Raw genomic sequence first — 144,179 nt, forward strand, 5'->3', positions numbered from 1 at the left:
TGCATTTAATCTCCTACTCAAAGGTGAGTCTTCAAAGCCCCTTTCACTTATTTTACTGTTTTAAAACTCAAGGGAGAAACATACCTCAAACATCATTTCACTATTACCATGATAACACAAAAACAAGCGGCATAAACGGATTTTGTGGTTTCATTGGAACTCATTAAGTCCCCAACATTAATTTATAACCATTTTCTATGCACTAGAAATGGAAATATGAATAGTACTATTGGGGCGACAACCCCTTATATATACATATATACATACATATATATATATATATATGTGTGTGTGTGTGTGTGGTTATATTAAATTAAAAACCCACTTAAGCTGTGAAAACTCTAGAAACTTATTCTCAACCACATGTTTTTAATTAAAGTTTGAATCTTGTGGTTCACAATTAAAGTTAATAAAAAATATAAATATAAACATAGCATTTTTTCTCTTCTGAAAGCATATATAAAAGTTAGTAAAAAAATGTTAAAAAATAGCAAAACAATTTTTTTTTTGATGTTTTGTATTAAATGTAACAACATATATTACATGTGTAAAAAAAACGATGTTACATATGGTTTTCACAAGTTTTCACTACTCAAATGAGTTTTCATTCTATACTTCTCATATATATATATATATATATATATATATATATATATATATATATAAGTTAACTGTTTAACAAGGTTCTCATATCATGCATATCATGTTGAGCTTGCAGGCTAAAAATTTATCAAGCGGTTGACTTATATATATATAAGTCAAGTCAACCGCTTGATAAATTTTTAGCCTGCAAGCTCAACATGATATGCATGATATGAGAACCTTGTTAAACAGTTAACTTATATATATATATATATATATATATATATATATATATATATATAAGTTAACTGTTTAACAAGGTTCTCATATCATGCATATCATGTTGAGCTTGCAGGCTAAAAATTTATCAAGCGGTTGACTTTAATCGACTTACCAATCAACTCTACATTGATTACATAACCAACAGTTGGTTACTAATGAGAGGTTTTAATACCAGATTCAAGTTGTATTTCAAGTTGATTCTGGACTTTCATTCTCGTCCAAATATCGAGAGTGAAAAGGAAGTAATCAACGAAATGAAGGAAACATTCTATGAGCGATTAGGATGTTCGGAGGATGGTATTAAAAGCAAAAAAGCTGGGTTGAAAGTTGAGTTGGAAAACATGAAGCGCATAACTAATCAACTTTATGACCTTAAAAAGAAGGCACTATTGAGGAAAAGCGAGCGTGTCGACTTTGAAGCCTTCGCCTATGAGGTCCACGAGATGAAGATTTCTAAAATGCTATATAGAAGCAAGTTTGGTTTGCAAATCTGGAGAGCTATAACGGAATACAAATTGATAGGTTTGAATTATGATGCTAGGAAAATGTATAAGTTGGAAGTGGTAATTGAGGTTGTGGAGCTCAAGGTTGATTTGAAGCAAATTCAACTTCTAGGTGTAAGCGATGATATTTGAAGAGAACTTGTTTAGGTGGAGGAAGGGTTTAGCTGTCTGGTTTCGAGGGGGAGAGTGTTAGACAAAGAAGCAAATTTGATATTAAAAAGAATTGAAATTAAAGCTTAACACCCAAGCAAAAGAAATATATTAAAGAACCTAGGGACACTATTCAATTGTAATAGAAGTCATGAAATGGTCAAAAACACTTTTACTCGTATTATTATTAATATATGCCGTTGCTTTTTAACGACATCTAGCCTACTCCTACTCCTACTCTTACACTACTCCAAACTAACATATTCATGCCCTGATTTGAATCGGAGACCTCATAATCTCCTATTACTTATAACATTTTTAACTTAATTTCCAAATTCCCAAACCCCATCTGCATGTGTATAGTGAAGCTGGTTTTATTTAGTATATAAACGTATTATTAAACACTATTACCATTTTAAATTTAACGATTCCCATTTGTCGTGAAGTGGTATTCACATGGCAGAAGCTATTAGCGATTTAGTGAGTATCTAGGTATACTAGTAGAGTATTGAGAGTGAATAGGTGTGAGTAAGATTGAGTTAGCTGAACGAAAATTTGTCTCGTTACGCACACGAAAAAAGAACAAATTGAGATACGAGTTGATCAATAATAGGGTTAAAGGATTATACACTACAATAATTCCCTAATACAACTCTTTTGATTATAATCCTATCTCGTATATAAAAGCTTATCATGTTATATCTCATATATATATATATATATATATATATATATATATATATATATATATATATATATATATATATATATATATACCAAAGTGTTAGATATGTGTAGAAGTGTATAAACCAAAGTGCTAGATATGTGCACATATAATGATGAAAAAAAATTTGTTTAGTGTTAGAGCAATGAGACAAAACACATTTAATCAATATAGAACTATGTATTTACATCATACTTTTATGAAAACACAAAGACAATTTTTTTATTATCGTCCTATTCAACTTTATCAAAAATATTCTCAATTAAAGCATATCACTATTTTTTTTTTTTTTACATAAAAGGCCTTCTCACTTCTAGGGGTAATCTTTGCGTTAAATTTGCATCAAGATAATGCATATAGACAACCTCTTAAAAGATTTAAAGAAATCGCTTTAGTGCAACCCTTATTCCAACTTAGTTCAACAAATGACACATGCATTTGGGTTCTCTTCAATGCTATGGTAATGAGGTGGTTGATAGTTATAGTAAGTATGCATAGGATGGTAATACGGTCTATAGGGCATAATCCTTCCTACAATTTGCTCTTGTGGGACAATTTTCTTCTCTTCCTTAGGCTCATCTTTCTTCGGTTCTTCTTTTGGGGCTTCTTCTTTCTTGTCGTCTTCGTTTTTAGGCTCATCTTTCTTGGGTTCTTCTTTGTTTTCCTCTTTCTTGGGCTCTTCTTTCTTTTCTTTCTCTTCTTTTTTTGGCTCCTCTTTCTTTTCTTCTTCCTTCTTTGGCTCCTCTTTCTTCGGCTCCTCTTTCTTCTCTTCTTCTTTTTTGGGCTCCTTTTTTTCAGGCTCTTTAGCAGGCCCCACAGAAACTAAATGCGTAGGCCAAAGTTTTCGAAGTTTGCTTATAGCACTTATTGCATCGACGGTTCCAATTAATGTCATGCTTTTTTCTTTCATGTTTATGGTTATTGAATCAATCCCTAAAAGAATAAATAAATAACATGTCAAATATTGTTAAGCTTAAGTTACTCAAATGAAATGTGACTACATAAGCAATTTGTTTATCCATCCTTTGTTAGGATGTTATACCTAATGTTTCCTTCTTTATACAAAGTATACAACCAATTCAATTGCGGTTTGATGTTGATAAGGAACAAACAAAGCTATTTTTGGGTTTTGTTATGTTCTAAATTCATATTTTCTTAATACCATCGTAAATTAATTTCATACCATTAAGTAGTATTATTACATATGGGTAACAACTTCATTTATCATTGTGTTAGCATAAATCATCTAAAGGTGTTACACGCCTTTTGATACATGTTTTAAATATACGTAGTATAATAAAATAATTGATTATTAACAAAATATCTAAAATGCACCAAACTAAAAATATAAACAAAATAAAATTAATATTATATAAACTTTGGACTAAGATGCCATCGAATATTATTTTTTTACGACCAACGAATAAAGCTCGGTTACCGGGCAATCCAATGGCAAAAGGCGTTCACATACGCCCGCGATGGGTAGCCTCAACCCATCCGGCCTGGCCCAAGGAGAGGGCAACGGACACATGTCACTCTCGAGATAGACTCATAATTGTTAAAAATAAAATTTATATTTTACATATAGTTTTGTTTTAACATAAAAGCATACAAAATAACTCTTTGGTTGAATGGTAAGTTTCTTGGACTATGGAAACAAAGGTTATGGGTTTAATTCCCACTTTTAGTATTCTTTTTTTAATAGAAAAAAATTTTCATTTGTTTCATATGAGTCATTTTAGTAACATATTTATTATTATTATTTGTTTGTTTTGGGTTTTTAAAGTGCAATCTTATTGGTAAAATTGTCAAATTATCTATTATAATTGAGAAGTTGATTACAGGGGCCCATGTTTTACTCATCCCAGGCTCCAAAATTTTAAAGGATTCTCGGAGACAGCCTTGAAACCACCATCTCATATTCCAAGAAAAACCCGTCGCCTGAAGGCACACTCCAGTAAAACTTAATTGAGTTAGAGCATTCTCATCCAGTTCCCTATTCCTATATCCATATATATCATATAATTACACTAAAAAACACTACATTTCTCTCTCTTATTCAATTAAATAATATTTTTTTGTATCTTTTTCATTACAGTTTTCTCTATCCACCCTATAATTTACAAAAAAATCACTATCTTTTCCCCAAATTTACAAAAAATCATTATCTTTTCTCTCTCAACCCTATAATTTACATTTACAACCCCACCCTATAATTTACAAACCCTCATCACATAATTTTAGGGGATGGGTTGGGAATGCTCTTAAGCTCTTAATACCTTGTGATCTCTGACTCAAATCTATTTTAAAATATATTTTAAAGGGTTCAAAATTTTAGAAATTGAATTTGAACTTAAGACCTTGTGATCTCTAGCTCAAATCTTCCCATCCTCTCGAAACCAGTTGAGTTAAAGATCATTAAGTCATTTAAAAAAAAGTATATAAATCGGATTTTGGAATTTAATTATGAAAGTGTAACCAATTATTAATTCAAGAAACCCCACCAAATCGATAATTCCTAATTTGCACCAAAGCTAAAGTGAATGGCAAGCTGGACATTACTGCGCCACGTCATTCTTGGTGAAACAACACATCAAGACATCAAGTGTCATTTTCCTCACCCATTAAATTTTAATATTATCTATAGATTCTTTGTAACTTGTACTTTTAGTTATGCATAGAGTACAACTACATATTGCATGAAATAGTAGAAAAGACGGGCTACCTAATTGTAGTAAAAGAACAGAGAAACTCGATTAAAATGTAATTACAAATAATAATATTATTATTGTTTTTTTATAAAGAGTTCTGGATCTACCCGTCTTGGTGGTTTCAAAAGATTAGCCCACCAATCACCATCTGCCACGTGACGGAAACTTTTTATTAAAGGTCGTGGCAAAATTATGCAGAAAAGAAAATATAAATAATTATTTTGTTTTTTCGTTTGTCGCATGATTCAATAGTTTCATGAAATAAAGCAAAGATATAAGAAAAGATTTAAAAAAAATCATTCACAAATCATCACTTTGCTTCTATTTCACCCTTTTTTATTTATTTTAATTTGATGATAAAAGAGTTCACAAATAAATGAGATGTTATATTCCGTTCTAAAATTTATCTGGGTCATGGGTCTCACCATGAGCCGTTTATTTTTTTTACTATAAAATTGTTTTTTAATTATAAATAATATCTTTTTAAAAAAAATTAATATTAATTTTTAATATATCTCTATTTTATAGGATTTTCATATCAAATATTTGGTGAGATTAATTTTTAATTTAATGATATGTTATAATCCGTTTAAGGGCTATCTGGGTTTGGTGTGACCCATACCCGTGAATTCGGACCAAATGCATGAGAAACTTACATTTGCATATAAAGTAATCTGGTGACTTGAGAAAAAGTAGGGAGCAGACAGAGAACTTTTAAATGTTTCGTTTATATATATTTAAAATTAAGATATAACATATTTTGAATATAAATCTTACAAAACAAAGTGAGATATCATACTATAGTATTTAAGTTATATAATGAAAAGCACATATATTACTATATTATTACTGATAAGTAACTTATAACAAGCCAACATGACACGTTTTAAAGTAGTATTTTACCTGAAAGAGCTGCAACAATTTTCATAGCCTTTCTCTTGTCTTTATCATCATTTAACTCCAACTTCAATATAAACTTCTGCAATTTCAATAAAACATATGATAATTTAGTTAATTTATAGTAATATATTATAAATATCGGGTGACGATATATATAATAAGATAATATGCATAGAGGCACAAGATCCTATGGGATCAACAATAAACACCCAAGACATGAAGATTCAAGAAGTTAACATAGTTTCATATCTCAATCATGGCCTTTTATTTATACTGAAAGTGCATCACAAATCAAGAAAAAAGCTCTTATAATCCTCAACATGGATTCAAAGTTAATTTTTCCTATAAGTACAAAAGTAACAATTTAGAAAAATAATAATAACAACCACCCATCAATAAAAAATAAAGATTTAAAGTATAACCAGAAAAGTAACAACCTTTTTTAAATCAAAAGATAGATTCAAAGTGAGTATTAAAAATGATTTATTTAATGAAAACACATATTCAATTTGAGGATTGAATCTAAAGCTTGTGAGGATTTTAGAGAACAAGCACCAAATATGATATTTATGTATTTTCATAAGAAAATAAATATAAATGTTTAATCTTGGAATATTTATTAAATATAACAGAAATAAAATGCAGGATTGAATAAGATTCATATCGAGGTTGAAAACAAATATTCATATGATCTTAAATATAAAAAAAAAGTACATTCTGAATCTACTTCTAACAACAAAGTTAATCAAATGAAGCATCTTAGGTGTTTGTGAATATTCATTTTTGTGAATGTTATGTAGCATTCATATGGGTTTTTGAGCATACAAAACAAACATTTGGAATCAGTTTTTGACAACAAAAAAGATAACAGAAATACATGATCTTGTAAACAAGGAATGATGGGGGTATAATAAAAGTAGAATCTAACCTTCATGTGGGTGCTTTGGGATTGGATTCTTGAGTTAGGAGAATTGCAATGGGAGTTAGAACTTAGAACTCAATGGAGAGAGAGATGGAGTTAAAAGTTTGGTGTTTAAAGTATGGTATACTGAAAAAAGAGAGAAGGTGTGGGTGGAGGTATAAAAAGACAAGAATATGCAGAGTTGGAGAGAGAATGAAAATATTATATATTTTGTGTGAGTTGAAAGAATTTTAGGTTTATGTTGAGACTTTCAAAAGAGTATGATGTGTTAATGACTCCTTAAGTTATCTCTATGTTTTCTATATGATTAGTTATTGAAATTCTAGTTTCATTTGTATGGTAAATAAGAGTATGATGTGTTAATGACTCCTTAAGTTATCTCTATGTTGTCTATATGATTAGTTATTGAAATTCTAGTTTCATTTGTATGGTAAATAAGAGTATGTTATAAAGGATCCGCCATCTTTACTTTATATGGGTTTCGAATATAACAAATAATAGTTGGGTTTATGAAGGCTCAGGTTTCGGTTTGATTTAATGAAGACACATGATATTGGTTATTGGACTTAATGTAGATTGAAGACGGTGAAGGCCTGTGGGCCGACCCTTTATCTCTTTTATTATTTATGCTCGTTTACTTTTCTTGTTCTCGAAGTTAGAAACCATGTAGCTATCTCTATATCATTGTATTTGTGATTCCTTATTACGAGTGATGAAAGACAATAATAAATTTTTGATTGCAACTTGTGGACATAGGTCAGCTTAGATCGAACCATATAAATGATTGTGTCTCGTGCTTGTTTATTTTCTGCATTTTGATTGTGTGTGTGTTTTCCATAACAAAGATCCTAACAGTAATCGCTAAATTTATGGATTACTTAGGGAACAGGTGATCAATGATCATAACTTATGAACGACATTTTTGAGTCACCGTTGTCTTGCATTGATCATGTGTATACATCAATAGACTTCTTGTCTTTGTCTCTTACCACACATGGTTGTGGAGAAGATGGATATGAATGAAAGCAATGGACACATCTACTTGTTATTTTTTTGTCTCCTCCTTAACATAATAGTAACATCTGGTAGTCACGTGGCCATTGAATGTTAGGCAATAACACACAAAAAGAGCATTCATGTATGGATACATAATCACACCAACAAACGAAAACATAAAAGTAAAACCTGTGAAAGTAAAAAAACATGTAGAACTATGTGATATAGTCAAAAGAGTAACATTAATTGTCCACCATTGCGCTGGCAAGCATCTCTTTACACGGGTGTTTGGATAACTTTATAATTAGGACTTGTGGAAAGTTCAACACAAAAGTTGATTTGCTTATTTTTATCACAATTTTTGACTTTAAAATAAGCAATAAGCTTACTAATAATAATAATAATAATAATAATCTCATAACATGTTTAAAACAAACACGTGCGATAATACCAAAAGAAAGACTCATTTTGGTAGTTGTGAGGCTTGTTTAAACACCATTTGACATAATATGTAATTATATGTAATCAGGTTTTATTTTAGAAGGTTTAAGTTTGTACACGATTATAAAAACTTGATCCCAAGGCTAACATAAGGATCTATTTCTTTTCTAAGTATAAATATTATAATTTTTATTACTTTTTCGCAAGAAATCATAGTTTTCCATCAAGGTTACAAATTTTAATAAGAGTGTTAAGAAAAAAAAATTTTTTTGCTAAAAGTTATTGTTATTGCCACCGGCCTATTAGATCTAACAAAACATTATGTTTAACTTAATAAAGTAGTAACCACTTTACTAACAAATACCATGATTACCATCATGATATTTGTAACATTGCAACAAATGATTTGATGTTATCAGGAACTCCACTTGCATTGATGTCTAACATGAAATCGGCCATCAACAATAGTTTTGTCACGAGACTTGGATCTAGTGATTTAACTCTTAAAAATAAACAAAATACTATTTATAGAGTATTGTTACAATTTTACAAAATCTTTGCTATCCACTTTCTCATCTCTTCTTTCTTTGTCATTTCTTAAAGGTTAAAAAAATTACAACATTAATCTTGTTATAAGTAATGGTAAAATTATAGCAAGTATTTCATTATTAGACTAGCTATCAACTTTAGTGTACCACATCAATTGAGAAGCAAATAAACTCGTTTCTTATAAATTTATATTTTATTAAAATTCGATTTTGTGGTGGGAAATAACTCAATAAGGACATAAGATTAGGTGACACAATCCTAGTTGGTCGGGGAATCTTTGCATGTTTTATCAATTTTTCATGTATCCCACTCACATTCTTTTTAAGTTAAGGTATGTTTTTTTTTTTCATGGTTTATTGTACGACCTGAAATTTTGGTATTGTTTTTTTTCAATGATTCAAAAACTTGTGGATGGTGTTTATCTTAGGCATTTCCTTTTACATCCTCCATTGTCCGTTATGTTTGGTATCATCTATGCATTTGTAATACCCTTCATCCATTAATAGTTTTCTTTTATACGTGTTTTATAAATTATTCAAGTGTTTGATCATAATTTGGAATGGTGATCACATAGTTAGTGAGAAGATTGAATGCTGAGAACTATCAATCTATCGTAATTAGCGAGACGTGATCACGTGAATAGGTGATTGCTATGCTATTAATGAGAAGCTTGTATTGCCAGGCTTTTTGTTTCTGCATGTGACGTTTGTTTATTGTCCAGTTTCCCTTGGCCTCGCGTGACTAATTGATGCCAAACTTGAAGCAACAGAATTATCCAAATGACATCAATTAAATTCAAGGGCGGCCCATGGGCCAGCGAAATAAAGATAAGCCTTTAGGCCCACACTTAATTACGGCCTACAAAAGTTGTTCTAGTTTTGTTTTCGTTTCTAGCTTTTGCTAGTTTTGTTTTAATAAAAGTTGTTCTAAAAAAAAAATTACGGCCTACAAATTAAAAAAAAACATTATATATAGATATATATTTAATCGGCATATTAGAAATATAAACAACTATTGGTTTAGTGGTAAACCCTTGTGGTGCTTAGTTTTAGGTCCCAAGTTTGAGACCAGTTATTAACATTTGTTTTTTTGGTTTTTAACACAATTGTCTTAAAAGGGTCATAAAATTTCATTTCGATTTAGTTCTCCAATAACATTGAGTCGGCCCTGATTAAATCAAGTGTCAATGTGTAGTGTCGAAACACGAAATGAAATCTGACCTGATCCATGACGATGTTTCCACGGTTTTTCGAGATGAACGAACCACGTCTTGATCTTCTTCTTCGGCTGCTTGAGACCTGCAATGGTTTTTCGGGGGTGTGGAGGTGTCTGCTAAGAAATCTAAAAGATCTCTTGTTTACAGACACAAAAAGTGGTGGTGGCTCTTATTGAGCATGACTCCTAATAAGGAGGTGGAGACCTCCTTATATAGAGAGCCTCATGGCCACCATCATGATACCCTAATGGGCCTAGCCCAGTTAGGGTTACCTCCACAAAACCCCCTCAGCCCAATAACATTGTATTAGTCCATGTAATAAAATAAGCCAAACATAATAGATTTAGGGTCGTAGAACCGGGTTTTAGTACCATACCCCTACAAGCCCCCCAAGTCCAGCGTTGCTCCTGGGCGCGCAAGCGTCTAGGTGGAGCGCATGACTTTATAAGGTGTGAGGCGGTTTTTTCCCTTTTCTTTGGCCTTGTCTTTATTGTCTTTTGAGTTTTGAGAGGTTTTCTTCATGATGGTGACATGTTGTAATAAAAGCCTGCGCGCGAGGCGACTTACGAGCTATAATAATAATGAAGCTTGCGCGTGAGGCGACTTACGAGCTATAATAATAACAGCTTGCGCGCGAGGCGTCTTATGAGCTGTAATAATAATGAAGCTTGCGCGTGAGGCGACTTACGAGCTATAATAATAATGGAGCCTGCGCGCATGGCGACTTATGAGCTGTAATAATAATGAAGCTGGCGCGAGAAGCGACTTACGAGCTATGATAATAATGAAGCTGGCGCGAGTTGCGGCTTACGAGCTATGATAGTAATAAAGCCTGCGCGTAAGGCGACTTACGAGCTATAAGAATAATGAAGCCTGCGCGCATGGCGACTTATGAGCTATAATAATAATGAAGCTGGCGCGAGAGGCGACTTACGAGCTATAATAATAACAGCTTGCGCGCGAGGCGTCTTATGAGCTATAATAATAATGAAGCTTGCGCGTGAGGCGACTTACGAGCTATAATAATGAAGCTGGCGCGAGAGGCGACTTACGAGCTATAATAATAATGAAGCTGGCGCGAGTTGCGGCTTACGAGCTATGATAGTAATAAAGCCTGCGCGTAAGGCGACTTACGAGCTATAAGAATAATGAAGCCTGCGCGCATGGCGACTTATGAGCTATAATAATAATGAAGCTGGCGCGAGAGGCGACTTACGAGCTATAATAATAACAGCTGGCGCGAGAGGCGACTTACGAGCTATAATAATAATGAAGCTGGCGCGAGTGGCGACTTACGAGCTATAATAATAATGAAGCTGGCGCGAGTTGCGGCTTACGAGCTATGATAGTAATAAAGCCTGCGCGTAAGGCGACTTACGAGCTATAAGAATAATGAATCCTGCGCGCATGGCGACTTATGAGCTATAATAATAATGAAGCTGGCGCGAGAGGCGACTTACGAGCTATAATAATAACAGCTTGCGCGCGAGGCGTCTTATGAGCTATAATAATAATGAAGCTTGCGCGTGAGGCGACTTACGAGCTATAATAATGAAGCTGGCGCGAGAGGCGACTTACGAGCTATAATAATAATGAAGCTGGCGCGAGTTGCGGCTTACGAGCTATGATAGTAATAAAGCCTGCGCGTAAGGCGACTTACGAGCTATAAGAATAATGAAGCCTGCGCGCATGGCGACTTATGAGCTATAATAATAATGAAGCTGGCGCGAGAGGCGACTTACGAGCTATAATAATAACAGCTGGCGCGAGAGGCGACTTACGAGCTATAATAATAATGAAGCTGGCGCGAGTTGCGGCTTACGAGCTATGATAGTAATAAAGCCTGCGCGTAAGGCGACTTACGAGCTATAAGAATAATGAAGCCTGCGCGCATGGCGACTTATGAGCTATAATAATAATGAAGCTGGCGCGAGAGGCGACTTACGAGCTATAATAATAACAGCTTGCGCGAGAGGCGACTTACGAGCTGTATGAATAATAAAAGCTTGCGCATGAGGCGTCTTACGAGCTATGTGAATAATAGAAGCTTGCGCGCGAGGCGTCTTACGAGCTCTAAGAATAATAACAGCTTGTGCGCGAGGCGTCTTATGAGCTGTAATAATAGTGGAGCCTGCGCGTGAGTCGGCTTACGAGCTATAAGAATAATAACAGCTTGCGCGCGAGGCGTCTTACGAGCTGTATGAATAATAAAAGCTTGCGCGTGAGGCGTCTTACGAGCTATGTGAATAATAGAAGCTTGCGCGCGAGGCGTCTTACGAGCTCTAAGAATAATAACAGCTTGCGCGCGAGGCGTCTTATGAGCTGTAATAATAGTGGAGCTTGCGCGTGAGGCGGCTTACGAGCTACTTTATGTCCCGCGCCACGCGCAGATGTTGCATGCACGTGCGCGTAGACTTTGGTTTTGTGTTATGCGCCACGCGCAGATGTTACATGCGCGTGCGCGTAGACTGTGATATGTGTGAGCATGTGATGCGTAAGCATGAGTAATATGCGTGAGCATATGTGATGCATGAGCATGTGGTATGAGGATTCCCAACCTTTAAGTTTGGCGCGTAGCCATATGGGGTATTATGAGGATTCCCAACCTTTAAGTTTGGCGTGTAGCCACATGGGATATTATGATGATTCCCAACCTTGAAGTTTGGCGCGTAGCCATATGGGATATTATGAGGATTCCCAACCTTGAAGTTTGGCGTGTAGCCATATGGGATATTATGAGGCTTCCCAACCTTTAAGTTTGACGCGTAGCCATATGGGATATTATGAGGATTCCCAACCTTGAAGTTTGGCGCGTAGCCATATGGGATATTATGAGGATTCCCAACCTTGAAGTTTGGCGTGTAGCCATATGGGATATTATGAGGATTCCCAACCTTGAAGTTTGGCGCGTAGCCAGATGGGATATTATGAGGATTCCCAACCTTGAAGTTTGGCGCGTAGCCATATGGGATATTATGAGGATTCCCAACCTTGAAGTTTGGCGCGTAGCCATATGGGATATTATGAGGATTCCCAACCTTGAAGTTTGGCGTGTAGCCATATGGGATATTATGAGGATTCCCAACCTTGAAGTTTGGCGCGTATTCAGATGGGATATTATGAGGATTCCCAACCTTGAAGTTTGGCGCGTAGCCATATGGGATATTATGAGGATTCTCAACCTTGAAGTTTGGCGCGTAGTCATATGGGATATTATGAGGATTCACAACCTTAAAGTTTGGCGCGTAGCCATATGGGATATTATGAGGATTCCCAACCTTGAAGTTTGGCGTGAGGCCTGATGCGCGCATGCACGGCGATGGAGCGGTGACTCGCGAGTGCGCGTGCATGGCGGAGGTCTCTTGCGCAAAATCCACATGGTGGTTTCCGCGGCGGCACATGCACGGCTGTGGAATGAGAATCCGCGGGCGCGCGTACATGGCGGCGGAAGTCTGGTAACTTTTGGATCTGCAATTTAAGAGTTAGACCTGCAATTTTAAACCTAAAATCCAGGTCCGTAATCTAGATCTAGATCTGTAAATCAGATCTGGATAGATCTGAAGCTCGGAGCAGATTTAAAACCATCACAGATCCGGAGACTTGATCATTCGAGTCCGGCAGTTTCTTTTCGCACAGATCTGGAAGCCTCTTTTTAGATCTATGGATCTTTTTGAGCTTTAATAGAACAAGCCTTGGAGCCTTTTTCTGTAAACTTCCAGATCTGGGTTTTTCCTGGGAGAGATCTGACAGCCGAAATGAAGATCGAAGGGTAGTTCGTTGCCGTCCCACGGATGGCGCCAATGTCGAAACACGAAATGAAATCTGACCTGATCCATGACGATGTTTCCACGGTTTTTCGAGATGAACGAACCACGTATTGATCTTCTTCTTCGGCTGCTTGAGACCTGCAATGGTTTTTCGGGGGTGTGGAGGTGACTGCTAAGAAATCTAAAAGATCTCTTGTTTATAGACACAAAAAGTGGTGGTGGCTCTTATTGAGCATGACCCTTAATAAGGAGGTGGAGACCTCCTTATATAGAGAGCCTCATGGCCACCATCATGATACCCTAATGGGCCTAGCCCAGTTAGGGTTACCTCCACAAAACCCCCTCAGCCCAATAACATTGTATTAGTCCATGTGATAAAATAAGCCAAACATAATAGATTTAGGGTCGTAGAACCGGGTTTTAGTACCATACCCCTACATGTAGGTATGATTACGACTACTCACAAAGTCACAATAGTCCTAAACCAAATCAAGCGAAACCGAATGAAGCATGTCTAATCATTACAACCATTAACAGCACATTGTCTAAATAACAAGTTCATAAGGTCTTCTCAAATACAGAGTCCTCGCATGCTCTAATCCAAGCTCAAGTATGTTCGAAGTCGTGTCAATCAACGTCCATAAATACATGCTCTAATATACATTAGTTATAACTTATTGAGTTCATAACAAGGCACATAAGTCAATCATAGTAAAATAACAGTAGGTGTATACCAATCAAGAGGCACTTGAGGCCGCAACCAAGAATGTAAATCTTATATTTTACAATTTTATATAACTTGAGTTAAACTAGAATGGACTAAAATTTGGATTTTCATTGAATTCGGCCGACTCTAAACAAGTATGGGCTGATCACAATGGGCCTAGCCCATATTTGTTTATTCTAAATTCCTAATTGTACATCGGCCCTAAGTAATACAACATAATTCATATATACATTATGTGTATATGCTAGTTATGGTAGTTATATTCTTATATATATATAGTCTTATGTATTAAACATATGTGACTACATCTTCATTCAATAATATATAAAGTCTCTTCATATTTTTTTCTGGTTCATTTTACTTTCCTAATAAACAATAAGAATTTTTAAAGAAAAAATCAGACTTGACTATTTCACAGGTGTTACAGGCTTGGGTGGTTTTTACATATTGTTTCCTCTCATTTTAACAGTAAGGGTACTAAGCTAATTTCATAAAAAAAACGCTTTTTCCCCCTAAAAGAGAGAGAAGGAATGTATTTTTAAACATAAATAAATTAATTTTCTCTTACAATATTTCATAAGAGCATTTTCTCTTACATCATAAGACCTTTTGATACAAGTCAAATGAGAGTCAAATCAAATCCAAGAGAATTCATTTAGGTTACATCTATGACATGAATGATAAGTTAGTGGGGAGAGAGATTAAAAGGAAAGTAAGAAATTTCTTTGGCTAAATGCATGCATTAAATCCAAAATTAGTATAATAACCATAACCATAACCATTTCATCACCATACAAATTTAAGTTTATGTTTTTTAAAACTCAAACTTTTACTTGTTAATAGAATCAAACTTAAGCTTAAAAGTTAATAAAATTAAATCTAATCAAATGTGTCCTAAGACAACGTGATATGAAGTTGGTAGGGGTGCCGGTTTCTTTACTAGGTTACAATCGGTTTTGGTTCGGGTTTCAACTGATTTTAACAAAGAAAATTCCAAACCGATTCCAAACCTACGATTTCAACCAATTTCTACACAATCAGTTTCGGTTTAATTTTCGGGTCAACTCAATTGTTAACCAATTTATTTGGCAACCTCTCGTTACTACTATTCAAAAAAATAACGTAGGTTTCAAAACCACCACTCTCTTTCTACACCTGCAAATAGTAACGACCGATGACGTCATCAACGGCGAAACGAGATCTCGAAACCAGATCGCCGGCAACAATGTCCTACCGGAGCACCTCCTCACCACAACCATCTCTTCCACTAGTCATCACTCTCAACTGCATCGAATCTCCAACCATCGAACACGAATACCTAACCGGCATCGCGCGTGTCGAGCACGTGCCGTTAAGCCTCCTCGCCGACGCCAAAATCGAGTCCGCCGCCGCCGTCCTCCTCCACTCGCTCGTCTTCCTCCCACGCGCCGCCCAACGCCGCCTCCGCCCCTGGCAGATCGTCCTCTGCCTCGGATCCTCCGACCGGTCAACGGATTCCGCTATCGCCGTTGACCTAGGGCTTGGTAGGTTTGTACACGTGGATGTTTCTCGAGCTGAGGAGGTTGCCGATACGGTTATGGCGTTGTTCCTAGGGCTGTTGAGAAGGACGCATTTGTTGTCACGGCATGCGTTATCGGCTTCCGGATGGCTTGGTTCGGTCCAGCCGCTGTGCCGAGGAATGCGGAGGTGTAGAGGACTTGTGTTGGGGATTGTGGGACGGTCCGGTTCGGCTAAGGCGTTGGCGACTCGGAGTTTGGCGTTTAAGATTAATGTGCTGTATTATGATGTCCAAGAGGTATAATTAATATTTATGTGAATATCTGGTGAACTGTTAATAGAGGTCTGATTTATTGTTAAGTGGTGCAAGTGTGCAACTGTTAGAATCACTCATAATTTATAATCACAGTATGATTCGACTTATTATTCAGTAATTTCCTATGCTTATTAAATATCCGGTGAACTTTTAATCGGCATCTGATTTATTGTCCAGTGGCGCAACTGTTAGAATCACTCATGCTAATTAAGTATCTGGTGAACTGTTAATGACGTCTGATTTATTGTTGAGTTGTGCGACTGTTCGAATCACTGACGAATTGTTAATTACCTGACTGAGGTCTAGATTGGTTAAATTTAAATGTGAGTATGTGACACGCCCCCTTACTTTTTAGTGAATAATTGATGGAAGCTTTAGCTAATTCACAGTAGACTGGTCATAAAAATTTGTTACATTTAGACTAACCATTGACAAACCAAACATGACTTTTTCTTTCAAGCGTTTATGCCACGTGGCAAATTAGTTCATATGTATTTATAGGACGGACACTCGGAGTTTGGCATTTAGGATTAGATTAGTGTGCTCTATTATGATGTTCATGAGGTATAATTAATTTGCTTTATTTTTCAGTAATTTTTAGTTATTTGAATTATCTGGTGAAATGTTAATAGGCGTCTGATTTATTGTTGAGTGATGAAATTGTTAGAATGACTTATGTTTTTTAAATACTTGATTGAGGTCTAGATCGATTAAATTGAAATGTGACACGTTTGCTTACTTTTTATGAGCAATTTGGAATCAGAACTTCTCTGTTTGATGGAAGCTTTAGCTGATACATAGTTGATTGGTTATGGAGTTGTTATTATTTTCTTTAGGACGGTGATACACATAGATTAACAGTTAACAAACTGAACAGAGCTGAACAGGGCTCGTTACATTCAAGAGTTTATGCCAGCTGCTAAATTGTTCGTTCAAATTTAGTTATAAGATGGATATCTTTTAGTTGTGGTAATGGGTTAACATAGATAGATTTTTACCTAGATGTAGTGTTCTAAAGTAGGGTTATGCAGGCCCAGTCGTCAGATAGTTCAACTATCCATGATTGAGCATGCTCTCATAATGTTAAGTTTGGTTATGGGGTATCTTTCTTGCTGTTTACTTTTATATTAAGTTGAGATATGAGAGTTAGAGAGTGGTTCTTTTTCGGATGCTAGCTTTATAGTTTGTCATTTGAGAATTTTATACTTTAAATATCAACATATTATTTTACTATATCCTTTATATTGTTACAAATATAGGAATTTCAACTATCAAAAGTATTAAGAATTAATATTCCCATTTAACTGCTTAGGTATCCACATCATACATGATTAAAAGGTCTTAGTTCAGCACTTCAGCTTAGTCTTTTCTTGAAACATTAGACTAAATTGACTGACGTACGAGAAGTAGGGTGGATTGTTTCTGAAAGTTCATTGGAATGAGAAAATGAGGAATTGCAACTATAAGCACTAAGTGATAAATTGATAATCATTGTGCTCCCTTGCTAGTAGAGGGCATAAAGGTCCTGTTGCAATGCAATTCAATGTGGAAAACATACAATACGAGAGGCCAACTATCATATTGATGTTAATCCGGATCTAGGATTAGTGACCCAAGCCTAACAGCTTTGGCCTTATGTTGTTGTATCGAATGCTATCAATTGATGGGGTTTATGGGTGCAAACTTGCAAAGGCTAGTTTATTTTGTTGGATCTGTAAAATTAAATAAAGATGGTTGTCTAGTTTGGACTTAATGGTTTTATGGATTTTAGGCATTGTAGTAAGGCTCAAAATAGTGTATGTAGTACGATGTCATCTCACATATGGTTCATGTACTGTGCTACGAGTTTGTGATTTGGTCAGTGGAATGCTTACTACATCTTCAAAAATGAGAGTGTGAGCTGGAAATTCTGTTAACAGATAGTAATATGCGGGGTACAAAGATAAGATATCCCCATGACAATAATTGCATGATTATATCTTACAGAACTAGCGTATAGTCATTCAGACAAATACAGAAGCACATTTTTTCTGTAAATTATATAATACAATACACGCCTATAGATGCTATTTAGGATTTTCCCATTCTTCAAGGGTGTAAACATGGTCTATTGAGCCAACATCACAACAATGAACTGTCAATTCTCAAATGATTTTTTAAACAGCGGGCTGATTGTGGAAGCATTCTGTAATTTAATGAACAACAAAGTATTTATATTGTATTTATTTGGAAATATGAGCTTCTTTAATCAGTTAGCATGTACATGAATAATGCACCAATTGAAGAATAGTCTTTCCATTTCCAGTCTTTTTAGATTATGAATAACTTGCATTTGCTTTTGTATCATATGCAGTTTTCCTTTCTCTTTATTAATTATATTTTTATTTTTCAGGAAAAAGGTAAGAGAATAAGCAGGTTTCCTCCAGCTGCCAGGAGGATGGACACTCTGAATGATTTGCTTGCTGCAAGTGACCTCATTTCCCTCCATTGTTCCCTAACCAATGATACAATTCAGATTATAAATGCTGAACGCTTGCAGCATGTCAAGCCAGGTACTTTTTTGGTCCCTTTGTTAATAAATTTTATATAGTTTGATAAAGGATATGCAAATGCCTACTTTCTGCACTAACTAGACAAAGTTTTGCATATTTGTACAGGGGCATTTTTGGTAAATACCGGTAGCAGCCAGCTGTTGGATGATTGTGCAGTAAAACAACTTTTGATTGATGGTACACTTGCAGGATGTGCTCTCGATGGTGCCGAGGGGCCTCAATGGATGGAAGCATGGGTAAGATTATGACACAAATTATGATCTGGAAACTATAATTTCACCATGTTTAATGGTGTAATATAATTGTTTACATTTAGTGAGTACTAGTTTTTGTTTGATACTGATTTTCCAAACACAAACTTGTTTCAGGTACGTGAGATGCCTAATGTTTTAATACTTCCCCGAAGTGCAGATTACAGTGAAGAAGTATGGATGGAGATTCGGGAAAAAGCCGCCTTTATATTACACACATTCTTCTTGGATGATGTCATTCCAACTGATGCCGTTTCCGACATCGATGAAGAGGAGAGTGAAACACTCTATGAAACCGAACAAACCGACAAACAAACCAAACACGTGGCATCGAACTCCTCTAACATGTTACAGGGGACCCACATGAAAATTGATATCAACCAACCTCAAGAATCAACATTATCACAAATCACTTCCCCTCGATCTGAAGTCAAACGCAGCAGATCAAGTAAAAAAGCTAAAAAAAAGCACGCCCGTCAAAAATCAATGCAAAAAACTGGTGATAAAGAGAGTACATCACACAAAGAAGATGATACTGCTATGAGTGGTACAGACCAAGTGTTGAGTTCTAGCTCACATTTAGCTTCTCCTGATGATTCAAGAAGTAAAAGGACACCAATATTTGGATCAATACATGATTCATCAGCTAAATATCTTAAATCAAGCACTGGTGTTGGGAAAAACTCTCTTCAGCTGTTAAAAGATGGTTGTGTTATTTCTTTGCAAGCTCGAGATCGTGCTGGACTGCATGTTTCTAGGCAGAGAGCTCAAGGCGGTGGATGGTTTCTAGATACGATGTCAGATGTTACAAAAAGAGATCCGGCTGCACAATTTCTTCTTGTTTTTAGAAGCAAGGTTTGTGGAATGCATTTCAATGAACCGAACATATATACGGATTAACCAAAATTTGAAAATACAAGTCTAAAATGACATTATTTCAAGTTTGAAAAGTAAAAACGCCGGTTTTCGTTTCAGTTCTGAACTTTACTGGACCAAACAGAAGAATTTTTGAAATAATGTAGAACCGAGAGCCAAATTCGGCCCTTTGGCTTTGTTCATTTGGACCAAAAATTTTGTTCCATTTAAGTTAAAACTCTTGTTTTATATGCAGGATACAATCGGTTTAAGATCTTTCACTGCTGGTGGGAAGTTGTTGCAGGTGCGTTTTCGCTTCAAGTTATATTAATATAAGCTGGCATATATATGGTGTGAACTGCATAATTTACGGGTTTTACTTGCATAGTTCTTTAAATATTTGGAAACTTACTGGATTTTTTTTTAAATATTTGGAAACTTACTGGAATTTCTTTAAGTATTGGGAATCCCACGGAACGATTAATCTTTAACCATGAAAGGCGAAATACTAATAATAAAAAAGGATCAACAGTGCCCTCTTGATTTGTGCTATTTTGAGTGGAGAAAGAATACGCATGATTAAGGTGTTCGATCTTGAATTAATATAAATGTTCAATGATGGAACTATGGAACTTACATGATGGAAGTTGCAAAATTTTAAAGATGAAATTTTTATTTGAATTATGCAGATAAACCGAAGGATGGAATTTGTATTTGCCAGTCACAGTTTCGACGTTTGGGAGAGTTGGACCTTTGAAGGCTCTTTGGATGAATGCAGGCTGGTCAACTGTAGAAATCCTTCTGTAAGTACCTTTCTTCATGCAGTTATTGAAAGATACATGTTACAACATAATTTCTGATTTTTCTTTTTCAATTTTAATCTTATTTGACTTGTAAATATGATACGTTTCTCAAGTCACAAAAAGTACAAGTGCCACTGACATTTGAACCTATGCAAACTGTAGGCAGTTTTAGATGTACGCGTGGAGATTCTAGCAACTGTAGGAGATGATGACGGGATAACTCGGTGGCTTGATTAATCCCTCTACTAACTTCGGAAAGCTAAGCTACTGTGTGCACATGTTTTAATTCACACAATCTTTGTGATGAGGTTTGTAACAATGTAATTCTTATTGCCTTTTCAGTTGTACTTTTACATACATAAAAGTTGTCGAAGTTCACGAGTGTGACCAGTTGTCATTCTTGAGTTTTTGTTGATACATATGGTTTTATTCAGGCATTCTTTGCCTTGAGGTGTGTATCACTGGCCTAAATTGTTCAGCATTATGTAAAGAACATTCTTTTAAGTAGTTGACTGGTTTCTCCGAGTATTTCGTTCGTCTTCCTAGTTATAGGTTCCAATGTTTTGCTAATATCCCCACACTTTAACTTTTTTTGTCCCTGAAAAAGCTATTTGCAATGGAATCAGAATCGGAAAATACGGTCTTAAAAACATATAAGTTATCTTAATGCTCATATAAACGCAAAAACTGTGATTGCCGATATTGTTGTCCACTTAAACCCATTCACCAGCCTATCAAGCCCCCAAGCACATTTAGGCATTTAGCAATTATGTTTAAGTGATATCAAAAACCTATGGGTCTTACACCTTTTGAGTCAAGATTCACATGGGTATGTGAATCTTCCCATCTCAAGCATAGTAAAGACAATTAAAAGTAATCGAGTTGAAGCAAACTGGTTCAACATATTACCGTAAGATAACAACCCCTTAATGGTAAGAAGAAAAATACACTTAGATGGAATTAATGGATGACAGGTCATGTGAGGTCATACGAGCACGCCCTAAATATTATTGGACTTTGTCCTATATATTCCCTAAGAAAATATTTATTGACTAAAAACTTCGAGCCCCAATAGTGTATCCTTAGAGTCACCATCCCCTTGATAACACGTAAACTCTTAGTCTCGTCTAGTATGTGCACTTTGGCCTCTTTTTCTATTTTTGAGAATGCTTCTTTGGCATTTTTCATTACATAACTTTTCTCATTTTTTCTTTTCAGATAAACTTTTGAAATACTTATTTATTTTTTCTTTATTTTTTTATTATGCACTTAGGCATCTTTTACCAAAAAATATATAACTAAAGACTAAAGCTCATATAAGATTGGATATTTGCGGGCGCCACCACTCTTTATATATTTTCATAAAACAGAGTGGCGTGCTAATTTTAAAGTGCATTCAATTCTCACCATCTTAGGGTAATCAGCTTATGGTAATACTCTTTATGCCTTATCGAATTTCAGCTTCACTGTCCCCCGTTAGGATGAGAACCCACAAAATATAAGATTAATTAGGTTTATTAAGAATATGCAATAGGAAACCTTTCAAGACTAGTTGGGCCTAGCGACACATCCGAAGCTTAGTACGCTTTCTTTTATATTATCTCATATATATTAGTAGTTTCAAAAACCAATTTCCGATTATACTATTATTTTCCATTTTAGTGCAAAAATATTCATTAAATTCTTGGGACATTTTTCAATTTTTTTTAGGCTTTTTTTTATTTTTTTTCATATTTTTATTTTTGCCGAAAAACATCAATGAATTGGAACAGACTCCTCTGGTAAATAGACGATATGCCTCGTGAGTCGTATTCTGTGCCCTCCAATTCAAACGCGGTCAGCAAACTATCTTCAAATAACGTAATCTCTCACAAACAAAAGCAACAATCCTGAAGCAAGTGGCATCCCCACACTTGTTTAAAACCATATCTCATCAACCATCATCTAAAGCAACCTGAAGCAACCTGCAAGTAAGAGAAGAAACACATGATAGAACAAAGAAATAAATCCAAAATAAAAATAAGAATAGAATGAAAACATAGTAACGGGTTGCCTCCCGTGAAGCGCTAAGTTTATAAAAGAGTCTTCAGCCGGACTCGATCCCGAAACCTCAATCAGGAGGCTTCTCCTTTATCCTCTTCTCATCTGTGCTCTTCAACACTCTCCGTTTACAACTAGTTGAGAAGAAACTAGTTCCCAAACTCATGTGGCCACAAAAATAAGCATTCAGCTTGATCACCCACTTATTGAAATTCTGAGGACGTGATGACATATTTGGCACACTTTGATTCCTAACTCCAGATATCCTCCTTCTTGGGGCTCTTGATTTACGTGGCGATCCACGAACGAGTATCTCTAAAAACCTGCCAGTTTTACCGCGCACACACGGATGATGTTTCACAATGAGATGCAGTTCTTTATTCTTCAACTCTTCGAATGTCTCCCGTGATTCCTCTTTGACAATTAGCTTCTCAACTGGCTCCCCAAATAACAATACTTCAAGCTCCTTAATATCTCTTTCGGGGTTAAAATCTCTCTCATTAATATCAGCTAAAGCCAATAACTCTTCACCAAATTCACCTTGAAACTCGTCCTCCCAAGAGGGAATACACTCCTCTATCTGATTCTGCAAACCAACATCCTCAAACTCGATCACCGGCTCACTAAATTGTATTCGACTCTTTAAGCCTGACCGAAACTCATCCATAAAATCCTCAAGCGATGTACTTGGATTCATGCTATGAACGACACGCATGAAATCAATGAATATCTCTTCTGAATGTGGTATGTAATCCATCATTGCACCAGATGAGTCCTTACAACCAACAACATTCCCCATCCTATCATATATCGGGCAAAATTTGGGCTCATAGTAGCACTCCATGAAGATCACTACAAAGATAAACGTAAACAGAAAAGTATCACGAGCACCAAAGAATAGCAATAAATAATATACTAAAGAAAAAAACTAAACTAATTTAAAGCAACTAAACTAAACTATATTAACCTAACTCCTACGACTCAAAAACAAAAAGAAAAATAAAATAAAATAGAATAAAAACTACTTAGACTCCTACGACTCAAAAACAAAACAAAATACAAATAGCACGTATGTAGCAGGTAAGTCTAATCAAAGCTAATAACGCAATTGCCAAGAATCCCAGGCAACGGCGCCAAAAACTTGATGTGCTTGAAGTAGTTTAATATTTTATTAACTAAATAAACGCTAATCTAGATACTAAGTAATAATTCTAGACTCTTAACTTAACTAAAACTACTAACCGACAAGTGAACCGATTGACTCTAGTACAACTAAGTAAGTACGGATATCGAACCCACAGGACTCTTTAAATTACGTTAACTAGCTAAATTTAGACTTAACTACAGACATGACTATTTATTTATTATTATTGGGGGGTTTACTAAAAACTAATATTAAATTAATCACTAAGACTTAAAGATGACTTAAATCTAGACTTAATTCAAATGATGACAAGCAACCACCTAGGCTAGAATCCATAATGTATCAATTATCAAATAGTTGGAAAATGCGATGTTATGGAACCGGGATCTTAAAATAGTCACTTAAAGAAAACCCAAACAGGACCCTTGACTCTTCTCAAGAAGACACCTATGGATATCTATTAAGTTCTAAAAAACATCAGCTTAATTAGACTCGCTTACGATTGCTAATTATTTTATGACAAGTACCTCTATAAGAAATCCTACCTTACAGTGCGGAAATCAAAGGTAATTTAAAGTATTCACTCGACTAGATAAACAAAGCTAGAAAATCAAACCTAGACGGACTTCTTACGAAGAACTAAATCTAGCAATCTTAATCAACCAAGACTTATCATATAATCTATCACCTTACAGCTATTTAGATTAGCAGTACATTTATGTTTATTTGATTAATTATTATTGTTCCTATTTCTTTATTGCAAATCAACCATAAACTAGTCAAAAACACACAGTAGATGACCTAATAGAATCCTATCATATGAAACAATCACCAAGGAAACTGTGAAACAATAAAACCCACCAAACAATCCTAAGCACACACACGCATCGAATGAAAAACATAAAACCTCTTACTTAATCATAAACCATAAACAAAAGCAAAATCCAAACTAAAATCCAACGTCAACAAAAGTTCATCATAAATCTAGGTGGTCTAGGGGTTTAGCCAACAACCATACTCAAGAACGAACCAAATGAATAAAGTTGAAAAACTGAATTCATAAAGAAACAATAAAATCAAACCGAATAATAATGATGTTTGGATGAGTAGGTGTTGAACCCAAACGCTCTCCGCTCAAACCAATGGCTTTTCTCTCCTCTCCTTCTCTCTTGCGGTCGGCTACTCCTTTTCCTTTTCCTTTTTTTTTTGTCTAGCGTGAGGTTGTCTTAGGTTAAGTCACAAATCCCACCAAAAATGCTTATATATGGTCCTGTTATCCACCGACTCATGCAATACATGGCCCAAGGCCCACAACTCCATAACTTAGATTGCTGATGACTTTCGTTTAATTCGTTTAATCTCTAGCCATAAGCCCATTAATTCCTTTTGATGTCCCTGCCAAAGAAAGAAATCGTATTAATGTATTTCTCAACATATAATCCAATTTAATTAATTACTTTCATCTAGCATCCTAACTTAATCACATAATGTTGTTAGGTTGTTCGATTTGATTTGCGTTACAAAGATAATAATAATAATAATATATTCGAATATTTACTCGCTCTCAACTTAGGTAAAACCATTCATTTTAGCTCGTTGTCTCTCAAAACCTTTAAAACTCACATATGAACCAAATATTAATAAAGTTCATTAAAAACCAATATTAATGTCATCAAAAAATTGTGGGAATTACTTATAATATTTATATATATTTTAGTTCATATCACTGTCTTTTCATGGTGTCAGTGGTGACTCTAGGTCAGGGTGCTTCTTTCTGTTGGTTGTATGTTGTAAAGGGTAATGGAAATATCCTTCTATCAAATTATTGGTAAAACTCTACACTTTAAAGACAAATTAAAAACATTATATATGCTAACTTCATTCGCAATATAAGACTTAGAAATACAATACAACTGCCTAATAAAGCATCTAGTGTGTCATTCTACAATGGTTCCAACCATATGATGCTACCAAATAAAGGTGAGGTCTTGTATTCAAATTCCAACTATGACAAAATAAATAATGGTTTTATGTTGGGTTAGAGGGTTTTAATTATCTATGGCGGGGTCCTCTTGAGTAGAGGTGGGCAAATAAACCGGTTGACCAACTCAACCCGAAAATCAACCAAAACCGAACTAGTTTAAAACCAGTTTGGAACCGATTGAAACCGTAGGTTCAGAATTGATTTGTAATTTCTCCATCAAAACCTGTTAACCGAAACCGGCCAAAACCAGGCAAAGCCCGAACCGAAATTGATCAAAACCCGAACCGAAACAGATCAAAATCTGGTCAAGAAACCAGTTTCAACCCAAACCAGAAGCGATCATAAATTGGTTTTGACCTTTGTTGACCAAACCGAATCGGTTACAACCCAAACCGTCTTTGACTTTTTAACCGGTTTGTGCACCTCTACTCCTGAGGTGTCGAGTGGTCTTTAGGTCGGAACTGATTTACGAGCTTCCCTTCCCGTCAGTGATTAAATAGACATTTAAAAAGGAAAAAAGTAATCTCAAATACAAGGACTAAAAGTATGAAACCGTTAAAACTTCCGGTACCAAAAGTGTATCATTTCCACACATAATAATCTCTTTATCCACACACACACAGACCTCCAATGGCACTCTCTGCTTCTTCCTTCATCTCTCATTTTCCGGCAGTTTGTCCGGTCAAGTCCGTACGATTACCTCCGGCGTTCGGCAACCGACACGGCGTCTTATCGGTGAAGGCGGAAGCGGCTTCCGGCATAGTGCTGGTGGAGAAATCGGAAGCGGATAAGGTTAATCGGCTCAAAACGTCTTATTACGAGAAGATTGTGCCGTTGCTTAAGGAAGAGTTTAATTACACTAACCTTCATCAGGTATTCGGTTCGAATTTATTGTTTGTGCCTTTAGGCTAATGCGTTTAAATTTATGGATGAATTGAGTGATGTTTAAGTTAATTGTTGTTGAGTTTGTTATAGTTAGGTAATTGATATAAGAATTGAGCTATGGATTTGAAAGTGTTAGTTTCTATGAATCTATGATTATATTATTGCTGTATATTATGTGTAATGTATTCAGTTTTACTGATGAATTGATTGAATGGATTTGGAGAAATGTTTTTTGAGATCTTTTTCTAAAGCCTGCGCTCGGCTCGTGAGTCGTTTGTTCATGCTCGGGTTTGGCTTTGTTTGTTATATGTTAATTAATTTATATACGTTTTTAACTATTATCTAATATATATAATTTGAATTGATTGAATGGATATTGGACAAAGGTTTTTTTTATTTTTTTTGTATTTTTATTTTGTTTCGTAGTTCCAGTATCGTAACGAGCATAATTGAAACAAATTAAATTTGTGTCGATTTACCGCCACAAATCCCGAGACCACCACCGCTCAGGTTTTACCGACTCACCACCGCAACGCCCGAGTTTTACCGACCCTTTTGTTTTAATTCTGATACCTTAAGTTGGTATTGACTGAATTCGTGTCAACTCATCGTCGTAATGCTCGGGTTTTACCAACGGCTGGGTTTCAATGCTGGGGTTTTGTCAACTGCCCCGGCGCAATGCGCCGGATAGAAAATCTAGTTTTAATATATTTTGAGAAAAACTTTAAACAAGTCTAACCTTGGATCAAGCTTGTTTAGTACTTTAAAATGAGCCAAAGCTCGATTCGAGCTCAGCTGTGCAATGTTAAATTAATATATAGAGGTTCAAAAGAGGTAAAACTTAAAAATACACGAGGCTTTAAGGCTCGACGTGCTTAAACGAGCTTCCCATACAAGGCTCGAGCTCGATAACTAAGTGAGATTTATTTGATGCTTGAGCTCGGTAAAGCTTGGCTCGTTTTGAGCTTTTTTATCGATCTGATATCGAGCAGCTCACGAGTGGCTTGGCTTTTTTGCTAGGAAATAGTGTTATTGAGGAAGATAAGTATTGAATTTAATTAACCTAACTAAATTAGCTTAAATGTGAATCGTTCTTATGATAATTTAGAAGCAATTTCAGATTATTTATTAGTTTAAAAGTGTGTAATAATATGTTATTAAGATGATATTCATCTGTTTACCCATGGTGTCTGTCTGAATTTGTGAGTTATCAAATTAGCACATTCTACTTTTGAGGCCAAATAAAAGATTCTTTAAATTAAGTAATTAATACGTGTACTTGAATTTCGAGGACAAACATATGACATCAGTATGCGCAGCAAGATTACTGTTAATATAGTGCATCAGCAACAAAAGTCTACTAATAAAGTCAAAGTCATCTAAATCAAGTACAGGACTAACAGGAGTAAACGGTTGTTTAAATAGAAATTTGGATGCTAATGTTCCGTTAGTGAAACTTGAGGGGCCTTACGTGACAATTTGATCAGTTAGTTAATGGTTTTTAGCTATTTGAATTTGGGTATTGTGCTTTAAATAGCCGATATGTTTAGCTGTTTGATTAGTTCTTATTTTTGCTCAGTTTCGTTTTCATTTCTTGTAATCATCTCACGTTCTCAATGTAAGTGAAATCATTTGGATATCCGTTCCTAATTCTTTCTTTCTTTGGTGTTTCCATAACTATTACCTATAGAAAAATGGAGATAGGTAGTGTGCAATTAACTTGATTATTATTAAATGTCAGTGGTTGGTGTTTTTGTGTGTGTCAATGATTGGGTCTTTTATGATCAAATAATCAAAGGTTATTTTGACTCAATGTTTAGTTTTCTTTTCTTGTTTTGATATTGTATGTGATTAAATATGGTAGGTCCCGAAGATTGAAAAAATTGTGGTGAACTGTGGTATTGGAGATGCTGCACAGAATAGCAAAGGTCTTGATGCAGCAATAAATGACATGGCACTCATCACAGGACAAAGGCCTGTAAAGACAAAAGCAAAGAATGCCATTGCTACTTTTAAAATCAGAGAAAATCAAACGCTTGGAATTGCAGTCACCCTTAGGGGAAATGTAAGTTTCCTCTTTTAGAGTCGGTTAACTCTAAACCTTAATTAGTTACTAATACTTGTTTCAACCTTTAATTATTTGTTTAAGAAGTTTTCTTTTTGAACGTTTCTTGAAAGTTGCCACATAAAACTTTCGAAATACTCATTCTGTTGCGCCAAGAGTCTAAGCATGCCTCTTTTAGGGGTCTACAAGCCGAGCCCGAGCTCGGCTCGTTTCAAGCTCTTTTCTAGAGCTTGAGTTCATGGGTCGCTTTTTCAAGCTCGAGCTCGAGCTCGGCTCATTTATTATTTATTAGTTAGTTTATAACTTTATGTACATTTTCAATTATTTTCATAAACTTTTTGGTTGTAATTTTTATATATAACATAGTATGTATTATTTTGTTATTTTTAATCATAATTTTATATATAGTAATAAATATTATTATATAAATATATATTTAATGCATTAAATAAAAGTTATTAAAATAATAGGCTCCTTTAGGCTTGCGAGCCAGCTCGTTTATCAAACAAGCTTATTTTAAGGCTCGAGCTCGTTTAACCCCAGATGGATTCAAGTTTTTAACGGGCCGATTTCGAGTATCTCACGAGCCGGCTTGGCTCATTTGCATCCTCTTTTTAGAGGTGGCAAAACTGGGTGGGTTGGGGTAATAGGCCCAAGTTCAAATGGGTAATTCTTTAGCCTGGCCCGAAACCATTCTTGTCTATATATTAGAAATAATTATTATTTTAAATATGATGGTGTTATTAAGATAATAGTCTGTTCTTTAATAAAGCAGTTAAAAATGTTGTATGTGTTAAAAGGTGAAGATGATTTCTACACCACCAAAATCACTTACACACACCAATATATAAATCAGCTCACATTAAACAGATAACTTTTAACCCGTATGAGCCGTTTTCAGATGTCAACCAAAATAAATCAAATTAAACAAACGTAAAATGTAAATCAACACTTTTTGATGTGTTGTAACAGGTGATGTACGCGTTTCTTGACCGCTTCATTAACTTGGGTCTTCCTAGAACCCGTGATTTTCAAGGGGTGAGCCCAAACAGCTTTGACGGGCACGGTAACTACAGTGTCGGACTAAAGGAACAAAGCGTGTTCCCAGAACTAAGTTACGACGCCCTCGGTAAACCACGAGGAATGGACGTGTGTATAACCACAACAGCTCAAACCGATAAAGAAGCCTTTAAACTTCTAGCCTTAATGGGAATGCCCTTCCGTGAAGGTGCCGGGCCCGCCACGACCGTCGTTAGGAAGAAGAAGCTGAAATCTCACCATTTCAACACCAAAACCAAGCAAAAGTCACGGAGATGATCCATCTTTTGTTATAATTGTTGTAATGGTTAAATGCATATTTTGATTGTGTAGTTGTATCATGCTGCTATAAACATGTGCTCTGTGTTAATTAGTAAGTTTTATATTTGTAAGCCTCTTTTCAGCCACAAAAAATTGGCAAGACAGGATTTGAATAATAGGTCACTTTAAGTTAGGGATGGTAATGGGTCGGGCTTGGGTCATGTTTAGCCATTCCTAAACCCATATCTGATTATGAAAGCTTGCCCCAAACCCGTTGGGTTTTAATCGGGTAATTACCCGTCGGGTTTCGGGTTTTCAATCGAATTTTGTCAAAATACCCATTAGGTATATCCTGCCCAAAACCCATCGGGTTTCCATCGAATTTTGACAAAATATAACTAAACGATTACAAATAATGATTACCATGAAATAAAATGTCTTAAATAATTGCTATAACAGGTTTTAGCAAATAATATATTTATAATATTTAAAGTATACTATTTATAAATATAGAAAAAGTTATATTGGGTATAGGGGTGCAAACGAGCCGAGCTGCTCGCGAGCTACTAGAGATCGGCTCGTTAAAAAGCTCGATCGAGCCGAGCTTAATCGAGCCCGAGCTCGAGCCCGAGCATTAAAAATAAGCTCGTTTAATAAACGAGCTCGAGCCCGAGCTTCACTTATCGAGCTCGAGCCGGCTCGCCAGCCTAAAGAGCCTGTATAATATTTTTTAAAATGTATGTATAATAATTATTAATTAATATATATAATGTTATAAAAAAGTAAATAAAAATAACTATATAGTAAACGAGCAGAGCCCGAGCCGAGCTCGAGCTTCAAAAATAATTATAATTATATAAATAATAATTGATAAATAGTAAACGAGCCGAGCCTGAGCCGAGCTCGAGCTTCAAAATTTGTTTACGAGCCGAGCTCGAGCTTTGGAAATAGAGCTCGAAAGGAGCCGAGCTCGAGCTCTGTATAAGTTAAACGAGCCGAGCTCGAGCCCAGTCGAGCTCGGGCTCGGCTCGGCTCGTTTGCACCCCTAATTGGGTACATCGGGTATATAATTGGGTAAATGGGTTAATGTTATCGGGTAATCGGGTATATTACAAATCCCAACCCACGAAAATTTTCAAAACTAATCCCAAACCCGTCCCATTTATGTCGGGTTTTCCCATCAGGTTCAGGTTTCATTGCCATCTCTACTTTAAGTGGGTGGAGCATATACATAACAGCCAAGCATTTGCAGTGGTGGGTCTTATCTATAAACGCATGCTTAATATTAGGCGTATAATAAACCACTTAGATGGATAATGGGTTGTTGACGTGGTTACCTGCTTCTATTTCTTCTAACTTGTGTGATTATAGGCTTGTTAGGTTTTAGTTTTTTAAAGTACTTTTGTATATTTTGTCTATGCAAAGGGTTGGGTCCAGACTGGTGACTGAAAAATGAGTGATATGGAGACGGGGACAGGACCATGTGGCGTTTGGTTGGTTAAGGTCTCGGTTTGGGTCGGGTTCTGGTTTAAACATTTTTGCATGGTTTTAGTTTGATGACGATCGTATCGACTTTCATACCTTTATCATTATAATATGGGTCAGTGGACCCTGCATTTTTTTTTTTGTTATGTAATGTATACTAAGGTTTTCGAATCGATCTCCGAGCTTTGAACGCCGAGTGATTTTTCTAAATATACTTAAGAGGACATCGATATGTACATTTTGCGTTTGTAAAACAAGGCGAAAAGCAAAAATGAGTATGGAGTTCAATTAAGTACTTTCAGATAATATTTTTAGATGGTTATTGAACGGTGCATTACCTTTTTGTGGTGATGATTACATCAATATTCATGGCCTCATTATATAGATCATAGTTTTACTGGTTGCAAAAACAAGTTATCGCTATTTATGTGACCCGATTACACTCAACCCAAGACGTCGAGTTAAGAGACACTGAGCATTGATAAGAAGAACTCCAGGTTCACGACTGATGTGATGAGATTTTTCTTCTTTTTTATCCCGATTCTTTACAAAAATGCATTATATTAAAACTTAGTAAGATATTTGTATAGAATATAGATGATGTCTTAACCTAATTAATTCTGTGCATTCTACTATTCAGTATTCCAAACATTTCACAGTCAAAGAACTTCACATCAAACAAATGAACTTGCACACTGTTAACAAAAGAAGCTTGCAAACTTCAACCAATTGGTGAAACTTACACACTTTAATCAAATAAATTTGTAAACTATTGACAATGATTATTCAAGCAATCAATGAACCTTGCCGACTATGTTTTCATAAAATGATTTCCAACATCATGTTGCTGTTGTAAAAACCATTTAATGTACTAGGACAAGTTTAAGCTACGTCATTATCTGCGTGATGAATAATTTTGCGCGGTGACATTTTCATAACTAAAACAAAAATACGTTGCTCATAAACTATCATTGGGAAGAACACTTTATGTTGACAATTTTATGGGATAATTTTATTTTCAATATAATTACCCATACAATAGTTACTTCGAGTGTAAAAATTGATGTACCTAAAACATGTTTGCGACTGAGTTTGAAAACAACTTATTGGCTTATTGGTGTTTTCAGAAAGCTAATAAGCTAAAAAGTGTTAGCAATCACAAAAATTCTTTTTATTTTTGCTTTTTGAAATGGGTAAAAAATAGTTTTCTAAAAGCTTCAAATCCTGACTTTTTAAAATTGCTTTTTAAAAAATCCAATAAGCAGTTTTCAAACTCAATCCTAAACATCCTCCTAGATTTAAGCCAACAAGTTAATATTTTTCTTCTTACCACTTCTTATTATTTAAAATCTAACCGACATCTCAATCTTAAGAGTTGAAATAGTAAGATGACCAACGCATACCTACGGTTTTCATACAAATCACCTCTGTTTCTATAGTTTGATAATTCTTTTTACTAACTTATGTACATAACAAAAAAATAAAATTCCTAATAAATAAGTGTTATATAATAGCATTCTCACACGATATGACATAATATTGTGGACCATTGCTAATGGATGCCCCGTGAAGTTGAGTGGGTCGGTTATGGGGTTCAAAAAGGCACTTCACGGGTGGGTACAATACCAATAGAATAATAGTAATACACACCACCCACCATACTCAAATGGACCCACTAATTGTTTCTTTTTTCCATCTTTAACAAAATAATAAGGGTTTCCCATAAAAAAGATAATATTTGGATGGATACATAGTATGTAATATGTATGCTACTATACTACAAAATTGATGCATAACCTGTAATATAGATCTTAACAAAATCAAATGATACCAATCAACATTGTTCGGTTTAGTCACTAAAAGGCCAAAAATTTGTTTTTGTTACACTGGTGGTGGATACTTGATAGAAAAAATCATTCATTCTTGGATTTTCTCATCTAAGCACGCTTATGGGTGAATTTATTCTCTTTGTTCACAGCCTACGTGTAACACCCCGACCAAAGGCGGATTATACATCGGGGCGCCACATATTGTTTCATTACTCGTGACACTATTGGGTGTCAATATTTAATAAATACATTCATTCGCGCACGCGCAAGGTAAACATAAGATAACATAAATCACATAAATCAATATATTATAACTCAAAATATTCAATAACCGCAATAACTTGTCTTGATACATTTTAATCTAGGTCCAAAATAAAGAACTTCCTACGTTTTCTCGAGCTCCAAAACAGCTACTGCAAACCTGAACATGTGTTAAAATAAACGTCAAACACTTGCGTGTTGGTGAGAAATCAAGTTTAATAGTTAATACATAGATAACAATAAATCTGCGCGCAACATGTGTATGTCTGGTTTTCAACAGGGGTGTAATCTGATCGGGACCAACTCTAAGATTCATAGACTGCCAGTGCTCACAATTGAGCTCACAAACAAGACAAACTGTGCATGTGTAAACAAAAGAGAAAATCATAAACGATAGTTCTCCCGTGTTCATCTAATGGTACCATGAGAACTGCGGAATAGACCGACAAGACGGTTAATGATCCACACATACAAATAAACAGCCAAGTCTACGTCCTCAACACATGGGATACTGCGCGACTAAAGTTCATAAACATTTTAAGACTCTAAGTTTGTATGAACACATGAACATCCCAAAACATAAAAAAACAAAAGGGATTAGGTACGAGATTACTCACTTGATAAACGATGTGAAGATAGGTAAAGCAAGAACCAAACAAGCAAGGTTAACCTATAATTAAAGATTATTGTTTTAATGATTTGTTTTAATGTCTTGATTATAAGTTAGCATAATTAATAAGTAAATTATTATATATAATATATATTACCGGAAAAGCAGGGCAGAACAGGGAGGAAGACGAAGGCAAGGAGAGAGGAGGCGGCAGAGGAAGAACAACGGCAAGGAGCAAGAGAGATTAAATTAAGTGCTTTGTGTGTGTAGTGTTAGGAAATTAACATTATTATTTATAGAGAAACCCTAGGAGACACAATCCCTAGAAAAGGGGAAAAGATCTCCAAAAAGTAAAAGATTCCAAAAGCAAAAGATATCAAAAGATATGGCAGCAGGGAAAAAGAGAAAAAGCTGACAGGGAACAGTAAAAAGGCATGGGAGGGTCAGATAAAGGTACTGGTCAAGCATGGAAAAAGCAGATCTCCAAAAGATAATGTCAGTCACTTTTTCTGCCAACCAATGGGGTTGGTGCGCATGCTGCGCCGAAAGTAACTTTTCAGACATAAGACAGGTTAGGTCAACAGCACAGAAGATAAGACATCACAAAAGCAAACGGCTAGATTAAACAGGAGAAAAGACTCAAGGGTTAAACGCGAGAAGGCATCGAGCGCGAAGGCAAAAGTGCGCGAGCGCGAAGGCAGACAGAACCAACCTTAACGCGTCGCGGGAAGAATTATATTTCTAAGCGCGCCGCGGGAAGAACTTCAATTCTAAGCGCGTCGCGAGAAGAACTATATTCCTTAGCGCGTCGCGGGAAGAACAGTATCCATAGCGCGCCGCGGGAAGAACTAAAATCCTTAGCGCGCTGCGGGGACAGTTCGTCTCGCGTATCGCAGTAACAGGTGGTCTTCACGCAGGCTTCCTTGTAAAGAGTCTGGCGCGTGGAGCTGCGCAGACAACCTTAGGCGGGAAGGAACAAAGGACAGAGAGGTTCAAGGCTTAAGGGCGGGACGGCGACAAGAGGGAAAAGAAGGCGGAAAGAGAGAAGAGGGACGGGACGGCGGGAAGGAAAAGAGAGAAAGAGGCGGGAAGGAAAATATATATTATTATTAAAAGTAAAATATAAGTAAAAATAAATATTAAATCATAAAAGAAAGAGATCGGATCAGAGAAACGGGTACCTGGGTCGGGTCGGATCGGGGCAGATGTCACAGTCTCCCCTACTTTAAGAAATTTCGTCCCGAAATTTATCTCGAAGTAGGTTGCGCAGAGAACAGGTGCGGGTACTTGATCTTCATTTGATCTTCCCTTTCCCATGTAAACTCGGCTCCGCGCTTGGACTCCCATCGAACTTTAACAATAGGGATACGACTGCGCTTGGTTTGCTTTACCTCGCGATCCAAAATCTCAACGGGCTTCTCAACGAAATGCATGGATTCATCAACTTGAACTTCATCAAGTGGTATGTGAAGGTTCTCGTCAGCTAAACATTTCTTGAGATTGGATACATGGAACGTTGGATGCACATTACTGAGCGCGGGTGGCAGGTCAAGTCTGTAGGCAACTTTTCCTACACGCGCGAGAATCTTGAATGGACCAACATAACGAGGAGCAAGCTTACCCTTCTTCCCAAAGCGGACAACACCCTTCCAGGGCGACACTTTGAGGAGAACAAGATCACCAACTTGAAATTCGAGAGGCTTTCGCCTGCGATCTGCGTAACTCTTCTGTCGGCTTCTGGCAGTCAGCAGATGATCACGGATCTTGGCGATTTTATCGGTTGTCTCCTGAACAAGTTCGGGTCCTGTGATTTGAGTTTCTCCCACTTCGCTCCAACAAATCGGGGAGCGGCACTTACGACCGTAAAGTGCTTCAAATGGGGCCATACCGATACTGGAATGATAGCTGTTATTATAAGAGAACTCGATCAAAGGCAGGTGCGAATCCCAATTACCTCCAAAATCAAGAACACTAGATCGGAGCATATCCTCAAGAGTTTGAATAGTTCGCTCAGACTGTCCGTCAGTCTGAGGATGATATGCCGTACTCATGTCCAAGCGAGTTCCTAACGCAGATTGGAGAGATTTCCAAAAGCGGGATATAAAACGGCCATCGCGATCGGATATGATGCTCAAAAGAGTGCCATGGCGGCAGACAATTTCCTTGACATAAAGCTGCGCGAGTTGCTCAACACGGTAGTTTTCACGAATGGACAGAAAGTGAGCAGACTTAGTCAAACGATCCACTATTACCCAAATGCTATCATGTTTGCTTGCTGTCAAAGGTAACTTGGTAATAAAGTCCATCGCTACACATTCCCATTTCCATGTAGGAATTTCTGGTTGTTCGAGCAAACCAGATGGGCGTTGGTGTTCAGCTTTTACCTTAGAACAAGTCAGGCATTTAGCTACGAACACAGCAATATCCTTCTTCATACCGGGCCACCAATAAGTAATGCGCAAATCCTTGTACATTTTATCAGCGCCAGGATGAATAGAATACCGAGATTTATGCGCTTCACTCAGGATATCAGCGCGAAGATTCTCATCAAAGGGAATCCAGATGCGATTGAGATAACAAAGAATTCCACTCAGATTAGGGACAAAGTGCGCTTCCGCGCCACACGCTAACTCGGCGCGAAGATTACCATTACTGATGGATGCGCGCTGCGCGTCACGAGTGCGCGATTCAAGGTTGCTTAGGATCGGCGCGAAGTGAAGCTGCGTGCGCGGCAAGATACAGTTAAGCTGGCAGGGTTTGCGACTGAGCGCATCGGCTACCACATTAGCCTTACCAGGATGATACCGGATCTCACAATCGTAATCACTGATGAGTTCGTTCCATCGGCGTTGTCTCATGTTAAGTTCCTTCTGATCAAAGATATGCTGAAGGCTTTTATGGTCAGTGTAGAGGATACACTTAGTACCATAGAGGTAGTGTCTCCAGATCTTCAAGGCAAATACAACTGCACCAAGTTCGAGATCGTGAGTTGTATAATTCTTTTCATGAATCTTGAGTTGCCTTGATGCGTAAGCGATAACCTTGCCTCGTTGCATAAGAACACAACCGAGACCTTGGTTGGATGCATCGCAATACACGACAAAATCATCATTACCCTCAGGTAGCGCAAGAACAGGAGCTTCACACAACAGACGCTTGAGCGTCAGAAAGGCTTCTTCTTGCTTCGAGCCCCAAATATACGGTTTACCTTTGTGCGTTAGAGCTGTTAAAGGCAAAGCGATCTTTGAGAAGTTCGAAATAAATCGCCGGTAGTAACCAGCTAAGCCCAGAAAGGAACGGATCTCGGTAGGAGTGGTCGGCGTTAACCAGTTCTTGATTGCTTCAATTTTGGATGGGTCGACATGAATACCCATCTTGTTCACAACATGGCCAAGAAACTGTACCTCATCACACCAGAATTCACACTTGGAGAGCTTGGCAAAGAGCTGCTCGGCTCTAAGCTTTTGCAATACCAATCGGAGATGTTGCTCATGCTCAGCCTTGGTCTTAGAATAAATCAGAACGTCATCGATAAACACAATCACGAATTTATCCAAGAAAGGCCTACACACCCGATTCATTAGATCCATGAAAACGGCGGGTGCGTTGGTTAAACCGAAGGACATGACCAAGAATTCAAAATGGCCATAACAAGTTCGAAAAGCAGTCTTCGGAACATCTTCATCGCGGATGCGCAACTGGTGATAGCCAGAGCGGAGATCAATCTTGGAGAAACAAGAGGCACCTTGGAGCTGATCAAAGAGGTCGTCAATACGCGGTAAGGGATACCGGTTCTTAATGGTGAGTTTGTTCAACTCGCGGTAATCGATACACATGCGAAACGATCCATCTTTCTTTTTAACGAACAACACCGGAGCACCCCAAGGCGAAGAACTAGGGCGGATGAATCCTTTAGCAGTCAACTCTTGAAGTTGGCTGGCCAATTCTTGCATCTCAGCGGGTGCAAGACGATAAGGAGATTTAGCTACGGGGGAAGCACCAGGGACAAGATCAACACGAAACTCGACTTCACGAGCAGGAGGGATACCAGGAAGATCATCAGGAAAAACTTTAGGGAAATCACGCACAACAGGGATATCGCGAAGCTTCTTTTCTTCATCAGGTTTGACCACATGGGCTAAGAATGCAATACACTTCTTCCACATAAGCTTTTGGGCTTCGGCGCAAGACATATGCTTAAGACCGCGGGAGGGTTTCTCGCCGTAGATATGAAGATCACCATTTTCTCGAGGTATGCGAACCATCTTCTTGGCGCAAATAACTTCGGCGCGATTCTTCGAAAGCCAGTCCATATCAATGATAACATCAAAACTTCCAAGAGGCATGGGGATGAGATCGATTAGAAAATCGTTTTCATTAAGGTTAAGCGTACAATCCTTGATCACAGAGTTTATTAAAATAGTTTCACCATTAGCCAATTCAACTGAAAAATCTTCTTTTAAGTTATCGCGCGGTCGCGCAAGCTTCTGCTCAAAGGCGCGAGAGATAAAACTTCGATCGGCGCCAGTATCAAAAAGTATAGAAGCATAATTTCCGTTAAGTAAAAATGTACCATTAACTACGTCATTATTCGCTTGCGCTTGGTGCGCGGTTATATTAAAAGCTCGTCCACGCGTCACTTGGTTTGAAATCTGGTTCACCGGATTCGCTTGTGTGATTTGCACTTGTAGCCTCGGGCACGCGTTCAGGAAATGACTGGGATCACCGCAGTTAAAGCACGATCTGGGTTACTGGGTTTCTGGCCCATACAGAATCTTGAATTTCCATGGGGAGACCCCCAAGGAATTTCTCGATTGCTCGGCGTGAAGGGGTAACAAGGTGAGGGACCAGTAAGCTTAGCTCGTGGAAGCGCGTCGCGTACTCGCGCGCTTCTCCACTGTATTGCTTCAGGTTCCAAAATTCTTCCTCCAGGCGCTTTACTTCGTTGGGAGGGCAGAATTCTCGCGTCAAGAGATCCTTAAATTCCTCCCAGAGTATGCTGGAAGCAGCTTCTGCGCCACGCGCATGGGCTACTCCATTCCACCATGTAAGCGCTCTGGATTCCAGGACACTGGAGGCATATAGGGTTCGTCTGTCATGAGGGCATTGGGTATGGAGGAAAGTGTTTTCAATCTTTTCGAGCCATTGGAGCATCACGGTGGCTCCTTCAAGACCTGTGAACTTTGGAGGGTTACCCGCGTTAAAGGACTTAATGTTGTAACCAGAGGTGTTGGTATTGTTTTGGCTCAAAGCTTGGGCTATTGCGGTGGCCATTTCCTGGGAACGTTGCAGCGATCGCCTGCGCGCGGCTTCTTTCTTCCTAAGATGGCGAGCTGATAGTGGAGGCATTCTATAAAAGTTTTAATTTTAGTTAATATCTTGGTTTTATCGCAAAGTATAACTTTATAAAGCTTGGTTTCGCAGAGTTAGATACTATCAAAAGTTAAAGTAAAAGAAATGACTTTAAATGCAGACTTAATAAAGGTAACAAATCCGAATCGAGAATCGACAATTCATGTATCACCATGACCTTCCAAATTCTCAATTTAAAATGTACGAGCAAACGGGTATTGGAGATTGACGATTCATGTATCACCATGACTTTTCAATCCTCAATATAAAATATACAAGAAAATGAGTATTGGAGGTTGACAATTCATGTATCACCATGACTTTTCAAGTCTCCAACCTCAGAACATAATCGTAATTGAAAATTGAAAATCAACTATTCATGTATCACTATGACTTTTCAGATTTTCAATCCCAACAAACGAATATGTAAGTAAAATCAATAAAAATCGAAATATCGCGGAATAAAACATAAAATCATATACTGCGCAGGCGCGAGCATATTCATAAATAACGAGTAATTAACAATAAGCGCGCAAACATGAGATTTCTCTCATGCGCGAGAAGGGACTCTTAGGTATTCTAGGCCGTTACGTCTAACCACCTATCCTAAAGTCAACGAGCTCTGATACCAATCTGTAACACCCCGACCAAAGGCGGATTATACATCGGGGCGCCACATATTGTTTCATTACTCGTGACACTATTGGGTGTCAATATTTAATAAATACATTCATTCGCGCACGCGCAAGGTAAACATAAGATAACATAAATCACATAAATCAATATATTATAACTCAAAATATTCAATAACCGCAATAACTTGTCTTGATACATTTTAATCTAGGTCCAAAATAAAGAACTTCCTACGTTTTCTCGAGCTCCAAAACAGCTACTGCAAACCTGAACATGTGTTAAAATAAACGTCAAACACTTGCGTGTTGGTGAGAAATCAAGTTTAATAGTTAATACATAGATAACAATAAATCTGCGCGCAACATGTGTATGTCTGGTTTTCAACAGGGGTGTAATCTGATCGGGACCAACTCTAAGATTCATAGACTGCCAGTGCTCACAATTGAGCTCACAAACAAGACAAACTGTGCATGTGTAAACAAAAGAGAAAATCATAAACGATAGTTCTCCCGTGTTCATCTAATGGTACCATGAGAACTGCGGAATAGACCGACAAGACGGTTAATGATCCACACATACAAATAAACAGCCAAGTCTACGTCCTCAACACATGGGATACTGCGCGACTAAAGTTCATAAACAGTTTAAGACTCTAAGTTTGTATGAACACATGAACATCCCAAAACATAAAAAAATAAAAGGGATTAGGTACGAGATTACTCACTTGATAAACGATGTGAAGATAGGTAAAGCAAGAACCAAACAAGCAAGGTTAACCTATAATTAAAGATTATTGTTTTAATGATTTGTTTTAATGTCTTGAATATAAGTTAGCATAATTAATAAGTAAATTATTATATATAATATATATTACCGGAAAAGCAGGGCAGAACAGGGAGGAAGACGAAGGCAAGGAGAGAGGAGGCGGCAGAGGAAGAACAACGGCAAGGAGCAAGAGAGATTAAATTAAGTGCTTTGTGTGTGTAGTGTTAGGAAATTAACATTATTATTTATAGAGAAACCCTATGAGACACAATCCCTAGAAAAGGGGAAAAGATCTCCAAAAAGCAAAAGATATCAAAAGATATGGCAGCAGGGAAAAAGAGAAAAAGCTGTCAGGGAACAGTAAAAAGGCATGGGAGGGTCAGATAAAGGTACTGGTCAAGCATGGAAAAAGCAGATCTCCAAAAGATAATGTCAGTCACTTTTTCTGCCAACCAATGGGGTTGGTGCGCATGCTGCGCCGAAAGTAACTTTTCAGACATAAGACAGGTTAGGTCAACAGCACAGAAGATAAGACATCACAAAAGCAAACGGCTAGATTAAACAGGAGAAAAGACTCAAGGGTTAAACGCGAGAAGGCATCGAGCGCGAAGGCAAAAGTGCGCGAGCGCGAAGGCAGACAGAACCAACCTTAACGCGTCGCGGGAAGAATTATATTTCTAAGCGCGCCGCGGGAAGAACTTCAATTCTAAGCGCGTCGCGAGAAGAACTATATTCCTTAGCGCGTCGCGGGAAGAACAGTATCCATAGCGAGCCGCGGGAAGAACTAAAATCCTTAGCGCGCTGCGGGGACAGTTCGTCTCGCGTATCGCAGTAACAGGTGGTCTTCACGCAGGCTTCCTTGTAAAGAGTCTGACGCGTGGAGCTGCGCAGACAACCTTAGGCGGGAAGGAACAAAGGACAGAGAGGTTCAAGGCTTAAGGGCGGGACGGCGACAAGAGGGAAAAGAAGGCGGAAAGAGAGAAGAGGGACGGGACGGCGGGAAGGAAAAGAGAGAAAGAGGCGGGAAGGAAAATATATATTATTATTAAAAGTAAAATATAAGTAAAAATAAATATTAAATCATAAAAGAAAGAGATCGGATCAGAGAAACGGGTACCTGGGTCGGGTCGGATCGGGGCAGATGTCACACTACGTGTCTTAAATGTGTAATTGGCATATGTGATGGAACATGTTTGTGAATCCGACATACCTTGGTACATAATCTATGTGATATTTGTCAAGGGTGTTACAGTTGTGGATTATAATAGTTTTTTTTTTAATGAACGGGTAGTATGTGTAGAAAATCATCCATCCTTGGATTTTCTCATTTAAGCACGCTTAAGGGTGAATTTATTCTCTTTGTTCACACCCTATTTGTCTTAAATGTGTAACTGGTATATGTGTGAATCGACATACCTCTAGTACATGATTTATGTGATATTTGTCAAGGGTGTTACAGTTGTGGATTATAATAGTTTTTGTTTAATGAACGGGGTAGTATGTGTAGAAAAAACGGAGCTTCTAGAAGAATTTTTTTCATTGTACAATAAAAGAAAGTTTGTCAAGTTTATTAATAGTTTATGATGTTTTTGTTAAGTTTAATTATGCAGATAAAAACACTTTGGGATAAAAGAGACAGTTCCCAAAATTTTCTCGTGCCACAAGTTTCCATAGTTCAATCATGAATCACATCACTAAGTCACAAGATAGAAAGAAATCTTAAATAAATAATATAAAAAAAAGATTAAAACCCATAAAATTGGACACTTAATATGAGATGTATTTAGTCGATGGTGCAAAGTTCCTTTGGTTTTCGGCGACTCGGTTAGAGGCTTGCTGGATATGCATTGCTCGGTGGGGGTTAGAGACCAAGAGAATGAGGCTTTTCATGGTATCGTGATCATAGCGTTATGGAGAATAAGGAAATCGAGAAACGATGAATTATTCGGGGGCAAAGAGGTGAAGTTAGAAGAGATTATTGGCGATATCAAGTCGCTAAGTTTCCTTTGGTTTAAACATAGAGCCAAAAGGAAATCGATGGAATGGTCAAATTGGTGTAGTTTTAAATTGATGTAATAGTGTTGTTGGTTTTTGTTTGGTGGCTCCGCTCCGGGTTGTTGAATGTGTGCCGCTTGTCTATAAAATTTTACCGTTCGAAAAAAAAAACATGAGATACTTAAGATGATGTAAATAAGGGTCTACTCTTGTAGCTCGAGCTCATCTTATTTAACTTAAAGTTTTATTTTAACTGAGCTCGGCGTGTGTGTATATGCTTTAACCTGTTCTAATAGTCTCTCTTGTCATTTAACTATTCTAATTTCATAAAATGATAAGTACTTATGTACACTATGCTACATGCTTTTTAGTTGATTATATCAAAATTTTATATGCATACAGTAATACAAATAATATCTCATGTATTTTGTTAAATTTGATACTTAATCATGTTTGATCATGATTTAATACATATAATAATCTAAATTTTATCCGCATGGTTATTTTTTACGTATATAAATAACAATATGTCTTTTGTCAAATTTGATAGTTGGTCTTGTTTGATCATGAATTTGTTTGACAACTCGCTTTTAAGATATATTATATATATAATAAACATCTTTGCGTTATATAATTTATTTTCCAGAAATTAAATGTACATAAATGGCTACTAAATAACTAGGAAGTAATAAAGCTACATTTTAACCTTTGATAATAAAATGAACAAAATAAGGAAGTAGTCCCCCATTCATTGAATGAAAAACACATAAGAGAAAGATATCAACAGTCATTAAAATATAATAATCTAAAAACTGAAAAACAGTTTAACTAATTCTTAATTATTTAATAATCATTAAGAATTTTTGGCTCACAAGAGTTGTTCTTTTTGGTCCTATAAATACCCACAAAAGAGTTCATGTTTTTCCAACACCCCACCAAACACATCTCATCACATTATTCTTCAATCCCAACAATGTTGTGTTGCTACAACACCAAAACCATTCCACATCTTCAAGTAAGTACACACTTCTAAGTTCTACCTTAACATTTTCAAATTCAAAATCCGCGTAAAATCAGAAAGTGACGGAAACAGAAATTTTTATTCAGAGTTGTCATAAACTCTCTTTTCTGTCACTTATCACCAGAGGTCCAACTCATTTTTTTTTTCAATTTAAATTAGTTCTTATATAAAAATCCAACAAATATTTGAACATCAGACCCTCTTGACGCCCTGGTTCCGTTCTTGTGTCAGTACGAGTTATATAGTTATTTTTAGATACATTTTATAGCAAATATGACCCGTCTTTAGGGGTGTAAGTGAGCCGAACCAAGCCTGAGACCAATCTCGACTAGGCTCAAGCTTGTTAGTGAATTGTTTAGCCAAGCTCGGGCTCGGCTCATTTAATATTTAATAAATAATTCATATACATTTTTAATCATATTTATATATTTGAAGACAAACATTAAACGAGCCTAACCTTGGTCTAAGCTCATGTAGTATCTTAAACGAGCCAAAGCTCGGCTCGAGGTCGGTAACGTAGTGTAAATTTAATACATATAGGTCTAAAAATAGGTAAAACTTAAAAACATACCAGACTCCTTAACCCGGGCTCGACAACTAAATGAGCTTTATTTGAGGCACAAGTTCGAAAAAGCTCCGCTCGTTTTGAGTTTTTTTTTTTTATCGATCTGACCTCAGTAACTCACGAGCAGCCAGCTTGTTTGGACTCTAACCTGTCTTATATATTTTATCACGTAAAAATAACAGTTTTACATTATTTTACTATTTTCATCAACTTTTATTTATTTTTTGCAGATGAGAGGCATGGTATGGTTATTCGTGGTTGTGACGTTAGCCGTAATCATGGTCGGAGTTGAGGGTAGAAACGTAAGACATTTAGAGGGGTCGTTAGAGTACACCGCATTAAATTGCAGGGGCCATAGTGCATCAATAACAGACTTTGGAGGGGTTGGAGATGGCAAAACATTAAATACAAGGGCCTTTCAGGAAGCCGTGAATACGTTGAGCCAATACGGCTCAGACGGCGGGGCTCAGCTCTATGTGCCGGCTGGTCAATGGTTGACCGGCAGCTTTAATCTCACTAGCCATTTTACACTCTTTCTTCATAAGGATGCCACCATCCTTGCTTCACAGGTATTTTTAATATTTAAATCATACTTATATATTTTTTTAATTATATGTGTATGTTTTTGTAGTATTTATTGGTACAATTTATATGGGAATGTTACCTGTCACTAAAATCAAACATTTTTCTTTTTTAGAGAAAATTACTTTTTGCGTCCCTGTGGTTTTAGGGCGGAGACACAATGAGCCCTCGAAAATGTTTTTGAACTGGTTGAGTCCCGTGGTTTCAGAAACGAACAATTTGAGTCCTTGTGGTTTTAGAAACGAACAATTTGAGTCCCTGTGGTTTCAGTAAAATGAAAGTTTTACCCTGAAAGTTAAGTAAGGGCAGGGACTCAAATGGTTCGTTTCTGAAACCACGGGGAATCAACCAGTTCAAAAAAAATTTCAATGACTCATTGTGTCTTCACCTTAAAACCACAGGGACTCAAACAATAATTTTCTCATTTTTTTATTAATATGGAAATCAAAGACGAAGGTATAGGTGGTTTGTAAGATTATTATAGAATGATTTATAAGCAGCTTAGTTTGTCGTTAAAAAAAATTAATAATAATAATAATAATAATAATAATAATAATAATAAAAGGGACTAGTTTGATTGTTTGAGTCAAAACAAGAGTGTAAAATAACCAGGGGTCCATTTGGTCGGTTTTCAGATTATTTGAATTTGCAAAAATTTAGAACCGGAAACCGAATTCAAATATATTTTTATTAATATGGAAATCAAAGATGCGGGTATAGGTGGTTTATACAATTATAGAATGATTTAACAGCAGGTCAGCTTGTCGTTAAAAAAATAATAAAAAAAGGAACTAGTTTGACTGTTTGAGTCAAAACAAGAGTGTAAAATAACTAGGGGTCAGTTTGTCATTAAAAAAATAATAATAAAAAAAAAGGAAGTAGTTTGACCGTTTGAGTCAAAACAAGAGTGTAAAATAACTAGGGGTCCATCTGGTCGGTTTTTGGATTTTGAATTTGCAAAAATTTAGAATCGGAAACCGAATTCAAGAAACTTTTTGAATTTGTAAATATTTAGAATCAGTTTGTCGTTAAAAAAATAATAATAATAAAAAAAGAAACTAGTTTGACTGTTTGAGTCAAAACAAGAGTGTAAAATAACTAGGGGTCCATCTGGTCGGTTTTTGGACTTTGAATTTACAAAAATTTAGAATCCGAAACCGAATTCAAGAAACTTTTTGAATTTGGGTTGATTCGAATAAACCAAATTATAAATTTTTTATTATAAATATATAAATTAAATATAAATAAATATATACATTTATTGGAAAAAAACTAATTCATATATGAAATAGGTCTCTAATAATGTAAATATTAATCTCTCCAAAACAAACAAAAGTACACACACCAATGAAGGGGTAGAATTGCTTTTGATATGAGGCCTTTTGGCTTGTTTCGAACATGTGATATAGATTTGTCCTTATTTCAAGAATATAAATAAATCATATAACGCTGATCATAACTTATAATTTTAGACAATTTAATGCTAAAAAGTAGTTTTTAATTTTTTTATTTTAAATAAACTAAAATATATTTTAAAAGCAATGTTTTGAAAACCAAAACTACAATTCAACCGGATTTTACAATTTTGTTAATCGGGTCCTGATTTTCATACAACAGTAATTACACAGTAAGTTGTAGCTTACTTTTGTCAACTACAGTTTACAGCAAAAAGAGGGTGTATGAAAAAACTAAAAAAGTGTCCCGTTGCGAATTAAGTTATTAACTGATACTCAGACCGGTCTGATTTTTAAAACAATGAACATCAACAATCAATGTTACACAATAGTTTGTAGCACTCTTGGCAAAATAACTTATATATATACTAATTATTTGTATGCATAACTTGATCACAGGACATAAGTAAATGGCCAGTGATTGATCCTCTACCATCATACGGTCACGGACGAGATGCAGCAGGAGGAAGATACATTAGCCTCATATTTGGAACCAATCTCACTGATGTTATCATCACAGGTTATATTAAGTTATTAACAAACTAGACATCAACTTACCTTTATTTAATGATAAAAACTTGACATTTAATCGACCGCTGGATTAGGTGACAATGGGACGATAGACGGGCAAGGCTTACTTTGGTGGCAAAAATTCCATGGGAAAAAATTAAAATACACCCGACCATACTTGTTTGAGATAATGTATTCAGATACCATTCAGATTTCGAATGTCACGTTCCTAAATTCTCCCTCATGGAATGTCCATCCCGTTTATAGCAGGTAATCGTCGTTTTATACATATGGTACAAACTAAAACAAGACGGCCAGTTTAATATGCATACATACGACTTGGTTCACAGTTGACAACTTATGACCGTACGCCTAGACCAAACAGATCGTTTAACATGTATTATTTAATTTTTTTCAATTTAGGAATATGAATTATGTATATGCATTATATTCATCAATCACCATTATTATTATTATTATTATTATTATTATTTAAAAGCTGATACAACCTTATGCTTTTGTAAAAAAAAAATGAGAAATAATGGTTCAAAATCGTCCAAACCAGTAAATCCAGCCGACCCACGCAATCTTTTTTTGTAAAAACCATAATTAGCAGTTGACTAGATTTTTTATAAAACTAGTCGTACTGGACTGTGAACATCCCTAGCGCAATATGCACTTTATGTTGGTTGAGATTTCCAAAAATGCCCTTTTTTTCTTAAAACCAAAGGTCTCATATAATATTATTGTAATGCAGTAACATTCTTTGCCAAGGAATTACTATTTTGGCTCCATTACAATCTCCAAACACTGATGGAATTAACCCAGGTTAAGTTTATTCATCATTTAATATTTTTTTTCATTTTTCAGTAAATTTTATGAACTTAATGTGTAACAGATTCTTGCTCAAACACAAGGATAGAGGACACATACATTGTCTCTGGGGACGACTGCGTGGCGGTTAAGAGCGGTTGGGACGAGTACGGTATATCCTACGGTATGCCAACACAACACTTGATCATCAAACGCCTCACGTGCATCTCTCCTTACAGTGCAGCCATTGCACTGGGAAGTGAAATGTCGGGCGGGATTCAAGACGTGAGAGCAGAGGATATTACCGCCATCAACACCGAATCAGCGGTCCGGATCAAAACCGGAGTCGGGCGTGGCGGGTTCGTCAAGGACATTTATGTTAAAGGCATGTCACTTCATACCATGAAGTGGGTGTTTTGGATCACAGGAAACTATGGGTCCCATGCTGACACACACTGGGACCCAAATGCTATTCCCATAATCCAGAACATTAATTATAAAGACATAGTGGCGGAAAACGTTACAATGGCGGCTCGACTAGAGGGAATATCAGGGGACACGTTTACCGGGATTTGCATATCGAATGCGACCATTGGGATGCGTGTCAAGGCTAAAAAGGTCCCGTGGACTTGTAGTGACGTCGAAGGGGTGACTAGTGGCGTGGTTCCGAAGCCGTGTGACTTGTTGCCTGATCAAGGACCCGAGAATATTGGAATGTGTAAATTTCCTCAAGAAAAACTAGATATAGAGAATGTTGAGCTCAAGAAATGTTCTTATGCTATGCCATAATTCTAGATATATACTTGTATTTTATTTTATGCATTTAAAGTCGCGTATGGTGTTCATTTAGCGGCTAAGTGAAATTATAAAGATGGTTTGTATCTTGTACAGTTGCGTTTTCTATTATGGAACATGATTTTGGTACAAATAAACTGGAAAGAACATTTATAGGATGTAAACTGTAAAGTAACTAGTAAAAATATTTATGTATTTATAACTATGCGAGTATTTCTTACGGGTCGGGATTGAATTTTACTGACTCCTTCCAGATGAGCTCTTTGATATTCTCCTCAGTGCAAGATGGCTGCTCAAAGTCAAAACTGAATGGTCTTGGGCATACAGGCTCCTCGTTGATGTCATGAAGCGGTGCTAAGTACGGGTGACAAAGAGCCTCATTAACTGCAGTAATAAAAACCCGAACGGGCCAAGAATCTTGAACATGCATATATAACATATATTTAAAGAAAATATATTATTTCTGTTATTTAAGGCGATATAATACCTGTAATACGCCTATTCGGGTCAAAAACAAGCATTTTTTCCAGCAAATCCAACACCCCGGGAGATTTATTCGGGAATCTAGCAGAGAATTGTTGTTTTGGATACTGAGGAAGTTGTCGAACATATCTTCGTGGATTATCGCTTCTCAGAAATCCAAGACTCGCGTCGTCTGGTGAACCTATCAGCTATTAAAAACAAGTAAACACATGGTCAAGTCAACATGGTCAAACTGCTTATTTACAACATTGTTTTAAACTAAGGTGTAAAGCATAATTACCTCGGTGATAAGTCTAAGTTGATGAACATAATCTTTACCCGGGAACAAGGGTTGTCGGGTCATAATCTCACCAAGAATGCAGCCTACTGACCAGATGTAAATTGCTGCTGTGTACTCTGAACAATTCAAGAGCAACTCTGGGGCCCGGTACCATCGAGTGACGACATATTCAGTCATGAAATCTGTCTCGGATGTTGTCCTCGCAAGTCCAAAATCCGCAATTTTTAAGTCGCAGTTAGCATTCAGAAGCAAGTTGCTCGGTTTTAGATCACGGTGCAATACATTTGCAGAATGAACATATTTGAGTCCTCTTAATATTTGATAAAGAAAATACTGCATAGCATGTATTTTAAAGGATTAATAAATAAATACTGATTATGATTTTTTAAACTTTTTTGGAGTATAAATCTACAATAAGAGGAATTGGGCCGAACCCGACAATGGTCATCTGCAAGAGGTTGATTTGAACATATAATCTGATGAAGATCGGTGTCCATTAACTCGTAAACAATGTATACATCATTAAAGTTTTCCTTCAGCGGAGGGCGTATGATGTCCTTGATTGCGATAACCTGCAGACATTAAACACAGATAAATATTTAAAACTCATAATAAGATTTTATCAATCAACCCTAACACATCAGTAAGGAAGCTCACATTTTCATGGTCCATGTGGCAGAGAAGCTTGATCTCTCTTATCGTCCGCTTGGCGTCTATTCTGTTATCAAATGCATTACCGATTTTCTTAATGGCAACTTCTGCACGCGTCTCTGCATTCATTGCAGCACTGCAGTGAACGAATAATAATAGTCAGCCCGCTTCATTTTCTTTCGAAAATACGCATAATGCTAACAAAAACCATAGAAATATAAACCATAAAACAGATTACACACCCTTGGTTTAACAATGAAAGCTCGCAACCGCAATTCAACATTATACATAAATCAATGCACTATGTTGACTAATATTCCAACATGAAAAATTATTATAATAGAGTTTGCATTTCGTTGTCTATATATTGTAAAGCAATATGCAGACATAGTCAACTCAATATTTTACCATCTTACATGGTATCAGAGCCTTGGGGTTCTCAAACTGTTTTCGGTTTTCCCTACGCAACACACAAAAATGCAAATCCCAGATACCAAAAACCGAAAAAACTGACCAAAATTAACCATAACCGACAAACCTGATCGGTTATGGCTAAGTGAATCTGGTTAACCGATCGTTAGGTTATGGTTACGAGTAACGTGTCTTGTTAACCGACTTTAATGGAAATCGAACCGAACCTTGTATGATTGTGTTTTTCCAAATTCTAAACCTCGATTTCCATCTTTTATACCTCCATTTCTAGCTTCGAGCAATTAAATTCATAACTAAAATGTCTATAACCGAGCTTGGAAGTTGGAACACCATAACCAAGCTTGGAACCGGCATATTTCAGCTTCGAAATTTCATAATTGAGCATGGAACACGATAACTGAACCAATTTCAACCGAAACAAAAGAAATAATAATAATAAATACATTGGGCCATTAATCGAACTTAACTGAAACCAACCCAAAACCGACCTATGATTAACCAACCACTCAATTATGGTTAACCAATCTTCTAAACCGAATCTCGGTTATGGTTATGGTTAAGGTTAAGCCCCCATAACCAAACAAAACCGACTTTGCACACCCATTGACTCATAATGACAAACCTTATTAAATAACTCATAAAATGATCAAATTTCATTTCACTCTATCAATATCCATATCACAAAACTAAAAAACATGTCACAACGAGCTCGATTTCATACCAAACGATACCGTAAGCGCCTCGACCAACGGGCCAAATCGGAGGAACATATTTCCTAGTAACTTCAAACAAGTTACCATAAATATTGTACTGAACGTAACGGCCACCATGTGTCACAACTCCTTTAATATTATTATTATTATTATGGTGATCTCCTGTAGTAACAGTGGTGTTGTCCATGACTGATTTGTTTAGAATCTGTGTTTTGTTTTGTTTAGAGAAATGGTGAAATTGAGGAAGAAAGTGAGATATTGACAGTTGACAACTTTTGAACTGTACTTAAGAGTATGATATCCATGAACAAAGTTAGATTTTTATATCTTTTTGTGCACTTGAAGATGTGGTCTCATCGGACCCTACACCTGTTTATCATGGCTTTGACTTTTCAACTACCAGCACTCATCTTCAAAATTATATTATTATTTTATTATGTGACATATCTAAATTTCTAAATAAAATGTGTGTTACTTAAAGATGAAAATAACAACTTAAATAATAAATTGATAAATAAAATTGAGGCTTAAAGCATTCTCAGTAGGTTTTCTAAAATATGTGAAGGAGATATGTAAATTATACACTATGGTTATGAGTGGTTGTAAGTAAAGAAATGAGAAAGTTAAATTTGGGTTTTCACTGTTCATATCGTATAATTTTTTAATATTTTCTAATAGTGATTGTGAGTTGAGGAAAGAAAATAGATAATGATAAAGTTATAAAAAATATTATTTAATTAAACGTGAGAGATAAAAAACAGTGTTTTTTATTGTAATTATATGATATATATTGATATATGGTAGAGAATGCTCTTAAAGACATTATTTTTTTCTCTAAATATACTTTAGAGAAAGATTAGATTGTCTAATGCTGAAACGAAAAACAAAAAAAGTGTTTATATTATATTCCAGCTTGTGAATTCATTTTATAAAAATGTTTAAATTTTTAATAATTAAGCTGGTGAATAAAATATATCAAACTTTGGTGAATAAAATATATCAAACTTGGCTAGTATTTAGTGATTATGTTTTTTAATTTTATTTAAATTGATCAATTATTAAACATGATATTATTATTTAGTGGACTTTTTTCTTCACTTATACCTTCTGGTCCTTCTACTTCAATTTTAGCTTAAAAAATAAAGAACTTCATAAATGATAACTAGAAATAATATTATATGTTTCATTTATTTTACTAAATCTAAACTTTTTAAATATTTACAATAAGAGTCACTCGATAATTAGAAGATCTATAAAAGTTGACTGGCTTTAGTCAATCAAAAATAAATTTTAGCTATTTTAGTAAGTTGAACACTTGAAAAACTTGATTAATAATACTAGGTGAAGTTTCCCTTGAATAAACGTATAAATAATAATAATAGTAAGAAGGTTTTGATATAATCATAATAACTATTCATGTTTAATTATTGTTTCATCCTTATGAAGTTTTCTTAACGGTCTAAATCCATAAGTTTTCTCTAAACTAAATAATTTAGAGATTAAAGACAAAATTACAAATATTGTACTTTATGTTTATATCATTTCACTCATTGTTTTTTTATATTTAAAATTACATATACCGTAGAAACGTGATTACTTTTAAATAAATATTGTATTTCTAAACCACTAGTGTCCATACTTCATAAAGACTTATACCGCTAATAAATTTCATGTCTACTGACTACTGTCTACCTTCTAATCGGTAGGATGATGCATCGTGAATCCTAGGCATTTGTTGATTGATTACTATAAATAGAATGTCAGCCTCACATGATTCATTGAACCATACTCTTTTTAGCCCATTATCATAGGCCCACCTTCTCATGTCTATCTTTCAAAATTCACTTGATGAATTTACATTTGTTACCCAATTGGTCATCTAATTAAATGGCAGCGATGACAGCTGAGATTTGAGATTTTTATAGTTAGTAGGTTCAAAACTTGATTTAATAGAGATTTTTTTATAGTTGTAGGTTTCTTCATTGATGGTGTTCCTGAATGAGTCAGGACTAGAGCGTTAAAACCAATATAGACAGTTGACGTCCCATCTTAAAATGACGCGCTCGGGTATTATAGGTAGTTTCAACACTGTTCCAAAAAAAAAAGACACTTATATTTCCTACATATGTTGTTATTAGAGGTGTACAAAACTGGTTTTAAACCCAAATCAAACCGGTTTAGAAGCAAGATAGGCCAGCTTGGTCACGTCGGTTCGGTTTATAAACCGGTTTTCCTTAAAGCGATTCGGTTTTAAAACCGGTTTGATAGATCTTAAGGGGAACAGGTGCTGAAACTGGCGGTTTGGGACCCAGTTTTAAACCCAAACCGGTTCGGTTCGCTTTGTCTAAAACCGGTTTTTTTACACCTCTAGTTATTATTTCTTTTGCCATAGTTTGTTAGATATTTACCATTGGGCTGACCAAAACATACGGGCCCGTCATTTGTATTCCGTTGGGCTAACAGCGACAAACTTCTAATTTGTTATTTGGGTCTCGTTCTGGGCCTAAATAGGACAGTACCCATGTTTAGATCTCTGGCCTGATCTTATGTTTGATGCCATTGAAAGTGATATAAAATGAATATGATAATAAAGAGAGATCAAATAATTTATAGCATAAAATATTCGTGTCTTCAGTTAATTTAATTATTACAATATAATTTAGTTGAAGATTATATGTAATGGATTTTGTTAATTAGTTTAGCTGATTGTAAGCTATGTGTTATGGGAAGTATGAAATACTGTGAAATGTGAAAGGCCACGTAGACGTTGATAGCTTTGACATGTCATACAAAGTCTAATGTAATGGTAGGATGAATTCAGAATGTGGTAGTTGGGTGAGGCCGATCGAGAGGTTAATTAATCGATTTAAAAGTTCACTACTAATTGGAGATAAAAACAAACAATCATGTCTTCACGCCCGTGGGATCATCCGCGCCCTTGCACTCGCACCCTCCTTTTGAGTCCTCCGCGCCTGTGTGTGCAGGCTTTTGTGGCCTTCTCTATCGGACATACCCTAAACGTAAAACATGCCTATTAGCAGGCCCGGCCCAAGGAGAGGGCGAGAGACCCGGCCACTCTCCCGAGAGACCCATAATCGTTAAAAGATAAAACTTATATTATATATATACATATATATATTTGTTTAAATACAAAACCCTACAAAATTACTCTTTGGTTGAATAGGAAGTGTTTTAGACTATGAAAACAAAGGTCGTGGGTTCAATTCTCACAATTAGTGTTTTTTTTTCAATATTATTGGTAAAATTACCAAATTACCTATTACCAAATTGAGAACACGATTTTAGGGGCCCGTTTTTTTACTCGTCTCAGTCTCTCAAACTCCAAAATTTTAAAGTGTTCTCGGACTCGGCCCTGCCTATTAGTTAACAAAGTTGACGGAATAAAGTATGACACAAGAGTAAAATTAGACACATTAGAATGTCTTGGGTATCATGTAACCATAAATGTATTATTCTTAACATTTAACATAACTATAACAATAATTACTGATTTTCTTAAATTTCTGAAAATTCCATGTCTGCATTTGATAATGTTAACATGAGAAATTAGCATGCCACGTAGACCTACAACTTCAACTATAGATGCCATGTCATCAATAGAGCACGTGTCAACTGGCAAAAAACACATGTATAAACATAATACCACGTGCATACCCCTAGAGTATTCAGGTCTTAGGCAAATCCTACTTGTGAATTTATGAAAAAGGATCCACTTTATCTAATTATTTATTAGTCATTAATTATATACCAAATATAGAGATTAATAGTCTAATACATAAAAGTTTATTCATTTGTCAATTGAGTTTTAATTTATTCATTACAAAACCAATTTTAAATAGATTAGCTTCGCTCAGTTGATTCTATAACTCATCATAGCAAGGTAAGCTGTTCTATCGACTGAGTTGTCACTAACAACCGAGAAGCCAGTCTCTCAACTGATAGCTCATCGGATCATGCAATGATTTGGTCATAGAAAGAAGGAAATCCAAACTCAAGCCTAGTGTCTGAGCCGACTGTACTGTAAGAATCAATTTATTTAGTTATATAAGCTCATTAACATATGTAAAAGAAGTTATAAATTATAAAAGGAAGTATAGATCACATTTAAACTAAAATATGCACATGTTTATTTGTTCTTATGGTTCCTTATTTAATCAAATTTCTCGTTCTTGTTTTTAATCTAGGTATAATAATTAGAAGTTTAAATTCTTAGATCAATATACAAAGTTTCAACGCACAAATTATCTATATATATTAAATAGAAACTTTGATGCCATAAGTACTGTGTGGCTTGGGGATAAAGTATATCGTGGAAGGTGACATAAAACCGTTTGCATGATCCATGCAACACGAAATTCCCTTATCTATCACATGACATTATACAAACCTAATAAATAAACGAAATTAAATTCTCTTGCATCGTTTAAAATTTTCTAATTCCTACACTAGTTAAAAAAAGAAAAAGAAACAAAAAAATTACATTATATGTTAAGGACAAGTTTGATGTTGTTTTAATCTATAAGACTGTGTCAACTTTTCATATAAAAGTTTTCGGACGAAAACACATAAAGTTTATACTATTGAGAAAAAAAAAACCAGGGAGGGGACCTCTTTATAAGCTTCGCTCGTGTTTGTGATTCTCTTAATATTTTATATATATTTAATTAAACCCTGCATGTGTGAAACAAATTCGAGATCACTTTTTTTTAGCAACAAAGATAGTATTATAATCACATGGCGTTGGCTAGAAAAAACTAACCAGCAAACGAAATTCAAGATAATTTTAGTAAGGGTCTCTAACTAATTCTATTCTTTCAATATGTTTGTATACATATACCTACCGGTCTCAGTTATATACACGCACGTGCACACACACATTACGTACCCAATAATTATTAGCAAGACGACTACATTAATCACATAGCATGCAAGAGGGCTCTTTTACTTTTGGTCTCGGTTATATTACTATACACATGCACACGTGCACACACACTACCCAATAACTGGCGCCCTATACAAAGGGATGTGAAATGGTCTAACCGGCGCCATCATGCTAAGGTAGCTGAGGTGCTAGTATAGTACGCCCAACCTTAATTTACAAGAAGATTTTATTAAAAGCTTTCCTACGAATCAATTATATTCTATTCTATATTAAAAACGTTGTGTTGAAACCTGTGTATGAACTGGTTTTTATATACATAGACATTTCTGTCAAAACATGAAATGAATCTGACCTGATCCATGACGATGTTTCCACGGATATCGAGATGAACGAACCACGTCTTGATCTTATTCTCCGGTTGCTTGAGATCTGCAATGGCCTTTTGGGGGTGTGGAGGTGACTGCTAAGAAATCTCAAGGATCTCTTGTTTACAGACACAAAAATGATTATGGTGGTGGATCTTATTGAGCATGACCCCTTAATAAGAAGGTGAGACCTCCTTATATAGAGAGCCTCATGGCCACCATCATGGTACCCTAATGGGCCTAGCCCAGTTAGGGTTACCTCCACAAAACCCCCTCAGCCCAATAACATTGTATTAGTCCATATAATAAAATAAGCCAAACATAATAAATTTAGGGTCGTAAAACCGGGTTTAGTACCATACCCCTACAAGCCCCCCAAGTCCAGTGTTGCTCCTAGGCGTGCAAGCGTCTAGGTGGAGCGCTGGACTTTATAAGGTGTGTTAGGACATGAGGCGGTTTTTTCCCTTTTCTTCGGCCTTGTCTTTATTGTCTTTGAGTTTTGGGAGGTTTTCTCCATGATGGTGACATGTTGTGGTCCTAATGATAATGATGGTGCACTAGCATGAATAATATATAGCCCGCATCATAACAATAGTGGCGCGGGGCCTGATAAAAGATAGAGTGCGCGTCTCGATAACAATGTAATGTAACTTGCGCACTAGGCAGCTTACGAGCTATAAAAATAATAAAGCTTGCGCGCGAGGCGACTTACGAGCTATAAAAATAATGAAGCATGCGCGTGTTGCGGCTTACAAGCTGTAAAAATAATAAAGCTTGCGCGCGAGGTGACTTACGAGCTATAAAAATAATGAAGCTTGCGCGCGTTGCGGCTTACAAGCTGTAAAAATAATAAAGCTTGCGCGCGAGGTGACTTACGAGCTATAAAAATAATGAAGCTTGCGCGCGAGGCGACTTACGAGCTATAATATGATGATAATGACTGGCCCAAAAGGGTCTCTTCTGCGCAGGATGACTATCCCGGCTTGTCTTCAAAATAATAATAGAGGCACAAACGGCCAGATAATAATAACGTCGTAGGTGCTTGTGCGACTCGTAGCCGAACCATGCAATACATCCACTTTTAGTTGATATGTTTTTGCAGGTTCCCATCCTCGAGCAAATTATGAGGTGTGCCCAACCTACGCTGGCGCGTGGCCTTTTGGGATATTATTAGGCTCCTGACCTTTATGTTCGGCGCGTGGCCGTTTGGGATATTATTAGGCTCCCGACCTTTATGTTTGGCGCGTGGCATGGCGGGAGTTGAGCGCGCATGCATGGCGCAGGTTTGAGCGCGCATGCATGGCGGAGAGTTGAGCGCGCATGCATGGCGGAGAGTTGAGCGCGCATGCATGGCGCGAGTTTGAGCGCGCGTGCATGGCGGTGTGTTGTTTAGCGATGCGCATGCACGGTGGCGATCAACTGTTGAGGTGGTGTGGTATTTATAGTATTAGGATTTCCAATGATTTGGCTCAGACCCCATTATGGCCTTTTTTGGCATCCTCCTATTGTTTCGCGCCACGTGTACTCAGGGCACCTGGTGCTTTTCATTGATTATTCTCTGACCCGGGTATTTCACTCGACCCATGTGCCATCACGTGGTAGCACATGGGCTTTGCTGAGTTGTCCACCCTTCCTTGGCAGCTGTCACCACCAGCACATTCTTTACTCCTTAAAAGATACCTTCTGGAAGGTTGTTTGATGAGTGGAGAGTGACTCATTTGTTGATTTGGATTAGACTATTGTCTCGTCTGATGAGTACAATCATGGTTGCCCTTATCCTGATTTGGATTAGACTGTTCCTCATTTGTTGTGTCGCTTACGCGCGGCCTGCGCAAGGTCTCCTTTATTCTCACGCGCAGATGTGATATGCGTGAGCGTACGTGATGCGTGAGCATAGGTGATGCGTTAGCATATGATATGCGTGAGCATACGTGATGCGTGAGCATACGTGATGCGTGAGCATACGTGATGCGTGAGCATATGATATGCGTGAGCATACGTGATGCGTGAGCATATGATATGCGTGAGCATACGTGATGCGTGAGCATACGTGATGCGTGAGCACATGTGATATGCGTGAGCATATGTGATATGCGTGAGCATATGTGATGCGTGAGCATGTGATATGCGCCACGCGCATAGGTTTTGGCTTTGTGTCTTCATGACATCCTGATTTTAAGCCTTGTCTATATCTTGTGGGTTGACCCGCCCCGCTCTGTGTTAAGGCGGGTGCATACCCCTTCAAGCCCCCCTAGTCTAATGTGTCTTGTCTCGCGCGAGCGAGATAAGATAGATATTAGACTAGTTTGCTTTTTCAATAGGGCTTGTTTTTTCTTTTCCTTTTCTTGTACGCGCGTTGCGCTATCCTTTTGGTTAAAACGAATCGTCAATGCACGCAGTTGGTTGGTGTTGGATCGCGGTGGTGCGGTGCTCGGCGCCAGCGCGCATGTATGATGGCGCGCTGCTGCTTTATAGCGGTGGCACTCATGTGTGGTGGGATGCACCATGGCGGCCAGATGGTTATCCGCGGTGGCGTTTACACGTGGTGGCGCAATGACCTTACGCGATGACGAGGTTCACTTGTCGTGGCGCGAATGAATGCTGACGGAATGTTAATCCGCGACTGTGCACATGTTTGGTGGCGGATTATTGACCCGTGACGACGCATCGTGATCCATGGTGACGCGCTGCTGCTTCATGGTGATGTACTGAACCGCGGTGGCGCATGCGTGGTGGCGATGTATTGAATCGCGGTGGCGCATGCGTGATGGCGGTACATCAACCATGGTGGCGCATGCGCGATGGCGCGCGCGTGTGCTTGTTGAATATAAGGTATGCTTACACATTGAAATTTGAACAAGGTTGTAAGGAAATTATTAAGTACCCCTTAATAGTTGTCATATTTCAAATTATTTTGCGATATTTTGAATATGCTGACACGCGCCTTGGCATTTCGTTATTCCTCTTTTGCGCGACGTTATCGTGCATTTATTATAGGGAATTATGAATGAGTTTTTTAGCCTTTACGTGTCAGTATGTGTTACTCTGCCTATATCCATTATAATCCCATGCGCGGCCCCGACCTGAAACCTCAACAACTATGTTTTGGCATGTGTTTTGCCTTAGTTGTGCTTAGGTATGTTATGGTCCAGCTGCGCAATACGTGGGATGGATGCTATGAGTAATTTGAGCTAAGGCTCATATTATTGGGCTAAGGCCCTGACGTTTTAGAGTTAAAACTAGTCAACGCGTCTGAGCTTGAAGCTCGCGCATGTATGTTTTACTTCGTTTTATTTTTAGTTTGATTTCAATATAATGTTGTCATATTGCTCAAATTAATAAAAGGAAGTGTGAAACATGTATGCAAAAATCAAAATCAGGCTTGCACATGCATGGCGGCGGAGTGGTGACTCGCCGGCGCGCATGCATGGCGGAGAGTTGCGTGGGCATGCATGGCGGCGAGTCTTTTGCGCAAAACCCACATGGTGGTTTCCGCGGAGTGAGAATTCGCGGGCGCGCGTGCATGGCGGCGGAAGTCTCCGTAATCTAGATTGTAATTTTAAACCTAAAATCAAGGTCTGTAATCCAGATCTAGATCTGTAAATCAGATCTAGATAGATCTGAAGCTCGGAGCGGAGAGAATTTAAAACCATCACAGATCCGGAGACTTGGTCATCCGAATCAGGTAGTTTCTTTTTTGGATCTACAAATCCTTTTCAGCTTCATTTATGCACAGATCTGGAAGCCTCTTTTAGATCTATGGATCTTTTTGAGCTTTAATAGAACAAGTCTTGAAGCCTCTTTCTGTAAACTTCCAGATCTGGGTTTTTCTTGGGAGAGATCTGAAAATCGAAGGGTAGTTCGTTGCCGTCCCACGGATGGCGCCAATGTCAAAACATGAAATGAATCTGACCTGATCCATGACGATGTTTCCACGGATGTCGAGATGAACGAACCATGTCTTGATCTTCTTCTCCGGTTGCTTGAGATCTGCAATGGCCTTTTGGGGGTGTGGAGGTGACTGCTAAGAAATCTCAAGGATCTCTTGTTTACAGACACAAAAATGATTATGGTGGTGGCTCTTATTGAGCATGACCCCTTAATAAGAAGGTGGAGACCTCCTTATATAGAGAGCCTCGTGGCCACCATCATGGTACCCTAATGGGCCTAGCCCAGTTAGGGTTACCTCCACAAAACCCCCTCAGCCCAATAAATTGTATTAGTCCATATAATATAATAAGCCAAACATAATAAATTTAGGGTCGTAAAACCGGGTTTAGTACCATACCCCTACAATTTCTAAACATGTTACAAAAATGGATAGATGCCAAACCCTCTATAGTAAAGGGTGTGTGTTCAAATCGATCTTCTCTACACAATATTTTGTCACCTTTACCTTTTTTGATGACCAAGGGACCACAACCTTTATCATGGGGTTCAAGTAATTTATGACCTTAAATTTATCATCAATAATTGCGTTTAGGACGCTCTAGCAAGAAGCTAGATGCATCAACACAATCACTAAAAAAACACATAGTTAACAACCACCAAGTATTATCTTCTATTAAAAGGTATGTAGTTCTTCATTTGTACTATAAATGATTGTTATTTTTTAAATTTCACGTTTATTAAAAAGAAATTTGCAAACTAATTAGAAATGTTTTGCACAACTGCATATATTATGATTTTTTAAATTATGACGTAAATTTTTTCGTTGTTAAGTTTTCATATGCTGAATTAAAGAAGTCTTGTGGAAACGAACCAAACACGTGTACTTATCATTTTTGTCATTTTATGACTTTATATTTTGGTTCCATTTTCGGCTACTAACTTACTATACATATGCAGGTGCTATGTCGTTACTGTAAGAACTAGTTTTATACTGTAATAAACCAAATTGATACCAACAAAGTTCCTACTGAAGTACGTGGTACCAACTGGCTTAACACATAAATTTTAAGCAACTTGTTGTTACTCATTTCCTAAGAGTTTAATTTAATTACTAATTTAATTAAATATATTACTTTAATGTTTTGGTTTCTTTCTGAAAAATAAAACTTGTTCAATTTTGATTCTGGACTAGTGATTTATGAATTTAATTTCTTTGAGATAATTAGATTGAAGCAGTTCTGGAAACTTTAAGTTTATCATTATTTAGGGATTTAATTTTCAAAAATTCTGTATATATATCTTAAAAAAATATTGGTGAAATTATCACACACAAATAGTATTTTACTTATGAAATGCATTTTATTTTTCATATTTTACCCATGTAACAAATGGGTTTGATAAAGAAGATAATGTGAGTAATACCACATCAAATGCATTTTGCAAAGAAGTATTTAATTACTTGACTTATAATTGTATCTTTTCGATTTTGGTTATTAACTGTATTTTAATACAACATTATATATTAATAATAAATGCTTAGTTAATGATCTACTTGTAAATTATTTATGTTGTTTAATGATTAATACCTTCGTTATTATACATTTATACGTAATTTTAATTAGAAAATCTCGTGTAATACATGAATTTTAAGCTAATGTATGTGCGTATATATATTCACACACATGTCGGACATTAAAATTTTGATGGTTTTTCAAAATTGCCCTTTGTCACACTCAACCTCAAAATCTAACATTTCTATAAATAGCTCTTTCTCTCTCTCTCTCTCTCTCTCTCTCTTTATTGATTCGTTAGGCAACCCAATTAGAGAGTTAAAACTCAAGAGGGAGAGTAAGAAGATGATGCTCATGAAGATGATCCAAGGGGTTACACTAGTGGTTTTTATAGGATACCTTTTCCTATGGGTGATCACACCAACTCATGTCTTTTGGTATAAGTGGCTCGTTAAGGTTCGAGCCCACACCTTTTCTACTTACTTCGGGTATCAAGGTTTGATTCTACCTCTCGAGCCATCATTATTTGAATCAAATCTGAATATGATAATCTCATTATGTGATAATTTTAAATGAAAGTTGCATAAACGAATTATGATGTCTAACTTTCTTTGTTTTCCTTTATTTATGCATATGTTTAGGTCCAAATATGTTACTCTACACATCACCCGTTTTGTTCATGGCCATCGTGGGAAGTCTATATCTTCATTTAAGAAAAAAGGCGAATCAAAATTATGATGAAGGGTATAGTAGTCATTTTAGTTAAATGTTTGTGTTATAACTTTAAAAGTTTGTTTTCATAAAATACAGAGTTAAAGAAGCTGCCAACAATAAGTTGAGTATTTGGAAAAGGCCAATGATCATTAAAGGCCTTGGTATCGTCTCCAAAGTCGAGCTTGCTTTCTTTTTGATGTTTATCGCTCTCGTCGTTTGGTCTTTCGCAACTTACATACACGTTGGTTTTGCGACAATCACCCCTATGTCTGCTGTGGAAAATGGGGAGACAGTGTACGTTAATCGATATTTTCTTTTTTACTTTTAGTCAAAATGAATTTTGGTCCGATACTCACTTTGTGAATTGTGACTGATTAGCTTACATGATATTCACATGAGATTTGTTGCGGATACAGTTGGCAATCAAAGTTGGATTCGGTAGCTCTACGGTTGGGACTAATTGGGAATTTATGTCTAGCATTTCTTTTCTTTCCGATTACTCGTGGATCGTCGATATTGCCATTGTTCGGGCTTACTTCCGAGGCTAGTGTCAAGTATCACATATGGCTCGGGCATATGGTCATGGTCCTCTTCTTTTCTCATGGTGTTTGTTACATTATCTATTGGATCGTAACAAAACAAACCTCAGAGGTATTGGTTGATTGTTTTGCAAATCATAATTTATCCAGTGTTTAAAATGCCCTTTTCTTTTAGTAGTTTTATACTTTGGCAATCAAAAGTTTTTATTATTATTGGTGGGTCCCAAATTTTTGCAAACTTTTGAACACAAATATGTTCTACCAAACAATTTGGAAAATAAGATAAAGTGCATAATTGGTGGAATATTTTGGTCAGCACAAATGTGTATGGATACAAGTTATTGCATGATTGGTAAAAAATATTGACTAACTGGTCAAAGTTTTGTGTAAGACAAAAATCACTTAAAACAACATACATCACTCATCTAAGGATCCCAAAATCTTTTTTTTTTTCAGTTTCAGTTTCAAAAACACAAAAACTAACAACTAAACACGCAACAATAACTAAATCTTTATTTAAATTAAAAAAAGCTACATAATTCAAATAAAAAACATTAAAATAGGATAACGAAAAAAAAAAACTACTCCTTGTCCGAGTCGAGAAAATAATCGTCCATGAGTACGTGTTGAGCTTGTTCACCATCACTCGACACACGTCTTATTGAGATGTGGTTGTGTCTTAGTCTTCGAGTCGATCGATCAAATTATTGAAAAAAAAAAACTAAATTGCAATCGTCTGAAAAATATCTATCATCTATAGGAGGAATGAACAACCAGATCCCATAGCCCGTAAAATAGGGGTATCCGACTTTTGAGTTAAACGGGGACGGTGTTCACCGATCAAGCACCCTCCCCGAAAACCGGGGGTACCTCCCTCCCTTATTTGTTTAACTTTTATAATCTTATTTAGAACGTTAAATAATGTCCCTATGCTTTTGGTTTTGATGATTTTAGATGTTGAAATGGTCGAAAACCGGCGTATCAAATGTAGCCGGAGAGTTGTCTTTGATAGCGGGATTGGTTATGTGGGCAACAACTATCCCTCGGATTAGGCGAAAGATGTTTGAGGTTTTCTTCTACACTCACTACTTGTACGTCATATTCGTTGTGTTCTTCGTGTTCCATTTAGGCATAGCTTACGCGTCTATCATGCTTCCTGGATTCTACCTCTTCATGGTTGATCGGTTCTTAAGATCTTTACAATCAAGAGCGAACGTTCGTGTAGTTTCTGCTCGAGTTCTTCCATGTGAAGCTCTCGAACTCAACTTCTCGAAAAGCGTAGGTACAATTGATCATAATTTGAAAAGTAAGACATGTAATGTTTTGGCTAACTCATAATGTTTCTCATGATTTCTTTTGATAGATTTGAGTTATACACCAACAAGCAACATATTCTTAAATGTCCCAAGTATTTCAAAAATTCAATGGCATCCATTCACAATTGGTTCAAGTAGCAATTTGGAGCCTGAAAAGCTAAGTGTTATCATCAAAGGTGAAGGAAGTTGGTCTAAGAAGTTATACCAAATACTATCATCTCCAACTTCTATTGATCGACTCGATGTATGCGTTGAGGGGCCTTATGGACCTATCTCGACTAATTTTCTAAGGTAAAAAGTTCACAAGAACGTGTTATGTATTATGCTCGTTTGCTCTTATTGATAATCAAGCTCGCAAACTATTAAGTCAAATGTATGTTAATCATTTAATGTGTACTAAAACAAATTATCGTTGCAGGCACGATATGCTAGTGATGGTGAGCGGAGGAAGTGGGATCACACCATTTATTTCGATTTTTAGGGAGCTTGTTTTTCTCAAGGAAACCCTAAAACGTAATGTTCCTAAAATTCTTTTGATAAGTGCGTTTAAAGACTCGTCAGATCTCACCATGCTAGAATTGCTATTACCTGCATCCGGTGCACCTATAAACTTTTCTAAACTAGAGTTACAAATTGAGGCCTATGTGACAAAAGAGAAGCAACCCGTTGCCAACGATAAGAAACAAGTGAGAACCATTTGGCTCAAATCAAACGCCTCCGATGCACCTATAACTCCTATATTAGGACAAAATGGTTGGTTATGGCTTGGCGCGATTATTTCATCTTCTTTTGTGGTTTTTCTTCTGTCCATGGGACTGTTAACGCAGTTTTACATCTATCCCATTGATAAAAACACGTATAGAGTGTACTCGTCTGGATCGAGGGCCACGTTGAACATGTTGCTCATTTGTGTTTCTATAATGGTAACATGTTGTGCCGGTTTTTGGTGGAACAAGAAAAGAAACACAATGGATTCAAAGCAGGTTGAAAACATGGGAGGTGTGATACCGGTTAGCTCAACGAACTCATGGTTTCGTAACATGGATAGAGAGCTCGAAAGCGTGCCCCAACAATTACTCCTTCAGTCCACAAATGTGCATTTTGGTGAAAGACCGGATCTTAAAAGTAAGTTTATATCTAACACACGTCTTAAATGCAACGAAGATTATACAAAATGAAAAAAAAAATGGAAATAAATAATCTATACTTTTGTGTATTGGCCGATAATAGTCCCAACTTTAAAAATCACTACAAGTGGTCCCAACTTTCAACTATTTTTATCTCAGTGGGTCTCCGTTAAAAAATACTTAACGCCGTTAAGTTTTTTTCGAGTTTCAAACCGATGTTTAGGGCTTTTGATCGGAAGAACGATACGATTCGATTGATGTAAAACTCATCTCGAAACGGTGATTCAAATGACTTGATGTTTGTTAATTGTAAATTCAAACACCCGAAATGAAACATTGTTTAGTCGCTTGGATCACCGTTTCGAGATAAGTTTTACATCGCTCGACTTGCATCGTTCTTTCGATCAAAAGCTCTAAAACATCGGTTTGAAATTCGGAAAAAAACATAACGACGTTAAATGTTTGTTAACAGATGTCCTCCATTGAGACAAAATTAGTTAAAAGTTGAGATCGCTGATAGTGATTTTTAAAATTGGAATTATTATCGACCAATACATAAAAGTTAGGATTATTTATTTTCAATTTACCAAAAAAAAAAAGAAAAGGCAGTGTATTTTGATAACCTTATGTCCATATATTTGGAAACCAACCCTTTTGGTAATTTTTTTTATAGGGATGTTGTTTGAGCAAAAAGAATCTAGTGTTGGAGTCCTTGTTTGTGGGCCAAAGAAGTTGAGGCATGAGGTTGCAAACATATGTTCATCTGGGCTCGCTTCAAATTTGCATTTTGAGTCCATAAGTTTTAGTTGGTGATGGGCTTAATTGTGTGTAATTCACCTCACTTTGAAGTTTGAAGGTTTCAAATTAAAGAGAAACTATAGAAATGCCAAATGTGAGTTGGTTATGTAAGAATGTATAAGATATGTGTTATACCTAAGTAAACGGTTCTTTATTCACTAGCAAATGAATATTTTCGATTAGAGTTATTTATTTATTTCTTTGGTTGCGTGGATGAGATACTTTCATACCTATTATAAAGATAAAAAAATATTAATTAATGGCGACAGCAACAACAACAACAACAATAATAATAATAATAATAAAGAAAATGCAACCACAGCTCCCAACTAGTGATACGAACAGATGTCTAAGCACTTATGGGGTACATAAAATTTCCAAGAGGGTATTCTCAATGAGTAAAAGGACTAGCAAGTAAACTTAAGAGTTTTAGAACAAATTACAAGCAAATACGATAATTAATTAAATATTTGACAGATCACACTCTCCACCAAACTATGAACATCCTCTTGCATGTCCTGTAAATCCATGATAACACTCGATCTGTCTCACAATCGGCCATCTAGTGCACGATAACATAGTCCCCACATTTGTTTTATGACAATTGGATAAGTAGACCAAGAAGATTTTATGCGCCTCATGTTACTTTGACATCCTAGGAATGAAGATTGTTTATGCTCTATAGTGAGTCCACAAGACACCTTCACCATCTTCGAGCATGATTGCTCACTTTGTATGACTAAGTGGAGGTAGAGCCGCCAGGTTCAATACTCAGTCATGACTTGCTACCTTCATTGCTAGTCTTTTAATACGGCCTACCAAACCAACCAATCAATCGGGTTCCAATTTTATCTTCTTCTTCTCCCACCACGAGTGTTTAGTCGTATTTCAAGAATATTTGGGATTAGTGAACATGCCAACTAATCTGAGTACAAATATGCTCTAATACCACTTGTCACGACGCTGTCTTTCGAGCCACCATAAGACGCACCTAGTGACCATAGTGCCATCAATTCCACCATGCTTATAATAAGAATCATTGGTTTAGTCCTATTATAGACTCATCAAGGGAACAACCACAACTTTCAACCAATGGTGCAACTAGATGTAAAGCACTTTTGGGGCACATACACTTTCAAGAACATTAAGTCTCTTCCGGTGAAGCACTACTAGCTAATAAACCAAACGTTCAGTCACAAATAAACAAATATGAACATTAAATGTTTGGCACACCACATAATTGTCTTAGGGTTGAGCATGGTTCGGTTCGATCATTAGCGAAACCGAAATTGAAACCGAAGTCATCGGTTTTTTGAATATACAGACCAATCAGTTTTGGGTTTTTTGGTTTCAATTCGGTTATAGTCATTTTTTTTCAATTTATGTGTAGACATTGCAAAATCAATTTTAAAAATGAAAATCATGATTTTAAACTTGTAATAACGTATTATAGTACTGCATATACATCAAATTCAAAAAAAACAAAATATACGCACGTTACATGGAACCATACAAATACAAAATTGCTAGAGTAGTATAGCTTAAAATTCAACATAGCTCTTTATCAAAATACACTAAAAGTTTATGCTCAATATTCATTCATCATCTTATTCATCTTCAAAGTTTAGTCTCAGTCTTTATTATCATCATCACAATAATCCTGACTCAGTTTTATTCAATCTTTTTAAAAATTGATAACCGAACAAAAACCAAAAATTCGGTTTTTCATAAAAACAAAAAGTTAACCACCGGTTAATTCAATTTTCCGCTCACCTATAAATCGTCTTATAAGTTTAATACTTTAGTTGTAAAACAACAAACTAAAAGGACCAAACAAACCAAACAGACAACAAATGTAGGGTCTAAACCATAAATCCTCTCTAGTCCGTATTTTTCGAGTTCTGTGATCCCTGCAAAATACGACACCTTGTCTTTTACATTAAATCCTATCTCCTGAACACACACACTTTTCACTCCTTCACACACTTGTACATCAAGAACTCCAACTTGTACATCACTCTACACTCACACAATCCAACTCTGATAAAAGATATTATTAATATTATTATTTAGATCTTACCCATCTCACTTCTGTGTGTTTGGTTTCTTCAAACATCATGAGAATACGAAAAAATGCAAAACTCTCAACACTTTTGAACACAAACACACGTTGTCAATGAATCTTTGCTCCAGAAGAATCTTTGTCAGCTGAACCAATCTCCATGGGATATCATCACTTTCCCATCATCTTCTTCATTACAACAGGTAATTAACAATACTTCAATCTTTACTAATCTGTACTTGGTTTTATTAACTTTAATGAATCAGATATAACATAACAAGTAAAACCCATTTGAGAATAGTTAAAATCTTTAGTTTATTTGCTTCAGTTTGCTAGCTCTTGCTCTCTAGGGTTTATCTTGAATAATATTAAAAAAACCCTAAATTCCACCATTTCTGTCGTCAAATTGAGCTCAGTGAGTTGAATACTTGAATTGTCACATGGGTTTTCTTTGTTTATCGGATTAATGGTTGTTATTTGATTAATATGGTTATTGATTTTATGTAAAACTTTGCAAACATGTTTCTTGTTTTACATGTACAGTTCGATGATTATGAGGTTTACTGCAACGTTAGTCATGCTGGAAATGGGAGCTCGATTGGTTCCGTTGAAGACTTTGAGAGGTAATTCGTAATATTATTATCGACACGAAGCGATTTTTAGCTGCCTTTTTTCTGTTATCAACAAAATAAATTAGGGTTTTTTATATGTGTGTATGAATGATCTTTGTATACTTCAATTGCTTTATATATTATAATTTCAAACTGGAGTTAAGAAAATTAAGCTTGATTTGTTTTGCGTTAACTTTGCGGGTTTTGCATAAAATTTGATCTTGTTGATGTGAGTTCAATGAGGAACGAAAATGTCAACATTATTTGCTGAGTTTTAATGTTAATGTTAATGTCATTGTATGCACTAACTATAGTACTAAGAACCATTAGGAGTAAGTTTTCATGGATATATCATCTCACATGTGTGCTACAATTTATTCGTAGGAGAGTTCAATTCTTTTTATGTGTATGTAATTTGCGGTTTGTAGGAAAATCACTTTTGGTGACGGTTTGGCGACCTTTGAAGGCAAAAACCGTGGTCTTGTTGATCCGAAGAATGATCATAAGGAAATATTAGGGTTTGAGAAAGAAGAGATTAATGAAGTTGAAGACAAATTAATCTTGTTATGTGATGTTAGGGATGAAAAAGGATGGCAATGTGGGAGAATGGTGAAAAATGATGAAACCATGTGTGTTCACCATGTGATAGATCATCTGCAAAACCATGCGGTGTGGACTACCAAGAAAGAGCCTAGGCCCGTGCACGAGTCTAAGGCAGGAAGCCGGTCTAGACAAACCAAGAAACGGGCGTCAACAAGCCCATATGAGTTTTATTATTATTCGGGGTTTGGACCGACTTGGGGCAAGAAAAGAGGAACAACCGCGGGGAGCGGTGTCTCAAACATGGATTATAACGAACCCGCAAAGGTTGCATTTGATGATAACAAAATTAAGGAAACGAGTGTGATTAACGATGGTATGGGCATATGCGATGATGAAGATGATAAGGAAAGGGGTAAAACGGGAAAAAAGAGAGGGAGAAAGCCGATGAAGGCGAGATCGTTGAAATCGTTGATGTGAATGAAGCATTTGCAATGCTTTGTAAGTTGAAATCTGGTTATGTTTTTGTGTCCCGATATCTATTTGGGGTCTCATATATAACATGCATTTAAAGGCATATGGTTGAACCTTTTTGTTTTAGGATAATTGTCGTGGCTTGTTTTATGTTAGGTTACCTAACATGAATATAAAACCGTGTCTTTTTTCAGTTATTACTTGGCTAATTGAAATATGTCTCATTTATGATTTATGGATATTAATATAACTTAATCAGTGTCACTCGTAATTTTTTATTTTTGTGGGCAAGGGTAATCTCAGTCACATAATCACCATAGATTTACACCGATCGATTTCGTTTCCAAGGAATGTGCATTTCTCATTATGCTCGTAATCCTTCGTTGAGCGAAATCAGACGGAAATCAAGTGTAAATCTATGGTAGCTATAATTATGCATGTGAGATTGCCCTTGCCTACTAAACTGAAAGTTTAGAGTGTCGTTGGTTATAATGTCATATTTGTATTATATGATCTATCAACTATAATTTATATCAAGATATAAGGGTATTGTTTGCGTAGTTGAATATTTTGAAAAACTGAATATAGTATCTTAGAGAAAGTGTATTTTTATACAGATGGTATGAATAATTTAAAAGCCCTACTTGCGGTGCGCGCATATAACGTATATATGTGTGAACCCTCGGGTGGGCAAAAGTGAAATTGCACTAATTTTGACGTTATTTTACTAATCTCGTGAAAATAACGTTAAAAGTGGCGGAAGGTTAATCAAGCATCATGTAGTGGCGTTGATAGCTGAAAGACAAGGGTACATGCACCAATCGGCCGGTGTGCCAATGGCTGAGTGTTATGTGCCTTATGTCTAAGGCTTGATACAAAACTACTTTCGAGCCGGGGGTCTCACCGGAAGTAGCCTCTCTATTCCTATGGGGTAGAGGTAAGGTTGTCTACATCTTACCCTCCTCAGACCCTACTATAGCTTTGCTATTGGTGGGATATACTGAGTACGATGATGATGATGATGATGATGATGATATGAATAATTTAAACTCTATTTCAAGACTTTGGAGTTTGGCCCAACATCATTAACCGAACTTTGATCATGAATCTAAATTTGAATTTAAATAAAAAGTAGACTTCATAAATAAAAAAAGTCTGCAACCAAAGCGTAAGAGAGACGAGAATGGATGGCAACGTAGCAGTATGGTGTAATATAGCTACACAATATGCAATTATTTTCTTTATGAACTCTAAAACCAAGCGATTAGGACAATCAAGTTAAGCATGGCAAACTAGTACTGGTTTAAATCAACAAAAGTAAAAATTAGTTTTGGACTTGATATGAAAAACACTATGCATGTAATATAGATTATATGTTGAAGTTAATATGGACAAAGCTAGAAGAGAGATGACAAATCATTCGAACAAGATTGCAAGATTGCACATATGCCAAACTAATATGAAACATTTATCGACAGTATTTATGTATCAAACATTGTTTCATGTGAAATTATTTATTATTATCTAATCTTTTCCCCCAATTTAATACAAACAATCATAAATTATTTATTTTTTTAAGCAATGCTCTCCGAACTCACCATTAATTTAAAATTGATAAATACATGCTCTAGACCTACGTACATTTGTTATTTTATAGTGATAGTAATAGTACATACCCACCAAAATAAGGTCATGATGAGATATAAAACAACCGTATCTATATTACAAATAATAAAAAGGTCAGAAAATTGTCAAAATAAGCATTTATGAAAACAAATTTCAAGTTTTAGGTATTATAAAACTAGTTGTGATGAGTAGTTTGTAAATCAATTAAAACTTTCCGAGTGTCTTTAGACTAACCGTAACGAGCACGTTCACTAATGATTTACTCGTCACGACTATATAAGTTCCATGCCTCATAATCAACGTCCACGAGTAATTCATAATTCCTTTAGTTGCGACGAGTAGATTATATTATTATAAGGTTAAACTTGTCGCGACAAGCTAACTACTAATAAACTATTCATGTAGGGAATGTAAACCGGGTAAACTAGTCGTCGCGACTAAAGGCCTTATAAAATTACTCGTGTGCGTTGATTACGAGGCATGAAACTTATTTAGTCGTTACAAGTAACTGATTACTGTACGTGCTCGTTACGGTTAGTTTAAGGACACGCGACAAGTTTTAATTGGTTCTACAAACTACTCGTCACAACTAGTTTATAATACCTATTTCTGAAATTTTTTACAAATGATACCTAAAAATTAAAATTTGTTTTGATAAATGCTTATTTCGGAAATTTCCTAAAATATATCATGAGAAGATTAATTAATTAATACTGTTGACTATATTATGTGGACTCGGTCTGACACCAAAAGTCAAGAATCATATACAATTATTAGTATATTCCTAATAATAATATACATGTCAACATTCAATTGCAGGATTAATCATACGGCCTCAAAAATGAAAACCCATTATTCGATTCTGGGTTTTCTTTTATATTCCGATCGATTCTACCTTTTTATTATTATTATTATTATTTATTTGACTACTTTAGTCGTTGGCTCGCATGAAGATGGTTCTTATATAATTTCAAGCTTCACATACGGTAAAACTTCCATCACACCATATGACTGGCGTTATATCAGAGGTAACCATCGTTACGTTAATTACTTGATTAATTATTTCAAATTGTGCGTATTGTTTCGACTGATTAATGTGTAGTTGACTTTAGTTGACCAATGGTGTGACTAAATAATTTATTATGATTATAAATTAGCTAAACGCGTAGGGGTGTAAACGATACGAGCTGTGCCCAAGCTTGTGTAGGTTCGAGCTCATATTTCTAAAGCTCGAACTTGATTCGTGAGCATTTTGTCAAGCCTGAGTTCAAGTTGTTCATTTATAATTATATATAATATATTATACGGTATTTAATTATATTTGTCATATGTTTATATATAATAATAGTTATCAATAAATAAATTAAATAATATATATATATATATAAAGCTCGTTTAGGCTCACGAGCCGGCTCGGGCTCAATATGTGAAGCACGGGCTCGAGGTTGTTTATTAAACGAGCCTTAATAAAAGCTCAAGCTTGTTTAAGCTCGGTTTGAATCATAATATTGCCAATAGTTTTCAATCTGATAATGAGTTTTCTTGCAGTTGATTTGCCGACGTCGTTTTCTTCAATGACTCTTGATATAGAGTCTGATGTACACCTTGTAAGTATGATTTTGTATTATATTAACTTGAACAAGTGGAACTTCATCCATTTTAGGTCCTGTCAGTTTTATAACAACCATCTTCTCCAATAATAAAATGCAACACTTGACTTGGACATATAGTTTGATAAAAATATTTTTTTACTACTCAAATGTTGGTATTGAAATATATTTTACTTTTTGGAACCTTTTTTTTTTTTTTAATTTCCAGGATAAAGATCATGTTAAGCAGGCCGATATATATAATCTACCAATTATTTGTGTTCGTGAAGGCAGCCCTCCTCTGCCTGATGCATATAATACCTCTATAAATGGTTTAGGTACAATGGCAAACTCTTTTGTTCAACATAATAATATACTTATGCACAATGTGCTAAATTTTCATGTATCGCATGATTACCGAATTTTACAAGAAACTTGCAAAGCGTGACTGGCTACATAATTTTGTTACAATTTTCATGGAATGCGTATTTGAAAACATGGTTGTTTCTGAATGACTTGTATTTAAGGTTTGTAAACGAGTTATTTCCACTCGATTTTGCAGTGTTGGACCCTATTTCTTATGAATCTTTGGCAACACAAAGTCTCCAATTTGCACAGAAATGTTATCCTATGCAGAAAAATATTCTTTTAAGACTAACAAATGAGCAGGTTGGCTTTTCCTTTATAGTTTCCCAATATATGTATATATATGTGTGTGTGTGTGAGTGCATTGGTAACTAAGATGGCATGTTGTTTTACAGATTTCTTCAGGTGTATGGTACTTTGGCTTATTTAATGGCATTGAATCAACAAGTATCCAATCGAAGATGGTAACATTAACACCGTTCTTTTAAGCCATTAAAATGTGTATCTATGGGAGAATGCTTATTTTTTTATTATCAAATATCAATATCATACTTCTTTGTTAATGCGATTATATACCTTTTTGTTATAGATAAATGGAGGATCGTGGTTTTCTTTTAGAGGGAACGTGAGCATTGAAGATTGTATGGGCCAATCTATCTCGGGCCAGTTCTGTAACCAAACCACTGACCAACTTTCTTGCATTGACCACAATTCAACACAAGGAAACTTAGTTTCTTGTGGAAACAACTACGAAAGCTCATGCAGTGGTCCAAACGAACCAAAAGTGTACACTTTGGACTTGTTTGGAGTTTCTGAAACGATAACTATCTCAACTTCAAAAGTCAAAGTCAACCAAAGTCAACTCTCAGACGGGTCAAGTAATCTTAGTAGTATTGGTTTAATGTGTTACGTTAGGCATGGTGCAATGGCGTCATCATCAGTTCATGATTATTCTGGTAATATCATTGATGCGCCTTTAGCTATACAAGCGCCAAAAGTTGGGCGGTGGTATATTACCATTTTACCCCTGGACCTCTCAAATGGAACAATGGGGAACGTGAATGTTTGCTATTCGCTGACGTGGCAAATGCATCAGTGTCCTCAAAATAAAGCTGGTGTCAACTGTACGTGGGAACAATACATGCTCCAGGTTCATTATAAATATAAATAGCTCAACTTAATATCATATTGACCCATTGACTGTAGTTTGATGCGGTTTTGACTTTTAAATGTTCTTTTATCTGCAGACAATTTTGAGGAAGAACCCCTCTCTTCCTTTTGAATCATATTATATACCCGCAACCGATAATGTATCTTCACGTTCACCTAATTTTCTTCTCGAGCCTCTTCTTAGCTACAACTCACTCAAACAAAGTCAAAGTCAAAGTCAAGATTTTGCGTGGACGTATTTCGTAGTAGACATCCCATTGGGTGCAGTTGGAGGAAGCATGCATGTTAAAATAAATTCAGATGCTAAATTAAATTATGAAATTTATGCATTATACGGTGGCTTACCATTGGAAGACAAATGGGATTACTTTTATGTGAATTCAACTAGTAACAGTAATGGTTCTATGTTCTTTAAGCTGTACGATTCAGATGAAAAGAATATTGGTTTTTATATTGTCTATGCTAGAGGAGGGACTTGGGGTTTTGGTATAAGGCATTTGACTTCTTCTAGTCAAAGTCAAAGTCAAACTACTATGGCGATTTTGGTAGAAAGATGCCCCAGAAGGTGTTCTTCTCATGGAACATGTCAAAATGCTGTTGAAATGAGTGGATTGTCACTCTACAGGTATATTTCATATACCACTGCTCATCGTATGTCAATAAAGCTTGGTATTTTAGATTGTGCATGCAAATTGTAACTTTTTTTTTATTTATCTTTTGGGATTTTCCAAGTTATTATCCTTTTATCATAAAATGTCAAGATTCCCATTTTTTTGTTGGCAACATTTAAAAAGATAGGTCAAACACTTTCTTGAAATTACATCTAGTCAAAAGTTACATTTATGGCTCAAAGATATTATTCTTGTTTGCTCATTTTCTTCGACTGATATAATTTATCATTGTAATTTATTTCAGTTATTGTGACTGTGATCGTACCCATGGAGGCTTTGATTGTAGCATTGAACTTGTCTCCCATCGAGGTAATATAAATGATCAAATGTAAAATGGCGTTTTTGATTTTCGTTAAGTGGAGGGACCCACTGTCACACCTTCATATTCATGTGATGATATATGTAGATGTGGGACCTATGAAGTATTTAGATTCTTTGTTGTGTTTTCGTCAAGGAGGGGTGTGGGGTGAATGTCGATGCCCTGCCAGCTGTCCCCCTGCATCGAGTATGATATACAGATATAGTGCTTAGATATAAGCTACAAACCATATATGCAGGATGGGCAAAACATCGACATTCACGGGGTTCTGAATTCGGTTCCCAGCCTTTTAAGCATGCATATAGTGGTATGTATAATAGCTTATCAGTACTCTTGATATCAAAATACTTCCAACATTATGTGAAGTTACCAAAATACCCTTTGTGCTTTCATTAATGCGGGATCTTTAAACATAGCACACATATTAGTATTCAAGGGTAATTTTGGAATCTTATAAAAATTAAGACGAACAATTAGGGAGGGTATATGCATTTCATCTCGCTGTTACTAAGTTTCCCCTTATAAAATCTAGAAACCTTGTAACTTACGTGAAGTTACCAAATTACCCTTAAGTCTATTACAATACGGTTGGATCCTTTACATAGTACAAACAATAATCGACAAGGATAATCATGGAAACTTTAAGAATGTTTTCAGTGAGCCTAATGTAAACATGTCCCTTGAAATGTTGTAGGGCATATACTGCAATCGGTTTCGCTTATTGCATCAAATGCTGCATTCGTGTTTCCTGCTTATTGGGCCCTACGTCAGAAGGTAATGATACGTTAAGATAAATTTTTGCATATTTTTTAAATACCTAAGATACCCTTTTGATGGAAATAAACTTGTTCCATGTGAACCTAATTCAAGTGTATTGACTATTTGACTGTTTTCAGTTTCATAGATCAGATTACTTTTTCAAAGAAAGTACACTTTCTGTAACCATTTTTTATTTCATGTTGTGGAACTTATATACAACTTGTAATTTAATCTGTTTATCAATATGTTTGACTTTGAAAAGTCAAAACCGTTATCTCCTATCGTATTTGTTTACATATCAATATATCATCTGAACATAATAAATATGCGGACTTCTGTTAAATGCAGGCATTTGCAGAATGGGTGCTCTATACATCTAGTGGTATCTCAAGTGGCTTATATCACGCATGTAACGCTGGCATCTGGTGCGCGCTATCTCTTCATGTTTTGCAGGCTAGTAAAAATACTAAAATCTCTTATTTTGACTTAAAACACAACTGTTATGAACTTGTCACAAAATGTGTTTTTAATATTTTTTCAGTTCTTGGATTTCTGGCTTACATTCATGTCAGTAGTGAGCACATTTGTATACTTAGCCGCCATCAATGAAGCTTCAAAGAGGACAATTCATATAGCTGCTGTAATCCTTACAGCACTCATAGCAGAAACAAGAGCAACAAGGTATGCTTTACGCGTTGTCCCATTTGCATAAAAAGTTGTACAACCTTATTCATCGGTCGGTTTCCTTTTCACAGATCCTCCAACATTTTTCTTGTGGTAGCAATTGGAGCAGTCGGTCTTTTTGCTGGTTGGTTGATCGAGTTCTTCACCCGTTTTAACCGATTCTCGTTTTCTGCACAACCTTTTATGAATATGATTCACAGGTGAGAATGTTACAATAATAGATATGCATCTTTTGGTTACAAAGGTGCAATCTCATGGGAATTTACTAAATGTGGCAGGTGGCAAACGCTTAAAGGACGGTTTCATAACTTTATAAAAACGCTTGTTAGACGCTTTCGGTGGTTTTTTGTGCTTGCGGGATTTGTTGCATCATCAATGGCTGTCGTAAGCTGGAGTCTTGAATCAAATGAAAGTAACTGGTTTTGGCACAGGTTAGTTGATACCTAATATGATAATATAGTAACAGGGCCCACATGTGGGAAATGAACATTTTATGGGTCCGATTACATATTTTACTTATCAGACCCATAAAATTGTTGTTTTATGTGTCGAGAAAGATCGGAGATTTCTTAAATCTTACATTTGTAAGAAATATGATTTTATCTCGATAATGTTTTGTAAGGCCCCCCGACCCGGGTGCCCTACTTTCTCGCTGGTTGGATTTACTCATTCACATAATTCGTAAAATCAAAGTTAATTAAAACATTTCGCGGAACATAAACGTCAATCATTCTTACATAACATAAGTACTTGTCTTAAACAGAAAGAACATAAGTCTTAAACAGAAAATATAAATAACACGTGTCTCTTCTTTCCTTCAATGTCAGTCTTCCTTTATCAGCCATGTTTCTCTCTCAAGCCACCTGTCTCATCCTACTCACCTGCGTGCATACTAAAAGTCAGCTACGCTGAGTGAGTTCTATATAATTAGTGCATACTAAAAGTCAGCTACGCTGAGTGAGTTCTAGTTAATTAATTAATATACAACACATTCACGTCCATACTTATACGCGTCCGAAAATACGTATTTCGTACTTTACTTGCTATAACTCATTCATATACACTTTACGTACATACGTACATATTTACACATCTTCTTTACTACTTTCCTAAGGTATACCATAAACTATGCTACTTCTACTATCTCGGATATTATTTGGGTCTGGTCCCTTAATCTCAGATATTTGCAAGGGTCTGATCCCTTCTATCCCAGATATTAATAGGGTCCGGTCCCTCTAAATCTCAGATATTATTAGGATCTGGTCCCTACTATCTCAGATATTATTAGGGTCTGGTCCCTTCTATCACAATCTTAGATATTATTAGGGTATGATCCATTTGTCTCGTTTAACCATACAACCATACATGCCCCGTCAACTATCCATACGTTCATTTCATACCTTCATTATCGTACATGCATACTTTACCTGTCTCATGTATATATACAATACACACACATATATATATATCCATACGTTCATATTATACTTTCATTATCGTATGTGCATACTTTACTTGTCTCATGTATATATAATATACATATATACACATCCTATCATATAAACATTAGATAATAATAGAAATCAATGCACAATCATACACGTATCTTACACTTATCACTTAGGATAAGCGTTTCAACTATCACATAGGAGTATGCACACAACCCCGAAAAACATCACAGAGAAAGGGGCTAGAACTCACCTGGATCCTGTTGCGTTCACCGTTAATAGTAATTCCTTTCTTCAATTGAGCTCAACTAACTGTTAATAATGTACACGCATTAATCCTCTATAATTTCTTATCATTCATTTCTAAAGTTAACGGGGTTAACTTTTAAATTAACTGAGCCGACATATAACCTTCTTAAACCGATCTTATTTATTTAATATACAGTAGAAACTCGATAAATTAATACTCGATTATTTAATAAACTCTCTAAGATAATATTTTTTGCCGGTCCCGACTCGGGGATAGAGTGCTAAATTAATAATTCGCTAAAATTATAAGATAATACATTTTTGATAATTTCTTTAGACCCCATATAAAATATAAATTAATAATTCCTTATATATAGCATATTACATGAATGATTTATGAAGGTTTCTTGAAAAATGACTCAATTGTCTTTTGTTTTTTGTTGAAATCAATTTCCCCTTGAATCTCGTCTCTAATTTTTCTTAGCATGGTAAGAACTTCTGGTGTTGTTTTCTCATAGCTCAACAAGAAATTGTTTAATGTGATTGCCGCTTTAATAGCTTCGTTTCGCGAAGGGGGCTCCATTGTAGAACTTTCATCATCTTCTTCATCAATATCATCTTTATTAATTCCAATAACGCTTTCAATAATTTCTTCATCAATCAACAACTGTGCAACTATATTTTCTTCTGGGTGAGTCAGAACATTCTACTATAAATTAATAAAATATTAATTAATATATAAATTAATAATTATTAATTTATCGATGAATTAATAACTTTTTTAATTAATAAATTTTGGTGGTCCCAAGTGTATTATTTTATAGAGTTTCTACTGTACTTGGCCTTATCTTATTAACGAACCGTCTTTATTAGTTTGCATTCTTAGCGATATTTATTGTTATCGTATTTATGTTTATTATTATATTATTCCATTACTATTATATAATTATATATCTTCGTACGTTATCCTTCGTTCGTACGTTCCTTTCAATTTCTCCAAGTACACGGGCTTTTACATTTAAGTGTTTCTGAACGGGTCCCATAAATCATTGGTTTGGCATAAGGCGAGTTACGGGTTCCGGTTTCATTTATCTTATATCCTTTACTTTTACCTTTCAAGTCTAATATTATTATTATCATTATCACTAACAACTTATTATTATTATTATTATAATAAATTTATCATTTAGGTATTAATGTTATTGTAATACAACCTTTATTTATTTATTATATATATATATATATATATATATATATATATATATGCATTATCTTCACTTTGTTATTATTAATTCACGTTCTCATACATTTACAAGTTAACGTTTTCTTAATCGAGTTCGGGTCCTAAACGAGTCGTGTCTCGGCTTCGGATCTCGCTTAAGCTTCATACCCAACTTACATTTATTATTATTATTATTATTAGATTTAGTTATTATTATTATTATTATTATGTAAACCCACCCCAACCCCACTCATCCATTCCATCACCCGTACCCCACCCCCACTTTCACTCTTCATCTTCTTCCCTCCCTTAATCCTAACAACCACCGCCGCCCCTCTGAATCCGGCCACTTATCAACGAATTGCACGGGGATTCGCATAAGGATTTTTGCATAAACTTCTTCACAAAGACTTTTTCGCATGGAATCGTTTCGCTTGGCATACCGGAATTTTCGCTTCGCACGGAATGCGAATTCATTGTTTCGCTCAAGATGCGAATTTCCCTGTTTCGCTCGGGATGCGAATTCGATGATTCGCTCGAGATCTAGGTCAGTTCTGTTTGAGCCGTTCGCTGTCAATATGAGGGACAAGGAGCAGGTCGCACCTTGGGTCTGTTTGGTCTCGTCCATGACGAGTTCATTAATGTCGGTTTGGTCTCGGTTCATTGTGTTTGTCTTATAGACTCGTTTGTTTATGTATTATTAATTTTCTTAACGAAAAGAGAACGAAATGAACACGAATGAAATGTTTACCTTTCAATGCGAAGATACTAGATCTTGGATGGATTAAAGATGAAACGCGTGCACTGAGTGTATGGGTGTGTGGACAATGATTGGGAACGATGATGAAATGATAAAGGAATTAGGGTTTAATGGTTTAAATAGGCTAAGCCGAAAGGCTTTTAGACCCATAACATGCTTAAGTCCAATAACCCTCCACTAATGTTATCCATCCTCTACATAATGTTTAATTAATTTAAATTAACGTTTCTCGACTTTTTAAATTAAAATAAACCGACTTATTTTATTTATCATTTATTTAATGAAACGCAGTCGTTACATGTTTTGATTACAAGTGTTTGTTTGTAGCGTGTGGCATGTTTCGATATACACGGCTTCCTTCTTTTTTCTCTGCTCAAAAGTCGATATAATTGACTGTGAGAATCAAGGGTCTACAAACAGAGATTATCAGTTGACTCGACAAGATTCTCTCTCGAGAGGTGAAGACCGGCAAGCCTGTACTTAGCTTATGGTTCAACAATTTTTTATAAGGTGAGTTAATCATTAAAATTACTTCGCACACCGTCACATATGCTGTATGGGGTTGTTTGTAGTTAATACTACAATGGTGTGAGAAGTAATTTTAATGGTTTATAAATCACCTTCACAAATTGATAGAAGAAACAAACATGTAAATGAGAGAGAAAAATGGATAGATTGTTGTCATTTATGTAAACTTATGGGGGGCTCTTAGCAAATTCAAATTTTTTTTATATAATTCTTATCTTTTAGAGTTTTAGATCTTTTTGCACACAATGTTTTAAAAATCGGTTTGTTACTCATATTGGATTGGGCTAAAAAATGATATAACCGGTTGAACCGGGTTATGTAGTTTACCTTGTAATTTGATATAATTGTAACTTCAACTCAAAAATAACCCAAAAACATATGATTCCATAATAAAATATAATCCAAAAGTTAATCCGTAATTAAAAAATAATACAATACTACTTGTTTTTCAAAAAATAATCCAAAAGTATACTCGTTTCAATGATAATCGCTAGACTAAAAGTATTTTTTTTTAAATACAAGCCACAAAAATATCAAAAATCTCTTGGGGTTTAAACCGGTATTTTAGAAAAAACCGCCGTTCGATGTTCTAGCAAACCGCTCAAAAATACCGGGCTCAAAATACCAGCCTGATATGCAAAACTCGATATTACCGGTTCAACTGGCCGGTATGAACCAGTATTTAAAACACTGCTTGCACATATTTACTTCTTAATGTTCAGGAATACCATGATCCTTACTTATTGAATACGGAAGCCACATAACCAACCGTCCCTTCAAGTAGTCCGCGGGTTTCAAGATACTTAAAGCGTTCATAGTTATTACCGAAAGGGTATAATCGTCATGTCCACAAAGATCCATTTTGTCACCTGCTGTCATTTCAAGTTTCCACAACCTCTAACCAACTAAATCCCGGTTCCTTTGAACCACAGTTATCTCGCATCATCTCCCGAACCATGACCACATCAGACCATTTACCATAACTCGCGAGCGTTTCAGACATGACGGCATAGTTCACATTCTTGTTTGGCTCCAACTTTAAAAGTTTTTCACCTGCCCATTTTGCCAAATTACTATTTTTATAAACTTTACAATGTCCAATGAAAGATCCTAGAGTCTCCGGTCCAGGCAGCATTGGCATTTTAGTTAAAACATTATGCGCCTCGTCAAGTTGACCAGCTCGACCGAGAAGGTCAACTAGGCAAGTGTAATGCTCGTGCTCGGGCGTAATCTTGTAATCTTTGGTCATTGATTCAAAGTAATGTAGACCCTCGGTTACTAATCCACCATGGCTGCATGCAGAAAGAACACCAAGAAACATTATTCTATCAGGTTTTAATACGCTTTCTAACACCATTTTCTTGAAAAGATTAATCGCTTTTCTTGAAAGACCATGAAACACGTATGCTTGAACCATGGAAGTGTAAGACACGAGATCGGGTTTGTTAATCGAGTTAAATGATTCGAAAGCAGAATTTATGCTCCCGGATTTGGAGTATGCGTTCACAAGAGAATTAGAAACCGATAAAAACGATATAATCCCACTTTTTAACGCGTAAGAATGAACTTGAAGGATCTGAATGGTCAACGATAGATCCCCGCACAAGCTAACGACACTAGCTAGAGTTAGCTCATCTGGGAAAATATCTTCTTGTAACATTTTTTTAGTAGCTTTACGCCTTCCTTACCGTCGCCGCATTGTCCATAATCCACAACCATAGTGTTCCAAGAGACCACGTTTCTTCGAGGCATTTCATCAAATACCCGGCGTGCATCGACAACGCTTTCGTTCTTCGCATACATGTCAACAAGCGTATTAGCCACCACCACGTCCCGATCAAACCCGAATCTAAATATCATACCATGAATTTGCTTTCCCAGTTCACAATACTTTAAACTAACACAACAATTCACCAGACTCGTATACGTGAACTCATCCCCCTTAACCCCCTCAAACCGCATCATCGAGAAGATCCCAAAACTATCACCCGTTAACCCGTTTAACGCGTAGCACGACGCCATCACATTCCACAAAACCAAATCTTTCTCCACCAAATCATCAAACACCCGCCTCGCTTCTACAACAAACCCGACTTTAGCATACATATCCACAACACAACTACTCACATAACAATCTTTACAAAACCCCCATTTCACTATACAACAATGGAACTGCATACCCACCTCAACCCGTCCCGTTTGAATCGACATCGTGACTAAATTCAAACAAGTAACACGATCCGGGCCGACCTTATCCAACATCATTCTTCTAAAATAACAAAACCCCATATCCGAATCACGGATCAAAGTGTTCCACGTCACCACATTTCTCACAAGCATTTCGTCGAACAGTTGGCGGGCGTTACTCGAGTTCTTGCATTTGATGTAAAAACTCAACAATTGATTTTGTAATGATAAGATGTAATGATACCCCAGCTTAATTATAGGTGAATGTAACTGTTTTCCCAAGAAACCCTTTGAATCTGAGGTCTTGAAAGCATTAGAAATGAAAGAAAGATTGATGCTTTGAAACCGATTCGGTTTTCGGTTATTTTTGGCGGGTTTATTTGGTACTGTAACTTGGATTGTTAACTGTTTTTTGAAATGGATGGCAGCATTTTGTTTTAACTGGTGTTAGAGCATCATCATCAAATTGTATTAATAATAATTTAGATTACTATTGAATACATGTAATAGATTAATGATAGGATGGAGTGATATATGTGGTGACTGGATCTAGGAAAGAAATTTCACATGAGTTGAAAGAGGGTTGGTGTCAAAATTCATAGGGGTCAGACGAGATTTTTATATATATATATAGGGGATGATTCAAATGAGAACCCCTTGCTAAACTAAAACGTATGAAAACTCCAATTGACCAATTACAAAATTTCTTACTTTTTTCATTTCTTTTTCCATGTAAGGGTATTATTGTAAACTAGAAATATTTATTCTCACAATTCATATTTACGATATTTATTTATTTTTGACTAAATTCCAGATTTATCTCCCAGCAATTTGAATTTGATTTGAATAAATCTTCTCAATCCATTAAATTCTTGAATGATACTAGAACTTGGTTTACGTTTTTGGTCTTTCAAATTCCTTCCCTAGAGAAATCCAATACCCTCTGATCTTGAATATTAAAATCTTGTGGGCGTGGCGATTTAGATTTGTTGAGTGTGCTGAACATCTCTTGACCGACAACCCTTTGATATCTACATTCTTCTCAATTGTTGGTTTTTGGTTCAATAACATATTAACTAATCATCGGTTAACAATTGATGGATATTCTTTATTAGTAGATGGAAGCAATATGTCAACAAAGGTAGGCATCATTTAATTTGTCCAATACATGGATTGAAGAAAACATGAATTCAGATGGAGCATTTTTCATATGCTAACAATATGTCGAATAATATGTATCGAGAAACCTCAATCGTGGTTTGTCTTTTTTTTTTTTTTTTGTTTTTTTTTTCCATTTGTACTTAAGATCAAGAAGGACATGAGCATGCATATATGTACCTAGTATAAGATACATATATGTATTCTACCAATAATTTCATCTTTTCTTGGATCAATTTTTTAAGATACATATATGTACCCTCGCATGATACGTACATGTAACCTAGTAGGATACATATATGTAGCTTTCAAACTACACTGACGTCAATGAATATTTGGGTTTTTTTTATCGTTTCTTGTATTAATTCTTTAAATGTGTATATGAAGAGGTATGTACCCGCCTCAACACCGAGCAAGGCGGGTCAACCCACAAGATAAAGACATTATGAAGGCACAAAGCCAAAACCTATGCGCATGGCGCATACAAAACATGCTCAGGCATCATATGCCCAGGCACACATATGCTCGCGCATCACATATGCGCGCGGCGCATCAGTGCGCGGCGCATATCACATGCCCGTGCATATCACATCTGCCCAGGCACACATATGCTCGCGCATCACATATGCGCGCAGCGCATCAGCGCGCGGCGCATATCACATGCTCGTGCATATCACATCTGCGCATGAAATATCTGCGCGTGAGAATAAAGAGAAGACCTCGCGCATCCTCAGGGTGGGCGCATATCATACGTGCACATAATCAACCTCGTCCTTATCCAAATCAGGATTAGGGCAACCTTGATTGTGCACATCAGACAACCTTCCAGAAGGCATCTTTTTAAGGAGTAAGAATATGCTGATGTTGACAGCTGCCAAATGAAATGTCGACAACTCAGCATGACACATGTGTTACCACGTGATTTCAACCAACGAGAAAGCGCCAGGTGTCCCAGAGGACACGTGGCGCAGTGCGATTGGAGGAGGCCAACGAGGTTGAGCCCAATCAGCGGAAACCCTAGCATTATAAATACAGCATCAACTCCACTTTGATGACACATTCATACTCAATCATTGACAGTTACAGGCAGTGATATCACATTCAATCATATTGAATTACATTCATTCACAGTCAGTGACATACAAACACACAGTCTCACAATCAGAGGGTATTCAGCTATTAAGCAATACTCTTGAGATTCCCTTACACACATTATCATCTTCTCCACAATATACTGATTCTCACGCCGGAGGGTTACCCCAAAGAGGACCCCTCTGTCCCTTTCTGAGGGGTAAGTAACGGCGCTGTTCATTTTGTAGGTGGAAGAGCACGGATCCAGAAGAACCATCGGTGAAATAGTATAACCACACCCGAGGAAAAGTAGATCTGCTACCAGTGAGTAGATCCACGTTTCTTCATTGGCGCCATCCACTGTTACAAACGGCAATCAGATCTCATCAGATCTATAAAAAAAAAAATCAATCACCATGGTTTCTGGCGTTCGTAACGTTGATCAAGCTCTGGAGGATATTGAACGTGAGGGTGTTAACGACGGACAGCAGGTTCTGAGGGTTCCGCGTGATTCTACGCGTACCACCAGCAACCGTCCCTTCGTCACAACCCCTCACGGCCAGACTGAAACTCCTCCAGACGATCTCACGTTACAAAATATGGCCGGCGCGAAACTGAAAGGACCAATGGGTCCAGAAGAAGAAACAAATGATTCGAATGAATGGCTCATAAACGAGCAGCGGCGTCTGATGGAAAAGTACAATGAAATGGTCAAGCAGAAGAAGCTAGCCGACCAAACACAAAGGCAAGCTTTTGATAAGCAGACTACAAAAAGGCCGCGCGCAGCCGGAAGAAGGACATTCTGTTCACACTGCACACACTGAGTTCAGTGATGAAGAAGTGCATAGCATGAGGAAGACGCGGGATACTCATGCAGGAGGCTCACAGCTCCGTGCGCCTGTGAACATGGCGCCTGGAGCCAGAGCCGATCTGGATCTGCACATGCCGTACAGCCTACCAGTCAGAGGGCAAGTGGACGTAACCACACCCTACAGACCAGCCATCTTGGTGAAACACTCAAAGTTCACTGCGCGCATCGCGCAGGCTCCCATCCAGCATAAGACCAAGATGCCAAGTGGTTTGGGTAAATATGACGGCACGACAGATCCAGACGATTTCTTGCAAGGTTTTTACAACACGGGAAACCTAGAGAGCTGGACGATGCCAACATGGTGTCATATGTTTGCTCGCTGCCTAACGGGCGCGGCGCGAGTGTGGTTTGAGAGCTTGCCGACTGGGCAAATTGATGGGTTCGAGGAACTGTTAGAAAAGTTCCAAGCCCACTTCGTACAGCAGCGCAGGCACACGCGCGATCCTGATGACATCATGCACTGCATACGCAGGAATGATGAAACGATTGAAGATTACATCACTCGGTTCAATCAGGAGTCTCTGGCAATCGGAGGTATAACCGAGCAACTCCTGCGCGTGGCCTTTATACAAGGCGCGCGCAGTGATCAATTACGACGAGCTCTCGTAAGCAAAGATGGCATGCCCACCACGTGGGCCAAGTTAATGGAGGCATCGCGAGTTTTCGCGAGAAATGAGAAACAGATTGCCCAAGATAGGGCAAGAGAAAGAGCGCATCAGGCTGAATCACCGCGCAGCAAAGAGAAGAGGGCCAAACAGAACTCTGTATGGTCCAGGTTGCAGCCAACAAGTTTTTCTTCCGCAGAAAAGCAAGCGCAACCAAGCTCACCCCAGCCCCAAAAAGATGTTCGTAATCGCGGGGAGGGTGACAAGAGGGAGGGCGGCAGAGACCCAAGCAGACCTCTGCCAAGAATATGGACTCCCCTCACTAAAACACCTTCACAGGTGTTAAGTACTGAGAATGTCCAATTCAAGCCCCCCAAGCAACTACACTACAAGGGACCGCAAAACAGTGGCAAATATTGTGAATTTCACAGGTCCCCGGGCCACAACACCGACGCATGCCATCATTTAAAGGATGCGATCGAGAAGGATGTAAAGTCAGGCAGGCTGGCTCACTTGGTGAAAAACCAAAGAATAGAAGATGAGCAACCGGAAGGAGCCTCTGCCAGCAAGAAATACAAAAGAATCTGTGTGGCTGAGGGGGGACGACAAGGGCAGACGTCAAAAAAGAGAAGCGCGCAAATCCACGGGGATTGGCGCGAGCAGCAAGTCATCTTCCCAAGAATCAGGGGAGGCCCTTCAATAAGCAGTCCTCTCGTCATCACCACACACATTGCTCATTACGAAGTGTCAAAAGTCCTGGTGGACACCGGAAGCGAATCTGACATTATGTATGAGCAATGTTTCAGAAAGTTAGACCCGGCAGACCAAGCGCGGCTCGAAATTGTGAACGCACCAATCTGTGGTGTTTCAAATGAAATCATCCATCCCCTAGGCCAGATTCAGTTTGAATTAACTATGGGGGATGATGAGCACAAGCGAGCCGAAGTTGTCAACTTCTTGGTCTTGCCCACCACGTCATGCCACAATATGATCCTGGGTAGGGGAACGATTGCCCAATTTAATGCTGTACCGTCGCCAGCGCACGGCGCATTGGGGTTCCCTACACCAACAGGCGTAACATTTGTTTACCGCGATCATTTGTGCGCAGTGACAAGTACGCCGCGGGAAGGGAGAATGAAACTTCCAATGGCAGACAATGCGCCAGAGAAGTGGATTTTAAACCCAAAATTCCCAGAGCAAACGGTCACAATTGGCGCTACCATTTCAGACGAAACGAGATTGAGAATGAAAAGGTTGCTCACAAAATACACGTCGGTTTTCGCGTGGCAACACTCCGATATGACGGGGGTCCCGTGAGACTTGGCGCAACATTCTCTTAACACGTTCAAGTCAGTGGAGCCAATTGCTCAGAAAAAGAGAATCATGGGGGATGAAAAGGCGAAGGCCATGAATGAGCAAGTTGAGGACCTGTTGCGCGCAAACATCATCCGCCCGATCCGATACCAGACGTGGGTAGCCAATCCTGTGATGGTAAAGAAAAGCAACGGATCATGGAGGATGTGTATTGACTTCAAGGACCTAAACAAAGCATGTCCGAAAGACTGTTACCCCCTACCAAACATCGACGCAAAGGTGGACTCCGTGGCGCCATTCAACCTCAAATGTTTCCTGGATGCCTACAAAGGCTATCACCAGATTCAAATGGCACCACAAGACGAAGACAAGACGGCCTTCAGGACCGACAAGGGTGTTTTTTGTTACACAAAAATGCCCTTTGGTCTAAAGAATGCGGGCGCCACCTATCAGAGACTTATGGATTCGGTTTTCAGTGAACAAATCGGAAGAAATCTAGAAGTCTACGTTGATGATTTGGTGATCAAGAGCAGGGAGGAGAGACAAATGCTCAAAGACATCGAGGAAACTCTTCAGCGCCTAACGGAAGTTAACATGAAGCTCAACCCGAGCAAATGTACTTTCGGCGCGGAAGAGGGGAAATTTCTTGGTGTAATGGTCACTAAGGATGGTTTCAAGGTGAACCCTGAAAAGGTGGAAGCCATCCTTGACATGCCTTCACCATCCACCATGAAAGAGGTTCAGAAGCTGAATGGTAGACTGGTGTCAATCAACAGGTTCCTAGCGAACCACGCCAGCAAATCTACTCCATTCGTTAACACTTTGAGGAACTGCTTGAAGAAGAGCCAATTCAAGTGGACGCCTAAGGCTGAGCAAGCTTTCACTGAGATAAAAGAATGTCTCATAAAGCTGCCCGCGCTCACAGCTCCACTTCCTGGCGAAACCCTTACATTGTACTTATCAGCTGGAGATCGCGCCATCGGCGCAGTATTATTGGTGGATCGCAAGGGGATCCAAACGCCAATATACTATGTGAGTCAGGTGCTCACAGACCCTGAGACGCGCTATTCCATCATGGAAAAGTTAGTTTTGTCACTAACACACGCGTCGCGCAAGCTCCATAGATACTTCAATGGTCATCCTATTGAAGTTCTGACTGGTTACAACATCCAGCAAGTCTTGCGACGCCCTGCGCTATCCGGAAGGCTGACAAAGTGGGCGCTGGAATTAGGTGAACACACGATCACCTATAAGCCCCGTCCAGCAATAAAGGGTCAAGTTTTAGCGGATTTCATCACGGAAATCCCAGAGGGAAAGATTGAAGAAGCTCAGCACGAGGTAGACCCTCCGCGAGCAAATGATGAAGAAGATGTTTGGAGGCTATTCACTGATGGAGCCTCCAACAGCGAAGGGTCCGGCGCAGGCCTCAAACTGGTGGACCCTGATAATCATGAATATACTTATGCTATTAGGTTGGACTTCAAGAGTACCAACAATGAGGCTGAGTATGAAGCCCTGCTGGCTGGTCTGCGCATTGCGCGCAAGTTTGGAGTTAAAAGGCTAGAGGCCCATGTTGATTCTTACTTGGTAGCTGCTCAGGTCAACGGCCTATATGACGCCAAGGAGAACACAATGCCTCTATATCTAGAGCAGACAAAAAAGCTCGTTGAGCAGTTTGACTTCTTCAGAATCATACACATCTCGCGCAGCGAAAACAAGTCCGCTGACGCGTTGAGTAAAATGGCATCAACTAATTTTGATCACTTTGGCAAAGATGTCAGGGTGGAAGTAATGAGCCACCCGTCAGTGCAAACGCAATCGGTCCTTGTAATTCATACAACCCCTTCATCCTGGATAACTCCAATAATGAAATTCATGAAGGAGGGGAAGTTACCGGACGATCGCGCGCAGGCGAGGAAGATAAGACACAAGGCGCAGAACTATGAACTACTTGAGGGTACATTATATCGACGCTCTTATCTTGGACCGCTCATGAAATGCCTGGATGCTGAAGACGCAAGCTATGTGATTAGGGAGATTCACGAAGGAATCTGCGGAATACACGCTGGCCCGCGCATGGTGGTTGCCAAGGCAATGAGCACAGGCTACTATTGGCCAGGCATGTACTTGGATGCGCTAAAAGAAATCCAAAAATGCAAGGCATGTCAGAGCCATGCGCCAAACACCATGCGGCCAAAGAACAATTTGATTCCAGTGACCTCCGCATGGCCTTTCCACAAATGGGCCATTGATATTGTGGGTCCCCTGCCGCAAGCGCAAGGGCGAGTGAAATTTTTGGTAGTGGCAGTAGACTATTTCACAAAATGGGTTGAAGCCAAGCCACTAACAAAAATCACAGCTGAGGCGATGAAGCAATTTATCTGGAGCCACATCATTTGCCGTTTTGGCCTTCCTATGGAAATTGTGAGCGACAATGGCAAACAATTCACTGACAGGAAGATATCCAGCTGGCTCAAAGAATTGCACATCAACCAAATCTTCACTTCGGTCTACCACCCACAGGGGAATGGCCAAGTGGAGCGCGCGAATCAAAGTTTGTTAAATGGGCTGAAGAAAAGGTTGGAGGGAGAATCCCATTCTTGGGTCGAAGAGTTACCTAATGTCCTGTGGGCGCACAGGACATTAAGCAAAACTAGCAATGGCGAATCCCCGTTCAGCCTAACCTATGGGACAGAGGCTATGATCCCAGCAGAAATTGGATGCCCATCCCATAGGGTACTCATGATGAGCAAGACTGATAACGAGCGCGAAAGAAGATTGGACCTCAACTTGCTTGAAGGGCGCAGAGAAGCGGCTATCATCAATGAAGCCAAATACAAGAAAAAGCTGGAAAAATATTATAATCAGCGCGTTAAAGAATGCCACTTCAAGAAAAATGATTTTGTCCTTCGAAACAATGAAGCTAGCCGCGCGATACCCCCAGGAAAAATGTCCCCCAATTGGGAGGGACCTTATCAAATTTCAGAAGATTTGGGGAAAGGCGCGTACACTTTAAAAGATTTGAATGGAAAAAAGATACCGCGCGCGTGGAACGCGGCACAGCTTAGAAAATGCTTCATGTAAAAGTTCAAATATGTAATCAAGGCTTTTAAGCCATCATGAATGATGATTCGCGCTATCTTTCAATATTTGTTCTATTACCTTTGCATACATGTTTCACACTTCCTTTATTAATTTGGAGCAATATGACAACACTATATTGACTTCAAAACAAAATAAAACGAAGTAAAACATACATGCGAGAGCCTTAGCTCAAACGCGTTAACGAGTCTTAACTCTAAAACGTCAGGGCCTTAGCCCAAACCTACGAGCCTTAGCTCAAACACGTTAATGAGTCTTAACTCTAAAACGTCAGGGCCTTAGCCCAAAACAAAGAGCCTTAGCTCAAAACACTCACAAACATCCATCTTACATCCCGCGCAGCCTGATCATAAAAATCCTTAAACACAACTAAGGCAAAGTACATGCCATATCATAGTTGTTAAGGTCTCAGGTCGAGGTCGCGCTCGGAATCATAGTGGGTATCTGAGTAACACATGCTGACATGTAATGGCTAAAACTCATACTTCCATATAAAAACCGTGCGACAACGACGCGCGAAAAAGGAATTGTGAAAAGTTATCGCGCATGTCAGCATAAACAAGATACTGCGAAACCACTTATAAAATAGGACTATGGTTAAGTGAATAATTTCCTTACAACCTTGTTCTTATTTTAACGTGCAAGCATATCTTATATCTATACAAGCAAACATGAAGAGATGAATGGAAATGCGCAAGATGTAAAAAAGAGAAAACAAGTTTCATTCCATAGCATTGAAATTTACAAGTATGATGAGTTACAAATTACAAGTATAAAAAAAAATTATAAAATTTGATGAAGGGCTTCTCAAGTCTCCACGTCGACGTCAGCCACATCATCTCCCGCAGCATCTGGCGCGGCCTGCTCCTCATCTCCGAACTGACCATAGTCAAGTTCTTCCTCCTCATTGGAGTCTTCTATCACGACGGTGTCAGGAGCAGATTCTTTCGCAGCGCCAGAGCCGCTGGCAGGGGCAACATCCCCCGCGCCACCATCATCACTACCAGCCCTCTCGCATTCATCGAGCAACTTCTTTAGCGCGCCGAGGTCGGGCTGGTCAGCAAGCTCAGCTATCTGCAAAATCAATAGAAAAGTATTGAGTACAAAACACTTGGAAAATTAATCAAGTAAAACTCATTAAGGTCAAGGTACCTGCATAAGGATGGGGATGGGAGTATTCATGTACTTCTCCCCCACCGCGGCCATGTCCGCGCAGGCCGCGTCGCTCTTGTAAGGGTACTCGGATGGGTTCTTCTTCAACATGCCATATTCATACCCATCCGTAAACCCTTCAGCGCGACCCACCAAGCGCGCGGCAGCATTGCAGTCCATCACAAGGGCCTGAAACTCGGCGGAATATTTCATCGCCAAAGCGCAACGAGTCATGCCCTGTGACACCAGCCATTGGCGATCCTGCGCGAGGCCAGCAACAGACGTCTCGAGGGCAGGAACCTGGGAGTTTAATAACTCAACAGTTTCCTTGGTCTTTTTTAGCTTCTCCTTATCAGACGCTGCTGCCGCCAACATTTTTTCTTTCTCCGCCTGCGCAGCACCAAGTGCTTCCTGGCTGGACGCTGCCGTCGCCAAGGCCTCATCTCTATCGGCCTGCGCGGCCGCCAACTCCCTCTTCAGGCGCGCAACCTCGCTCTCCAGTGATGATTTCTCAGTGATACTCTGGACGATAGCTTGGTCACGCGCCTCAGCCTGCTGTTCCAAGACACGCACTCTACGCGCGTACTTGGCAACTTCGGCCTCCGCCACCTGCTGCTTCTCCCGCGCAGCTTGGAGCTCATGCCCGCGCTTAATATAGGCGGTGTTGGCACTTGCTCGGTTTTCGCTGAGCTCCGCCTGGAGTTTCTCAGCTCGTGCGCGAGCATCAGAAAGGTTCCAGGCGGCCACCTTAGCCTCTCGCTGGGCTTCCACAAGAGCATCGCGTACTTTAATATAATCACGACGAAGCTCCTGGGAGGCAGCAAAGAAAGCCGACCCAGCGAAAATATGGTCATTCAGCAAGTCCGCGCGGGTGCGCTCCTCCTGATACCTCCTTTCAGTAGGAGGCACGGCATGAGCCCAGAAGTCCTCGCATACGCCCATGGATTGGAAGGAACTGTCTTCATTAATATTCCATCTAGGGCGGTAAACGTGGTCACCTTCCTGCAAAACACAAGAAATGTTATAAGTCATAAAACATACTTATATGGAGGTACGCGCGGCGGAGCAACAAATTAAAACATACCTGCGGGGATGAAGCAGAAAAGTCAGCGCCAGCCCCACCAGAAGTCTGCGCTGCGAACTCTTGTGGCATCGCAGGGCTGGCGCGGTCTCCCAAGGAGTCTTCAGCTTGAGCCCCCTCATCCTCCTCATCTTCTTCAATAGGCCTCTTCTCCTGCGACCTGGAGGGCTCCAAACCAGTCTCGCGGGGAGGGCTGCGTGTAGGAGGAGGCGAGGGAGGTCTCGACGCCGCCAGTTCGGCGCGCAATACGGTTTCCTGCTCCTTGGTAATCCCAATAAGGGGAGACTCAGCACTAGCAGGAGCAGGAACAGAACCAGCGGCGCAAGCAACGGCGCCAGGAGTGTCACCAGCAACTTGTGCGCCAGCTACAACTCCTATGAACAAATCAACAAGGAAAAATGGTTTATGACTGAATCCAAAAGAAAAATTCAGAAGACAAGTGTGCAAAACATACCTTGGCGCAATTCTGTCCGCGCGGCGAACATCGCCATAAAGTTCATTCTACCCTTTTCAGAGGGTAGAACAGGGGACTCCGAAGCAGCCCCCGGCGCAGCCTCAGCACCTTGTGGCGCCTGCGGCTGATCTGCTACCGTCGCCGGTTCTGCAAACATTCAAAGGAGCAAAGGTTTAATAACAATTCAACCAGATGAAGACAAGCAAAGTATACCTGTTGCAGGCGCGGCACTGCTTCTCTCTTCAGCCGCGCGAACGGAGGAGGTGACGCCACCATACCTCAAGTGGACAGGAGGTCTGCCCACTCTCACAGGCAGGGAAGCTAAAGAAACCTTGGTGGTAAACACCTGGGTTTCCTTAGGTCCCTTCGTTTGAGCATGGGGATGAGCGACAGGGGTGTCATCTTTCTTTTGTTTCTTACTGGCCCCTGCGCCAGATTTCCCCTTAGCTTTGCGTTTTAGTAGGGGCGCCTCCTCTTCCTCCTCCTCCTCTTCCGCGAGCTCCAGCTCGTAGTTTTCAAGCGCATCTGCAAAAACAAGCAACAGAACTGTTAATAAACTTGGGTATCTAAAGGAATGAGCATAAGTGCGAAGGCTTACCAGGCGCGTCACTGTCAAAGTCAAAATCCAGATCCACTGGGATGAACATGTCATCGAAGCGATCTGGGAAACCAACCTCCCCAGCGCCAAGCGCGACGGAGCCACCCTCCACTTGATCGTCATAAGCGGCAAAGATATAATCCTTGGTGACTGCGCAAAAACAAGTCAAGTGATATCAGCAAAAGAATTATGTTCGCGCAGAAAAACAAATAAAGCAATGAAATAAACTTACACAACCCGTCGACTTGGATAACGGGCTCAAGCGCGCGGTCGGCCCACAGTCTACTCATGCCGACACCCACCAGCGCCTCCTCGCGAATTTTCTTCGCGAGGGATGGTTCGGCGGTCAGTTTCTTAACCCAGGCGCCAGTTGGGTTCTTGAGGACACCCTCATCCGCAGGCGCAGAAGAGATAGAGCGCATGGTCATACGGATGGGGATCACACCAGCCCTTATGTAAAAGAACCTCTCAGACCAGTCATGAAGGCTCTTGAATGAAACAGTGGAGCACTTCACCTTCTGACTGCGAGGAATAAAAGAGAACCAATTGTCTTGGATCTTGGGCTTGTAAAAATACTGAAAGCGCCGAGGAGTGGGCTCCTCGCGCTGGGATTTGCACATGAACTCAAAGTGAGTCACGCGCACGAGTCCAAACGGATGGACTTGGGATATATGAATCCCATAGAACTTCAGCAGTGCACCCACAAACCTTGTTATCGGGAGACGAAGGTTGCAGTGGGTGAAAAAGTGGCTATATAGGGATATATAGCCGGCAGGCGGGTCCGCCGCCGTTTGCCCGGCCCCAGGCAACATGCAGCCAAACAGGGGGAGAAAGCCCTGAGAGGCGATGAGGCTGTCGAGATCGGCCTGCTTCAATTTGCAGGGGATTTCATTCCACCTTTTGGTGGCCTTGGTCCTCCCTACTTCCTCCGATGTGGTCTCAACAACCCTCTTCCCCTTCCCCTTTTGCTTCAATGTCGACATCACCACAGATTTCACACGGCGTCTTCGAGAGGCAATAGAGGTGATTGAGGGGCTAGACGAGTCTGAACTATCAGACATACAACTGCAGCAGCAAATAATAGAAGTTTTGAAACGATGAAAACACTCAATTCGGAATATGAAAGACAGAAACTCGAAAATTAGCAACAATGAAGATGAAGATAAAAAATTTCCTAAGGGCCTGCTTTTATAGGCCCAGGGGAGAGAAAAGTGGTAACTGATGGGATTTCACGCGCCCCCACTCGCAGGTGTAAGCCAACGAGGGCGCGGCACGTGTCCCTAACACTGTTGAGGGGACATAAAAACGTAACGGACCTGCCACGGAGCAGAGACGCGCCCCCACTCGCAGGTGCAAACCAATGAGAGCGCGACACGTGTTCCAGACAGCTGTGTGAGGGGACATGAAAGGCAACTGTAGCACCTCGAGCACACGAAACGTCTGACACGTTTACGGCGCACGTCACCACCAACCAACCACGTGCTTGGACCCTTCGTTTCAACCAAATGGATAGAACTTCGCGCAACGATGGAAACAACCAAGAAAACGACAAAACCCCTTTTAAAAGACCAAATCAGTAAGTCTAATATCTATCTTACCGCGCTAGCGCGAGATAAGACACACATTAGACTGGGGGGCTTGAAGAGGTATGTACCCGCCTCAACACCGAGCAAGGCGGGTCAACCCACAAGATAAAGACATTATGAAGGCACAAAGCCAAAACCTATGCGCATGGCGCATACAAAACATGCTCAGGCATCATATGCCCAGGCACACATATGCTCGCGCATCACATATGCGCGCGGCGCATCAGCGCGCGGCGCATATCACATGCCCGTGCATATCACATCTGCCCAGGCACACATATGCTCGCGCATCACATATGCGCGCAGCGCATCAGCGCGCGGCGCATATCACATGCTCGTGCATATCACATCTGCGCATGAAATATCTGCGGGTGAGAATAAAGAGAAGACCTCGCGCATCCTCAGGGTGGGCGCATATCATACGTGCACATAATCAACCTCGTCCTTATCCAAATCAGGATTAGGGCAACCTTGATTGTGCACATCAGACAACCTTCCAGAAGGCATCTTTTTAAGGAGTAAGAATATGCTGATGTTGACAGCTGCCAAATGAAAGGTCGACAACTCAGCATGACACATGTGTTACCACGTGATTACAACCAACGAGAAAGCGCCAGGTGTCCCAGAGGACACGTGGCGCAGTGCGATTGGAGGAGGCCAACGAGGTTGAGCCCAATCAGCGGAAACCCTAGCATTATAAATACAGCATCAACTCCACTTTGATGACACATTCATACTCAATCATTGACAGTTACAGGCAGTGATATCACATTCAATCATATTGAATTACATTCATTCACAGTCAGTGACATACAAACACACAGTCTCACAATCAGAGGGTATTCAGCTATTAAGCAATACTCTTGAGATTCCCTTACACACATTATCATCTTCTCCACAATATACTGATTCTCACGCCGGAGGGTTACCCCAAAGAGGACCCCTCTGTCCCTTTCTGAGGGGTAAGTAACGGCGCTGTTCATTTTGTAGGTGGAAGAGCACGGATCCAGAAGAACCATCGGTGAAATAGTATAACCACACCCGAGGAAAAGTAGATCTGCTACCAGTGAGTAGATCCACGTTTCTTCATCGAGTAAGATACATATATGTATGTGAGTAAAATACATGTGTAACATTGAATTTGCAATAATGTTAACGAATGTTTGGGTTAAGCAGTTTTTGTTTAATGACGTATTTGTAAGTATGGTGTTCCATATAACTTTGTTACATATATATGTGTTACATGTCATGTAGCGATAACAATTAAAAAGAATATATTTTTTAATTATTTTAATAATTGAAAAATATAATAAAATAAAAAATATGAGACATACAGGAGAAGATGACAAGAAGTTTAAACACTCCAAATTTAGAACAAAAAAAGAAAAGTTTTGCAAATACAATTGATAAAAAAAAAGACTTTAAAATCTAGGGCTACAAATACAGGAGTGGTGTATTCGTGAGGATTTTTAGGGTGGAAGCTTTCATAATTAATATATTTCTCTACCGGATTTGCCCTTTCTCTCCTAAAATAATGTCCTTTAATTTGTATTTAATTACTTAATTGCCATTAAGCATATCAACCATTGATCTACTAGATCAATGATCTAAATTGATTTAACTAGTAATCTACAAAACCATAGTTTTCAATGGAACCCTCCCCTATGTATGTATATATACCTTTAAAAAAATTTCTCAGGGGTTGGTCCCTCGACCCTTGCACCTTTGGTGTAGATCCGCCATAGAATGTATGCGGGTTGGTCTTTCTTCTTAGGTTGGGTCATGACCATATGTGATTTTTTTTATGTTAAGATTTTTCATATTTTGATTTTTATTCAGATTAAATCGGACCCGGACTGGACTAACCGGACCGGAATTTAATCATGAGAATTAAGACCAAGAATAGAACCAAATAATAGATATCCGGTTATCCAGTCCAACCTGAATCCAAGTATTTAATCTTTTGTATTAAAGACTAGTATCCTAACTCAATTAAGGTGTGTGATAAAAGCGTCCCTCTTCAAGAGATTGAGGGTTTTAGTGATACGTGTAGATTTAGAAGTCGTTTTAAATAAAGGGTGTGTTGATTTGATGTTTTAAAAAATGTTTAGTGGCAATGGCGGACCTAAAAGAAAATTTTAGGGGTATCCCAAAAAAAAATTGGACCTAGAGATATATTAGTATTTGCTCAGGGGTATCCAAAAACATAAGACGAAGAGGAAAAATATTGCATTAATTTTGCACTCCGCAGTGAGAGGTATATGGGGAGCCGAAGGTGGCATTGGTACCGCTAGGGAACACCACTCCATCCCGCATGGTATCCAATCTGTGAGGTGAGCGATGGTTTGAGTGTGCTGTGTGTTCAACTATTACCAATTGCATGCCTCAAATCAATTCTAAAATGAATCCATCATCCAACATGCGTAAGCATCGAAAGACCAACGCTTCGAAGATCAAGAAGGGAGAAGGCACACGTCACAGAGAATTACTCGAATAGCAAACAGAAAAAACAAGGATTTACAAGCTGTTTGTTATGCCCTACGATTATTTAAGTAGAGCTAAAAGTGACACATATGAAGGAAGAAATTGCAAAATATTAGATATGCAATTATTTATTAATGAAACTTAGTTTATTATATTTTTATTGGGTTTTATTTGTTTTAACAAGTTTAAGGATAAGAAAGATTTGAACCGGTAACAAGTTTGACGATAATTCTATTTGCATTCTCAAACTTTTGAACATACTCAAATTACCCCTTTTAGATATGTAACAATTTGAAGTCAAATGTAGTTAATTTGTACCAAACAATTTATTTATCAACTTTTAACCCGTGTTAATTAAATTTAAGTTCCACAAAATACCCTAAACAATCATTGATAAAAAAAATCCAAAATATTAAATAGGGTAAAGTTATTACATATGAAAGTAATTGGTATATACTATCATTACATTTTAGCATATATTTACTTTACTAAAATAATAAAAAAATGAATAGATTTAAAGTATATATTTATAGTTTATAAATTTATATGGCAGTGTACAAAAGAAATCAATAGGTAAATGGATTGATTAAAAAAAATGAATCAACTTTTAAACATATATTTATAATTTAATGATTAAAAAATTACTTCGTAAAATGAAAGTATATTGGAATTTTTTTTATTTGCAATCTTCAACAATAACATAATATGTTAATAATAATATTTGAAATTTTATTCTTTTCAATCTTCACAAACACCGACTGTTTATTTTTTGATTTCACAAAGTATGCTTTGGAATATATTCTACCAACGTAACTATACATATATAATATATATGTAGAGTTTAAAGAAAGTAATTAATTTAATAATGTTATAAATATAATAAAAATGGAGTGTAAAAGGAAAGTGAATAATTTTTTATTTATGACATATACTAGAGTCAATAAGATCCACATGTGTAAAAACTGATTATTACTTTTGGAGGGCAAAAATTGTGATGATTAACTATAAAGCGACATGTGCCCATGGTTACTTTTTTTATTAGAATAAGTAGATTTGTTTACATGCCTAAACTTTACTAAAACATAAATCAATTTTAAAAAAAGATATGTGATAAATATTATATATATTTACTATTAATTTATCACATTAGATAGCTAGTCGTCTCTCTATTTTTCTTTCTTTCTCTTCTCTTACTCTTGATTGTTGTTTATCACATTCACTGCTTAAATTTGGTTTTGCATTAAATACATACATACACTAGCATTTCTTCAAATGATCTAGCCACGAGATGTATGTTTTTATAGTTGGTCATTCATGTTATTACGAGTTTACGACCATAACTTTCTATAACAAAAATTACAATAATTTAAGGATAGTTTCAAGTTCAAGTTTTAGGTTGTAACTTATATTCACAACAACCCAAAAGGGATGTTATATTCAAACACCATCCCCATGGTGTCTTTACAGTCCTATACGGGTCGTATATGGGCTATACGAGTTGTATAAACATCACATGATTGAACTGTACAGAGGGAACATGATGATGCAGCCTATATAAGTTGTATTGGACCTATACGAGCCGTATATGCTTCATGACTCGTATAGCCCCTATATGACTCGATAAGCAGATTTTTTTTACTTAAAAAAATAAATATAAGAAATAACAACCGACATGGTTATAAAATAAAAACATTTAATTTAAAAGTACATTTTGCTATATCCTAATTAAACAACTAACAAGCAGCAGGAGTGTTTCGAGGTACCGATGTTTCAAGAGACATGCTCGAGATACAGGCGGTACCCCGAAACACTCATGTTGTTCGTAGGTTGTTTAATTAGTATGGAACAAAATATGCACTTTTACATTCCGTGTTTTTATTTTATAACAAACTCAATTGTTATTTACATTATTTTGTATTTTTAAAGTAATTAAAAAAACAACCTATACGAGTCATATAAGTGTTATACGAATCATATAGTCCTACATGGCTCGTATAGGGGCTACATAGTATGAGAAAACATCACCTGACACACTCCGACATAAAATGATAAAATTCTGCACCTATACAGCTTGTATAGCCCCTATACGAGTTGTATAGGAGTACATGGTATGAAAATAACATATGTGATGTAAGAATAACCTATGCCAACCCAAAATCATGGGCCAAATACCCTTAACCCATTTAGACTAAAACCCAACCGATAATCCAAGTTAAAGAAGACCATGGTTAGATTCAATCATTCAAAACCCCTTCAACCCTTCATTAGAGAAGAAATGAAGAACCCCACGTTCTCTCTCTAAAAAACCCCTAAAAACTGGTATTTTTTCTCTCTTTCTCTCTCTAACATTAACATATTCATTGATTCTTTAGTCAAAAATCTTGATATAAATGTTATAAAAATCTTTAGTAAAAAAGTCTCCTTTGTCTCTCTTTCTAACAGGTCTAGGGAGAGAGAGAGAGGGACCCCATGGTGTGACATTAAAGGTAACCTAAGTTTTTATATCATATAAGTTTTATATAATATTCATTGCATTACTTAGATCACTTTTATCTTCATCCCTGGGTGCTGCTCGAGTCGGTTCGTTAAAAAGCTTAATGGAGCCGAGCTTAAAAGTAAACTCGTTTAATAAACGAGCCAAAGCCTGAGCTTCACTTATCGAGCTTGAGCCGGCTTGCGAGCCTAAACGAGCCTGTCATTTATATAATTTTTTTAAAATATATATTTAATAATTATTAATTAATTAATATATATATATATATATATATATAATGTTATGAAAAAATAATTAAAAATAACTAAATAATATATATTGTTTTATACATAAAATTATAATAGAAAGAATATATAAAAATAATTATAATTATATATATAATTGATATATAGTAAACGAGCCGAGCTTGAGCCGAGCTCGAGCTTTAAAAATAGAGCTCGAAACGAGCCGATCTCGAGCTCGAGCTCTGTACAAGTTAAACGAGCCGAGTTCGAGCCTAGTCGAGCTCGGGCTCGGGCTCGGCTCGTTTCCACCCCTAAATTCACCCCCCAAGAAAATAAAAAGATGCTTAATTTAATTTGTTAGATGAACTTATTTATACAAGTTGTTTTGTGACTTATGTCTAGATTTATTTTCAGGATGAACTCATTTATTGTGTGACATTTACTTAGGGTTTGAAGTTGTATCAAAATATTAAAAAGGGGTTAAGTTTTAAATGGATCTGGAACTGGATTTAGAACAGTTTCTTAATATTGGAGATTTTAAGAATGTTTGTTGTGTTGGTGAAAAACATAATGAGTTATGTGTGGGTATTGAAGAGGAGAAAAAACTGATAAAAAAGAGGAAGAAAGAGTGTTGTTTGCCATTGTTGGATTGGGTGAAAACGGTTGCGAAAAACCGAGTGATTCTAAAATCCGATCGTTGCCCGAGAGTTCTAAGTGGAAGGCTTATGGAAGTGAACATGTTTGGAAGCAGGTTTTGTTGGTTAAAGAGATGATGAGTTTGAAGGTTAATGTCGATGTTGATTCGAATATTAAACGGTCGACTTGGCAGGTAGTTCTTGGTTTCCCTTGGAGTTACTTTGTCTTGTTATTGTCGACACACGTTTTTGTTTATCGAAACTTGTTAATGATTTGTGTGATTTGCATTTATATTGTTAATTACTGAATTGTCATAAGGGTGTAAACGAACCAAGCTGCTTGTGAGCTACTCGAGATCGGCTCGAAAAAAGCTTGAATTGAGCCGAACTTAAACGAGCTCGAGCTCGAGATCGGGCCTAAAAATAAGCTTGTTTGATAAACGAGCTCAAGCCCAAACTTCCCTAATCGAGCTCAAGGCTGCTCACGAGCCTGATATTTTATATAAATTGTATTTAGTATAAATTTAGTTAATAATTACTATTAAGTATAAATTTACGATAAAAATAACTAAATAATATATATAGATATATATACATATAAAAATTTATAAATTTACATAAAGAATTAATAAATAGGAAACAAACTGAGCCCTAGCCGAGCTAGAGTCTAGTTGAGCTTGGGCTCAGCTCGTTTACACCGCTAATATTTGGGCCCGAGCTTCACTAATCGAGCTCGTTTTGTTTCGTGTTTTATAGAAGAAGCAAAAGATGCATCCTGATATGTATAATGACCAACCCAAGAACTCATACACGAGATGCAGCCAGAGGCTTATTTCCCTCGAAGAGAATCGTTTACTCCTTCTGACCCGAAAACTACAAGTTCATGATTATGCAGAGTCATCACCCCCTGAAAGTGATGCAGAAGAAGAAAAAGAAGAAGAATCTTTATGGGCTATCAATTACAAGAAGAAACGAGTCCCATTGGGTCGGTTTTATCAAGCACAAGTACCACAATGGACCGGGAAAACTGAAGAAAGTGAAACTAGATGGCTCGGCACTCGTGTTTGGCTGCTAAAAGAAACTGAAAACCGATTCGGTTTGGTTGAAAGGGACCCTATTGGAAAAGGAAGGCACGAGCCATGTAGCTGCCACATCAGCGGTTCTCCCGAATGTGTTAGGTTTCATGTTGCTGAAAAACGAGCCCGGTTGAAGCGTAAACTCGGGTCGGCTTTTGTGAAATGGAAATTTGATATGATGGGTGAAGAAGTTTCACACAAATGGACTAAAAGCGAAGAAAAGAAGTTTGCGAGTATTATTAAGTCAAACCCCTGGTCTTCGGGTAATTGCTTCTGGGATCTACTTGTGATGTACTTCAAGAACAAGACGAGGCCCGTTCTTGTTAGCTACTATTTAGTGTCTACTTGCTAAGGCGCAGGGCCCACCAAAATCGGGCTGACCCGAGCAATGTTAATAGTGATGATGATGATGAAGTTGAGACAGTTGGAATAGATGCTTTTTGATGTTTTTCTTACATAATTATCAATTTTGAAAGTTACGGGTAGACCTTGTCGGGTCGATTAAAGTTTCGGGGCGGGCCTTGAAGTTTATAAAGTTCATGGGTGTAAATGAAAATATGCATGGTTTGAGGGCTGTGATGTTTGCATGTTTTTGGTACATTTAGTGAAATGTAAGCATTATTGACATGCCACTCTTTTTGGCTATATCAATATCATGTCAATATGGCAATATATCATGCTTTTGAGTTTTGATGCATAAAAAGTTTTTATTAATCCCAACTATTATCTTTTGGTTGCTGATGGTCCCAGCTAACGAATTGGCTCCTGGCGGCCTCAACTTTTAACATATTTGTTCCCAACGGTCCGCAACTAACAGAATCCTAACACCATTAGTTACAGGTTGCCGGAAAAATATTTTGGCCATAAACCTCACATTTTTTTCCAGAAAACTCAACAATTTCGTCCCAAGCATCGTTGTAAAAGCCCTAATTATTGAGGTCGCCGGAATCCCAGAACCTTTTCAAACTTTTAGGAACCTTTTTCTAGTAGAAGCCCTAATTATTGAGGTCGCTGGAACCCTAGAACTATCATCGGAATCGGTTGGTGGTGCTCAAGTGGTGGTGGCTGATCTGTGGTGAGTCAATTGGTGGTGGTGGCGGTGTTAAGGTGGTGTTTTCCGGCGAAAAAATGTGACTTTTCAGGGAAAAAACGTTTTTCCGGTGACCTGCAACTAACGGCGTTTAAGATTCTGTTAGTCGCGGGCTTTTGGAAACAAATGCATTAAAAGTAGGGACCGTCTGCAATCAATTTGGGACCGACAACGACCAAAAGACGATAGTTGGGATTAATAAAAACAAATATGCTTAAAATAATGTTTGACTGATTATAAGAACACCCTTGTTGACTTTGACTCAAATCAAGTTTGCATTATTTGATATATAGTTCAAGCTACAATTAACATAGCCATAATTTATTACTAGAATTTGTGATTGCATATTACACTGAAACCGGTATCATTTCTTCAGCTTCTTTCCTCAGTTTCTCAAACAAGACGGATGACAGATACCTCTCTCCGAAACTTGCATGAATGGTCTAAAAAACAATTATAAAAAATAGTGTTACTTAAGTTAATAACGATTAAAATAATTATTTCAAAATCGTGACGGTTTAATCGTTAAATTAAATCATAATGACTAGTTCAAAACTAATTTGGCTAGCCAACTCTCAATTATTATATAACTTTTTTCTACTAACTTTTAAAATTTTATAAAATAGTTTTTGTAGAAAGTATGATTTTGTAATAAGCATGCTGCTAAAAGAATGAATATATCTTTTGAATAAATAGTTTAGGTGGTTAATAATTTAAATATTTGTTGAAAAAATATAAAGAAAATAAATTAATTACCACAATAAGTTTGCCTCTGTTTTCTGGCCTTTTAGCAAGTCTTAATGCAGCAACAGTATTTGCTCCTGATGATATTCCAACCTACAGCAAACAAAACAAGTAAAAAATGAAAAATATTTCAAGTAAATTATTAAAACTCCAAATTAGTTTCTCAAAACTAATACGTTATCATGGTTGTCACATACTTAAATCTATTGTTGTAACTTCTATTGTCACATTAATACATGCCCGCAACGATTTTTTAAATCGAATGACAATTCTTACCATAAGCCCTTCTTTCACGGCCAATTCTCTAGCCATGTTTATCGCATCTTCACTAGACACCTGCAGTGAATCATTAACAAGTTTTATATGAAATAACGGATTTTGATATCGACAACATTGCGCATAGTCTTTAAAAAGTTTCATATTATATAAATTAAATGACACTATTTTACGGTTAAAGATATTGTGTGGTAAAAGGATTATCTTTTATAAATATCGGTTTATGCTTATTGCTTAATAAAACCCGCTATCGAAAATGACAACAAAATTTGTTAAATGTACCATAAGAACTTCCTCCATTATATCCATGTCCAAGATATCGGGTTTGAATCCGACCCCATTTCCTGTTATTTGATGAGGTCCTGCGCGATAGTAAGGGTTAGTAAGTTCATATGCCCAAAACTTAGCCGATCCAGTTTGACCCAAACACCTGCTTTGACCCTAGTGGCGAAGCTTGGACTAAGACAACCCCCCCCCCCCCCCCCCAGGCTCAAAATGTATAAAAAGTTTCATAAACGAGGGGGGCGGGGCTCAAATTTTCGGTTGAACACGGCTAAATTTACACTAAGTATATAAATTTTCAGACGAAAAACGGGTAAATTTACACTGCTGCGTAAAAAACAGGGGGGCCGGGTCACCCCTGGCCCTAAGTATACTTCGCCACTGTTTGACCCGACCCTTCAGTTTTTTCATGCTTAGTTAAAGTGCAAAAAGGAGATAACATGTAATGTTATGAACACCAAAGTAATCTTACCGGGTTTTCCACCATTTAGTACGTTGCTTTCTTCGGGCTCGAGTCCATAAATCTAAGAAAAATTTAAAAAGAATTGATTTAACTTTAAGAACAATCAACAGTCATCCAAATTCCAAATCAAAATTATGAATTATATTCAAGATTTTACAAGTTTCACCTTAACATCAGGATTTTTGGATTTAAGATACTGTCCAACACCCGATACAGTACCTCCGCTACCAATTCCCATCACAAAGATATCAACTTTACCATTCGTATCATCCCAAATCTCCGGCCCCGTTGTCTCAAAATGCACCTACAGTAACCATGTTACTTATTTATTAAACAAAATATAAAATCTATACAAATGAAAGATGATAAAACTTACCTTAGTGTTTGCAGGGTTTGAGAACTGCTGTAGCATGTAACCGTTGGGCGTTTGTTCCAAAAGATCGTATGCTTTCTTAACAGTACCTCCCATCCCTTTAGTAGGGTCGGTTACTATCAACTCGGCTCCAAACGCACGCATTGTCACCCTTCGTTCTAAGCTTGTGTATGAGGGCATTGTCAACACCATCTTGTACCCTTTTAAAGCTGCCATGAATGCCATACTAATCCCCATGTTACCCGAAGTCGGCTCAATCAAAACCGTCTTGTATTTATGCATAATACAGTAATGCACACATGTTAATCATATGTATTTATATATTGTCAAAATTTAAGTTCATGAAACTGCTTACCTTTCCGGGTGTGATTAGTTTTTTCTCTTCGGCATCGTTTATCATAGAAAGTGCTGGCCTAATGACGAATATGTAACAAGTTAAATGCGATTCGGATCGTTAAAAAGGTCAACCTTTGACTTTAAAGATTCAAACTTACAGTAAAGTTTTCTTTTGTGATACTAAAAAAGTGTTATGCAAAAATACATTATTGTTATTATTTTTATCAATTTTGAAGTTGAAAAATCAGTAATTTGGAACTTAAAAATTAAAAGATTGACATATAAGTGAGGCATACCTGTCTTTAATGCTAGAAGTTGGTTGAAACATTTCTTGCTTGACTGCTACATAAGCACCACAGCCCTCTGTGACTTTGTTTAGATATACAAGGGGTGTTTTTCCAATAATCTGATATTTCAAGGGTTAGGTTTGTCAAACTTCAATATTCAACCCAAATTTATACTATTTCACCCTGGAGCAAACTATGGTTTTCGTCCCAGTGGTTTCTCCAAATATGCGGTTTTAGTTCAATAGTTTCAAATTTGTGATTTTCGTCCCTGTGGTTTCATTTCACGTGCAATTAAACCGCAAGTCACTAATCTTGTAAGTTTGATCGTTAAACCCATCAGCATGTCCTTCACGTGAGGGACAGTGTTGTCATTTTTCGCCTCAAATAAACCCCGTCCTAATTCACAAGCCCACTCATGTGAGGGGCTGGGGTGTATTTTGGGAAAACAAAAGGACAAAACCGCCCTCACGTGAAGGGTACGTTGATGGGTTTGACGACCAGATTTAACGTGATTAGTGAATTTGGGTTTAATTGCAAGTGAAATAAAACCACAGGGACGATAATCGCAAATTTGAAACTATCGGATTAAAACCACAGATTTGGACAAACCAAAGGGACGAAAACCGCAGTTTACTCTTCACCCTATTTTCATGTGATTAACTAACTTTTTTTTTTATCTATTATAATCTTATTTTTCTTTCATAATATAAAATGTTTTATATAAATACAAATTCGTTGCAATTACTTGTTTACTTTTATCTGTATATCAATACGCAAATTTTATCATAAATTGTGTCGTATATTATACCAAATAAAATATTTGCACTAAACGAAAACTTCTTTGTATTATTTACTTATTTTATTTTTATATTTTTAGAAGTTTAAAACAACGTATTTTCCTCCTTCAATGTCATAATATAATATTAAACGTTTTAAAAATACAAGTATTCTTATATTTGCCCAACACGGATTTAAAACATGATACCAATATGGACCTAATCTATATTTTTGAGTTTTTAAAGATATAAATATTTTAAAACGACATATTTATAATATTTTATGTTACTTAAATACATTCACATATTCAATGCACGTGTTTTACTTTGTAGAATGCAATAATTCACAAGTGGAAAATGTGCATAGCATTGGCCGTTGGTAACGGGTACGTTCGGTAACACTGTTTTTCTGTTTTGGTGTATGTTCAAGCAATTACAATTAAAAAAAATAAATGCTAATTTTTTATTGGAGAAAATTACTCTTTGCGTCCCTGTGATTTTAGAGCGGAGACACAATGAGTCCTTGAAAATTTTTTTGAACTGGTTAAGTTCCCGTGATAAAAAACAAGTACAATTAAAGTAGTTGATTTATCATGAGTTATTAAAGTTGTTTTATATTTCATTAAAGCTGTTTTTTTAAAGGCCAACAAATCCTCAAAATAGGTATCTAACTAAATTAATCACATCGGGATATGCTCGTCTTTCGATCCAGGGAAAACCCTCACCTAAGGCCAACGCTCGTGAACACTCACACGAAGGCACGAGAATGTGATGAAATAAAACTCGTTTAGTTCAAGGATTTAACAAATGTACGCCACATACTCGCCTAGTCTCCAATCATCACCCAAATGTTTTTGAAACTAAATGCCAGGATAGAAATCGAACATAGGTCACATGAAACACCAAATTTCTTCCTTACCACTTCACCGCCAGCTCATTTGCATTAAAATTGTTGGGAGTTATTTATGGGGAAAAAAAATTTTTGAACTGCCAACCAAAAAAATTTAATAAAACAAGGAACGCTTACAAGCAAGATACTCGCGACCATATTAAAATACAAGTATATTTTTTTTATTTATGGGAAATAAATAAAAATAATCCGCATTAAATATCAAAAAATAAATCTTTAGAAAGTAAGAATTAAGCACTAAATTACAAATATTTATTATATAAGAATATATATTTAATAAATTTCTAATAATAACAAAAACAATATTTTATCATTTCTAAAATTTATGTTTCAAAAATTGATATTAATATTTACTTCCTTCCATAAATATTGGAAATTTATAATTTTATTCTATTTCATTAAAAAAGTCAGCATAAATATTGTTTATTGTATATCGATTATTAATTAAATACTGTATATTTATAAATTTCCCATATAATAGACGACTCTAAAACTAGCAATTCATAAATATAACCAAATCTGAAAACAAACGAAACTAATAAATAAATTTAAGCCAATGAGCTAGCGGTTGAGTTGCACGAAAAAGATTTGATGCTCCATATGATCCAAGTTTGATTCATGTTCCCTTTATTTAGTTTCAGCAGCACCATGTGATGATTGAAGACTAAGCGAGTATGTGGTGTTCGTTGTCGTGCTTTCAGATGAGTGTTCACAGGCGTTGGCTTAGATCAGGGGTTTTCCTCAAATCGAATGACGAGTGCATCCCGATATAGTTAATTTAGCCAATAACTCATTTGAAGGATTAGCTCACCGTTAAAATAAATAAAATTTAATCAAGGAATCCATATAAAAAACTTGCATACTAGTGGATAAGTACATCACAAACTTTTTCCTATATAACTTTATTATTCAATACCAAATTTAATCATAAAGTGAAATTTATGACGTCATGATTTACCTGTAGCAAATAAAGTAGCAATATCTGGCATATCATATACCATTCACACAATTATTAACTAATTAAACACTTAAACTAACCGTTATTATTGACGGAGATAACAAGAGCTTTAATCATTACCTGAGATGCATCTTTCTTAATATTAGTTCCGGGAATATTCTTCGGCAGATCTCTGATTCTCTGAGCAAACGAAGATTCCGGCGACGAATAGAATCTAGCTCCGATCAGATTCTGACTGAGCAAGTTGCTGCTTCTTCTCAGTACGAGCTTTGCTAATGCAGCCATTAATACAAATGCTAGAGAGTGAGTGAGTGAGTGAGTGGAGAAGAAAGAGTTGGGTTTTATTTATAGGAGCGTGAGTTTTATTTAAACCCTTGAAGTTTACCTTTTTTAACAAAATGGGGGATATGTGTTTTGTAAGGTAGTTATAATAGACGTAAAGTAACACGTGATAAAATGTTTTGTGAGAATTAAACATTTTGCCTCTTATTTTATCATATTTTACGGTGAAGTTAAAATAAGAAGTATAAGTTTTGTAGGAAGGATAAGAAATAATCTAGGCCATTGATTTTGAATTTAAAGGGTTAAGATTAGTTTGAAAAAAAATTAAGGTTAAAGTAAGGGAAATGGTATAATAGGAATAACATGTATTTGTTGAATTCTCTCTCCACATGCAAGACACATGTCAATTTCTCCCATCATTTTAAAACGTCAATAACTTTTTTATACGATATTTTTTAAGAAAACAATTTCATCATAATAACGAGCATTTTTTTAACTTTAATACATATACCATATTGCTATATAAAAATAAAAAAAAATTAATGGGTTTTTTATACATTATGTTATAGATGGCCATTGTGTTTTACCATTGTGTTTTTGAGGTGAAAAACACATTGTGTTTTTAGGTGAAAAACACAATTGTGTTTTAAAATAATGTTTTAAAGAGGTACAAGAACAATACAATTGTGTTTTTTTTAGCATGGCTGTTTAATTGTGTTTTTCTATACGAAAAACACAATTGTGTTTATGAATTGTGTTTTACACTTTGTATCGTACCATCTATCTATACAATTGTGTTTTATTAAGAGTCAATTAATAAGTATCCTACCCCATCCATCCCACTATCTCCCTAATCTCTTTACGGATAGAATCAAATGCATCAAGGATGCTTCCTAACTCCGAGCATCTTCGTCAGGTACATCACAAAGTTTTGTCTTTTATTATATGGAATCCAAAAAATTAGATCAGAGCCAACATAGGGTTGTGGGCGGCGATGGTTGCAGGGGGAGAAAGGGGCGGCCGCCGAAAATGGTGGTGTAGGGTCGATGGTCGCGCGGAATTGGTGGTTTCGTCGACAAAAGGAGGAGAGTGTGTTTGGGTTTTTTGAGATGTAGGAGCTCGGTGATGGTGGTTGTCTTGGCGGTGGAACAATGGCAGTAGATGATGCCGGAGAAGAGCCGACGCCGGTTGTGGACGGTGGCAGTGGAGGGTGGTGGTGGGAGCTGAGTGAAGTGATTTATGTAGCTAGATTTTTTTAGTTGCAAGGTTTTAATTGGGTATTTTTGGAGATGGAAGGTTTAATTTTTAATTGACAAAACTACCCTCCTTCCTGACCTTTGTAGAAAAATCAAACTTTTTATTTAAACTCAACCCTGGATTACTATATAAAATAGTAACCAAGTTTTGAATTTGTTTAATCAGGTTATTTATAAAATCTTTTGTTTAAATCGGGTCACTAAAGTTTCTTTTTTGTTTCAATTCTAGATATTTTACCTGTATAGCATGTTATCTAGGTTTTTATTTTTATTTTTAAATAGTTTGACATTGCATAATAAAATTGAAAAAAATAGTAAAAATTAAGAAAAATAATTTTTAACTTCCCAAAAATTGCAATATATATATATATTATATATATAGGGTAAGGTTAAAATGAAAACCCATTTGAGTTGTGAAAACCTGCGAAAACCCTATGTAACATCGTTTTTTTTGTTACGTGTAATATATGTTGTAACATTTAATACAAAACATCGAAACATAAAAAAAATGTTTTACTATTTTTTAACATTTTTTTTACTAATTTTTATATATGTTTTCAGGAGAGAGAAAAAGTTATATTTATATTTACATTTTTTATTCACTTTAATTGTGAATCACAAGATTTAAACATTAATTAAAAACATGTTGTTGAGAATGAGTTTTTATAGTTTTCATAACTCAAGTAGGTTTTCATTTTATACTTAGCCTATATATATATATATCAAGTGAAGAATTGCAAAAAAAAAAAAGAAAAAAAAACTTAAAAATTGTAAAAAATTGCAATGTAATTGATATGTTTCTTTTTTTGTATCGAATCAATTAATAATTATACTATTAAATATTTTATATCACCCAAGTATATTTTTGAAATTTTTCTAAAAAAATGGTGGTTTCTTATTAAAAAACCGTAACTTAAATTTTTCTACTTTTTTTTGCCATTTTTCGCAATTTAAAAATTATTTTCTCATTTTTTACTAATTTTTTAAAAAATATTTATCAATGTCAACTATTTAAAAATTAAAAATAAAACCCAAATAATCTGTGATCCAGGTAAAATATCTAGGATTGAAACAAAAATAAAATTTTAGTGACCTGGTTGAAGCAAAATATTTTATGAGTAACCTAATTGAAAAAAATTCAAAACTTAATTATTATTCTATGAAATAATCTTTATTTTATATCTTAATCATCTTATCAACGTACAAAATTATAAGATCGTAAAAAAGTATAAGTCTTCATTGATAATGACTTAAAGCTACGATACATGAAAATATATACTATAGAATTTGCATAATGTCATACAGATGGTAGCTGACTATATGTTAAGCTATGTTATATGATATAGGATTATATTACACTACATTTATGAAAAAAGAGGAAAGGAAAGGAATGCAAGTTTTCCGTTCTTCTCTTTTATCCATCTTCTCATTTTCTCTTCACTTTTCTTTCCTTCTAAATCTTTTGAATTTGAAAGGAAACAGATCTTCTCAATTTCTTTTATTTTTTTTCCTTTAATGACACCTGAGTTAATCTCTTTTGTTTTTTTCTTTCTTGAATGAAACTCGGAAACACAACTATTTTTTTTCATCCTTTCTTTTCCTCCCTTACATGAAACTCGGTATTGAAATGTTTGCTCGGAGTCGCGAGACTTGATTAGACCATGTGGCGAGATGTACTGTTTGTTTGTCAGAGTTATTTTATTTAATTTTTGGGGGCTTCCTAATTTATGCTTACGATTTGCTGTTGATACCGTGATACGGACCGAATTGTGTCGGTTCGTCGCTCAACGCCAGGACTTGTGTTTTATTTGCTTGTTCTCCGTCGCAACACGAGAGTTTTTGTGCTTTATTTGTGTGTCGATACCAACATTTAAATTTCGTGTGAGTTTTGTATTTTTTTTTCCTTTTAAATATGTTAATTTGTTGTATTTTGACGCTAACGAATTTAGTTTTTGGTTTTGTTCTGGCGCCATAACCAATAGGTAGCCTTCATATAGTACGTACGGTTGCCTGCATGATTTTACAAGCCTAGACTTGCTTGGCTATTTTATAACGCTCAAGTTGCGGACTTATATTAGATATATTTGTATTTTTAACAAACCGACTCCTACATTCTCAAAAACCAATTATAAATCTACACTTTTTGTAAACACCAAATTCCTGTGCTACAGTTTTTTTTAAGTGGTAACCATGTGGTGAAGACAAACTTTTAAATTAACACTCAAATGTCTAGAGTTCGGATCTCATAAAGTAAGTAAAATAAAATTGTTTTTCAGAGAAAAATATATTCCTATGCATGGTACAAACCCTATGATACTCATATTGGCAAGATCATAACGCGACTTACGTCTTATATAGGTTTATCGCGCTATTTTAAGTCTTATATTTTTAATATATAAAGTAAATTACATTTTTCGTGCTTAAAGTTTATACCAAAGTTTGGATTTCATCTATAAACTAAGGAAATAACATGTGTCGTCCTTTATATTTTTTAAAAAAGTTGGCATGTTTCATCATTTTCATTAGCGGACATCTATATTAGGTGTTAAGTTCGGTCATATGCCGCTCATGTTGTCAAATAACCCTTTCACAAACTATTTGTGTATATACTATTTGCATTACACAATATATCGTTCTCTTGACTAATCCTATTGCCCCCACTAAGAGGTGTACTCAATAACGTAAGATTAAGGTAGACAATGCGTATGAATAATAAAAACGAACCTTAAACCAAGTCAAGTTTATCCTTCACCTGTAAGAATATTGTGATTTTGAAGTTTGAATCTAAAACCAATAATAGTGACACCTATTGATAGTGAGGTTGTGGAAGATTTTTGAGGATCATCTGTGTTTGTTTTGTTGTAAGCTTGTAATAATAATAATAATAATAATAATAATAATAATAATAATAATAATAATAATAATAATAATGGTAGCTAGTAACACTAAATGTTACAAACAATCAAAATAAAACTAACTGTAAGCCGTAAGACTGTAACCAATATTCTCTCTTATTTTCGCTCTAAAGTGTCAGAATCAAAATCCGTTTGCATAAATTTTCAAAACTATGTCACGCATCGAATCACAATATTCATCACGAGCCAAGTGATTAGAAGAGAATGCTAAATGGTAATAGTTATAACAAAATATTACTTGATTTTAAGTTACAACTCGGTTTTCAGGATTATATCGTTTAAGGAATTCGCGTGCCTTTTCTTTTCTTTGTGAACTTCCTTAGAAGATTAATAGATGGATAAAATCCTCGCCTCTTCTCATTAACCAATGTCAATATATAATACATGGAATCCCCTATGTTAGGGAAATATTTACATATATTTGAATTATGAATAACAAGATAATTATCATTAATATACAACCCCGCAGTCGAAGCGGGAGGTGATCGAATGCTGAGACTGGCTCGGAAGTCATCAAAAAGAATCTTCGGGAGTCCCTTCGTGAAGATATCTGCAATCTGGTAGCGTGTAGGTACATGTACGATGCGAACCTTTCCTCGTTGAACCTGCTCGCGAACAAAGTGTATATCTAGCTCGATGTGTTTCGTTCTTTGGTGTTGCACTGGATTACCCGATAAATATATCGCACTTATATTGTCACAGTACACTAAAGTCGCTACCGATAGTGGGCGATGTAGTTCCAAAAGTAAGTTCCGCAGCCAACAAATTTCCGCCACGACATTGGCTACACCCCTATACTCAGCCTCTGCGCTAGAACGCGATACGGTCGACTGGCGTTTTGACGACCAAGATAAAAGATTATCCCCCAAGTAAACACAATAGCCGGATGTCGATCGTCGAGTGTATGGGCAACCAGCCCGTAGTGCAAGTGTCCGTGTCGGACCGAGTGTGAGGCCAAGATCCGAGGACCCTCGGAGGTACCGCAAAATCCGAAGCAACACATTCCAGTGAGAGACCTTGGGTGAATGCATATGAATGCACACCTGCTGGACTGCGTAAGAAATGTCGGGGCGAGTAAATGTGAGGTATTGTAGAGCCTCGGCCAAGCTTCGGTAAAGAGTTAGGTCTTCGAAGTCGTACCCGTCGTTATCACTCAACTTCGGTTTTGTATCAACAGGCGTGGGTACCGATTTACATGTAGACATACCTGCTCTTTCCAAGATTTCATTCACATAATTACGTTGAGATAAGAACATAGAATCACCGTCTCGTTTGACCGAAATCCCCAGAAAGAAACTAAGCGGACCAAGGTCTTTCATAGCAAATTCTGAAGCAAGTTTGGCCATGATGTGAAGTCTTAGAGCTTCTGAGGAGGTGGTGAGAATTATGTCGTCAACGTAAAGAAGAATATAGGCTGTCTCGGATCCATGTTGATACACAAAAAGTGAGTTATCACACCAGCTTTGGGTGAATCCGAGTGTGACAACGAAGTCTGTAAATCTTTGGTACCACGCCCTCGGTGCCTGTTTTAACCCGTATAAAGATTTCTTTAGTCGACATACATGGTCCGGATAATCGCGGTGACGAAACCCCATGGGTTGATGCATATATACTGTCTCATGAAGCGTTCCGTGTAGAAACGCATTAGTCACATCGAGCTGATAAATCGACCAAGACTGTGAAAGTGCCAACGATATTACCGTGCGAATAGTGGCCGGCTTTATGACAGGACTAAACGTTTCCCCACAGTCGATACCCAGTTGTTGGTTTCTACCGTCACAAACCAACCGCGCCTTGTATCTTTCCAAGGACTCGTCCGACCGAAATTTATGCCGGAATAACCACATACTTCGTATGACATTCATCTATGGTTGGCGCGGGACTAATTCCCATGTTCCATTTTTAATAAGGGCATTAAATTCCATATTCATTGCTTGGCGCCATTCATGTGTAGACAAGGCAACAGTCGGGTTACGGGGAATTGGGGCGATAGCGGTGGTATTTAGGTTGAATTGTTGTTTCGGTTTCGAAATTCCGTCCATGGATCTGGTACGGATGGTGCGGGTAGTAGTAAGTGGGGGTTGCACGGTGGGTGGGTTGGGAATATTTTTCACAGTAGGGATAGGATTAATTGTTGGGTTTGGGTTGTGGTTGGTTGGGGCCGTAGTAAGTGTGGGGTTAGTATGTGTGAGTTGGGTCGTGGAGGTATTAAGTGTGGGGACTGAGTTTTGAGTTTTGTTAGGTGGTCGGCGACCATAAACTCGCAAGGGAGTTGGTACAGTAGCCGTAGGGGGTGGGGGATCCGATCGGGTAGGTGGATTGTTGGTGGGGGGATTAGGTGATAGAGTGTGGTATGTGGTTAAGTGCCAATATTGTGGGTGTATTGGGTCGGTTAGAAAGGTGTAAGTTTGAAGTGTGGGTTTGTTTATTGTTTTGAATGGGAATACGGTTTCGTCGAATTTTACGTGTCTACAAATAATTATTTTGTGTGTCGAGAGGTCAAGACACTTGTAACCACGATGTTGGGTAGGATAACCAAGAAAGACACAAGGTTTTGAGCGAGGCTCAAGTTTATGGATTTTGGTGTGAGGAATGAGCGGGTAGCATAGACACCCGAACACTCAAAGGTGGTCGTAGGAAGGCGTCCGTTTGTAAAGTAAGTAAGTGGGGGTTTTAAAATTATGATTTTTACTTGGAAGAATGTTGATTAAATAGGTAGTCACTTCTAGCGCATGGTGCCAAAGGTTATTTGCTATGTTGGAGTGGGCTAGAAGGGTGTGAATGATGTTGTTGATCGAACGGATTTTACGTTCCGCTTTACCGTTTTGAGAAGAGGTGTACGGACATGAAAAACGAAAGATCATGCCGTGTTGGTTGCAAAATGATTGAAAGGAAGTATTAGAGAATTCCTTTCCGTTATCACACTGAAACTGCTTGATGTTGCGTTCAAACTGAGTTTCAATTAGTTTATAAAACGTTTGAAAAATGGTGTAAACTTGTGATTTGTTGCAAATGGGATAGGTCAATAGAAAATTTGTCACGTCATCAACAAACAATATATAATAACGATGACCACCGGTGCTAATTACCGATGATGTCCATAAATCACTGTGTATCAAATCAAACGGTACATAAACATTAGAAGTAGATTGAACAAAAGGTAGTCTAGTACTTTTTCCCATAACACATGGTTGACAAAGTTTTGAATTAACCTTATTACATTTAATAGAACTAGATTTATTTAAAACATGCAATAAATTGGCCCCCGGGTGTCCCAAGCGTTGATGCCAAACATCTTGAGCGAGAGCGGTGAAGGAAGGAGAACGGATTTTAGAGATGATTTGAGGCGTGAGCGGATAGAGGTCCCCAGTACTATTGCTGCGTAGGATACGCGCCTTGGTCTTGAGGTCCTTCACAAGAAAACCAAAAGGGTCGAACTTAATAGAAATTTGGTTATCCATAGTTAAACGACGAACCGATAAAAGGTTTTTGATAATATTAGGTGCAAGGAGAACGTTGTTTAGTTTTAGGGGTGGGAAATGTGGTGTTAGGGTTTGGTTGCCTTGTCCGACTACAGGAATGGTATTACCGTCACCAACAATTATATTTTGTGAATTGCCATTATTAAAAAAAATTGAAATTACCTGGGTTGTTGGTCATGTGGTTCGTGGCACCTGTATCCATGAACCATGGCTGCTCAGGAGGATTAAGGGCCATGGTGTGAAGAGCCTGTTCGATGTCGGTGGGAGTGTAGCTGGCGGTATAGGCCTGATATGGTCTCGGACCGAGAACTCCATGACCGGATGAGTTAGGCCGTGAATTTGTCGGGTATGGGCAAGGTGGAGACGGCGCCCACTGCTGCCATTGAGATGCCCCCGCACCCGGGTTAGACCACATGCCGGGAAACGGTGCCCATGGATAATAACCGACCTGCGGGAAAGACCCGCGACCGCGACTAGCCGTATTTCTCCCACGACCTCTGCCCCTGCCGCGTTCGCGGCTATTACTGCTGCTGTTGACCCGTCCCCTGTCCAGATTCTGGTCATTTCTCGCTTCTGCACGTTGATCGGAGGGTGCGTTGTTGCCGCCGTTAGAGCTGACCTGTAGGGCAGTGGCTGCCGAGTTGGCGGCATGGAGTGCAAGGGCTACCCTTTCAGTTTCTTCCTGGCAAAGTTGCGAGCGGCAGTTATTGAAATCAGGCAATGGTTCCTTGTTACGGATCACGGTAGCAATGGTGACGTATTGTTCTGTTAGGCCCCCAAGTAATTTCAAAACCAATTGTGTTTGGGACAGAGGAACATCAACATTGTGAAGTTGGTCAGCAAGCATCTTAATCTCTTGGCAATATGCAGCCATGTCCTTAAAATTCTCGAGTCATGTGTTGGTGAGCTTAGCCTGCAGATACAGGGCACAAGAACTCTTGTTGTCTTGAAAGAAGTTTTCGAGAGCGATCCACGCGTCGTACGCCGTGGTGTCTTTCTTGAGAATGGTCCGAAGGAGGTCGGTGGAAATCGTCCCGTACATCCACTGTAGGACGATAGCGTCCAATATTTTCTAAGAATCTTGTGTTGAGGCTGGGTCTTTTTCTTTGTCTTTGTTAGCAGCCGCAGAGGAGGAAGACGAGGACTGCTGTCTCGGCTCGAGATGGTCAGCAACAAGAAAAGCCGTGCAGTGGATTTTGAATAATTCCGACCAAGTTACGTATTGAGCACTCTCGTTATCGAGAGTGATCGGAATGAAGTTCTTAATGTTGGTGACCGTGATGGCTGGCTGAATAAGGGATGCCATGGGAGCCGCTGATTGAACTGGAGGATGAGAAGAGGGGTTGCCGGCGATGGTAGGGCTAGCTGTTAGGGTTTGTAGCGGAGGGTGGGAGGGAGAGAAAAGGAAGGAGATCGATTAGCTTATGATACCATAATAGATGGATAAAATCCTCGCCTCTTCTCATTAACCAATGTCAATATATAATACATGGAATCCCCTATTTTAGGGATATATTTACATATATTTAAATTATGAATAACAAGATAATTATCATTAATATTATATATTGACATTGGTTAATGAGAAGAGACGAGGATTTTATCCATCTATTAAAGATCATCATATGATTACTCTACCTAATATTCAAAGTCAAAATGTTGGAATTTGTTGACCAAATCTTTGGATTTTCCATAATGAACTATTCAACCTTCACACGTGTTAGGATCGAATACAAATAATAGATTTTACATGCTAAACGTATAAATGCTTAACAATATAGTAATTATTATTACTTTACAGTTTTTGAACTCAAGTGATTATTATTGCTCTACTCTATTTTAAAAATTTACTGTAATAATAATTGATTAATTTCTTTTCTTATTTGTACGTGTAGTAGGGGTATGGTACTAAACCCGGCTTACGACCTTAATTTATTATGTCTGGCTTATTTTATTATATGGACTAATACAGTATTATTGGGCTAAGGGAGTTTTGTGGAGGTAACCCTAACTGGGCTAGGCCCATTAGGGTACCATGATGGTGGCCATGAGGCTCCCTATATAAGGAGGTCTCCACCTCCTTATTAAGGGTTGTTGTTCTCAATAAGAGCCACCACCATAACCATTTTTGTGTCTGTAAACAAGAGATCCTCGAGATTTCTTAGCAGTCACCTCCACACCCCCCATATTTCTATGGCAGATCTCAAGCTACCGGAGAAGAAGATCGAGTCGTGGTTCGTTCATCTCGAAGACCGGGGAACATCGTCATGGATCAGGTCAGATTCATTTCATGTTTCTTCATTGGCGCCATCCGTGGGACCGGCAACGAACCACACTTCGTTTTTCTTCTCAGTCCTCCGATCTGTTCATCAAATACTCTAGATCTACGATTTCTTCTTTCAGATCTGTTCAATGGAAGTCCAAAAATCCGTAGATCTGAAAATATTTCTAGATCCGGAAATATACAAGAAGAAATACCACCAAACTTTGGGGAAAACCCTTAGATCTGTGTTTTTCTAAGTGAAATATACCAGATCTAGTTATGATTTTTTCAGATCTGGGTTCGTTTGAGCAATAGTCACATTTCATATTCATAGATCTATAAATCCTTTCAGATCTGTTGGTTTTTACATAAAACCTACCTGATGTGGATATTCAAAATCTCTAGATCTATGAATATATTTTATGGTGTCATACAAAATAATAATAAAAAGTAATGAGGGCACTGTCTCATACAAGGGAACAAGATCTGAAAAGGTGACAGGAGGTCATATTGAAAGGCACGCACATGCTTTGCCTTGATTAGAGCACCAAACTATTAAGGGTTGGAAAATTGACAGAAAAATCGGTGTGCTCGCCATCCGCACTCCAGCGTCCGCATAACCCATCTGCGGTACATAGGAGCATCTTCCGCGGATAACATAAACAGCTTCAGCAAGCAAAGTTCCCGCAAGGCGTTATCAAAGCCTTGAGGGTCAACTTCAGCTTCCACAAGATATGCTTCCGCGAGCCGTGAGCAAAGTTCCTGCGAGGCGCAATCAAAGCCTTGGGGGTCAACTTCAGATTCAGCATGCGTGCTCCCGGCGATTACTCTCCGCCATAGCGGGTTGCATGCGCGCTCCCGGCGATTACTCTCCGCCATAGCGGGTTGCATGCGCGCTCCCGGCGATTACTCTCCGCCATAGCGGGTTGCATGCGCGCTCCCAGCGATTTTACTCCGCCATAGTTGGTCGCATGCGAGCTCCCGGCGATTTTACTCCGCCATAGCGGGTCGCATGCGCACTTCCGGCGATTCTACCCCGCCATAGCGGGCCGCATGCGCACTCTCGACAATTTTACTCCTTTTGGTGAAAACCCTTAGATCTATGTTTTTTCGAAGTGACATACGCGAGATCCGGTTCTGATTTATTCAGACCTGAGTTCGATTATGGTTGGATGTGTTTGTGAGGTTGTACCAGAAACGTCAATGGCGGTTGGGTCATATACATTAAAATGCGGACTAACACCAGCCAACACAGGCGATATGCGCTCTTGCGAGTGAAACTGTCACCACAAAATCATTCACGCTACCCAGAGAATGAAACTTGCCACCCGCAAGTTCTTTATCTAATACAGCCCAGGCTGGAAAACCGCTGGCTGCTTACACGCACCCGCATGTCAACTTCAATCAATCGCGGATCAAAATCGCTCCCCGCGGATCAACTATAATCTCATGCGGGTCATTTTTTGCTTCCACGTTGCGAATGAAGCTTTTAAGCTTTTGCGGGACAACCGCGGATCAAAAACGCTCCCGCGGTCAATTGATATGTCACTTTTTTTTCACTGTTAAAAAATTATATAATAATAAGATAGAAATAAAAGTCATTTTCTCTCATCCTCAAAATGGAAGAGACATCATATATTGCACCATCGCCATCGCGGAAAAATGTGATGGCCGCACGTGCACCATCGCAGATCAGTACTCCGTCATCACGTGCGCTCCAGCGAACAAGGCTCCCGACGCCGTGCATGCATGCCCGCGAGTCACCACTCCGCCGCCATGCATGCGCTCCCGCGGAAACCAACATGTGGGTTGGAAGACGACTCCATGCCTTTGGTTTTGTGTAGAAGACTCCGCCGCCATGCATGAGCGCCCGCGGAAACCACCATGTCGATCGTGCCTTTGGTTTTGCGCAGAAGACTTCACCGCCATGCATGCGCACCCGCGAATCCTCACTACGCTGCCATGCTTGCGCGCCGTGAATCAACATTCTGCTGCCATGTATGCGCATCCGCGGGTCCTCAATACGCTGCCATGCATGCGCACCCGCGAATCCTCACTACGCTGCCATGCTTGCGCGCCGTGAATCAACATTCTGCTGCCATGTATGCGCATCCGCGGGTCCTCAATACGCTGCCATGCATGCGCACCCGCGAATCCTCACTACGCTGCCATGCTTGCGCGCCGTGAATCAACATTCTGCTGCCATGTATGCGCATCCGCGGATCCTTAGTATGCCGCCATGCATGCGCGCCGCGAATCAGCATTATGCTGCCATGTATGCACATCCGCGGGTCCTCAATACGCTGCCATGCATGCGCACCCGCGAATCCTCACTACGCTGCCATGCTTGCGCACCGTGAATCAACATTCTGCTGCCATGTATGCGCATCCGCGGGTCCTCAATACGCGCCATACTTAAAGGTTGGGAATCCTCATAAACCCATACGGCTACGCGCCACACTAAAAGGTTGGGAATCCTCATAAACCCATACGGCTACGCGCCACACTTAAAGGTTGGGAATCCTCATAAACCCATACGGCTACGCGCCACACTTAAAGGTTGGGAATCCTCATAAACCCATACGGCTACGCGCCACACTTAAAGGTTGGGAATCCTTATAAACCCATACGGCTACGCGCCACACTTAAAGGTTGGGAATCCTCATAAACCCATACAGCTACGCGCCACACTTAAAGGTTGGGAATCCTTATAAACCCACATGGCCACGCGCCAAACATAAAGGTCGGCAGCCTAATAATATCCCACATGGCCACGCGCCAAACATAAAGGTCGGGAGCCTAATAATATCCCAAACGGCCACGCGCCAACGTAGGTTGGGCACACCTCATAATTTGCCCGAGGCTGGGAACCTTGTAATACATCCACTTTTAGTTGATATGTTTTTGCAGGTTCGGCTACGAGTCGCACAAGCACCTATGACATTGTTATTATTATCTGGCCGTTTGTGACTCCATTATTATTTTGAAGACAAGCCGGGATAGTCATCCTGCGTAGAAGAGGCCCTTGTGGGCCGGTCATTATCATCATATTATAGCTCATAAGCCGCAACTCGCGCATGCTTCATTATTTTATAGCTCGTAAGTCGCCTCGCGCGCAAGCTTCATTATTTTTATAGCTCGTAAGCTGCCTCGCGCGCAAGTTGCATTACATTATTATCGAGATGCGCACTCTATCTTTTATCAGGCCCCGCGCCACTATTGTTATGATGCGTGCTATATCTTATTCATGCCAGTGCACCATTATTATCATAAGGATCACAACATGTCACCATCATGGAGAAAACCTCTCAAAACTCAAAGACAATAAAGACAAGGCCGAAGAAAGGGGAAAAAACCGCCTCATATCCTAACACATCTTATGAAGTCCAGCGCTCCACCTAAACGCTTGCACGCCTAGGAGCAACACTGGACTTGGGGGGCTTGTAGGGGTATGGTACTAAACCCGGCTTACGACCTTAATTTATTATGTCTGGCTTATTTTATTATATGGACTAATACAATATTATTGGGCTGAGGGGGTTTTGTGGAGGTAACCCTAACTGGGCTAGGCCCATTAGGGTACCATGATGGTGGCCATGAGGCTCCCTATATAAGGAGGTCTCCACCTCCTTATTAAGGATTGTTGTTCTCAATAAGAGCCACCACCATAACCATTTTTGTGTCTGTAAACAAGAGATCCTCGAGATTTCTTAGCAGTCACCTCCACACCCCCCATATTTCTATGGCAGATCTCAAGCTACCGGAGAAGAAGATCGAGTCGTGGTTCGTTCATCTCGAAGACCGGGGAACATCGTCATGGATCAGGTCAGATTCATTTCATGTTTCTTCAGTACCGGATCTCGGTTCGCACCCATATTAGATTGTCTGTAAATTTCTTTTTTAATTGATGAGCTAATTTTATTATTATTTTAATCCTTAAAAAACAGGTTTTACTGCAAGAAATGAAAGTGATATTCAAATGGTTAGTAGAATGAGACTAACCTCAAATGTGTTTTGTGCATTTTGTAATGAGAACATTACAGTAGTAATATCAAGCCCCATGAAAGTGACTTCAATTGCTCCAGTTCTTGCATGTTTGGTCCACTTCTCTGCAATATCTGATACCATATCCTGCAGATATCACACAAACATTTTGAATTTGATTAAAACCAGTAGAATGATTAATCCAATTCCTTCAAAGCATAGACATGTCCTCCAGAAGATGTAACAAAAACTCAGAATAAAAAACACAATACAGTCGATTTTGTTATTAATTTTAGTATTTTAACGTTTATGTTCCAGCAGGGTGTGCATGGGTCGGTTCGGTTTTGTTTTGTGCTAAAACTGAAATGCCGGTTTTTGAGTTTTTAAGACTGTTCGTTTACTGTTTTTGGTCTGGGTTCGGTTCAGTTTTGGGCTTAACCGAAAAGACGGGTGTTTTGAGTTAACTGTAGTGTTCAGTTTCGTTTTTGGTCTGGGTTCGATTCGGGCTAAACCGAAATGCCGGTATTTGATTTGAACCATTCAGTTACGGTTTTTGCGGTTTTTGGTTGGGTTCAATTCTGTTTCGATTTTTCTGGTTTTGTCATTTGTGCTTGAGATTTTGGGCTGAAGAAAATAGACTAGCCAAAAATAGTAAATCTGGGGAAAAAATTAATTAATAATTAATTGATTATTATACATCCGAGCTAAAATATTTGGGTTAAACTATTATAAACTACTTAAAAATTTAAATAAAAAATAAAATTCTATAAGTTCGGTTCGGTTTTTTTGTTAGAGTTACACGCAAAACCAAAAGATAACCAGAAGCACACTCAGTTTTTACAAAAACATAAAATCAAATCGTCGGTTTTTGTCTCGGCTCGGTTATTTAGGTTTTCAGTTTATGTTTTTACGAAAACATAAAACCAAACTGCAGTTCAACAAATCACAAACATAATCAAAAGCATATTCGAATTACCGGAGTGAGTTGATCGGTTAACCGGAGTTTAAGGAATCCATACGACTGTCCAAACTGCCGTTTCATAATCTGTTGGTGCATGCTAGCGTTATAAGTTATTATAATGTTAATTCTGTTACGTAAAATTACATAATGACCTTTTAAGACAAGTAAAGATTAAGAAGCGGTATATTGCGTATGGTTTGTTATTACTCGGTATTACTGATGTAGTAATCGTTAGTTGGGCGGTAAGAGAGGAAGTAACGATTTATCAGGATATCGGAAAATCGGGCGGCCGGTGGGAAACATTCTTGGCAGGTTTTGTACGAGACGTTTGGTTATTGGTGTAAAATAAGTGGGTGTACCGATGAGTTTTGAAGTGGACATAATAATACTGGTGAGATTCTATGGACGATTTTAGAATAAGAAACTAATGGGATTTTTATAGACAATTTTAAAATAAGAATGGCCAGGACAATTTAATCATTTTTGCATGTACATATAATTATTCTGTTTAAATTACACTTACTTTATTTTAAGTTATTGGATGCATCACAGTTCTACAAAATAGAGGTGCATAAACCGATTCGGTTTGGTCTACAAAAGTCAAAATCGGTTTATGATCGTTTCGGTTTGGGTTGAAAATCAGTTTCGGTTTGGTACAATCGGTTTCAGTTCAGGTTTTGATCGGTTTTGGTTCGGTTTTTGACCGGTTTTGGTTCGGTTTTTGACCGGTTTTGGGCCTTTGGCCGGTTTCGGTTCGGTTAACCGGTTTGGAACCGGTTTTGGTGGAGAAAATTACAAACCAGTTCCGAACCTATGGTTCCAAACCGGTTTCTACATAATCAGTTTCAAACCGATTCGGTTTTTGTTCAGTTTTCGGGTCGATTCGGTTAACCGGTTTATTTGCCCACCTCTACTACAAAACACCCCTTTTTTAGCAAACGAATGTTAACTTTTAATAAATAGTTATAAAGAGTTTAATAAATAGGTAATGAATTTCAATTGATTTCAGGTGGATTTGTTAATTAAGTTTACATATCTTAATTAGTTAATTTACTTTCTTAAAACCGTTTTATAGTTAATTAATTCTATAGAGTTATGTCTTCATTTTTTTTAGTAACAATTATTTTTACACATAAAATCCACTCTTCTTACACTTGCAATGTTTTGAACCAACGTTACTCTTTTAAAAGGTAATTAAACATCATATCACTAGACAACTAGACACCAGATAATGACTAATCAATGTCTACTAAATAATAACAATACTTGATTATCAGGCCTTAATGTAAGACCATATGTTCATGTGTGGCACACTGCCCTGTGCCACATGAGCTACACCATAGTTGCTAACACCACAACAAGCGGGCTAGAACGAGATGAGGGGTTCAATATTAAATAACGTACTCACCCAACCATGTCTAGTCACCTTAACCCAATACTACATTTAACATAAAGTCCCATGACACCCTCTCAGCATCACTTTTTTTTTTCATGTTAAAACCCCTTCTTCCAAGCCCGTTACACATCGCCTAAACATTAATTAGTTCCTAATTTCTCGTTAAAAATATATAAATTTTATGTGACAAAAAATAGTGCAAAACAAACAACTCCTACTCTGATGATCACAAAAAAAAAATAATAATGCTATATATTTGCATACCTTTTGAGTCAACATTAATCACAAAACAAATATATATGAATACCAATATATCAAAGCCCAACAAAAGAGAGTATATGTGATTATGTTCTAATACAATACAGCCCAATACAACTCATCAAGACATGAATATCAAACACACAAAAGCAACAACTATTTCCAGTCAAAGCAAAATCAACTGTTTGACTTCCCTAAAGTCAAAGAATATCAAACACACAAAAACAACAATTATTGCCAGTCAAAACAAAATCAACTGTTTGACTTCCCTAAAGTCAAACTTCCATGCCAACTAAACTATCAAAACCATAATATTTTCTTGATTCAAAAACCAACAGAATTAACATTCTTACCATTTCAAAGAAGCCCAAAATGCCTAATTTCCGTCTCCTTTCGACGACGAATCCTTCGAACCTCCACTTTCTTCCATCAAATCATCATCATCAACCGCATTATCATTATCATTATCATTATCATCGGTTTCTTTGCACGAATCAGTCTCATGACCCCAAACCCACTCCGAATAGCGAAGAACATCGATATCAATAGGATCGGTTGGACCGTCCACATTCTTGTCCATATTTCTCAAGAACCTCTCATGCAACTCATCAATCTTTTCATCCAACTCTTTCCTACTCGCATACTCGCCTTCTTCTTCGATCCAAAACTTATAAAAATCCCGCTTACCGTCACCACCAGAGAACACGTAACGCCCGGTCTTGTTATGTAAATGATAAAGATCCAGCAAAAGAATAGTCTCTTCCACCGTACCTTCTTGGCCGCCAGTGGCCGAACTCGACGAGCCGGTTATGTCCACATCCATATCTTCATTAATATTATTATTATTATTATCATCCGGTAATTGAGGGTTTAACGACTGCATGGGGGTGGAAGTGTTATTAATGTTGCCTTGTGGTGAGTTATTGCCGGTGGATTGGGAGGTTTCTTCGGTCAAGTCACCGGAACGTCCCGAGCGGGTGGGAGAGTCGGAGGTGGAACGAGAAGCCGAAGCGGAGGCGTCGTAGCCGGAACCGGGATCAGAGGAGTCAGAAGGTGGTTGAGAATGAGAATGATGATCAGGTGGTGAGTTTGAAGTGGAAGCATCCATGGTTAATTGAAGGGTTGAATTAGGGTTTTGAGTTATGAAAGAAAGAGAGTTAAGAGAGATGATGGAATTATTATATGAGAATGGTGTACTCCTTTAAATTCACATTTTTATAACTGATTTATTGTAATAAATTAGAAATTAATTGTTAGAAATATATAGATTATGTTAATTAATTAAAGTTTTGTAATAATAAACATGGAGAGAGAGAGATTATCTATTTATCTCCGCATGAATTTAGTCTATCATGATATCATATTGCGTCATATGGAGTTGACTGGACCCGTTGTCGACCGCATCACTGTTCAATTGTTGTCGTTCGTGCTGCCGAATTCATTCATCCACGAGCGAAACCACCAATTTTCTCCTTTTGCTTGGGCGAGCCAGCTGAATTCATCTGTTCGCGGTGACCGCTGAAGCGTGGCCGTTGTAGTGTGCGCGAGCCAGGTGGTTGAATTCATCCCTCAGTTCATTAGTTCACTAGCCACAAAAGGCAGACTAAGTCGAATACAAGAAATTAACCTTTTTTGGAACGACGATTTTATTGTAGGTTAGGTCACCGCACTCTCCAAATTTGGAAAGCCCCATTGTCCCATTCTGGCTAAACTATGATGTCTTAACCAGGCACACGCTAGCTTCGGAGTTCGGCTTGGTGGTTCCTTGGGAAACCATGTTATCGGCTGCCACTTGATAGTGGTTGTACCACCATAAGAGTAGAACTCTCTGGCGTAACACACGGTGGACTAAAACCTGGGTGGGCTCATGAATCGAACTGATAACCTCGCAAAGCTTGGCTTAAATCTTTAATTGCTATAATCCACCAAAAGTGACATAAGTGAGGATCAAACTTGAGTCTCCATCGGATAACTTAAGCCTCCTACCACTATGTCACAAATAGAGATTTGAAACATTCATTAACTAAATACTCGATATTGGCTTGCTAAATCAAACCTCAAATGAGCTCGCTAAAGAAACTTGGTTAATAAACATATCAAGTTTCGTGTAGGAGTTTAACTCGCTCAAGAAACTCATTTAATAAACGAATCAAGTTTCGTATACGAGTTTTGACTCGCTCAAGAAACTCGTTATACGAGATGACTAGTTTGCGAAAAGTCTATTATTTATATGCAAATAATAAATTTTATTTAATATAACAAGTATATAATTACATTATAAGTTTTGTCGTTTATACAATTATGCTTAAAAAAGATAATTAACTAGCGACAACATATATAATAATGTTATATATGGATATACAACCATAAAATTGTATAAAAAATTTCAGTTTTTTTATAAATAAAATTTAACTATTAACTAATAAATATTGGTTATTAGCCGCACTTGACGCTTAGACTTATAACAAGAAACGAGTTAAGCTCGAGTAGTCTAGTTCAAACTCTTTTTATGTTAAGTGAGTGAACTTAAGCTCCACTCTTACTCGTTTACACCCATAATGCAAGCCTCACAGTATTCCTTAAATATAGTTATAATAGTAGCTTTTATACCCCGTATTACGAGGGTTGCTTTACATTATTTGTTTATAATATTTATATAGGTTTTTGGATTTTAATTTTATTCATTGTAAGAAAGTTAATAATATATTTAGCATTTGATGATGAAAGTGTTTCACAAATAAATGAGATATTCTAACAACCAGAGAGTTTTTAAAGGTTTCGTTTATATATATTTAAGACAAGCTAAAGTATAAGTATAGTCTTCCTCACGTTAATAGTTATGGTCCTTACGGTTTATTTGTGTATGTTTTATTGCTCACCTACGATTTGGGTTAATGTTTTATTTGTGTATTTTGCATTTGGGCCTAGAAATGGTATATGGACTGGAAGTGTGGGCTTGGATGTTAAGGGGCACATGAGCCGTTGCTATTGAATTCAATATGGCGGTTGTATCGCTCTTTTGCACTTCTTAAGTTCTTAGCACATGAATACCACTAAATTCACTCTTCCTATGAAGCAATAGCTAATTCAAAATACTTGGCACGACTTACTTGGGTTGTTACAAATGATATTAGAGCTGGGCCGGGCCGGTGTGCTAATGAGAACGTTGGGCAACTGGCTCCCTAAATGGGGTGAAGATGTAAGTCCCGCATCGGGTGAGAGAAACAATGAAGTCTTCCTTATGTGGAGGTGGAAACCTTTTCCACAAGGATACGCTTTCTTTGAGTAAGCAAAGCGGACAATATCTTATCGTAATTTACTTGGGTTGTCAGTCGTGTTTTAACATCTTATTATTTATAGGGTTTCAACCTGAATAAATTGTTGCACACTTATTCGACATAATTTTTTTCCAAAGTTCCCTTCGTGCAGCGTGCGTGCAGCGTGCAGGGTGGATTTACGGAAAGTTTTTCATTTTATTGTATAAAAGAGAATTGTTATTTTTTTCATGGTATAACGCAGTCAAAATAAGTTGGTCTTAAATTTTTTAAAAATAATCTACACGTATAACAACTATGAAAATAATCACCATCTTAAGTTAAAAGATAAATTACTTTTACCTTCAAAAACTTCTTAATATTATATTTCTTTAACTAAATTTAATCTAGTTAAAGGCTACAACGCTTACTAAAAGGACATGTAATGCAATGATACCAAAGTATTTAAATGATGTCATGTGGCTAAAACTCTTATTTTTAGCCTTCAATCATATAGCCCATAAAAAAAGTTATTTTTATTTTGAACCATTTTTGGGTTATAGTCTGGCAAGATTAATTTTGTAGGTGCATGCGCTCTCAAATTTGTAGGTTAAGACTTGACCCGGTTTTAGTTCGGATGTGTGTATGACCCACAACCTTAAATGATATCCATCACTATCCCATCATGATCTCCATGTATGAGTTGGTTTTGATTTTATTATTTTATTTATGATTAGACGTGTGAGATCGGACTTGAGTGCCTTATGGAGTTTTCTTTTTAACACAGGTGGGGTTTTTTATTACTCGGTTTCAAACTGATTAAACCAAACTTGTTTAGGTTTTCGGTTCGGTTTTTTTCTTTCAAAAGTATGTGGGTCGAACTAATTAAATTGAATATCAAATAATGGTTATTTTATTTTGTCATTTAGCCCAATTAAGTTACTTTACTGTAGTCTTATTTAGCCGAACCCCTATACCACCTGATTTACTCTAGGATACGTGATTTACCTCCTTCATGTTGGTCGTAGCGACCAGTAGATGGGGGGGCCCAATGGTGGTGTACACTATTTTTATTTAGTCCAACCCAGTACACTAACAAATAAAGTTATACATTTTCCTAAAAAAATATCTTCACTTAATTTAGTCGAGGAATGAAGAACGAAAGAATTTAGTTTTTGGTTTTCCGTTTAACCTTAAGAATTTCAAACGAATAAAAAAACCTAAACCAATTGCAGACTTATCCTTATGAAAGAAATGGCAGATGTGCACAAAAAAAATCAGGTATAGATACCTACCTGAAAAAACACCCCGAAGCTAGGTATTGAAAAAACTAATTTATCCATACCTGGTTCCATATCCGATGCTACCTTTAGGTTACTACTCGGTTTCATACGCTATGATTTGAAATTGAGTAGAGCTGAGTCCTAACGCGACTAAGCTTGGTGATTTGTTTAACTTACGAGAGGTCGAGTTTGAGCCCCCATAAGTTAAAACAAGTTTTATTTTAATCTCGAACTCGGTTGTGAACAGTTTTAGCTCGAGCTCAACCTAGGCTTGACTCATTTATTTATTACTAATTAACTTATCTATATTGATAAATTTTTTATATGTTTTTGTTAAGGATCTTTATATAAATTATATCATAAGTAAATACTTATATAAGTAGGCATTTAATATATTATTTAAAATTTATATAAATAATAAGCTCGTTTAGGCAAGCAAATTAACTCGATAAGTGAACCTCGGCTCAGTTCAAACTTTTGATAAGTTAATTTCGAGTAGTATACGAGCGGTTTGGCTCGTTTACCCCAAAAAGGGTCATAAATGGTGTTACAAAAGTACAAGTGACATGCAAGTCGTACAAATAACTTAAGCACCTCAGAGTCATGCCCGATCTCAAGGCTCAAACTTCAATTCACCTCTTTGACATATTGAGGGTGTTGACTTCTTACTGTTTTAAATACTAAGCTTCAGTTCAGAGAGTTGACTTTGAATGTTTTAAATTCGGAGTCAGTCATGGTGTTGACTTCTTTTCTTCATTCACGTATTTGTTGGCTTGTGGATTAATGAGAGAAATAAGTCAACCAATGTAGTAGAACAAAAGGTCAACCTTTGTTTTTTTTCCCTCAAAACTGTAAATCCCATCATTTTATTAAATCTACATTTTTAAAATAGGTTCAAATTCAAAATCACTTATAAAATTTTCTAATTCGAATAGCCCGATTCAAATAATCCAAGTAACTCGAAAACAAACCCGTTAAACACTCTAGAGTCTAGTAAATTTTAGGTAATGGTTACACACCTATAATCATAAAAGACGTAAATATATCTACTATTATAATATATGAAAATGTTGGTTGAACCACAAACCCTTTAGTTGGTCTAATAATTTACCAAGTGGCACTCTCATGTTTTTACATCTAATTTCTAATATATTTATTAATTTAAAATTAAATGATTTAAAACATTCCATATCTAGCCTTTATCAGTTATCCCCCATTTATGCACTAGATTCTGAAATTCTATAATTCCTTGCAATTAGCTGACCGAATTTTTTTCTGCTTAATTTGCCAATCATAAAGTTCCCTAATCTTGAAGAAAATCGATTTGCTATATAGTCCAATATCACGCTAACAAGTGCTCATTTGATTATCCCTTAAACTATTGTGATTTTTGTTGCTTTCTCCAGTCAATAAAAACCACACAAAAAACTTTCAAACTTTTATTTTTCAAGTGATACTTTTGTAATATTTGCTTAGATCTATTGTCATTACACTTCTTGTATAGTTGAAGTGTTAAAAATACACTAAGTCAAATTGTTTTGGTTATTATTTATTTAGGCATAATAGTACCTATTATTTAAATTAAAACATAATAGTACCTATTATTATGGTTTAACTGTTATTATTTTAGGTTATAAGTTTTTTCCTAAATATATGTTCTTTAAATTATCAGTCTTTAAATTATAAGTCATAAGGAGGTAAAATAATTACCTTTGTTCTCTTGAAGTTTTCTATGTATTTTTAAAGGTTACCACAATCCGCACCTGTTGAACTCAGCTTCTCTTGATGTGTTCTTTAATTTCAACTCTTATTTATGTTATCTTGTTTTAGACATGATTAAAATTATTCTTAGGGGGTGTTTGAGATTCCTAATTTTACCTCCTTATGACTTATATAAGTCATAAGTTACAAAGTTGTAGCTTATAACTTATGCACTCACAAAACCTAACCTTCTCAAACACCTTATAACTTATAAGTTACAAGCTGTAAGGAGGTAAAATAAAGAATCCCAAACACCCCCTTAGTATATTAACTATGTTATTATAACTACTTAATAAATAAGTTATAGAGCGCATTAAGTTGCAACTGATTATGGATTGCATATCATCTATATTCTCCCGCAGTCGATCATTGTAAATGACAATTCAATAGTGAGTTTCTGTTCGGCTTCATGGGTCAACAGTTTGTTCATTAAATGGTATTATGCGATTTTTTTTTAATGCAGGTGTCACCAAACTTGAAGTTGCTTTGTAAATGTATGTACCTTCACTATCAAAATCCACTATTCAAATGGCTTAAATAAAAGAGAAATGTTTTACATTTTTTTTCTTATTTTTTAAAGCGTTTTAGAACTTATGATGGCGCTGCAATTAATTGCAATGGTAAGGCTGGTATGCAAAATTTTTATTACAATTTTTATAAAAATGATCTCTACTCCACTGGTAACATTTATTTTTTGTTTTTTATCATAACTATACGTAAAGATTATTTATATCATTATTAAAATATTTTTGAGTCTTTCTCAAATTAAACTTGGAATGTTGGTATAACACCACTACCACATCATTGGGTTATAACCTGTGTTTCAGCTTTGAGGAGAAGCCAAGTATAATGCAATTTGACCCGTAGCAAAATAAATTTTGCAAACATGTATATATTTCATACCACCAAAACCGAAAAGTTATCAAGGTGATGGAATTGGATATTCTCTAGAATTTGAGGTTTGCCTGCAAAAGAAAATGCAAAAATAACGTTTTATGGGCCTTTTGATTAAAATGTGCGTGTAATGCTGTAAACTTAATTGGTTTATGCTGTAAAATTTCATTCTTGTTTATGTAATACATTATTTATGTGATTATGTCATAGGAAGTATTTACAAAATTTGTGAGCTTTATCATTTTAATTTTCCAACCCGTGTAATACACGGGTTTCTAACCTAGTGTGTATATATATATATATGTATTACAGTCTCATAAAATTTCATGGTTTAATAAATTGTTACCAATACAATACAATACAATACAATTCTACAATTTAAAGGCTTGATTTTTTTTATACTTAAATTAAGAGTATATTGCATACTCTTAATGTAAAAAGGGATAGCAGTGTAGCTTGTTGCTCGTTTGCCTTCGGTTTCGATTTAATCACTATTTTTCGTATATCAATTAATTAATAATATTATTTGTTGTAAATTTGTCGTAAATAATTATAACTATAATAATTTTGCTAAAATATTAAAAAATCAGGCTTTTGTACGTAGTTTGTAGTTACTCAAACTTTATATTTTTTTGTTGTATAACACTTGTTGAATTTTTAATTTACACTTTTTTAAGGACTAAATGTTATACCATACCAGGTTTGAATCATCTCAACCACCTTACCCCCCATAAATACAATATTTTAATCCAATCTAATAATCATTAATCCTAATAATAATGATAATAATAATAATTATTATTATTGTTATTTTAACTCCCATATATGTTGCATTTGATAGGTAAAAGTTTGATTTATTATTATTCTGAACGTTCATATTTTGATCAACTTCTAAATTGTACCATTTTTTTTTTGCATAACTATGAGACTCAAAATCATTCTCACTGGAAAAACAAAGTCATATTTAATTTTTTGATGCCACTAAACATAATGCTCTTTGTCATATATAAAATACTTACCGACTTACCGTAATCAAAACTCACAACCACACGAATACGATGTCAAAACTCAAAACAACTAATTACATTAACATAACCACTTTTACGGATGGTCTAAAAACAAAATGAAGAAGTTGAAATAGACAATTCATTATGGAAAGACTAGATGTGGTCCACTATTACTATAAATAAAGCATAAGGTATAATATGCTATTGCATATGTGGTAGGGAATATCATAAATTTAGTAGTGTGCATTGTACACGTTAATTTTTATAATTTTTTTTAATATTAAAGTAAAATAATATTTTCACATGTTATTCTATTAATGACTTAAGAGTAGTCAACAAGAACGCCTACTAATACTATTTTCATTTATAGAATTACTAACAAAGTTATAAATTTAACTTTAAATGTTGTATTAACTATTAAATTAGGTTTTTAGATATTTACGAATTATAAAATTTTATTTATCATTATTTATATCTTATGAGTCCATAAGACATGTTATTACTTATATTATTAAATTTAACTATTTTTGTTATATTTATTTAACCACCTGTGTATTACACGGGCTATATCATAGTTCATAACTAAAACTTATTTTGGTTTATAATTTAAGTAAGTATTTTAAAATTTTCGACAATAATTTAAATGACCAAATGAGCGGCCAACATCCGGGCTCAACTCATTACAAACCAATCCTATTTCGAGCGAGCTTTAAGAGAACCACAAACATGGGCTTCAAGTGAACCAACATTATGTTATTTTTTTAAGTATTTTTTTTCTAGGTATTAAAATCAAGAATTAAGTTTGTGGGCATTTAGATGCTTTTTAACACCAACTATACAAAAATTGAAGCGTGAAAAGTTATATGAGAAAAAAATGATAGAGGAAGCGAGAAAGCGGGATGAGGATGTGGCGATGAGGGAGAACTTTAATATCCTTTAAGCTAGCATCGATGTCACGGGTGAAAAACGTAGTCGAGCATTGAAGGCGTTGCAATCGCCGACAAATATGTTTATTTGTATATTTTATTTATTTTAGTTTTTAAATTAAGTTGTTTTTATTTTTTGTTATATTAATTTTAACTTTTAATGAATGTAATTTTATTTATATTCTTTTAATTATTAATAAATGCTTTTAATTAATTTTAGTTTGCAATGCTTTATTTAATATTAATTTTAGTTATATTAAACTTTAATTTTATTTTAGATATATTAATATTATTATTTTATTTGAAAAGGGATGAAAACAGATCGGAAAGTAGTTATTTAAATAATGGAAGAAAGTGGAGTGGAGTGATTTGTAATACAACACGCGGTATAGTAAGGAGGGTGTGGAATTGATGCCCACTCCCTATGGTCGTAGAGCATCTCCAAATCCTCCAATGCTTTCTTGTTGGCAGCATTTGAAATAAAAAACGAAAGCAGCAAACTGTTGGCCCTATTGGAGTGGTAGTATTGTCCTATTGGAGTGGTAGTATTTGACAATAATAGTTTGTGAACAAAAACTTGAAAGAACTGTTAAGAGTGGGTCCATCTAAATTCCAACTCAAATTTGCCTTATTTCACGACACACATGCATTTAAATCAATATCAATTAAATAAAAGGAAAAGTAGTGATGAGGTGACGGTTTGAAACAAAGACATGCAATAACCACACTTGGAAGTTATATAAATGTTTTTGTAGGTTGGTTTGAAATCTCATACGACATGCTAAGTTAACAGTTGAAACAAGGATGGATATTTTGCATCGGTGATAAGGATTTGATAGTGACCCTTTACAAAATCTTCCATCATTTTTATATTAATTTTAAAAAATGGTTTTATGGTAGTGTGAGAGATCGATGGGATTTGCAATCCGTCATTTTTATATTAAGGGGGTGTTTGGGATTCCTTATTTACCTTTTTATAATTTTTTATTAAGTTAATAAGTTACAAAAGTGTAACTTATGGAACTTTTCCTCTCACAATATAAGTAATCCCAAACGCCTTATTACTTTTCAAAAAGTTAATAAGTTATAAGTCGGTGAAAATAAGCAATCCCAAACACCCCCTAAGTTTTTTTTTAAACGGCTTTAAAAGAAGTGTTGCTCTTAATTATGGATTTTAAGAGAGTTAATGATATTAATAACATGACTATATAGGATTGGTGAAACTCAAGGTGACCCTAACATTTTAACTATAAACCGGTCAACACGTTTTTAGCATTTACACATCAAATGACAAAAGAATGATAAGATATTACATAACATATGATCACCCAAATTCTTATAATGATATTTAGTCAACCTAATTAAATTGATGTTTAGTATTTACTTCAGTCCAACAAATCTTGACATTTAGTCAAAACTAATTTAATCTCTTTCTCACTCACTTATTTCATTATTTGTGGTTTTCTTCTCAACTGAAACTGGATTCATTAACTCTCCTTCTCTCTGTTGAATGAAAGGCATTAAATTCATCCAGCTCCACACCACTGCTGCATTAGTTGTAGTGAGAGAAAAATAAAAATAAAAAAATATTGAAAGTGAGATTTATGAGTTTAACTGGCTTTAATTTCTTTTTTCATTTTGTTTTCAATCCTTTTACATTTCTTTTGTTATATTATTTCATGAATACAATTACAACGACCTCTGCTTTTGCATTAATGGCTATTCATTATTCATATCATATGGCTGAAAGTAAGTTTTAGAGAGAGTGAGATGTCAAACACTCTTTCTTATATAAATCACACCTTTGTCACCTCTCATTTTTGCTCGTCTTTCTCTCTTTAAAATCTTTCTTTTTTCTTCCTGATCATCATCAAGATTCAATCTTTTTTCAATTTTAAGCAATACCCGTTAAAGTTTGAAGTGAGATTTGATCTGGGTAGTGTTTATTTTCTTATAAAAGTTTCATTTTTTGTAAGAATTTTGGCGGGAAAAAAAGGTGATAGACAGATATATATAGCATGGATGTGTCTATAGCTTTGTTGTTGTTCACTGGTGTGACTGCATATCTGATGTGGTTCACTTTCATTTCAAGGTCATTAAAGGGTCCACGTGTCTGGCCTTTATTCGGCAGTCTGCCGGGCCTGATCGAGAATTCCGATCGGTTGCACGATTGGATTGCCGATAATCTCCGGGCCTGTAACGGGACCTACCAGACATGTATCTGTGCGGTCCCGTTTCTGGCCCGGAAACAAGGGCTCGTGACGGTCACGTGTGACCCGAAGAATCTTGAACATATACTCAAAACACGGTTTGATAATTACCCAAAGGGTCCCACCTGGCAAGCTGTTTTCCATGATCTATTGGGAAAGGGTATCTTTAATTCGGATGGTAACACGTGGATTCTTCAAAGGAAGACGGCTGCACTCGAGTTCACCACCCGCACCCTTCGACAAGCCATGGCTCGGTGGGTGACTCGAGCCATCAAGAATCGGTTTTGCCCGATTTTGGAATTGGCTCAAGTTCGGGCCGAGCCCGTGGATCTGCAAGATCTTTTGTTACGGATCACATTTGATAATATTTGCGGGTTAACTTTCGGGAAAGACCCGCAAACGTTAGCCCCGGAGTTGCCCGATAACACCTTTGCATTGGCTTTTGATCGGGCAACCGAGGCTTCTTTGCAACGGTTTATTTTCCCGGAAGTTATTTGGAAAATGAAGAGGTGGCTTCGGCTCGGCTTGGAGGTCAGCTTGAGCCGAAGCCTTGTCCACGTGGAAGAATACTTGTCCAGCATCATCAGTACACGTAGGCATGAATTGTCCAGTCAGCATAATGGAAGCTTACATGATGACTTGTTGTCAAGGTTTATGAGAATGAAAGATTCCTATTCTGACAAGTTCTTGCAACACGTGGCACTTAACTTCATCCTAGCTGGACGTGACACGTCATCGGTTGCTATGAGTTGGTTTTTCTGGTTGGTGATTCAGAACCCAAGGGTGGAGGAAAAAATATTAAAAGAAATATGTAGCGTCTTGCTGGAGACACGTGGCGATGATGTGGACAAATGGACGGGCGAGCCACTGGGCTTTGAGGAAGTGGACCAATTGGTTTATTTAAAGGCTGCATTGTCAGAAACCCTCCGGCTATACCCATCAGTGCCGGAGGATTCAAAACATGTGGTTTCAGATGACGTGTTGCCCGATGGAACGTTTGTTCCAGCGGGATCATCTGTTACTTATTCCATATATTCAGCTGGTAGAATGAAGTCAACTTGGGGTGAAGACTGCCTCGAGTATCGTCCCGAGCGGTGGTTGTCACCAGACGGTACAAAATGCGTAAGGTTTGACTCGTATAAGTTTGTTGCATTTAATGCAGGACCGAGAATATGTTTAGGTAAGGATTTGGCTTATTTGCAAATGAAGTCCATAGCAGCGGCCGTGTTGCTCCGTCACCGTCTGGCAGTGGTTCCCGGGCACAAAGTGGAGCAAAAGATGTCACTGACATTGTTCATGAAGTTTGGGTTGAAAGTGAATGTGTTTGAAAGGGATTTGGGGGCAATAATGGAAAGTGTGAAGAAAGAGAAGGTGGCTGCTAGCGGAGGTGTGGCGGCAGCGGTGGTTGGGGTGGTTTAATAGAAGCTTTAATTTTGGTTGTTGGTTTGTTATAGGTATAAAGTTTGCTGAAGTAGGTTGAATTTTGAATACATTAATTTTATATTTTGAGTCGGGTCGGGTCGGGTCGGGTCAAGCTTGTGGTTTCAATTTGGCTCACATGGAGGTTTCTATATTGTAGGTACCATTTCATTTCATTGTGCCATTATAGTGTTGTTTCAGATTCCTTTATTGGGAAATAAATAATAACCGTACAATTTTTTTAATTCATTCTTGCATAAAACTATATATGAAAAATATAATACAACTTATAAATGTAACATTATTGAGTATACAACAATATAACGCGTGTAAAATGTAAACAAGTTAAGAATAATAAAAAAGGAATAACATAGAAATCCCGAAAGGAAGCAAAATACCTTTGACTTGCAGATAATTCGGGAAAAATGAATTGTGCTGACCAGTTACGGCCTGAACCCGCAGAGAGCAGCCCATTGCACCGAGGCTAATAAACTATCGGGCTAGGGCCCGATTGAGCGAATGCGGCTTTATGTTTTAGTTTATCTATTTTCTCTAATGTGAGTTATTCAGTCGAGAATTTTCTCACCAGTGGAAAAGAGGTTCCAAACGAGAGTTCCGACGATGTACAAAACAACAGCCACTTTGAACACATCATCCCAGGAACCTGCCACATATGACTGGTTAAATTTCTAATAACTTCAAAATACAATATTCAGCTACACTTCTAATGATTCTATATTTTAATAACTTCAAAATAATATTTATCTTTACATTCTTACCATTCTGCAGTATATAGCCAGTTGCAGCTGTACCAAAAACTCCAGCAAGTACTCCAGCTGTGTTTGACAGCCCCAACAACACTCCCTGATAAACAATGTTAAAAATAAAACGTTGCTTTTAGCTTCGCACTAGCCGATTACATTAAAGCCACGTTAACGGCTTTTGAATTATGGATGACGATAGGATAGAAGAGAAAGTACAAACCGCATAGCGGGGCCCGATGTCTTGGTGATTTGAGTAGAGGCCAGACTGTGAGAATGCATCAGACCCCTGTGAAAATGGACATAATTGTATTAAAAGCTAGCAAAAACATATACTAATTGTCTTGATTATTCTGTGAAAAGATATACATTATCTAACACACGAAGGGGATATGTTATGTTAAGTCAGACCTGACTGCAAGCCATGCAAAGGACTGCCATAGCAGGCGTTTTGACACGACTCAGCTGAGTAAGAAAGAAAGCGGGGCCCAAGAATCCAATTGACTGCATTATCTGCAAATTCATAAATTTCAGTGGACTGGTGGTTTATCTAAGAAGGGTAATTCTGCCATCAATGCATTTGGAGAAAACAGTATAGTTAGTTACCTTTCGAACGGTAGTGATTGATAGACCTCTGCTAACAAGTGTGTCTGCAATCCAACCTCCTATGTTGGCAAAGACAGCCATGGTCAACCATGGCAATACACATAATAATCCAGATTCAGTAAGGTTGAACTTTAACACCTGAAAAAATAAAACCAAATGTACTTATTTTAGTTCATCTGAAACATGTATTGTCAAAGTGTCTTCCCTGCACACTACCTTCTATTTCACCTGATTCAGCAATCATACTTTTAACTGCACAAATTGGTAATTGTATATAACTTTGGAGAGCTATTTTGGTAATTATGACAAACTAAATGGTTGATTTGGAATTTTCTTATAATTACTTTTATTAGGACAGATGCCAGTAAACAACAGTGAATTTGGGTTCAATCACTTTTTTAATTATATATTACCTTTGTCTGATTTGTTAATTAGAGCCTCTTTTACAGCTCCTAGTTCCGGTTTAACCAACACACACATGGCAATTTGGATTGTTGAATATGAGTTAGGTTAAGGGGTATTAAAATCAAACTTTGGGTTTCAGATGTGTTCAAAGCATGCTTATATGGTTCTTGGTTTCGTTTTTCTTTTGACAAAATCTGGATTTTCCTAAATATGACTTTTAAATGATTAAATAATATATAATTCTTGAATGTGTATCAAACCAATAGTCCATCAAAAGAAACTTAATTACCAAATCAGAACAACATATGTATAGTTACCAAAACAAACCAAATGCTTTTAGGTATGTAGCTATATAGTGACCTTTGACCACATAATTATCAATATAAAAAATGCAACTTCAGCAATTCATCTAGTTCAACTGGTCATAATAATCAAATTAGTCTATCAACACAAAGCATAATTCAGTTGGGGACAAAAAGAAGCATAATTACCAAAACGAACCAACAAGTTCTATGCAAAGTTGACATGTTTCATAGATCATCATCATCGTACTCTATATCCCAATTCCCACCAATAGCAGAGCTATGATAGGATCTGAGGAGGGTAAGATGTAGACAGCCTTGCCTCTACCCCGTAGGAATAGAGAGGCAGCTTCCGGTGAGAACCCCCCCCCCCCCCCGGGCTCGATAGTAGTTTTGCATCAAGCCTTGGACATAAGGCCAAAGCACTCAACCATCAGCCGATTGGTGCATGTACTCTTGTCTTTCGGCTATCAACGCCACCAGATGATGTCTGATTAACCAACCACTACTTTTAACGTTATTTACACGAAATTAGTAAAATAACGTCACAATTAGTGTAATTTCACTTTTGCCCCCCAAGGGCCCACACATATATACACTATATGCGCATACAGGACATGTTTCATAGATGTGTAGCTTATATATACATGATATTATAGATAAAAACCTATTGACAGAACTATATAAGAAATATAAAGAAAAACAATGATAATTATGCTACTTTTGATAATACCTGGTTATAGTAAGTAGGCATCCATGTTAAAAGAATAAATGTTCCCCAATTATGGCAGAAATGAGACACAATAAGAGCCCATACAGGTGCCTTTGATAATATAAGTTTCCAAGGAATGGAAGCAACAGGTTCCTTTGAAACGCTACCACCCAAGATATACTCCTTTTCCTCTGCACTGAGCTCGGGGTCCTCAATTGGTGAACTATGAGCCTGAAAGAAAGCCGAATGATATCATTTACAAATCCATCATGCCATAAAACAGAATGTAGAGTCAATGAATAATGTTAAACTTACTTTGGTTAGCCAAAGAGCAAACCATAAACTTCCAAGGGAACCGAATGAGTAAAACACAGATGGCCATGCAAACTTCTGGATCAAGATAGGCGAAAACGCTAACCCTACCACAGAGCCTAGATACATTCCACTGTAAACGAGCGCCAATGACCTACTTCTCTCCGAGACAGGAATCCACTTGCTAAGTATGTTGTTCATAGCAGGCATTGCAACGCCCTGAAACAAAATGAAGAGTTTGTGATAAATATTGTAAAATATATAAAGAAAATAGGTAAGATGTTACAGCAGAATCAGATACAGACCTCACCAATCCCCATGAAGGCACGCATGACAAGTAAGAAAGGAAGTCCAATTTTGGCGGCAATAGGTGTCAATACGGTTGCAGTCGACCACCAGACGACTCCAAAACCTAGTACTTGTTTACCACCAATTCTGTCTGCCCATATACCACCAACAATCTAATACCGAAAAACATCATATTTAGGGATTCAACATCTAATAAGCTACAGCATGAAAGAAAAAGACTACCATAATTAAGAAACAGTTGATTACCTACTAGAACCAATTTATCCCAAACTTGTTAAGGAACAAAACCAACCTGAGTGAGCAAATAGCCCCAGAAGAAAGAAGATTGAATCAGGCCAACTGTAGCACTGTTCCAATTAAACTCCTTTGACATCGGTAGTATCGCTATGCTCATATTCACCTGAAGTACAATTATAGACATAAGCAGTAATAACTACTAAAAAAAGGAAAGAAAGCTTAAGCACATAAATTAGTAAGTATCCATTTGCATAATCGACCAACATACAGCCTGGACTAATATTGGTTCAGTAAAATGATAAATAAGATATGAAAATAGCAGAAGCAACCAACTCACACGGTCCATATTGCATAGCAGAAACGCAGAAAAACAAAGAAGTACTATCACCAAGCGTTTTGGAAACTGCTCCCACCAGGGTTTTGTTTCACCAATCAGAACCACCTCACTTGCTCCTCCTTCTGATGATACGTGCGGCTGATTATTAGATATACTGTTTTTTAGCTGTCGCGGTTTAGTCCAATTGTTGCTCTCAGAAGGTAAAGAAAGAGAACATCTGCATATTCCTTTTGCTCTTTGCCTATGATTTGTCATATGAAACCTTTTGTTTTCTCTATCATACAAGATCATTGCTCTGGATCTCAGCATGTTGCCAGTAACAGGATAATGACCATGAGAAGACATAGTATTCCAGTACCCAGAAACAACATATATCTTTTTTAAACTGTACATATTTTCAAAATAAGTGTTCCTATGCGCATATTGTG

At 37.2% G+C, this 144,179-nt stretch overlaps 11 protein-coding genes and 2 pseudogenes across 12 annotated transcripts in view; 8 read left to right on the forward strand and 5 right to left on the reverse strand.

Moving 5' to 3' along the window:
• Positions 1-2,553: 2,553 nt before the first annotated feature.
• LOC143563029 (uncharacterized) lies at positions 2,554-6,858 on the reverse strand. The gene is made up of 3 exons (XM_077050672.1): positions 6,781-6,858; positions 5,856-5,931; positions 2,554-3,174 (listed from the first exon to the last, which is right to left on the reverse strand). The coding sequence occupies exons 1-3, from the start codon at positions 6,784-6,786 to the stop codon at positions 2,660-2,662; spliced, it is 597 nt and encodes a 198-aa protein (XP_076906787.1). The 5' UTR covers positions 6,787-6,858; the 3' UTR covers positions 2,554-2,659.
• An 8,781-nt stretch (positions 6,859-15,639) lies between these two features.
• Positions 15,640-21,278, forward strand: LOC143563036 (C-terminal binding protein AN-like). The gene is made up of 7 exons (XM_077050679.1): positions 15,640-16,265; positions 18,676-18,835; positions 18,941-19,071; positions 19,204-19,941; positions 20,198-20,245; positions 20,631-20,744; positions 20,907-21,278. Exons 1-7 carry the CDS (start codon positions 15,645-15,647, stop codon positions 20,979-20,981), a joined length of 1,887 nt encoding a protein of 628 aa, XP_076906794.1. The 5' UTR covers positions 15,640-15,644; the 3' UTR covers positions 20,982-21,278.
• A 5,264-nt stretch (positions 21,279-26,542) lies between these two features.
• LOC143563030 (large ribosomal subunit protein uL5c-like) lies at positions 26,543-30,276 on the forward strand. The gene is made up of 3 exons (XM_077050673.1): positions 26,543-26,785; positions 28,662-28,862; positions 29,835-30,276. The coding sequence occupies exons 1-3, from the start codon at positions 26,543-26,545 to the stop codon at positions 30,177-30,179; spliced, it is 789 nt and encodes a 262-aa protein (XP_076906788.1). The 3' UTR covers positions 30,180-30,276.
• Positions 30,277-43,999: 13,723 nt separating this feature from the next.
• LOC143563037 (putative polygalacturonase) lies at positions 44,000-48,915 on the forward strand. Its single transcript, XM_077050681.1, has 6 exons — positions 44,000-44,106; positions 44,908-45,246; positions 47,113-47,233; positions 47,319-47,493; positions 47,981-48,051; positions 48,122-48,915. Exons 1-6 carry the CDS (start codon positions 44,008-44,010, stop codon positions 48,823-48,825), a joined length of 1,509 nt encoding a protein of 502 aa, XP_076906796.1. The 5' UTR covers positions 44,000-44,007; the 3' UTR covers positions 48,826-48,915.
• A 49-nt stretch (positions 48,916-48,964) lies between these two features.
• On the reverse strand, positions 48,965-51,577 carry LOC143563038 (mitogen-activated protein kinase homolog MMK2-like). Its single transcript, XM_077050682.1, has 6 exons — positions 51,399-51,577; positions 50,252-50,381; positions 50,029-50,166; positions 49,595-49,927; positions 49,319-49,502; positions 48,965-49,215 (listed from the first exon to the last, which is right to left on the reverse strand). Exons 1-6 carry the CDS (start codon positions 51,575-51,577, stop codon positions 49,049-49,051), a joined length of 1,131 nt encoding a protein of 376 aa, XP_076906797.1. The 3' UTR covers positions 48,965-49,048.
• Positions 51,578-62,357: 10,780 nt separating this feature from the next.
• On the forward strand, positions 62,358-66,582 carry LOC143563031 (ferric reduction oxidase 2-like). Its single transcript, XM_077050674.1, has 8 exons — positions 62,358-62,556; positions 62,702-62,804; positions 62,871-63,068; positions 63,191-63,425; positions 64,268-64,595; positions 64,677-64,920; positions 65,048-65,754; positions 66,430-66,582. The coding sequence occupies exons 1-8, from the start codon at positions 62,406-62,408 to the stop codon at positions 66,567-66,569; spliced, it is 2,106 nt and encodes a 701-aa protein (XP_076906789.1). The 5' UTR covers positions 62,358-62,405; the 3' UTR covers positions 66,570-66,582.
• Positions 66,583-69,135: 2,553 nt separating this feature from the next.
• Positions 69,136-70,247, forward strand: LOC143563047 (uncharacterized). Its single transcript, XM_077050687.1, has 2 exons — positions 69,136-69,239; positions 69,656-70,247. The coding sequence occupies exons 1-2, from the start codon at positions 69,136-69,138 to the stop codon at positions 70,245-70,247; spliced, it is 696 nt and encodes a 231-aa protein (XP_076906802.1).
• A 2,510-nt stretch (positions 70,248-72,757) lies between these two features.
• Positions 72,758-81,641, forward strand: LOC143563032 (uncharacterized). Its single transcript, XM_077050675.1, has 15 exons — positions 72,758-72,895; positions 73,416-73,474; positions 73,686-73,794; positions 74,019-74,125; positions 74,218-74,286; positions 74,412-74,972; positions 75,070-75,617; positions 75,908-75,972; positions 76,221-76,289; positions 76,677-76,756; positions 77,090-77,194; positions 77,283-77,422; positions 77,497-77,625; positions 77,704-77,856; positions 81,432-81,641. Exons 2-15 carry the CDS (start codon positions 73,442-73,444, stop codon positions 81,586-81,588), a joined length of 2,325 nt encoding a protein of 774 aa, XP_076906790.1. The 5' UTR covers positions 72,758-72,895; positions 73,416-73,441; the 3' UTR covers positions 81,589-81,641.
• An 871-nt stretch (positions 81,642-82,512) lies between these two features.
• Positions 82,513-84,551, reverse strand: LOC143563048 (pentatricopeptide repeat-containing protein At2g46050, mitochondrial pseudogene; annotated as a pseudogene).
• A 17,953-nt stretch (positions 84,552-102,504) lies between these two features.
• Positions 102,505-104,076, forward strand: LOC143563049 (AT-rich interactive domain-containing protein 1-like). The gene is made up of 3 exons (XM_077050688.1): positions 102,505-102,530; positions 102,608-102,842; positions 103,405-104,076. The coding sequence occupies exons 1-3, from the start codon at positions 102,505-102,507 to the stop codon at positions 104,074-104,076; spliced, it is 933 nt and encodes a 310-aa protein (XP_076906803.1).
• A 1,074-nt stretch (positions 104,077-105,150) lies between these two features.
• LOC143563033 (bifunctional L-3-cyanoalanine synthase/cysteine synthase 1, mitochondrial-like) lies at positions 105,151-110,516 on the reverse strand. 2 transcript variants are annotated; one of them, XM_077050677.1, is made up of 10 exons: positions 110,340-110,516; positions 107,585-107,694; positions 107,308-107,365; positions 106,956-107,219; positions 106,746-106,883; positions 106,589-106,640; positions 106,117-106,178; positions 105,835-105,894; positions 105,571-105,651; positions 105,151-105,257 (listed from the first exon to the last, which is right to left on the reverse strand). In XM_077050677.1, exons 1-10 carry the CDS (start codon positions 110,502-110,504, stop codon positions 105,162-105,164), a joined length of 1,086 nt encoding a protein of 361 aa, XP_076906792.1. In that variant the 5' UTR covers positions 110,505-110,516; the 3' UTR covers positions 105,151-105,161. The 2 variants fall into 2 exon arrangements, with proteins under 2 accessions (XP_076906792.1, XP_076906791.1); XM_077050676.1 differs by having other exon boundaries at positions 106,117-106,196.
• A 27,518-nt stretch (positions 110,517-138,034) lies between these two features.
• Positions 138,035-139,998, forward strand: LOC143563039 (cytochrome P450 86A8 pseudogene; annotated as a pseudogene).
• Positions 139,999-140,174: 176 nt separating this feature from the next.
• The window catches only part of LOC143563050 (ascorbate transporter, chloroplastic-like), a 5,506-nt gene continuing 1,501 nt past the window's right edge, over positions 140,175-144,179 (reverse strand). The window contains exons 2-11 of the mRNA XM_077050689.1: positions 143,752-144,179; positions 143,470-143,577; positions 143,174-143,329; positions 142,872-143,087; positions 142,578-142,787; positions 141,138-141,275; positions 140,943-141,044; positions 140,755-140,820; positions 140,550-140,634; positions 140,175-140,434 (exon numbers count right to left, since the gene is read on the reverse strand). The exon at positions 143,752-144,179 is cut by the window's right edge and continues 66 nt beyond it. Coding sequence (XP_076906804.1) covers positions 140,337-140,434; positions 140,550-140,634; positions 140,755-140,820; positions 140,943-141,044; positions 141,138-141,275; positions 142,578-142,787; positions 142,872-143,087; positions 143,174-143,329; positions 143,470-143,577; positions 143,752-144,179 — 1,607 coding nt within the window. The 3' untranslated portion in view covers positions 140,175-140,336. The remainder of the gene's footprint in view (positions 140,435-140,549; positions 140,635-140,754; positions 140,821-140,942; positions 141,045-141,137; positions 141,276-142,577; positions 142,788-142,871; positions 143,088-143,173; positions 143,330-143,469; positions 143,578-143,751) is intronic.

Source organism: Bidens hawaiensis, unplaced genomic scaffold (genome assembly GCF_021521415.1).
Source record: "Bidens hawaiensis isolate Kalapana, Puna unplaced genomic scaffold, B.hawaiensis_p1.1 tig00021201_1, whole genome shotgun sequence".
NCBI lineage: Eukaryota > Viridiplantae > Streptophyta > Magnoliopsida > Asterales > Asteraceae > Bidens > Bidens hawaiensis.

Bases quoted from the DNA above. Each gene is read 5' to 3' on its own strand.
- LOC143563030 (XM_077050673.1), top strand. From the start codon at position 26,543: ATGGCACTCTCTGCTTCTTCCTTCATCTCTCATTTTCCGGCAGTTTGT. The intron at 26,786-28,661 runs GTATTCGGTTCG...TAAATATGGTAG, and splicing joins ATTACACTAACCTTCATCAG to GTCCCGAAGATTGAAAAAAT. The intron at 28,863-29,834 runs GTAAGTTTCCTC...GTGTTGTAACAG, and splicing joins CAGTCACCCTTAGGGGAAAT to GTGATGTACGCGTTTCTTGA.
- LOC143563029 (XM_077050672.1), bottom strand. The intron at 3,175-5,855 runs GTAAAATACTAC...TTATTCTTTTAG, and splicing joins AATTGTTGCAGCTCTTTCAG to GGATTGATTCAATAACCATA.
- LOC143563031 (XM_077050674.1), top strand. From the start codon at position 62,406: ATGATGCTCATGAAGATGATCCAAGGGGTTACACTAGTGGTTTTTATA. The intron at 63,069-63,190 runs GTACGTTAATCG...TTGCGGATACAG, and splicing joins GTGGAAAATGGGGAGACAGT to TTGGCAATCAAAGTTGGATT. The intron at 64,921-65,047 runs GTAAAAAGTTCA...TTATCGTTGCAG, and splicing joins ATCTCGACTAATTTTCTAAG to GCACGATATGCTAGTGATGG.
- LOC143563049 (XM_077050688.1), top strand. From the start codon at position 102,505: ATGGATCTGGAACTGGATTTAGAACA. The intron at 102,531-102,607 runs GTTTCTTAATAT...TGGGTATTGAAG, and splicing joins CTGGAACTGGATTTAGAACA to AGGAGAAAAAACTGATAAAA. The intron at 102,843-103,404 runs GTAGTTCTTGGT...CGTGTTTTATAG, and splicing joins TTAAACGGTCGACTTGGCAG to AAGAAGCAAAAGATGCATCC.
- LOC143563037 (XM_077050681.1), top strand. From the start codon at position 44,008: ATGTTTTTCCAACACCCCACCAAACACATCTCATCACATTATTCTTCA. The intron at 44,107-44,907 runs GTAAGTACACAC...TATTTTTTGCAG, and splicing joins AAACCATTCCACATCTTCAA to ATGAGAGGCATGGTATGGTT. The intron at 45,247-47,112 runs GTATTTTTAATA...ACTTGATCACAG, and splicing joins CCACCATCCTTGCTTCACAG to GACATAAGTAAATGGCCAGT.
- LOC143563047 (XM_077050687.1), top strand. From the start codon at position 69,136: ATGTTTCTTGTTTTACATGTACAGTTCGATGATTATGAGGTTTACTGC. The intron at 69,240-69,655 runs GTAATTCGTAAT...TGCGGTTTGTAG, and splicing joins TCCGTTGAAGACTTTGAGAG to GAAAATCACTTTTGGTGACG.
- LOC143563033 (XM_077050676.1), bottom strand. From the start codon at position 110,504: ATGGCTGCATTAGCAAAGCTCGTACTGAGAAGAAGCAGCAACTTGCTC. The intron at 106,197-106,588 runs GTAAGATTACTT...ACTATCGCGCAG, and splicing joins ACTAAATGGTGGAAAACCCG to GACCTCATCAAATAACAGGA. The intron at 105,652-105,834 runs GTAAGAATTGTC...TGTTTGCTGTAG, and splicing joins CCGTGAAAGAAGGGCTTATG to GTTGGAATATCATCAGGAGC.
- LOC143563038 (XM_077050682.1), bottom strand. From the start codon at position 51,577: ATGGACAACACCACTGTTACTACAGGAGATCACCATAATAATAATAAT. The intron at 50,167-50,251 runs GTGAGCTTCCTT...TAATGTCTGCAG, and splicing joins GCCACATGGACCATGAAAAT to GTTATCGCAATCAAGGACAT. The intron at 49,928-50,028 runs GTTCGGCCCAAT...CATGCTATGCAG, and splicing joins TTGCAGATGACCATTGTCGG to TATTTTCTTTATCAAATATT.
- LOC143563032 (XM_077050675.1), top strand. From the start codon at position 73,442: ATGACTCTTGATATAGAGTCTGATGTACACCTT. The intron at 75,618-75,907 runs GTATATTTCATA...AATTTATTTCAG, and splicing joins AGTGGATTGTCACTCTACAG to TTATTGTGACTGTGATCGTA. The intron at 76,757-77,089 runs GTAATGATACGT...TGTTAAATGCAG, and splicing joins ATTGGGCCCTACGTCAGAAG to GCATTTGCAGAATGGGTGCT.
- LOC143563036 (XM_077050679.1), top strand. From the start codon at position 15,645: ATGACGTCATCAACGGCGAAACGAGATCTCGAAACCAGATCGCCGGCA. The intron at 19,072-19,203 runs GTAAGATTATGA...AACTTGTTTCAG, and splicing joins CTCAATGGATGGAAGCATGG to GTACGTGAGATGCCTAATGT. The intron at 20,246-20,630 runs GTGCGTTTTCGC...TGAATTATGCAG, and splicing joins CTGGTGGGAAGTTGTTGCAG to ATAAACCGAAGGATGGAATT.